The sequence below is a fragment of the Sylvia atricapilla genome, chromosome 18, assembly GCF_009819655.1.
Source record: "Sylvia atricapilla isolate bSylAtr1 chromosome 18, bSylAtr1.pri, whole genome shotgun sequence".
Classification (NCBI taxonomy): domain Eukaryota; kingdom Metazoa; phylum Chordata; class Aves; order Passeriformes; family Sylviidae; genus Sylvia; species Sylvia atricapilla.
This window is the reverse complement of record NC_089157.1, coordinates 7,454,111-7,598,289: the sequence shown is the minus strand read 5'-3', so window position 1 is coordinate 7,598,289 and position 144,179 is coordinate 7,454,111. Positions and strand designations below refer to the sequence as shown.

General features: G+C 41.0%; 2 protein-coding genes across 2 annotated transcripts; both read right to left on the bottom strand.

Annotated features, from left to right (window-relative positions):
- Positions 1 to 8,305: 8,305 nt before the first annotated feature.
- NOG (noggin) lies at positions 8,306 to 10,152 on the bottom strand. The gene has a single exon (XM_066331829.1). The coding sequence runs from the start codon at positions 9,601 to 9,603 to the stop codon at positions 8,932 to 8,934; it is 672 nt and encodes a 223-aa protein (XP_066187926.1). The 5' UTR covers positions 9,604 to 10,152; the 3' UTR covers positions 8,306 to 8,931.
- Positions 10,153 to 36,219: 26,067 nt separating this feature from the next.
- On the bottom strand, positions 36,220 to 95,300 carry ANKFN1 (ankyrin repeat and fibronectin type III domain containing 1). The gene is made up of 17 exons (XM_066332159.1): positions 95,114 to 95,300; positions 87,746 to 87,956; positions 82,625 to 82,819; positions 80,513 to 80,626; positions 67,252 to 67,349; positions 66,548 to 66,638; positions 63,172 to 63,279; positions 57,332 to 57,431; positions 56,051 to 56,183; positions 55,349 to 55,465; positions 51,919 to 52,134; positions 49,693 to 49,859; positions 48,149 to 48,299; positions 46,182 to 46,350; positions 42,627 to 42,793; positions 39,198 to 39,417; positions 36,220 to 37,016 (listed from the first exon to the last, which is right to left on the bottom strand). Exons 1-17 carry the CDS (start codon positions 95,297 to 95,299, stop codon positions 36,220 to 36,222), a joined length of 3,240 nt encoding a protein of 1,079 aa, XP_066188256.1. The 5' UTR covers position 95,300.
- Between the last annotated feature and the right edge of the window lie 48,879 nt (positions 95,301 to 144,179).

The window sequence follows — 144,179 nt, the reverse complement described above, 5'->3', positions numbered from 1 at the left end:
CACCCACACTGGTGGAAGGCAAGAGGAGGGAAAAAAATGAAAAGAGGGTAATGCTGCCCTGGCTCTTCCTCCCCCATCCTCCCTTTGCCCCTACGAATCCACCCTGGCAGAAGATATGGCTTAGAATCCAATTATTTTGCTTTAGGATTTCTCTTGTCTTTGAGAAACTCCAAGTCCCCCTCTTTTTCTCATTACTTTAGAGTGAGAAGATTTGGAAATGGAGTTTTCTGCAGCACTTACCAACGTTACATACCTAATGCCCCATTTAAAAAATATGCATCTGCTAGCTCTTCTGAAAAAAAAAAAAAAACCAACAAAAAACCCCAAACCAAACAACCTTACTATAACCAATGACCAAATTCATCATTTCAGATTAAATCATGTAGCAGTAAAGCTACATCTGTTGTTTTCCACAGTGTGTTGTATTATCATCTACTGAAAGCACTGAATTTCTGCATCCGAAAACTCAAACCAAAGGTTTTTCCTGCCATAGATATCATCTTATTGAACAAGATGCCTAATCTCAGGCACCTAGGACTGAAAATGTTAACCTTAGAGTTTGTTGGCATCTCTCAGAAGCTTAGGAGTAAAAGGAATCTAGTCTGCCTAGTCTGAAAAGTTTCTTTCAAATTGCTTTAAATATTTTGTGGATGATTACAGTCTGAACATTTGACTACATGCCACTTCATTAGACTTACTCTTTTTTTTGTTCTTACCATAGATGGGAAATTAAAAGTGATTTCTGATATTTGATTTCCCATAAGATATGAGAGATATTCAGGGCAGTGTCTGGAAAAAAATTAGGATAATAAGGTGTATAAATCTCTGCTTCATTTGAAACAACGCATAAAAGCCAACCCCACATTAATTTTTTTGCTGAAAGAACTTCAATAAGTTTTAAAGTAAGTGTTTCATTTACTGCCACATGCCACACATACATGGCAAACAGTTTACACAAACCACAACACTCAGCTGTTCCTGGTTAGGTAGAACAGCCCTCCCCTGAACACCCAAGCTGCTCCCTGTTCCCTGGGGACTCCAGCACAGGGTGCTGATGGTTTCAGCTGGTCCAAGAGAGAACTTCATGGCTATGTGGAGTGAGCAGTCAGCCCTCCTGAGGATGTGCTTGTGAAGCCTTGGAGCTGTGCTCAAGGTTTTGCTGGCTCGGAGCAGAATGTATTCACTTCTGAAGACAGCTTAAGTACACTGTAACTATTCACCCAACCTGGTGGTCCAGGCTTAATGCCTTCTTCATGTAATGCTCAGGGAGCTTTATTAGACTTCCCAGCTCATCAGAAACTCCACCGTGTACACACACAACGGGGCTGGCTTTGTGTGGCCAGCTTTGGGCAGTGGGGTGGCTACAGGGATGCCTCCACTGAAAAGCTTCCCCCATGTCTCACAAAACCAATTCCAGCCGACTCCATGGGGGACCAAGCCTGGGCCCATCAACCACCATGGGAGAGCCTCTGGGCTGAAGAGGTCATTAGAAATGGTAACAAAAAAAATCCAGCTATTCTGGCAGAGAGATGAGGGAGAATATTGAAGAGAAACAACTCTGCGGACACCCAGGTCAGTGGAGGGAGGAGGTGCTCCAGGCACCTCCAGGAGCAGAGATTCCCCTGGAGCCCCTGGTGAAGACCATGGTCAGGAAGGCTGTCCTGGGTCCGCCCTGGAGCGTACATTCACCTGCAGCCCTGGAGGAGCCCACACCAAGCTGCCCGAGGGGAAGCCCATGCTGGAGCTGGCAGGACCTGTGGTCCCATGAAGAGAGGAGCCCACCCTGGAGCAGGGAAGAGTGTGGGGAATTCTCTCGCTTTGCAGGGAGGAACAGCACAATGACTGTGATGATCTCACCCCAGCCCCATTTCCAAGCATCTCTGCTACTGGTGGGGAGGAAGCAGAGAAAATCAGGAGTGCATTTCTGCCTCAAAAGAAGGGAGGGGCCGACAGGAGGTGTTTTAAGATTTGGTTCTGTTTCTCAGTACTTTGATTTGATTGGTAATAAATAAATTTCCCCAAGCTAACTCTGTTTTGCCTGTTATGGTAATAGGTGAGTGATTTCTCCCTGCCTTTACTTTGACCCAAGAACCTCTTGTATTTTCTCCCCATTCCAGCGGCATTAGTGGGCACATGGAGTCCTGCCAGAGTCAACCCACCACAGACCCAGTGAACTGCTGGGTGAAAAGGGCTCTTCACACCCTCATGAAGCCAGGAGCAGACAGAATGAGAGAGAGATAAGTGGGTGTTTCTAAGGCCAGGAGATCTAGCACTGAGACTTAATTAAGGCATTTGTTCTAACTGAGGCTTAATTACAAGAGCTTCAAGGTTCAGGTAATTGACCTCATTTACTGTGCAGGTGTTACCTACAAAACAAAAATTTACCCACTTATTCCAAAAGGACATGATGAACTTGGAAGTCTATCCAATTTTAAAAGATAGTATTTCAGCTTGTCTCACCAGGCTATAAAATCTCTCTAGTAATTTATGCATGTTTACAATATTATCTATGCAGTATTATTCAACATTCTGTTGTTCTGTGAAAGAAATGGAATGCCCTTGGAGGGAAAAATCCACGCAAAAGGCAAATTAACCTAGCTAGATATGTAGTGTCTAAATGTCCAAAGCAAACTAGAAGAGGGAGTGAGGGAAAATTGTTTTTTTTTTTCCATTTTTCACTCCCAGACAATATTACAAAGTGCCTGGAATATCACGTTCATTTTAAAGACAGAGGACATTTTAAAGGTTCATTTTAAAACAGAAGACTGATGTTTACACTGGCCCTTTTATAAATATGAATTGGTTTTATGGACTTCTTTTTTCCTACTACTTCAAGTTAAACTCAGCTTATTTACTGCTGAGAAAGGTACTGGATTTTTTTATTGCACAGGTATACAACACAGCAGCCTGGCAAGGATATTCTGAAATTTTTCAGAGAAATGTGTGCTCAGAGCTGCATGATTGGGAATCCAGTGGAAGGGTAACCTCTAACCTGAGCCCTGGAAATAAGGGCTGTAAATAAGGTATTTGCATTGGTAGGTGTAAGATGCACTTATTATGAAGTTATTTGCACTACCCAGTGCAGGAGGCACTTCAATTAATACAGCAGTGCCTGGTCCTTCCATTTGCTCCATCTTTCTCTGGAGCACGGTTTTGCATCCAAGCCAGGTAGTAAGTTGACAGGTGTATGCGAAAAATAAAGGTGTTACTATGGCAGAAGGAAAATGCTATTAGGGTTGTATCAATACAAGGGACTATACTGGTTATATTCTCTTAATTTAACCCCTCCCTCGCAAAACAAAAAAAAAATACCCAACAACAATATGCTCATCACAATCACAATCACAAACTGTTAAGCTAGTAACCACAAACACAGATCAAACATCCTCATTCCTGTTTCATTTTGCACTTTGGATTGAGAATCCCTGCAAGCATGACAGTTCTGGTGGTGGCTTTGTGATCTGGATCCTGCTTGGTAGGATCTATGCAGAGACCAACAACTCATTCTACAGAGCCCACTCTGCAGGCATCAGATGACTGTGGCTTTCAGTTACTACCTCTGGATCAGAGCCAGAAGCCTAGTGGTGAAAAGCTCTTTATACCATTACCAATCCCTCGAGCCACCCAGTCCTTCTCCATTGCATACAGGTTTTTAGTGTTGTGCCTTAAGATCTGTTCTGGTTCTGAGTAACGTTCTTTGTGGTGGGAGTCTTGCCACTCCCCCTCTCATGAGGGAAAAAAAACAACGAGGTGGGAGTGTGAAACCTATTTTCAAACTCTGTTAGGATTATCTGATGCAGCCACTACTCTGGGATTCTCCATGGGACAGACCTGAGTGCTGGGTGACGTCTGTCTTGGGTGACGAGCAGACTCCAGTCCGCTCAGTGCCAGGCTCTGTGTGCCTTCAGTCAGTGCTGCTGCCTTCAGCTGGGCTCTGGGACAGGAGCACCCACACACAGCCAGAAGCCCCCACAAGGATGGCTCCAAAGCTTTCCGGGACATCAGCAGGCTGACAGGGCCTTGGTGCATGCACAGCTTGGTCTGGGAATGAGTGCTGGCTCAGAATGATGCTCGAAGGCAGCATGAATATACCCCTGACAGGGCAGAACTACAACCAGTGAGCTCTCAGAGCATCTGCCCTCAGCTGGTTTCCATCTAAGCCATCCACCAACAGAGTCAGAGGCTAAATAGTGGCATCTGCACTCCTGTCCCACAGTTCAGCAGGGAAAAGTGTGACTCACTGTGACATTACACCCGTGCAGATTTCTCTGCAATAGCTTTTCTCCCAGACTCTTCAGAAGCACATCACACAGAGCAGCTGCTTTCCCCACAGGGAACAAGCTGCAGGGGACTTAACAGTAATACACTGGTACCCAGGCTTCACGAAGAGGGCTGTAAGCTGCTGATCCTGCAATAACACCTCCAAGGATTAAGAGTCTTTAATGTTGATTGCTGAATATTTCTGTTCCCGTCCGAACCATTCCAACAGTTGTTTCAAGCGAATGTATTCATTCCCTTTAACCATTGGAGCTTCTTACTTCGTCTGGGAGTAGGGAAGAGGGAATGAAAAGGTCTCTTCAAATTTGCTGGAGCTGCTCTCTTAAAAGAGAGCATTGACACAGATCCTGCAGCTCCCACGTGCAGCAAGGCTCCCACAGGACCTGCAGGCACAGAGAGACTGCAGGATCCTTGTGGGCACTCCAGGAAGAGTGTGGCTGTTCTCCTCCCCGCTGGATGAGAGTCTCGTATCTATTCCGAGCATGGATCTACCAGGTGGCAACATTCCCCTGCCAGCATACCTTTGGTTTGGCTCACCTTGAAAGCTATGATGTTATATTATATGATGATGTCATTATATTTCTTTCAACTTTCAATGAAGATTCCTGGCAAATCTCCAAGCTGGAATATCTTCTCTTTAATGTGTCCAAGATCCAGCCGATGTGGTGCAGATTACATTTATATAACACAGCCCAGTGAGGTGAACTGCTGGGAATTTTTTTCAAGGTGTTGATGTTGCTAAATTAAGATTATTTCTCTATTAAAACTATGGAAGAGGAAAAACTTGTCCAGTATTTACCGAAATACTACCACTCTAATTTCTAGCTGTGGTTATTTTGGTGATGACTCCAGAGTGCCCTCATGCAATCTCAAGAACTCACCTTTGTGGTGGTATTTTGAAAATGATAAAAGGAATAAAATATATTTTTCAATTAAGTACGTATGTGAGGACACAACACTTTTAATACGTAATGTTTCCTAGTTAGTTCATTTTCTTCACACTATCTGAACTAATTTTGAATTAGCTCATTTGGACAAATTACTCTGGTTTACGTTTTTGTGCTCTTAAACTGTGTTCCGCTTACAAATTAGGCATGGTCATGACTTTGGTTAAAAGCCACAGCTTTTTTCCTGATAATCAGAAGTATAAAGCATTGGAGAATGATACGTAGAATACTGACAAAAACAATAGCTTGGATGCTAAACCCACTATTATAGAGGAACCTCCCTTGAACACTGGGCCGTAATTTAATTAGATTTTGAATAAACACATGGTGTGAGAGAACAGATTATTCTGATAAAGACTGACTACAGTGGCAAAGAAGATGAAGTCCTGTGCTCCTCACAAGGAACTGCAGCACACAGGTTAAATGACTCAAGCTGAGCCTATGGTGGACACAGAAATGAATTGAAATTCCCATTATTATGCTTTAAGACCCTAAAATTGCAAAAGAAGAAACTGCAGAGCAACTAAAAGCAAACGTTAAACTCTTCCCTTATTTCTTCCCCAAAGTGGTCTTTTGTGCAGTCTTATGATACCACTACAAAGATCAGCAAAAAAACCCTGGCTGTGTTATGAATTGATTTCTATTTAAAAAAGCTATAATTCAAATTTGCTACAAAAACATATTACAAAATCTAATATTTAATAGATTTGCATAGAAACATTCATCAGAAAGATATTTTATTTGTTTGGCTTGAAACACTTCCACTACAAGCCAAACATTTCAACACTACGGCAGGAGGACCAGAAAGTGGACCTGACCAGAAATAACAGTCAAAACTACTAGTTTATTTTTGATCTAGCAGCTGACAAAATTCAGCTATTTATTTAAAAAAAAAAAAAAATCATGGGCCTTATGGATGGTAAAACTTGATTTTTTAAAACACAAAGTGTTCTCATAAATTTATTTAAAGGGTGTTATTGGTGGAGAAAGCATGTATGTACGCATGACACTCTGATGACCGTGACCCTCGGATTAAACTAAGATAGATATGGTGATAGATATTTAGACTACATTAACAGCACACTTCTTTTACACTCACATAACGGTCACCAATGCACACTCAGCTCTGCACACATAAAAGAATTTAAATCTTGAAGCCAGCAGTCAGAGGTGGTTTCCAGATGAAGTCCCTGTCTGCCCCATTGCTGGGCTCACCGAGTGATAAATCACTGGGTGAGCCCCCTCGCTAAGTAGTGAGAATATTACTTCAGCAAAGTTTGCTAATGGGGCAAAGGACCTTGTATTGTAATCCAATGACATTTTCAACCTTCGGAGAACTTTTGTTGACATTCCCAAGTCCCTGGCTGCCATCCCAGCATGAAATAGTTTCTGTTCACATAATTCTCGTGTTTACCAGTCACGAAAAACTCTTGCTTTTTTTTTTTTTTTTTTAAATAAACCTTTTTTTTTTTTTTTTTTTTTTTTTTTTTTTTTGCAAGTGAAACTCTGTCTAAAAAAATATTGGCCCCAGGCATACAAGGTTTTGCATAAATTCATATGTGATGAATGGCTGATTTTAATGTTATTTGGGTATTTGTCAGAACCTAACAAATATACATGGTAATGGTGGTTCATAAACTTAAACATCTCAATATACCCTTTCTTCTGGAAATAAATTACGTTTGTTTGCCCTGCCTGGAGTCCTAAGGTAGCCGACATTAGGAATATTTTAAATGTGATCATCCATCCAGCATGTCTTTCAGGCGCCACGAAGATTAAATGAAAGAATCATAAGATGAAGGTCTTTAACTTTTAATCCTTTTACAATGAACCCTTAGATAGACATGGGGGCAGGGTGCCTTCTATGTGAGTAATAATGCCTCTATTCCTCTTCACTAGGTTAATGAATACCCTAAATGTCCCAAGATCTGATTTTCTACCCCCCTCCCAAAACTATTGAAATTAGAGCAAAGAGACGGGCGGCAAAACGCACTGAGAGACTGAGCGAGGGAATGAATATGCATTCGGAGATACCGAACTAAGCGTTAGAGAAAGCAAGGCTGGCTCGTCTTAATGAAAGACCCCGGCGTTTAAAACGATTAGCATAGATTCCCTCCGAGTTTTGGAGGAGAAATTAAAAAAAAAAAAAAAAAGTTTTTTTGGCTCCAAGATAAATAAGGAAAAGGTTTTCTGCACTGTCAGGCAGCCTTTGAAGAACACGTGGAGAGTTTGTTTTCGCAGTTGGTATCTACGAGATACAAACCGTCGGCTCTCCCAGCACGTAAAAGTCAAACAGGTCGCTAATTGGGCCGGGTCCTGACGGAGCCGCGGGGCTGTTGCCGGACAGGAGCGGGCCGGGCCCGGTTCCGCAGCACCGACGGCAGCGGGGAGCGGGCGGGGGCGGCCCCGGGGGGCGGGCCGGGAGCGGGCGGCGGCGGGGCTCGGGCTCACCGCGGCAGCACGGGCGGCACAGCCCGCTGCTCCCGGGCTGCGGGGCACGGTGCTCCCGGGCTGCCTCGGACGGAGGAGGCTCGAGGGAGGGGTGCAGTCCCCGAGCCCCGCAGCCCCGGGCAGCCCGTCAGGGTGGCGATGGCCCGGCGCTGGCGGGAGCCCAAAGAGTTAACCGGGCCGGGCGGTGTGCTGGGCTGTCACAGGATCAGGCTAATAACGTGTCTGTGCTGAAACCCCCCAAAGCCCAGGGGTCAAGTTTCAGCAGCGTCCCACCACAATGGTAGGTGTGAAAGACACGTGTCCCGTTGTAAATGAAATGTCAAGCGGTTAAAAGAAAAATCCCCGAGCGCGCTGCCGCCGCGCTCGCCGGGGCTGCGCGGCCGCGGGAGCGGCTCGGCGGGGGACGGCGCAGCGCGGAGCGGGCGGACCCTCCGCCGGCCGCCCCCGGCCAGCGCCCGCCGAGCTCCGGCCGCGTAGGTGCGGCACGGCCGCTCTAACAGAGCCGTGAGCAGGTTCCCACCTCCCCCTGCCACCACGAAGCGCCCTGCTGAGCGTGGAAAACGAGGAGGAGAGAGAAGAAAGCCCCCCCGACGGCGGCCAAACCAAAAAGCAAACAGAATCCAAACGGCTCGTGTTTTAGTGGTTGACTTTAATTCTGCACTGCACTTTTACTACAAGGATATAAAGAATAAATAGCAGATACTCTTCATTTACATAGGATTAAGTCATTCAAACTGTTCTCTCTATTTACAATAACATTGTGCTCTAGGCGTTTATTCATTCTTATTTTAAATCTAAAGTCCGTAAGGAAAAAGAAAAAAAAAAAAAAACCCTCACACACACGCTTTCCGAATAATGGAAAATAGCTTTAAACGTTTTCTTATCAAAAAGCTCGGTTTGTATTTTTAACCATTTTATTAAAAAAAACAAAACAAAAAACCTACTTCGCCAAAGCGAAGCAACTTCTCTCTGGAATATAAATACAAAAAAAAAAAAAAAAAAAAAAAAAAAAAAAGATACATTAGGAACGATCAGGGTAATAGTCTTGAAAATACAGTAGACGCTGATTATTTCACGTATAATACTGACCTTTTAATAGTATATTAAACCGGTGCCATATATACACACAATATACATTCTCCTACACGTTACAGTGCATTACAACGTTAACCAGAAAGCAAATGTCTTTTATTTCTGTTGCAGCAAAGGTCCACGTGAGTCCGCTGGAGAAGGGGCGCGAAGGGAAGTGCCAGCCCTAGCAGGAGCACTTACACTCCGAAATGATGGGGTACTGGATGGGTATCCATGTGCATCTCTGCCCGCCCCGGCGCTGGCACCTCCACCTCAGGATCGTTAAATGCACGGACTTGGCAGGTTTGCAAACCATGCCTTCGGGGACTGAACAAGACCTTTTACTGTAGCAGCTGCCCACTTTGACATACCGGGGCCAAAAGCGGCTGCCGAGATCGTTCCACGTGTATAGGACCGGGCAGAAGGTCTGGGACCAAAGCCACATCTGCAGCTTTCTGCGCAGCTTCTTGCTCAGCCTGTGCTTCTTGCCCGGCTGCAGCCCGTCGTAGAACTCCAGCCCTTTGATTTCGCTGGGCATCGCTCCCGAGGGTCTCTGCCTGAGCAGCAAGTCCAGCTCAGCTAGATCGTCCACTCCGAGCCGGTCCTCGGGCAAGGAAACAGCCATAAAGTTTGGGTCGAAGTGTCCGCCCATGAGGTTCCTTAGCAAGGTCTCGTTAAGATCCTTCTCCTTGGGGTCAAAGATAGGGTCCGGGTGCTCGATTAGATCCACCAAGGGCAAGTTGTCGCTGGGAGCCGGTCGGATGTGCAGATAGTGCTGGCAGGCGCCCTGCTCTAGCCGGAGACCCAGCAGAACCACCAAGGCGTATAAAGTCACAAGGCACTGGGAATGATCCATCCTTGGGAGACCGGTGGGGGGGAGGGGGGGGGGAGGGAAAGGGGGGCTGGATTCACCAAACAGCAAGGGAAGAAGGTGCAAGCAAATACATCAGAAAACTTGTACGAGGATATCCAAAATAGCTCGTCTTTGAGGGGGATCACCTCCACTCGCCGCACCAGCAGCAAAGACAGCCCCCTGATAAGCCCAGAGAACAAGCCCCCTGCAAACACTCTCTCTTGCAGGCTTCTCTATAAAATTTCTCCTGGTGGAGCCGCTCCAAAATTCTGTTGCTGCTGCTTCTTCTCGCCCTTCCCGGCAACGGGAGATGCCTCTTTTTGTTGCGAATCCTGTTTGCTGCTGCCGCTCCTCGTTGTCTGCCCGTGCGTGTGGAAGAAGTTGCTGCCGATTCTTCCTCCCCGCTCCTCTCCGCCGTTTGCAAAGCAGCTCCTCAGCAGCAACAGCAGCCACGCACGTTGGCACCAGTTTGTCTGCTTTGCAAGGACCCAAAGCCTTTAAATTTCCTGCACTTTCAGCTTCATCTCCATGGAAACCACAGACTCTCTCCTAACCCACCCCACCCCCCTTAAAAAAAACCCACACACACACAACACAACCCCCACTCCCACAAAAGTCCAGGAGAGCGCGGCTTCCCCCTTCCCACCGGCAGGCACCCTCTGCTGGGGAAGGCTGAGGCGGGAGCCGCCGCCTCCCCCCGCCCTCCGCACGCCGCCGCTCACGCGAGCCGCCGCGCCCCGGGAGATGCTGCCCTGCCCGGGGCAGCCGCCGGCAGCTCCGCCCGGCCGGGCGCCCGCTCCTCGGGCCGCCGGCTCCGGGCTCGCCCCGGCGCTCTCCCCGTGGGCGCGGAGCTCGGCCTCTCCCGCCCGCCCGGCGCAGGAGCGCGGCCCGGCCGCCCGCGGAGGGCAGCGGCTCTGCCGGCGCTCGGCGGGCCGCCCGCGCCCTCCCGGCCCGTCCTGCGCGGCGCCGCCTGCCCGGGAGCGCACATGGGCGCGGGGCGCGCTGCCCGCCCGCGGGGCCGCTGCGGACGCTGTGCCCGCGGCGCCGCCGGGCGCCTTCCCGGGCGGAGCGAGCCCTCTGCTGGCGGCGCCGCGCCGGGCCGGGGGCTGCCCGCCCGCGGGCCGGGGGACACCGGCACAGCGCGGAGCGGCGGGATGCCCTCGGCGCCGGAGAAATTGGGGAAGAGCCTCCCGCGCCGCGCGTGTGAGCGCGGGCAGAGCACCGGCGGTGCTGCGGGTGGGAGGAGGCGGCTCCCGAGGACTCCGCGCTCACCTCGGGGGTTACGGCCGGGTGGGACCCCGAGTACGGACCTGCGGTCCCCCGAGACGAGCCCTGGAGCTCGGCTCCCATGGCGGATGCTCCGGGAGACCGCCCGGCCCCGCCGCTCTCTCCGGAGCACTTGCTTAGCGATTTTCTAGGGAGTTGGCTAAGACTTCTTCATCAGAAACGCAATTTCCAGTTATGCCCTCAGTCCGTACAGGAAAGACGGAAAGTGCCTCAATGGCAAACACGTAAAACAATTTAAAATTTGATACTAAATGCCACTTCCATGGCAGAATTACTGTCTCGCAAAGAGCACTTACACGGCGTGGCAGGCAGTATGGCTCTAAGGCTCTATTACGGTTTGAGTAAAATTTCCTGAAGTGCTTGAATCCCATTCCTGCAGGCTATTTAGGCACTTAGGAGCCTAAGTTTAATGGGACTGAAGCTAAGCCATTTCACCTAAATTATTTATACATTTGTTTAAATCTTAACCTTCAAATTTAGGTTCATTATGAAAGTAATACATAGATCAAATTACCAAGATTGAGTGTTTTTTATAAAAATTATATTTTTTCAACTATTTTCACTCCCAATTTTCAATTTAAAATAATCCTTAACTTTGCTTTATTCTGGGACATATAGGGCATTTTATAAATAATACATAACTTAAAAAAATTACATGAGAAAGAGGGAAAGCTGACCTAAGGTCAACACTGTGAAAGAGCCTCAAAGTGATGCTGCTACAATGTCAGTCAAAGATCTGCTGGAATTTTATTACAATTTTTTTTCACCTGCAAGTTGAGGTCTCTACCTTCACCCAGACCCTGATAAACCTTAATTGCTGAAATTTGCCATAAAACTTGGCCCTGGATATAAATGAGAAGCCACACCTCAGAAACACAACAGAAGCAAAAATTCAGAAGTTACATCTACTGGCTTGTATTTTTTTTTAATAATAAATTCAGTTTTACTCATCTAGTACTTGAAACCAATTCTTTAACTACTAGTCTCTTAAGTCTAAACAGCAAAGCTGATAAGGCCTGTGTTCCATCTATTCCATGCCAGATGTTTAAGATTCCACATTCAAAACTGTGACCCTAAGCAAGGACTGGAAGACAAGACCTTTTCCTCCTCAACCTGAGTTACCTGTATGAAGAAATGTTTCTGGAATGAGGGTCTTTAAGCCTCTCTGTCCCTCTTTAAGCCCCACATCTGTTCTGAGCGGAGCAGGTTGGGGCTCAGTAATTCCTCAAGGGGGGGTATCTGCCTTGCCTCAGGTGCACTGGGCTCCTGGAGAGGTCGTGAAAGCTCGAGGGATGCAAAAGTGACAGAAGTCACTTGTGGCCCAAGAATTTCTTGGTGGGATGGCTGACAGAAGGACTGGGGAAGAGCTGCCAGTAGCTCTGCCAGAGGCCTCTGGGTCAGAGAGAAAAGAAGCTGGTTTATTCCAAGGCTTGCTGAAAGCAGCAGTAAATGAAACCTGAAGGTAAAGGGCGTGATCCAGGGTCTGTGTATGATGCCAGCCCTTGCTGGGACAGGGAGAGGGGCCAGCAGCTCACAGAGGCCTTAGCGGGTCGTTCTACTGGCAATGATGCATAAAGCAGAGTAGAACAACTCCCTTTGCTTCAGCTTTATTGGTTCTGGAGTGCTGTCGGTAGTAAAAATGTGTTTTTTCAGTAGACAAAGCAAATACAACCTTCAAGGCACACAGGAAGCCAGTGTGGGCTAGAGTAAGATGCCACTTCTTCAGGGTCACGTTGCTGATGAGGAGAGAAGAGGAATGCAGCCTGCACGGCTCTGGAGGCACAGCTCTGAAAACACATTATGTAAGCAGCTGACTTCAGTCCACAGCAGTGAGGATGCACAGAAACAATTCAGAATAGATTTGTTTCCTGTTAAATCTACTGACAGAAAATGGCCTGACCTACTTCACCCAATCCAGGGCTCAGGGACATCCCTCTGAATTCAGCCCATGGTGTCAAATCAGCCTGGTCTGCAAGCAGGGGTCTTAGGCATGATGCATGCACGACTCTAAAACACAGAGGGAATCTCAGAGACAGTAATAAAACACTGCAAAACTGGCATGAAGAACTAAGCCAGGTGTGATTGGCAAAGCTGTGCCTTCCTTAAGAGCGGAGGCTTCCTTAAAAATATTCTTGCTTCCCTTTATACTTAAAAATTATTTCAATCATGCTCTCATTGCCTTTTGCTTCTTGTTTTAAAAAAATACATTGACATGAAGCAATTGTTAAGAAAAGGAAGGGAAAACCCAACAGCATAACCAAATGAGTTCTCTGCTCAGGTGTCATGCAAATTTCTCCTATGGCTTTGAGCAGCACATTTCATAGCTCTGCCTTTCATTATCTATAGAGCAGAAATGCTAATCCTTGCGTCTTTCATGGAAGTGTTGGAGAGTTTGATTAGATGCTACCAGTATCAATGGAACAATGCAGAGGGAAGAGTTTCCTGTTTTACTAAAATTGTAGAGGAAACCTGTGTTTGAAAGAGCAGACAGCTGAATTAAAATCACTTCAATTTTAGTCTTAGGTCCTAGCAAGATGCTAGTTTCCTCCTCCTTTATACACCTGTATAAATTTTGTAAGGAATTCCTTTTCTACCGTTTTTAAGAAATACTGAATCCCTAAAGAAATTCGAAAGGAGATGCACAGCCATTTTGCATAGTCCAGATATATCAGATGACAAATCTACAATATGAGCTATCAAGGGTCATGTATGACCTTCCCAGGAATCCATGTACCAGAGGTAGAAAAATCACCATTCTACTAATTTGAAACTACATTTTTTAGTGTGGAAAGATTCAGGGAGATTCTGCTGGATCTATGAAATGTGGTGCTTTGTCCCTCTTCCCTCATGAGGAAGGTACCTCATCAATTTCCCTGCCCCTTTCCTGACACACAGAATGAGGACTGTGCTGAAGATTACAGCGTTAGCAGGTGATCAACTGCTCTGATGGAAAACAGTTTTGAGTCAAAAACCTTGGAAGGTAAAACATATTTTGAGAGAGCAAAGTTCTACCTTGAATGGAGACACAGAAGGATACATTTGGTCAACAATCTGTATCTACAGTGATAAATAATATATAAATAATATATTTTGAAACTAAGCTCTGGGATGAATGTTTTATAGTGGAGTAAATCCTTAGATGACTAATGCATTAAAACAATTAAGAAAAAAACAACAACATAAAAGGAGACCTCACAAAAAAAAGTTATTTTTTAGTCTTTTAAGTACAGCTACACATAGATCTATCCATTGCCTTAAATGAATGTCCTTAAAGAATTGTTGTATTTTTCTCATTACATGTCATTCTTCCTCCTAAAACACTGTGCCTCCTTGATTCTCAGCCCACTCTCCTCTTGCTTCTGCATTTTTCCTAAGGTATAGACTTTTGTCTTTAGACCAGAGCTTGTGCATTCATCTGCTGATAAACTGTTTATCTTAGCTTTTATGAGGGCGCCTTGCTGCAAGCCAGCCAGAGACAGGATCCTGGGTGTTTGTCTTTTTTTTAAAAGAGGGTCCGGGAAGTGACGGGTATTTATACCTCCCTTGGCTCTATATATCATGGGAGGTGGAACTCCACTGTCTGTGTTTCTTGCTTTTTCTCTCAGCAGTGTCTTCTGCCATAAATCTGAATCTCTCAGAACAGAGTTTTCTTGGCTACAGCCCCACTTGGAGGAATTGGTTTTATTTATTTATTTATTTATGCAAAAGGTTTGCAGTAGAGGAAATCCAAAGTTCTTCTAAATCCTCCCCCTCCTCTACCCCACCTAAACTCCCTACTTTTTGTGCCAAATCCTAACATCTCAGCAGTCAAAAGAAGAGACCAACGTCTCCCAGTGTGCAGACCAATTCATTACGGACAGGGAGGCCAGTGAGAGAATTGGAAAAGATGAAACAGAAACCAAGGCATTTTCTAGGTAAAAAATGACACTTACATTTACAAGCAATGGCTCCTGAAGGGGATTTGAATTTCCGCACAGGCAACTTTGTTTATCCAAACAAACTCCCTGTGGCAGCATATATTACATATATACACACATGGCAGGCAGGAATGTATTTATTAATTTTAGTCAGCCTGGTCATTAAGATAAACATCTATTGAGATAAACCAAGTTTTTACTATTCCTTTTTAATAAAAAACTGAAGACAACTGAGGGACAAAGATTCAATGAATTCAAAATACAGCAGCCCTCCAATCAAGCCGTGTGTTCATGGGAGTGATTCATTGATGCCAGTTACTGAATAACCCTGATATATAACATTTCTTACCTCTGATATTTAAAAAGACCCCCTCGCTTTTTTAGCACCAATGGAGCCCTTCAAATGTTTTATTGCTAATTGTCTAATGCTGCGTGATGAATGACTGCTTGACTGAAAATGACAACCCCTTTTCTCTCAACTACTTCATTTTCCTGGCTCCAGTGGGGGTGAAGAGGAAAAAATAAATCCAATTACATCATATTTAGCCCTTTGGTTATGAATGAAGGAAAACTAAAACTTATTTAAAAAGTGCTTCTATCTACATAGTTCTGAGCCCCCAGGTCCCCTGCACACAGTAAATGTTGCCTCACATTCTGGTATAAAATGTTCCAAGAGACTCATGGGTTTTGTGGAAGTACAAAGTCCAAGAGGCAGGGTCTAATCCTGATCTGAGAGCCAGAGGGAACAGGATCCCAAATATATCTGACTCAGAAATCCTGGACTAAATGTAGAGTGGCTGCACTTTATGCTCACAAGAAGTATCCTGGGTACAGTGTAATAAAAGAGCAGAATTTAGCCTGTATATAGAACAACTCCTGGCTAGGGTTTTGCCTCAAGAATTAATGCAGCAGCAGAAGGTCCCCTAAATTCAGAACCACTGCTTTATTAGAAAGTCTTTAAATTTGCTCTGGCTAGAAAATGTGCAAGGATGAAGAAGCTTTATCAACTAGAAAAAGATTAAACTGCATGTCGTTCCCCAGCATTTTGTATTATCACTCCTTTCCAGCTTCTTATGCTTTATCCCTTCAGGGAATCTGATCTCTTCAAAAAGAAGGAGATCACGATGATCAGGCAGAGTTGTGTGCATAGCATTATCTCTGCAGCCACTATAAAATGTCCCAAGATCCAAACCCACAGTGGCTGGGCTGGCTGTGAAAAGATCTGTGTTCAAGAGGAGACTTCTCAAAGAAACTTGTACCTTTAGTGGCACATGGAATGATTTCTCCTTTCTCTCACAAATGATGAAACAGGCACAGTCAGGGGGGTATGGGATTAATTCAGATATAGAAACAGACATTTGTGTCTGAGACTGATTCCAAACCTGCCAATGTTCAGTAGGAATCTCTGGGATGTGTTTCTTTGGCTTGGGAGTTTCAAGTCTTTGCATCTGAAGGCAAAGGGACCCAGGCGAGTAAAATAATGAATCTAGGCTTCCCAGACACAGATCTGACATTTGCTCTCTCCCTCTGACTCAGGCTTTGACTGGGTTCAGGGATTAATTAGGCCATGCAAACGAGTTCGGTTCTCTCTTCTGGCAACCTGGTCACGTAGGGAACCCCCACCCCTCCCCTTCCCCACACTCTCCTTGCCCATAATGAGGCATGACTGTAGTAAAACAAGTCTTTTGATGGTGCCTCTTCTCATCACTTTCAAGACAAACAATGTCTCAGAAGCCCCCCAGCTGCTTTTATTTTTTTTATATCTACAGTTACATCTTGGGTGTGTTTACTCATCCTCATTAAATATGTTGTTCCCCTCCCCCCCCCTTTTTTTAAAAAAAATATCCTTTCTTTATTGCAGTTTAGACAAAACATCAATTACAGGATAGAGTTAAAAGCTTTTGGGTATTGAGCAGCATCCACAGTCTCTAAAAGAGAATTGACAGGGGGTATAGGAGGGTACAGCAGGAATATGAGACAAAAAGCCCCACAGCACACAGAGAAGTCACAAATTACTGCTTTGCTTACAGCACAGCTTTGCTTATGTACGGTGAAGTTCCTCTGATAAGCCTGAATAAGGACTTTATGGTTTTCTTTTAAATAGAAAATATTAACAAGTAACTGTAATCCTCCTCCTTTGAACACAGTCAGAAAGAACGAGGATGGCACCAGAAGAAAAAAACAACCCATCACAGGACTAACAAGCACGGCTTTCCTGCATAGGCATAGGTCAGGATGCTTTTCTTTCGAGTGTTACTGAAATAATGACATTTAACTGATCTTTGCTGCTTAGCACGTGCCCATCATCTTTTGAAGTACTTGTTCTCATAATAAACACATCAGCAGTCAATAACATGCCAAACACAATGGCATATATTTTGACTATTATTTGTTCTCTTTACGTGTATCTATGCATGTGCAATTGTTCCCATGGAGGAACACCCTTCCCATTTCTCCCATTCTTGACAGAGTAGTGTTCCAGATACATGATCCTGTTCTGATTTGCAAAAAGATCAAAATCAAACTAAAAAGAGCATTGCACTGGCCACTCTGGAAGTGCCTCATGAGTTCTCTCTACTTTGAACATGAAGGTTAACTTCGGTCAAAACAATGAACATTTTAACTCAAATACGAGATATTGAAACAGGCTCAGACAAAGGATTCAAAGAAGAGAGATGCCTTTGTAACAGAAAAAAGAAGCAAAAGGAAGAATGCTGCATTTAAAGCATCTCTCATGGCAGGGATGGCTTTTTAAGCCACTTTCACTTAAGGTCTCTCCAGTTTTCTCATCAAAAAAGAAAGTAGGAATAACCTTGCTCAGCAGACCGTAACCTAAACTGCTCTCCCTAGGGAGACAGATATTGGAGTTTGCCTATCATCATTCTTGTGTGAGATCTCTTGAACAAACAAATAAATAAATAAATACCTAGCAGCCTTCCCTGATGAGCCGAAGAGGGCCCTGGTGTGCCTAGGCTTAGGTCCTGCCCGGTGCTTACCGCTGCAGGACCCGAAGGGAGCAGGCAGGGGGGCGAGGTGGGGGCAATCACCCTCCAACACCGGGAACTGTTTGTAAATTACCCTAAGCTTCCCTTAGTCATTATTCCATTAACTGCCTCTTGGTAGATCTGTCAGTAACTAAGCTGGGACTTATTTGTAGAGAATCAGAGGCTATTTGCAGCACTAAGTGAGCCATGAGAGCGAAAGGGTTTGGGATTTATTTGTAATTACAGTCGGATTTTTTTCTTCTTCTTGCTTGGACCCCACTGGTACTTTCATTCACATTCCCTAAGCTGAAGCTGGCGCCAGGATCATAGGCTGGCCCTGTGTTTATGTCATTGAGACTAGGACAATATTTCAGTGTGGAGCCAGACCGCAGGGATCCACTCTATAAAACCCTCACTAAAAATAGACAGCCGCCCTGCCCCCAGGCCCGCGGACCGCCGGCTCCCTGCGTGGAGCGCAGCCCTGGGCCGGGCCCGGCTCAGCCCCCGGCCCTGCCGGCCCTACATCCCCCTGCCCCCTGCCCTGCCACCCCCTGCCCTGCCACCCCCTGCCCTGCCATCCCCTGCTCTGCCGTCCCCCAGCCCCCGGCCCCGCTTCCCCGGCCTCGGTCGCTCTGAGCAGCTCCTGGAGCCGCTCGGGCTGCAGCCGGCAGCATCCTGATGGATGCTCTGCTCCCTGACCGCTCCCTGAGAGCTGATGTGGTACCTCGAGGTGCCCGGCCTCCCTTTGCCCCGAACCCTGCCTCCCCTGCAGCAATCCCCGACCAGCCCTGCAACACTTCTGATCATTCAGCAGCACCAAGCTATGAGTTATCCTAACACCCCAGTTGTAATTGGGAGAGCAAGAGACACCTGAAAATATCAGTGCTTGGGACACCTCCTTTCCCTCTGTAGCGTGTATAGAGAGACCCAGGAGGACAAAAATGGGTTAAAGACTTCACCTCTGTCTGATAAATCTTTCCTGCAGCAAATTAAAACACGAGCTGAAAATTTCCATCTCATAGCTGTCAATTTTATTCAGATGCATGGACTGGGGCAAATCATTCAGCCTTTTCAATGCCAGTGGTGCATGATCTCTCAGCTTGGAAGGATAAATGTAAATTGTGTAATGTTTATTCTGATTAGTTCAACAGCTATACCAGATAAGATAAAAGGTACTTAATTTTATAGGTAAGAGCCTGAACCTGCAGCCTAGAGCCTGACATTGGAAGTGGCTTAATTCAAGAAGCCTGTGAAGTGACAGAAAAGCTTCACATACATTTTAATGGGCAACAGAGCCTTTCAAAAGACAGCAACAAAGAGCAGTCAAGCCTCTTGATTCCCTGAGATCCCTGTTTGCCTAGCTGATGAAAAAGCAGCAGATGGTAGTGTGCATGCTTGTACACATCCCTGAGCAGGGATGCTGCCAATGAATGTCCAAGAGGAACAAACTCCTCAGAACTGCTTTCTGCCACTGAACCACTGTCCTGGCATAGGTCCTGTTTATCAAGTCAGTAGGACCCTGATGAGCTCAAACCAGTGGCAAGAGGCAGGTTTGATTGGCTAGAGGAGCCCATCTCATTCTCTCTCCCATGGCCCAGGACAACCTGACTGTTCTCCACCTGGGCTGCATGGCTCACTGCTGACAGAGGTGCAGCCAGTCACCACCTGAACTGAAGAGATGGTTGCACAAATCTATGATAGAACTGAAAACTGAGCTCTGAAATCCCTATCAGTGCTTTAAAATCCTGCAGTGCCACGTGCCGCTGCTCATAATGAAGGTTGACTTTGATTTGATTGGTTTAAATTAAATAATTCGCTAGATAAAGAAGCCATTTTGTACAAGGAGATAAGGCTATTGTAATAATGGACTGAGAATGCTGGAAAAGGCTGTTTTGAAAATTTTCAAAACATCAAGAACAGGTATACAGTAGTATATAAGGACAGCTGTAGTGTTGTAAAAAGATTTATCTGAACCATTGGTAAGATAATCCAACAGATTTCATACAAACCAGTCCCTTTTCTGCACCATGCTATGGGTAGTCATTGTTTGCTCAGTGATTATTCTGTTGAGTTCAGTTCCTTCAGGTCTATTGGAAAAGATGGGGCATGACATATCCTTATGGATATGATTGTCTGGTAAAAAAATACTGAAGATATAAAATCTGTGAGTGAAATAGAAATGAAGGCCAGCTTTGAGATGTAGGCATGGCAGGCAGGAAGATGGTGATTAACTGGAGATAGGTTGAAGGACAGAAAACAAAAAAAACCCAAGAATGCAGTCTGTCTCCACCCTGCCAAGGCATCAAGGAAAAAGTAGATAAGAAGAGTAGTCTTTAGAGTTTAGAATATAGGATGATATGGTAATTTAGTAGTTCTCATAGGCTGCATGCAAAGTTTGTAGGTTTTGTATCTTGCACTGGTTGGTCACTGTAAATTAGAATATTCAACACAAAAGGAGATACAATGTGTTGGAACAAGGTCCTCGCTCTCTTCTCTTCTTGTTCTTTTTTCCTCTTCCTCTTTGCCCCTTCTCTTGCCCGCTCTCTCCCTCTGCTTCTTCTCCCTCCCTCTCTCCTACTGCCCTGACCCCAGCACTCTTCTTACCTCCCTTACCCCTCATAGCTTTTTTACCTCCCTCACCTCATACCCCCCTCTCTCTTTCCCTCTCTCTTTGGGGCTTCCCTTCAGCCGAGGCTGGTGGCTGAAAGCACTCCTCTTTACCCACCACCCTTGCAATAAAACCACGTGTCTCTGGAATATCTCAGGGCTGCAGAGTTCCTTGTCCCTGCCATCCACGGATGCCCCTACAAGGTCCTTCTGCCACCATGCTCTTCCAGTGAAACCTATCAGGTGAATGTCAGCGCAGTGTAACCAGGATCCCTCTGCAGTGGGCATTGGGCATGTGTTGAACAGCAGGTCAGGGTGTGCATTCTTGATCATCTCAACAGATAGCACAGACAGAACTTGAGAACATAAAAGGAAGTAAGCAAATCAGCTTGCCCAAGGTCATAAACCAGCAAAACCAAGAAGAGGAGCAGTTGCTGTCTTTTGTAGAGTATCGTGCTGGCAGGGATAGACTACAGGGCCTCATGGATATTATAGCATGTTCTGATTTCATTACAGTGGAAGTTACTCATCAGTTAGAAATATAATTGTTGCCTTTGTAATACTTCTCATTATTTTGTCTCTGCTTTGCAAATACCCACCCTGGGGATAGAGGACCTTCAACTACCTTTAGTCAAAAGTGTGATGTAGAAAGGAATGAAACTGAATTGTCTTGGTGTGGAGGAAGCACATTTTTGATACTGGACCATGTTCTGTCATGGGCCATTATTGTTTGAAAAGCAGCTTTGAATTGTTCTCACACTTCATGCTACAGCTTTTCATTATTTGAGCAAGTGCCATTTGTTCCCCTCACTTCTTTCTACAGTCAGCGTATGGACTTCTTTTACACCTCTGTGCTGGTGCAAGTGCACCTGACAATGGATATTCAGTGAAAGGAAACTGTTGCAGAAACAGGACCCCCTGATTTGTTACAGTAATTAGATGATCAGACCCAAGCAGAAGATTACAGGAAGATAAAGGCAGCACTTGCAGGAAGTGAACATCATCACAGCAAAATGAATTCTCTCCTGGCTTCTGCCACGAATCCCAGTGCAGTAGCATGAAAGCAACTGAAAACTTTCCACAGATGGCCACTTAATGTCTATGTCTCATTTTCAACAACACTTAAGCTATGCAGCCCCAGTTGGGCTCCATTCATAGCAGGGTGTGCATTCACAACAGCTGCAGTGCAAACCAACTGGAACTGGGCTTTGAACACATAAATGAAATACCAGCTCTTAGGTGGTTTGAATAAGCACAGCCACAATTAGGGGATACTTGATAACTTTTGACTGGAGACCATCTATGTCTTGGTTCTCCAGCCATAAAACAACACCACACCCATGATGATCAAGGGAGTATAGAAAAAAGATATCCTTTGAAAGACTTGTTATTTATTTTATTGTAATACCTAAAAGCTTGCATGTGGACCAGCCATGTTTGGTGTTCTGCAAATGTGTAAGAAAAAGGCATCCTTGCTCCCAGAAAAATTTATAACATAAGTTAAACCTTTGAGGTAGCAGATGGCAGGAGAGAAGGTAGAGAATGAAACAGAACCATCTTCTGGTTTGCCTCAGCACACCTGTACCTCAGCACCTATGCTCCATTTTTTTCCCAGATAAAACAGAAAAAAACCCTTTTAAAAGAAGGCTTAAAAACAGATTCTGTGATATGACCCAGGAGAAACTTCTGCACAGCCTCTGCATGAGGCTATACAGACTGTGCTCCCTACATTTTGATGAACACAGTCTCTTTCAAAAAGTTAGTGCTGGGAACTGCCAGAGAATTTAAAAGTTTTAAATAATGCTGAGAGCTGGAGGGGCTGTCTCCACACAGAAACGGTACCACAGTAAGAGGAAAAAAAAAACCTGTCTACACATACTATAGAAAGACACAGTGATTTGAGTTTTCCACATAACCCCAAACAAAGTCTCTATTATAGTTTTGTTTACTCTTTGTCTGTTGCTTGGCCACCCTGGTCAGATGTCAGAGCTCACTATCTCTCTGGCCCTAAGCACAGGATTGCTCCCATCACAATCACTTTATTATGTGATGGCTTTCCCAGCTAATTTGAAAGGCAATCATTTATCTTAATCGTAATCTTAATAGAAAGGTTGTTCTGAATCTGCAGATCTCTGCAAAGGCTATAGGAAGACCAGGGAATTTAGCAATCATCTGGATTTTGTAAATATTTTCAAGGTATTGCAGGTATCTGTTGTGGGAGCAATCTGTGGATTCTCTTGGAAAGTTTATGGGAATGCATTCTTTCAAATCATTACCCAGCCTTTCTCCCTGCCCTCTACCATTTCAGGACAGGAGTGCATATACAGTTCTCTCTTTTCCTTGGCATCTGGACAACTCTTCTACTGTCACTGCCCTGGAGTCCTCAGCTGGCATAAGAATTCCAAAATAAATGAGCGTGTTGTAATCAGGAGAAAAATATTGTGTCCTTGTGGTGTTGATGTTTTTGCAGCTCAGCTTCTCAATGGCCACCACAAGTTGAGCTGCATATTTCTTTACAAAAATATGCCTGCACTGATAACTTGGCAGGCCCTCTTTGAATAGACATTTAGTTACTTAACTGCTCACTGTTGCCAACAATGTTCAGTTGATGAACCAGGGAAGAAGGAGCACCTTGACAAGCAGCACATGATGGCAGCAGGACAGTGGGCTCTGTGGCCAACAGACCTTTACTGTGGATCTGCTGGTCAAGAGGTTTTGGAGAGGTTCTGTAAAACCCAAAAACTAATATAGGAGTAACATTATAGCAGAATGTTTTTAAAGACACAAAGATACTCACTAAATATCTCCTAAGTTTAAGCATATTTCAAGAAACCACATAAATGAAATAAGCCTCAGCACATAATTTATAAACCTGCCCACAGGCAACTGAAGAAGAGCACGAGCCAATACTCAAACCCAGCACGGAAGTACTTAAAGGTGTGTTGCTGCGTAAAGTCACACAGCCTGAGGGAACACAGTACCCAGAGAACTCAAAGGGCAAGGATGGGATTTTTAAAGAGCTCACTGTTGGCTCAGCTCTGCCAGCTTTCACTCCTGCCAAGCTACATCCAAAAAGGCAGGTCTTACTCATCTCCCAGCACCAACACTCCTGTTGGAGCCACTTGACTTCCAGAATCTGTCATTTCTTCCAAAGAATGAAGTTGTGTTCCAGTTTTCAATAGAATTGGATGCAAAAAGTCCCAATTTATTTATTTTGTAGCCTTGGTGTTTCTATATGTGTTTTTGCTTGCCTCCATCAATTCATACCAAAACAAGCTTCACAGTATGTTAACTTTCAATCTGTGTCTTTTTGCCAGCCTATGTATTTGTCAGGCTGGAAGGCTTAAGTCAGTATCACACTTCCAATAGTTTTCCAATGTCCTTTCCAGAGTCTCAGTGGGTTAACAAACCAAAAACTGGGGAAGAGTTAGCATGGAGAGCTGGAGGAGATGCTCCCACACCTGGGTGGGCACTGCACAGAAGCAAGGTCACCATCTGGGCAAGTGTCCCTGCTGAGAGATGACAACCTGACTGAGCAGAGCACCCTGTCGTGCCCCAAACTGGGGCAGCAGCATGAAGGTATTGGTGCACTACAGCTCTGGGTGCTCTGCACCTCCAGAGGCCTCTGGTCATCAGGACAGGGACACAGAGCCACAGAGGAAGAGCTGCAGCCCAACTAAAACATTTTTTCCACGGCTGTCGATTTTTATTACAAAAGGGCAGAGGCTGTGTATTATGAAAGTCCACAGAATATGAAGCTAAAAATAAACTGCAAAGCATCACATGGAGGCTAAAACTGCCTCACTTCGGTGGTTGCTAACATGTTGGATATTCAGACTGGTTAACAATGTAGACCAGAATAATTCCTGTATGGATTAAAGCACAGGAGATACTAACTGTCACACCAGCAGCGCTGGCTAAATTGTGTCCACCAATGTACACCAGGATGGGGAGACTTGGTTCTTACCACACCAATTTCACATTGAACAGTGGAAAGGGCAAATCAATATTCAGCAAGTTTCTCCAAAAGTGAACTGTAATCCCTATTTCACTCTAAAGTGCTCCAGTACACTGACACTGGGGTTCAGAAGGAAATTCCTTGTCCATGTTAGGACACCTCTATGATCCATACCCTCCTCATGAACTGAACAGGATGTCAACTAATAGCTCTTAGTCACCTTTTGGTAAAGTGAACTAGAAAGGGTTGCCTAAGTATCTTGTTCTAAGGTATAGTTTTCATCTCCTGAATCATGCTTATAAACGCTTACCAATCCTTTTGAACCTTTCTGAAGTCTTAACTTCCAGAACAGGATGAAATACTTTACTACCTGCATCAATATGCATTGATTGGGATCTGTATGTAGTAAATCTGGTCATTTGGCAAAGAACTGAAGTTAAAATAATTGGTTAAACCACAAAACGAGGAGACATCTAGCAAGAAAAATACCAGGAAAAGACATTAAATTCATACTTTAAATGAGATTTTTAACATGAAAACTGAAAACTAGATTATCGTCTACTTGGATTGTAATCAGGTAGCTGAGGCTCATCACAGTTGTACTCTCTCACTGAAATGAATCTTCAGGTTGTTTTTAAAATTAGTTGCCAAAACTAAAATATCTTTTCCCCAACATTGATTGAACTGATTTTTTTGTAAATTGATTTAGCAAATAATGTAGAGCAGGTTGAAAATTAAATTAAAAGCTGTCCCAGAAACAATGGCTCTCCCATCAGCTTGTATATCTCAATAGCACAGATCTTATTTACTCCATATCTAATCCAAAGTGAAAGCTATCATCACATGGTAAAGGATATTCCATCCATAAATGGTAACTATGGCACCTTAAATGTCATTTTATGAAATTATTTTAACAATGCAATACTGGACACCGGATGCAATCTCTGCAGGATGTAAGACACCAGTGCATGAGATAATTTCCTTTTGAGCTGCTCCTTTTTCTGATGTTACGGGAGTTTGCAGATTGATTTTAAGGAAGAACATTGCCATAAAAACCCTAGCTGAGGAAATGTGCTATTAAAAACTTGTTGCATTAAACGTTTTATTTTATCAACATTGTTACCCAAGACTTACCTTGAAAGACGCAGATACAAGAACTGTGGTCTTTGGCTAAATCCAGAACTGTTTGTATCGATGCAAATATAAATTTGAACAAGCAATACATTTCAGCAGCCTCATCCTTTGAAAACCTTGAGACCTAAAGCCAGCACAATCAGAAATCATGACCAATTTGAGTTTACACAGCTCCGTGGATTAATGTTGGGGGGAAGTCAATAGCACTGAATTCACCCTGAATGTTAAACCCACGGATTGCCATGGCATTAGGGGCCAGGGATGAGCTCGGCCTGCTGTGGCTACGGCCATCTAATTCAATTAACATTTACGTTCTAAAAAAAAAACCCTCCCCATTTGCAAATCCTAAGTAATATGGTAAATATGGAACAAATTATCAGCAACAGCAGGGGAGATTTAAAATATGCATCTTGAGTTTGGAGTCGCTCAGGAACCTGCGGTGATGCAATCACTCAAACAGAGCGATCTTTATGAGTTTAGCTTTGCCAAGAATCCCTGTGCTAACCATCTTCCCGAGCCTGGGTGACACACAGCTGCCAAAACTCATCCACTGAGAGCAATGCCTGCAAGTTTTCGCACATCGGTTGTTTCCCAGCGACTTTAGAGTGCTACTTTTTTTTGCCGCTTTTTATCGGAAAACCTTTTTCAGCCCGGGGCGGCACAGAGACCACTGTACAGAGTTGAAGGCTGGCGGTGATGTCTGTGTTTGACGCTGTGTGTGACACCCAAGGCCGCTGTCCCATCCCACTGGTGCCAGCGCTCACCTCAGAGCCCCGAGGGCCAACACCTGCTGCGGCAGCGATCCACGCGGGTTAAACCTCAGCATGTCGGGGACAGGGGCCCGCCCTGGGGCCGGGATCCCGTGTGCGGTTTGTGAGGGATCCCCTGAGGGCGGCGCCGCTCCCGCGGGACCGCCATTGCCCGCCGCCGGCCGGCAGGGGGCGCCGCGGGGCGCCATGTTGGGCCGGCGTGAGGGGACACGGCGGGGCGGTGTGGGGACACCGGGGGCGTTCGGGCAGCGACCCTCGAACTGCCCCCACACCGGCCGTGGTTCAGGCAGCGACCTCCCGGCTGGCCCCACACAGTCCCCGTGCTGTATCACGCCAGGGACAGCAGACCCCGGGCTGTGGCACAGCGGGCATCGGGGCAGTGAAGGGCGGCTCGGCCCGTGTCGGTACCGAGCCCCATCCGAGCCTCCTCAGGACAAAGCTTTGTCCCCCACCGCAGGCTCGGTCACCGCAGCGGCATCACAGGCTCCGGGCTGCCGAGGTGTAAATCTGGTGTAAAGCTGTGCAGCTCTTAGAGCCGACCTGGCCGGCGTCACTGAAGTTGATGAGGACACACTGACCTAGGCTGGTAAAAATACATTTCTCTTTCAATGAAAATGAAGTGTTGCGAGGGGTGTCGCGGTGGCACAGAGGGCGATGTGGTGATTTATGATAAGGCAGGACGGGCTGGTGTCCTGCGCCCCGGGCAAAGCAGGAGTAAGTCGGGCAGCGCTGCTGCGCTTTGCTGCCCGTGCTGGAGCAGAGGTCTGCAGTGCTGAGCATCAAAACTGGGCATCAGCGTGCCAGGGTTTGGTAAAATTCCCTTCTCGGGTATCCAGGAAAGGGTGAGACAGGCTCGGCTCTGCAGCTGTGTAGAGGTTTGGCCCATGGCACAGTCAGGTCTCTCGTCACTGCCTGTGGCGATGGGCTGTGGGGCCGGCGTGACTCGGGACGGGACTGTGCATCTGGAGCCAAGCTGCAGAACCAGCGCCAGGGCACAGACTCAGGCTGGGACCACAGACACACATGAGATGCTGGTTTGCATCCTCCCAAACTAAAGCTGAAAAAGCGTGCGGGGGTGCGTCCAGCTCTCTGAAGGCAGCACAAGCAGCCGGCGTCGCTCCGTGGCTGCTTTACAATGTACCGAAACAGCGCTTGCAGCTGAGTGTGGATTTGCGCTCAGTGCATCTTACATCTGGAGACAAGCGGCGTGCGGCTCGTGTGCTGGAGCCGGGCCAGGGTTAAGCCCCAGTAGTCGGATCTGGATCCCTGGTAGCACTCGTGATGGGAGGTCAGGCGCAATGAATGAGCCCTAGTAGTTTGAGAAGGAACACACCAGCACCTCTCCTGATGGGAGGTCAGGCGCAGTGAGCAGGAGGGCCCCCCTCGTGCTGGCAGCTCCGTTCCAGTGTTTGGCTGGGCTCCAGAAGATTAAAATAGAGCCTTAGACTGTCCCCTCGGCAGCACTGCCAGCCAGAGCCCTGACAATCCTGGGGTTGTACTCAAACGTGAGTCCCTTGGGAGCGTGGGCTTTACCTCAACAGCTGAGGCACTGAGTAGGTCGGAGCAGGCAGGGTTGTTGCTCTTGTGACTCAGACGTGAGGAAGAGAGGGATCAGGATGGAGCCACGAGCGAGCAGGGGATCAGGACCAAACTACAAGGCACACAAGGGGGAAAGAAGCAAGTGTGCCCCAGAAGAAAGCCTGAAAAAAAAAAAAATCCTTGTTCTGCTGTGGCTGGGTTCAAAGCACATGCAGCCGTGTGAATCGGGTGTTCCACTGTTTGAGTTCTGATTTAGCTCCTTTCTGTGACCATTTCAGGAAAAGAGAAGATAAGTGAAAAAAAAACCCCAAAGCAACATTTTCCTTCCTCAAATATTTTAAAAAGACAAAGGCCATGCAGGTTCTTGTGAAGAACCCCCAAGTAGGTGGAAGAATCTTCTGTGGTCCAGAAATGATCATGGCTGAGGGGAACAGAAGCCATGTTCCTGTGATGAAGGGCTTCAGCAAAATGCCCAGTTTTCAGAAGTGAGGGGCACTCCCAAGTACCACTAAAATCAGCAGCAGTGGCAGATGTTGGTGTTTGTTACAGAGGGTGTTTCAACTCTTACAGAATTATTTATCACCACTTAAGGCATCCATACTTGAAGTATTTTGCTTCAGGATTTTAAGAAAGTAATAACAAAGAGGGCCAGAAAAAAAATTTTGGCATTGCCTTTTTCCTTCCTGGGAAATAAACTTTGGTTGAAATTTTGAAAGAATCTATTTTGAAAATATCACATTGATTCAGTAAAAAAAAAAAAGCTGTCATCACCAAATTCGGTGATTTTGACATGTCAAGAAAAACATGTGTATTTACTGGTACTAAAGGCTATTTGTCTTTAAATTTCTTTAATAAAAATTTGCTGCTCCATTTATTATTATTATTTCTGTGACTGAATGTGTGTGTGAGCAGAGAGTGGATGATTCTACCTGATTGTTTTTGGTACAATAAAGATGAACTGGACAGTCAGAATAAAAATATGTTACTCTCACAGACAAGAAAAGAAGTCCTACTGATTAATTAGGACTAATTAATTAATGCTTATTAATGAAACACTTTAACAAAATAGAAACACTTTTGTATCCTTTTTCTAAAAGATGTGTTTGTTTGAAGAGGGAGATTGAAAAAAGCAGTCTGGGGAGGAGAAGAGCAGCCTGGGGAAGAGAACAGTGAAGCTCATAAATGAAGATTTTTTTGTGTGTTTTCAAAACAAACAAAAGCCCCAAATAAAACCCAAAGCTTTTATTTAAAGACAGAATGAAAAAATAAGTTAATAGTTTGCTCAGAGAGATGAGAGTTTATATATAGATCAATACACCGGAGTGGAACAGTGAAATGGGTATCTTTTGCTGTCAGAAGAGCGAGTCAGAAACATGCCCAGAAAAGTTTGTAACTTCTTTGCAGTTGCTTTAAAAGCTTTTCAGTAAAACAGCAGAGAACACAGAGGCAGGTACAGAACAGCGCCGTCGTTCATGGCAGACGTGTTGGAAACGTCTGGGAGAGCTGCACTGCTTACTCACTGATCTTCTGAGAGAAAGGAGAAATCTCAGCTCAGGGCAAGCAAAACAGACAAACAACCAGGCTCCAAAAATGCATGGTACATGCAAAATGCACCAGAGGAACTGAAGCTCATGCACACAAAAATCCTGCTTTGTCCTGCAGTGTTTTCCCCAGTTAATTTCTTGGGTCATTTACTGTACATAACTAATTACTTGCATTTGGGTTTTTCTTCTTTTACTAACATAGTGAACGCAGAACCAATTTTAAATGTTTTGGAATTAAAAATCAAGGTAGTGGAAATGACAGACACGTTTTATCTTGCATTTGGGGAATTATCTTGCTCTGCTGCTTGACTCCACTTTAGCTATGTTTTTGTTAAAATATTTTCTATGGGTGAAAATATCTAATATTAGCCCAGTGGCATGCTGTTATTTTTGAAGCTTGCATTGAGTTGGGATGTCACAGCTGAAATACAGACCGTGGTCACCGTGGGCATTGGCACATGTACCTGTGCACAGGCTGTGGATGATGATGCTGGGAAGATGCTAACCAGGAAATTGTGTCCCTGCTCTGCCACAAGCTGTGTGACCTTGGCCATGTCCCTTACTCAAGTTGTGGCATCATCTGAACTGTTAAAACACATGTGGCAACCTGTCCGTCTGTGAAAGCAGGTAAACTGTGACCCAGAGCAGAACTCTTCCAGTTTGACTTCAGCATTCAAAACAGAGCTGTTCTTGTTTCCCATGCTTACATACAGTAACACGGTTCTATACTGTATTAGAAGTGTCTTGCTTTGGTTTTTTTGTGTACAAGAATATGTGAAAAAAACCTCCATTTCTGTTGTGTTTTATGGGAGGGTATTTTCACCCACAAACCTGGAAACCATGCCTATTTCATTCAGGTTTCTGAATTAAAATGAAGATTTGGATGCCAGATTTGAAAGGTTGGCCTTAGAAAAAGTCACTTTCCAATAAAAAAAAAAAAAGGAATTCAGGAAGAAACACAAACTATGTTCAGATTTCCAGGGATTGTAAAGTTCACATATGGGGGTACTTGATGATAGTCAAATAGAATATTTTTCAAGAAATACTGTTTAAAGATTATGCACAAGTGCATGTGGTATTTAGGATCATGTGAGTGTACACACCAGAATTTCTTTGTTAATGAGGGAGAAGACTTGAAGTGCATAATTTTAAAAGATCACAGGAGTGATAAGAATGCAAGAGCAATTCAAGTGTTCTAAATCTTGAAAGAGCTGAATTTCAATGATATTAGATCAAACAAAAAAATCTATGTTAAGAACATTTTTATGACAATGATTCACTAGAATAAACTTAAGCTTTCTTTTACCAACTGATCTTTTTTTTTCTAAAATAGTATTTAATATCTGAAGTTATAAAAAATATTTGTAGTCCTGAAAATTATTTTTATTGTCTATTTTATGTACTATTCATGCCTCTTTCAGGAATTATTAAAGAAGCATGAGTCATACGGCACTCATTTACTCTTGGCTCGTGGCCATCCTCAATATATGTTTTGATTTTTTCAAGCCATTCACAGGTACATATGCATGAAAATATTGTTGTGTCAGTCCCAAGCTCACAGTTAGCACAGCATACATTGTTCATCGAGATATTTACAAAGTTTTAGAGCACATAAAATTGTGCATTATTTTGTACCAAAATTTAAACTTTAACATACGCTTGGTTGCATATATAGAAACAAGTTACAATAAAAATCTGAACAAAGACAACCAATAAACAGCCAAATTGCTATGTACAAACAAGGCAGGAAGCAATTAAACACTGCCTCGCACATTTCAGTTAAATTACTTTTTCTCGGAGGGGAAAAAACAAACAACCCCTCTTCCCCTCCCCCAAGTCCCAAATAACCCCATTAAGTCTTTGTTTTTATCAGCAAAATGACTGGAACTCCCATTGCATTCAGGAGGGGATTCATTTGCATAACATGGGAGAGAAATTTGGTCCCTATTATAAGAAGCAATAGTGAATTACGCAGTGAGGGCTTCCCCCTGTACAAAACCATGTCACTCAGTGTGGTGGGCTCACTCTCTGAGCCTGGCTCTCTGTGATCTCCAGAGGAATATTGTGAGATCAAACCCTTTTGTCTTCCTTACACATATCATTTTTTACAACAGCATAAATGTGTTGTTTTCATGATGACTCCGCTGGTTCAGGGCTCAGGTGACATGGGACATCAGGTTGTGGTGCTCTGTTCATGGTCTGTACCTGACCCAGCTTCAGTGGAACTACTCCCGATTTACACTGGTGCAAAAGAACCTGGAGTGAGGACCAAGGACAACAGGACTGTGTCTGAACAGACCTTTACATAAAGTAAACCACTAAAAGTCCGTGCGTTCAGTTTCAAATCTGCTCAATAAGTTCCTACAGTTCACAGTACTAAGGTAGATTAGTGCCACACCAACTTCTCCAAGGTCAGATCAGTTTCCCGGAGCTTTTCCAAGAAAGAAAATTAAAATAACAGTGAACATAAGAAGTTTGTTTCTCGTTTTTTCAAAAGCTACATGGGTGACAGCCTATGTAGGTTAGTAGCTTAGTGACAGTCAAGCTTAGCAACATATTCCCGTTACGTGCTGACTGCTGTAAAGGCTGAACCTTGCCCAGGATGCTGTGGTGTGAAAACACTGAGGAAGACATTCCAGCCTGGCTGTTACTCACCCCAAAACCCAGGCTGAGAACCAGCCTCTGGTTCAGAGCTCACAGGCATCAGCACCGAGGAGAGGTGATCTCTCCAGCCTCCAGCAATGGTGGATGGGCTTCTTCAGAGCCCAGTCACATCAAGATGACTCCCCCTGTCTTTGCAGAACTGTCTAAGCCAAGGGAGGGCTCTGGGGGCTGCTCCAGGGAGGGTGGGTGCCATGCTGGCCAGTCCCTACTGCCAGTGTGCCAGGGTTTACCTCGGGGAATGCTGCCCTGCCTTTCTGCAAAGAATATGGGGGGCCAACATCTCCCCTTCTCACTTCTGGGCATGATTCAGCCTTATGAATTCCACTTCATGCAATCAAAAGATAAATTATACTTACAAATAAAGCATTCTAGTTACTTTAGGTTTTTCTGTAGTGGAAAAATCAGACACCCAACCTGATGAAATCTGCATTGTCTGAAAATTCAGGGCCTGTTTACTAAAAATACTTTTTGCTGATGGCAAAGTTCAACACCTTAGAGAAATTCAGAGTAAGTTTCCAAGCTGTGTACCCTATTTTCAAATACACTATACCCTTGTTGTTTGTAAGGCTGTATTGAAATTTTACATAACAGTCACGAGCCGTGCATTTAAACACCTTAAAAGAGTTGACCAGCAACTTAATGCATTTCTTTATAGTGTGGAGAATTTAAAGATGCACTGTCTCTTTCTAAAACACATGAATATTCAGGATAAAATATTTCATCTCCCCACTCCTCCTTTAATGTCTATATTTAAAAGCATTAATTTATAGATTTCTTTGTCTTACTATGTAAAAAATCCAATTGTTAATTAGTCCCTGAAACAAAGTAGAAAATACAATCGTAGGAAATAAACTTGAGCCACAGGTGTCTTGAGACAAACTGTCCTTGTGCAGACTGTCTTCCCGTGGATGTAAGGAATTTTGAGTGTAAACCTTGCAGTTTACCCATATCTCACTCCCTACCAGCAGAAACAGGAACGTTTGAGACCACTAAACAGGCAGATTTCTTTTTTTTCTTTCTATGGAGTCATAATTTTAAAGCATTATGTTCTTTTCTAGCCAGTCCAAGCTATGGATAGAAATAGGAGGGACTGGGTTCAGCCCAGGAGATAATATACTCCTTGAAAAATGCAGGACCAAAGTTCTGGTGCAAGATGGATGAGTAAAAGAGGCCCAGAAGTTGCAAAGCCCAAGTACGAATGATGCAAAGTGGGCACAGGCTCCTTTGAATGAATTGTCCACACTGAAGGCGTGGTGCAGACTCTGAGCCATGGCACTGCCCAGCTCTGTGCAAGAATCCTTAGAGGGGCACTCAAGCTCAGCCTGGAGAAAGAGTTCCTAGTAACTAAAGGCCCGTATTCCTAATTTTAGTTTGATTCTGGATTGTGAGCCTTTATTTAGCTCTACTCAGAAGAGTCACTGGTGGAGACACTCCATGGAGTGGGGCTATGTGCTGTGCTTTTCCCAGGATTCTTTTCAGTTGCTGAAGTTCTTGTGAAATGTGTGTGTGATGTTCTTAAGAGAGCTGCAGAAGAATTGTGATTTGTGTTATGGCAGTACTTGAAAGGCATTGCTTTCTACTATTTATTTATCTCTGAGTGTTAACTACTATTCTTTTAAGGAGAGCCAAAATAGGTAGGGATAGCAATTTTGAACAAAGAACATGTATTTTTACCTGAAGATAAATCAGTGCTTTATAGCCAGAAGTATTTAATCAATTAGTACTTTGACTATTAAAGTTTGTGGAAGAACCTCAGTCTGGAGGCAATAGATTAAGGAAGCACATCCCGTTGGCCATCACCTAAACACTTCTTCCATAACAAGGTTAATATTAAGACAGGATAGATTTTGGCTGGTATTTGCACCCTCAGAGTCAAATTTCATCTTGGCCCAAAGATTATGATGAAGTCAAGGCCTTCCTCCAAGTAAAGAATCCAGTCCTTTATTAGCTACATGACTGCTTCTGGAAAGGTCCAGCAGCAGGAGGAGACGAGATTTTTACATCCTTATCTCACCAGCAGTGTGTGCCTCTCTCTTGGAGATTTTGCTGCTTCTTGCCCTCATTGTTCCTGGTGAGCCAAAGCAAAGTGAGGTGGATTTCATTTAGGAACATCTTGTTTTATCTCATAACTTCCTGCAAAAACATATGGCCTCAGTGTACAGCTATTTTATTCTTTAATAGTTTTATGGCAGTTTTCTTTAGAGGCACAACAGATTAGGGGAGCCTGGGCTAAGTGCTGGACACTAGAAAACTGTCAATTATTTTGGTTCTGCACAGAAGCATCACATTGTTTGTCTCTCCCTGGTGAAAAGCCTTTGCTAATAAACAAAATCTAAAGTAACCAGCTGTGAGTGCCCTCAGTGACTGTCAGACGTCTCTGCTTGGCTCTCTGGTGAGTCAGGCTTTCCCCATCCCCAGTTCCATACAATGTGTTCTCTTCTAGCTGCAAATGAGCACTGACACTGCTGCTCCCTCTGCATCTTCTCACCCACAGGAATTTTTGGTGTGGGTCTCATCCAAACCCTGCGGGAGTGAATGGAAGTCTTTCCATCCTCACTTTGGATCAGGTAATGAATGAGTATTTTTGGTGCAAAAAGTTAACTTCCTGCTCCCAAAATGAGAAGTTACAAATGTAAATCCTGTATAGAAAATTTTTGCCCCTCCTATCACTGCAAAGACTCTTCTTGGCTTCCATATACTGACCAAGCATAAAATAGTGAATAACACTTATTTTTGAATTTATGGATTGAGTTCACAGGGATTTTAATAGCACTGGGGTTATGGAAGTGCTATTTTAATAAGGATCACAGATCATGGGCCCAAATCCTTGCCTTTACCTCAAGGACTTGTAAACTCAACTATTTAACTCAAATCTCTTTATTGGGGGCCTTAGAATGTATCCACCTGGAGGCTGAAAAACTGAAAGGTAGAAGGCTGCACAAACACGGAGTGAGGGAATTTAACCAGCAGGAATGTGGCCTATAAAATTAAACTTCAAGAACTGTTTAAGAAAATTAAAGCTTGTGCAACAGCTGGGGTTTCTCTACACATTAATTAATTTCTTGGTGACTCCAGTGTTATGGTTCTTATTAATATAGTTTCATTTTTTAGATCATCTTCTGTAGTGCTCCAAGGCTGCTTGTGTTTGCAAAGGACAAAATTCTGACTCACTGTAATTTGCCTTCACATAATACAGCGAGATTCCACCTTCCTTATCATATTAGTATTTATTTGGAGCCCAAAGAAAAGAAATCTTAGATTCAAACTGCACCCCAAACTTCCCTAATTTGAATTGCGAGAATATCCCAGCCTCAGACAGGGTGATCAAATACTCCTGGAGTTTATGGTGAATATTCAGGAACAAAAATAGGAGTGTTTCTTTCCAATGGATGTGTGAGAGTGATGCCAACACAGCAAAATGTGCTTTTGTGTGGTGGGGAGAAGAAAAGAAAAACTTTGCTTTAATTTCACGTAGACCCTGCATATTATCTAGAACCTGGCCTCATTCTTCCTGCTCTTGACCTCAAAGGTTCATCTCCTGAGCTTTTAAAATAACTCGCTACTTTAATAATTTGAAACCTAAGCTCCTGAAAGAACAATTGTGATAATTTTGCCAGGCTCTGACAGCATTCAGAGATGGTGTTGGTTACATTTTCTAGATATTGAAAGAATTTTTATTTTTTTAAGTGGCTAGAAAATCTGGGTTATCTGTGTTACTAGACCAGTTAACATTTCAGTTATATCCAACTTAAATCCATTCAAGAAAAGCTGAAAAGTAGAAAAAATTGAGGGAGATGGTGGGAAACAGGTTAATAGACTTTCAGTCCTAACATAAGGGCACCAAGGATGTTACAACTTCTGCTAACTTGCAGGCAGGGCAACTCATGCTTAAAATTTTGCATGCTCAGAGAAACATGGAAGTGAAGAGACCTGCAAAACCTGATTACTCAATTGCACATTGTTATGTGGTGACTGCTATGACTCTACCTGCAAAGCTGCAGATGCCAGTCATAATAATGCTCACTTCATGACAGATGATACCTCTGTGAGACCAGAAATCTGGTAATGAAGTCAAAAGATTAGGATTCTTTTGAGTGGCACGAGTTGCCATTTCAGGAGTTGAATTTTTTACCAGTGGTTTTGAAGGTATGGCCTTTATGATCACAGCGCTCATATCTCATGTAGAGCGATGGGAAGCAGTGCAGGATTCTGGGGTTAAAGAGTGCTGCTGAAAACTTCTGGGACAGCAGAACTCGACTGCTCCTCCGGACCCGTGATCTGTTGCATAGCACTGTGCACATCTGTGTGGTCTACAGACTCCGTGCTCATTGCCCAGGACTTGCCCTCTTCATCCAGAAATGTTGTTTCATAAGGCTCCACACGTATCCTATGGACGTCCTGCCTTGGTTCCTCATACTTGCCTTTCCCATTCTCTGGGAGGCTGGATGCATGAGGTACGAAAGTGCTGCGAGATCCATCGATGGGAATCTTCACCTGCTCGCTGGAGGTAGGTTCTTGAGACAAATCTGGAGATCTCATGGGGTGCTGGGTGTAGACACCCTCTGACAGAGAGCCCACCTGAGTCTCGCTGTACACGCGCAGCCAGCGGTGCTGCCGGCTGAAGTAGTTGTAATGTTGGTGTTTCCCCAACTTTTTTTTTCCTAAAAAGCCCAGTGGCTGCTTGGAGCCGGAGAACTTGTCCGTGCTTTTCGGTGTAACCCCTGACATTGTTAGACTGCTCATCTGCTCCGTGCAACATTCAGCACTGGTGTCCGAGGCACCACACTCTGTCTGGCCTTCCCTCGGTGCCAGGCAGGGCTTTATGTCGTGGGCTTGGAGCACATTGGGTGCACTGCCACCCAGGCCACTGCCAGCCTGCTGGGAGATGTCCTGGGAAGAGGAATACATCAGGTCCAGTTCCCTCGGGCTCAAAGCATCGCTGGAGTCGTAGTCGCTGTCGGTTGGGAGGAACACCTCGGAGCAGCCTTCTTCATCTGAGCAGGGCTGGGAGTCTGCAAGGAGAACTGGTTAACACTCACAAGACAAGCTCAGCAGAGAAATGGTTTAACTGTCATTGATGTGTTTTTTGGTCTTAATTTTAAATCTCCAGTGTTGGAAATGCATGTTCCCTCTGTGGAATTGCCGTGGGCTGAGGTGACTGCAAAGGCAGGCTGGGAGGATTTATCAGGGAGGAGTTACAGATGTGTTAGACAGGTGGTGACAGAATTAGAAAAATCAGAAAGAATGAATTTATTATGTTAAAAACAGGGAAAAAATTGCATTTGAATTGGGATTAAGTTCTGAGAGAATCTGTTTTCTTTTATCTTGCTTTCACTAAATTTCATAGACACAGAGATTTGTGAGAGAGAAAATCTCTAATCCAGGTTCTGTTTTAATTAAACATGTCAGTTAAGTTACTCTAGATTTATATCTCTGTAAGGGTGAGCAGGGTGCAGCTGTAAGTGTGGTAACAAGCTCTAGGCACAACATGGAGGCTGATAAATAAAAACTGCCCTTTTGGCCATCAGGTGTGTTCAAATCCAACACTGTGTGTTCAAATCCAAAACAGACGCATGTAATTCAAATGCGAATTTGTGGACCAAAGCTCACACTAGCACTGAAATTGCTGCTGTCTTTTGGTTTCAGACGGATCAGTAAGAAAAAAAAATAGTGGCATGTGTGATAGAATAGATTGATGCTCCATTGCCCTGGATAGTTTATGTTAGATTCCAGGAATTAAATATCGATTTTATTTAGTGCTGACTGATCACTTGGAGCTTGTGTAAATTGCCATAGAGCCCAGTATTAATGAACCCAGGGTGTGCAGGACAAGATAAAGCTGCAGTTTGCACTGTGCCAGAGCTAAGGATTATTCTGCATTCATGGTCTATAATACAGGGGAAAAACAGCTCCAGGAGGGGTGCTGAGAAAGAACACCACTGTATAATGGAGTGGAGCAAAGCACCACCCCTTCAGGTTTCTTTTCTTTCAACTTCATGAAATTTAATCAGAATAGATCCATTCATTTTCCTTAACTGTATAAAACTGCCAATTTCAAAACCCCTCAAATTATTATTACTAAAATGGTCATGGCAGTTGTTTAATGCAGCATCTGTTTCTTTTGTTTCTACTGTTTCATTTACTTGCTGCTTAAAGACAGCTCAGCGGAATGATGGTTTATATTTTCCTTCAAAGTCCTTATTCTTAGCAAAATGGATGTTGCTGTTTTATTTGCTTTATCTTTATTTGCTGTGATCCATTTGTTTCATCAGTTTAATTTTCTGGCTATGAAGAGAAGTAATAATGCTCAGCTCATTGAGGTGGGTACTTACTTGTGTAATTTGTGTAATTCAAAATGCTTCTCTAAAACACTGAGGAACTCAGAGAGGTGTGTGAAAACTGCTGTTAAACTGGACTATTAGCATTAAAATTTGCTCTATCAAAAGAAAGCAAGAGAGGCATAAGAAATAATTGCTGCAAAGCAGAGGAGCACTCAAAGCCTGGAAAGGAAATGACTGTAATACTTGAAAAACAGAAGGTGGCAAATGGAAACTATGGAAAAATTTGAGTTAGATTCTGTCAAATTAATGAAAACTGTGAGAAGAATAGATACGTGAGTGATGAGCATGGGTCAATAGCTTTTGCTAGCAACTCATGTTTCATCAGCCTAATAAAACTCTGAATGTGTGTACAATTAACACACAGCCATCGTCAGGGCTCTGAAGAGCTTTTGATAATGTTCTTTACCACAGGCTCTGCAGCTGTAATTGGGACAAAGAGAAAGCTGCCTCCATGTAAAAGAGCTGCCTCCATATAAAAGGTTGTTGGTGTAGGCAGAAAATGAAGCGGGCAGCTTTCACCATGGATGGATTTTACTGGAATTCTGGACATCATGGAGAAGCCAGTGATAGCACTTGTCCCTTCCAACCTGTTCGTTAAATGATCTGGAACAGTGAGGTGACAAAGTTGGCTGATGATGAGCAGTTATTCTGAGTAGCTGAAAGTAAAAAATGATTGTAAAGATTATAGAAGGATCTCAGGATACTGAGTGGCAAATGATTGGTGAAATGACTGTTAAAATACCTCGACAAGTATGGGGAAAATTTACTCCTTTTATAAAAAGACGTACAAGAATGCCTATAATTAAAAGTGACTTCAAAGAGTGCTTGGTGAACAAAGAAGAGTTCTCTTACCACTCACAGCTTTTCTCCTCTGCATTCTAGGCTCAGGGGAAGGGGGAAGTGAAGGAAGACAGTCTAGATGTGAAGAGGTGGAGCTCATTTTCTTTTGAGGATGTTCTTCTGAAAGATCCACAAACTTTTTTATGGGCAGGCCTGCTGCTGGCTGCTTGTATCTTGCATACTGCAGTGCTTCTGTGATCCATCTCATGTCCCTCCAGATCTCATCAATTTGCTGTGGAGAAAACAAGAGTGGCAAAGTACAGTTAAGGCTGAGTATTAATTCTACCTAAGTGTGTACTTTTTCAAGTGCCCAAGTAAGTCTGTAGTGACTGTCAAGAGAGAACATCAGGACCCCTCAGAAGAACATTCAGATTGAGGTGGTCTGAACTGATTTTGATTAAGAGGTACCTCAATTAAAGAATGTGTAGTTAGGAGGGGTGAATTCAGACCTAAAGTCTGAGTGGAAAGAAAATTAGATTTGAATTTTGATGGAGTAAAAAGTCAATCAGTTTGTAGCAACACCTGGAAGTTGGTTTGATTCTGTACTGGAATAAAAGTGAGACTTCTGAAGCATCTTTGAAAACCAAGGTCAAACCAATTGCTCAGGTCAGACCTAGTTTAACAAAGAACATGCGCACGTGTGGATACATAAATGGAGGACAGAAGTACAGCTATGAGCCAAACTGCATTTCCCCTTTACCATTTTAGTCTGCATACATACTTACAAAAGTATAAATCTACACAAAAGCAGTTCTAACACATGCCTGTTGATGGCAATAAGAGACAAGTGCCTAAATCAATAGCAGGATGTAGGTTTAAGTGACTCTGCAGAGAGGAAAGATGCTGTTTAATGTGGGTCTGAAGAGTTTTGATAATGGAACACTTTCGACGTCTTTTATCATCATCTCCAAACCATTCAAGATCTTTGATGGCTGAGCAAATGTTGCAACCGTCAAATGAGAGTAGCTGTGAGTAAATACCCTCCTGCTGCAGTGTCCTTTCTAGAATTTCCCCCTCTTTTCCTACTGAAGGTTCTGAATTTCAAGTGAGCCTTCCTATTAATATTGCAGTGTTTGAGGGAAGCTGTTTTGCAGTTACACAAGCTGCATTCTGCAAGAATGCAGTGAGAGTTCTGGGTCAGTAATGGAGAGGCAAAAGTGAGGGGTACTCTGTGCAGTGACAATTGTCTGATAGGGGAGTGACAGAGGGATCAGAGAGTGACAAAGATCAGAGTGACAGAGGGATCAGAGAGCCTGCAGACTGATATTTGAAGACAATTTCTCTTAGCTGGAATACTTCACAAAATGCATATTCAAAGTGTGAAATTTACTCCCAAGGGATGCTGTCAATGCCAGATTTGCTGGGGTGGTTCCTGATGAGCCGTGTTGGAGGCAGGATGGCTGGGCAGCTGGATCTTGGTTTTGACCTAGTATGGCCATTTTTATGTAAAGGTGAAATCCCAACTCCAATGATGTCAGTGCAAGCCTTGCCACTGAGTCAATTTGTGCTAAGAATATACATCAATAAGAATAGCAAATGGTTCAGAGATTAATTCATAATCCTGCATAATTTTAAGACTTCAGTGTAGCTCCATGACGAGAATTCCAGTTAGCAAATATCTCACCTATTTGATTTTAGGGATTTTATACATCCTTTCTGTGATCCTCCCTCAACCCCAAATAAGAACTATCCTGCATACAGTATGTTAAAATGCAAATCCTCTTGGTTTTTCCCCCGGTGCTGTCCTGCAGGACATTGTAATGAACTGTGGTTCTTTTAAAATTTAGGAGCATTTGAAGCATTACATGATATAAATCACAGCTTAACTTCAGTTTAGTTTCAGTGTCTGTAGATTTTTTTCCTTTCTCTGTGACAGTCTGGTAAAGACTCCAAGTACCTTACATTCTGGTTGGGTTTTTTTTCTATAATTTTTACTTTTCAGTTGCCCTCTGACTCCTTTTCAGAACTGCATTTATATAGACTCCCTTGCTCTTTACAATGTTTGGTTTGTGTAGTGACTTCAACACTGTCTTAGATCTGGGATCACACAAATGCTCTTGTGGTTTAGTGGTCACCACTGAAGATTGCGGTATGTGGTGGGCAGAGATATTTTTGCCAATAGGTGGAATACAGCTGGTTTTCATTTGAGGGGAAACCTGACAAGCCTAATACACTGTCACAATAATTCAGCACAAAACACTGAAGTTTAAAATGTTCTGCATATTTTACCAGCGTAGATATGTGACTCAGACACTTCAGAGAAGAGGAACACAGAACTGTCTATACTGTACCTGTGTATTAATATACAAATGCTTGATTTAAAGGTTTGATTTAAAGGATGAAAAATTTCCAAATTCTCCTGCAGACTGCAAGAAAGCTTGGTTTTCCAGGTGTGAGAATGAGAGGTGGGTGAGAGTGAAAGTACAATGGATCTTTCCTCTCTGCCCTTCTACAGGTTGCCAAAAGCTCCAAGTGGACAAGGCAAAGGGGGTCTGAATGCAGAACAAAGAGAAATAGAAATATCGTCCTTTTGTTCATAACTATGGAGGGCCAAACATCTGGTCAATGGGACAAATGGTGCCTTTGCCCCTATTCCAACAGAAGATAGCATGAGTATTAAGAATATAGAGCTGTAAAGTTATTTGCATTGCTCTTGTATAAAGACAGGTCAACCATGCCCATAGATATACTCTGCAAAATCATGAGCTTTATCTATAAATAACCAAATGCCAAAATAATTTGCAAAAGGACAGGCTTTGCTGTGCTGCACCATGGAGTGTAGTTCAAAGAACCCTGTGTTGAGTAGGGAAAGTCTTGATTTGGGAACAGCAGAGGAAAATCAGGATGAGAATAAGCAAATTGGACCAGTGTGGTAAGACTGGTGATCCTCCTGCACTGGGGGACTGAAGCAGTGCCACTGCATGGTGCTGGCCAGGCTCACAGCTGCTTGTGGGGCCGGCTTGACATCTGAAATGCAGAGCTGTGTTCCTGAGTGTGATATTGTTGGTGGAGATTGTCTCCACAACCTAGTCTGAATTTTCATTTAAATGTTTTTAATTGCCACATTATCATGGTGAAAAATGTCCCCAGTTCATACAGACAAAGAAAAACTCTCACACAAATGAATGCCCAGACATGGTGCTAGCTTACCTCACGTTAGATGGGAGGGAGTTTTACAAGCAGACTGACACATTTCTTTATAACAGTCTAGTATAACTGTCATTTGATTTTACCCGTAAAAATCCTTCTATAAAAGCAACAACTAAGGAAAGCATGTTCTGGGTTTGAATTTCATAAAAACAGAATTGCACTTTTGATACAACTGCTCTTTTTATGATGTCTGTGAATAATTCTCCATTTAGATTTCAAATTACAGCCCCATGCAATTTTTAAGAAAGCCACCTTAAAATCTCCTTGGAATAGTCAGAAACAGACTATTACCTGTATGTAGTCTATAACTTGCTGGTGTCTTTGTTTGGCTGCAGCGACTTCACTGTCTGAAATTGCTTCCCTCAGGGACTGCTGGGTTTTCAGAGAGTCCAGCTCTATGACAGCAGAAAGGCGGCAATACAGGCTTATAAATTTTTCCTTGTAACAGCAAAAATGAACTGTGAAAAGACCGAGTGCAAAGGAAAATTGTTACATTCTGGTTATGAAAGATGAAATCCTTAGCTTTCAGAACACAAATTTTAATAAATATAGTAGCTAAATCTGGATGGGTTTCTTTAAGTTAGAAATAAATTATACAGGCTTCGATTCTCCTCTCATTCACAATGGATTTGCTCTGTAACTTCATCGATTTCAAAAGAATAATTTCTAATTATATCTAAGTGAAGAGATAATCAGGTCCTTAGTATGCAGCTCCAGAGGCTATCTTGCCATTGACAGCTTTAATCAGAAAGGCTATTTCTGAGGCTTTTATAGCTCATCGTTTCTTTTATCAAGAAAGTAGTGACATGGCTGGAAAATGAAACTCATATTTTATTTTTTTTAATTGAGTGTTTCAGAATGAAAGGATCATTTTGAAGGCTGATAACTTTCTCTTGGGCTACGCTGGTTTAAATCAGGAACTTCAATGTAAATGACTCAGCAGGAAAAGCATTGCAGGGATATCACAATTTGGGGAAAATAATTAAAACTCTTTTAGGCGTTACTGCACATCATCCTCTGAACTCTCCTGCAGAAGGGTGACCCAGAATTCCTATTGCTCTGTGTAATTTGACTTTGGAGCAGCACAGAACTGTCCAAGCTTTACCAGAGGTAACAGAGACACATCAGCTACAGTGCCGTGGAGCTCTGCAGATGTTAATTTACCTGGTGTGTTAAAGCTACATTATTCCAGACCCTGCCACTGCTCAGGCAAAACTGGGCAGTTACAAATGGCACTGCAGACATACTGAAACTTGCTGAGGGAGAGCAAGTTTTCAGAAATACTTCCCCATTCATTGGTGCTGCAATAAATGCAAACATACAGCGTGATCTTGTTAGAGCAGCGAGTGCCAGTTGAATTTACTGCTGCTCTTCTGGACTGGGGCAGGATATTTTTCAGAGTGTTCCAGGTATAAAATGCATATATTCTTCTCATCACAAATATTAAAAAAAGAAGTGAAAACAGTATCCCATGTCTCCTTATTCCTTACAAACAACATGATCAAAATAATTGAGAAGAATTTGCTGAACTAAGAGATCCGATCACAGAAACATTTTTAGCATTAACAATCAAGGCCCAGTCTGAACATAGAAATCTCACCAAAAAAGTGTGAAAGAATGAATTCTACCTTCTGGTTTCAGCAATGCCTAGGTATTGCAGGGATCCAGTGTGAATAGTGTGTGGTCTTCCAGTACATATGCCATATGTGGTGGACTCTTGAGTGAATTACAGCCGCGGTTTCGGCTCCAGTGCTGAAGTTTTGAGCCTTTGTGGTTTTAAGTCAGACCCTTTAATGTTACTTTAACAAATGTTACTTCAACATAGTCTTTTGTGGTTATGCAATTATATAGTTGGTAGCCACCAGCTAATGGGGAATGGAAGCTTCTAATATTTGAGATGTGAATCACAGTCACTTTATAGAACATCAGGGATACATATATAATAAGTCATATTGAAATGTCATCTGCCTATGGCCAGAGGATTGCTCACTTAAAAAAATACAACTAAAGCTCAGCTTTCTATACTGTTTTCTCCACCATGAACTGCTTTCCCACTGCAGCAAAACTGCTGAACAGAGAGGGAATGCCTTTTGGGAGATGGCTCTGTTGCATGTTTGCCAGTGCCACACCATCCCACGCAGGCTCTGTTGATTTGCCAGACGCATGCAGGCTGTGTCCCTGAAATGAGAGACTCCTTCCCCTGGCCCGTGTCCCACCTAATGAGAATCAAATAGTCATCACAACCTCCAATGAGAGGATTAATTGCATCACAGTTTAATATGCTCTGTGCAATAATTTGCATAGCAAGGCAGCAGGCTCCTCTCACCAGGAGAAATGATGTGCTCCATACTCAGAGGCCAACAGGCTTCAGGATGGCACATCAGAAGATAAAAGTCTGGCTTTAGGGCACTGCAGCCATGGCTATGTGACTCAAAGCACTGAGCTAACTCTTCTCATTCAATTACATTAGCAATCCTTTGAAGGGGTAACTTTTCCTTGGCAGACTACATCGTGTATTGTGTGGCTGTTCCACTCATGATTGTATGGCAGCTCAGCTGGCATCTGTCCTCCCACAGGCAGCAGAAACCCCCAGAGCTGTCACAGGCACCACAGTGTGGTGTGGCTGATGTGGCATAAATCCAGTGCTGTATTCCTGCCTGATCCAAATGAAATTTGTGTTGCTGGGTGATGATAGGTCATGGATGAGTTGTGACTGCAGGCAAGGCAAGACACTCCATTAATATCTAATCTCCTACGCAAGTGATTTGAGCAGCACTTGGCACTGATACATAAGAACTGGGGAGGTATTGGTGTCACATAAACACCTGAGAGGGACATCACTGGGGACACAGTTGTCACTAAGCAGCAGGAGCAGTGGCTCCTGGTGTACTGACTCAATCAGTTCTGGCTCATATCTTTTTTCTCTTCTCAGAGGCAGAGGAAAGAAAGATCCCCAGTTTTACAGGCCAGAAGGAAACAGAGCAGACTGATGTGTAAGGCTCAGCAGCCCCCACATTTTAATATTCTTTCTAAAAAGAACTATTAAGTCTTTATGAGCTGATTTTATGTGGAACCTTTTCTTTTCTCTCTGGACCAAAGAAGAAGAAATGAGAAATAGAGGACCTGAAGCTAAAGCATCTTATGCCTTCTGTGAAACAGCTGGAAAACTCTGTTTTGGGGAAATCTTGCCCAGTCAGTGATGCAGTGGAAGAAAAGAGCTGAATCTGCTACAGCACAAGATGTGCTCTCCAAAGAAAGAGATTCAAGTCCAGTGCTTTGGCATTTTTCACAGCAGGTTTTTGCTGCACCACAGCAATAGGACAGTCTCCTGCATTTTTCCAGGTATCAAAGTGAAAAAGTTGTCCCTCATGTGGGAAAATCTATTTAGACCTTTCACGAAGCTGTGAAGAAGTCAGACCATGAGTAGGACAATCTGCAATCAGGATCTGCATAAATCCCCATTAGAGAATCTGGGATTTTCCTCGTGACAACTCAGGGAGATGTTTTTTGCATCTCCTGTCACACTCCAGCCTGTCTGTGTCACGTGCGATTTCCCTTGGGTCTGTGTTTTAAAGAACATCATCTTGCAAAGGATCTTACAGACACATAGTGGATAACTGTGGGCCTTGCTCTCTGCTTTGCATTTCAATAACGATGGCTACAGTGAATGCTTTAACTGCCCTGCTCCCTCTGTAACTTGTACACCGTTATAGGGAGCGTTGTTGCCAAAGCCATCATGTGATTTATTGACTCTCCACTGGGACAAGGGGGAAAACAGATACAACTTTGTGATTTTATTATAAGGAGACTTGGGTTAATATTTCTAGGAGAAGCAAGCTACTATACCGAGTTCAAACATCTGAAGAGGGAGGTTAAGAAATCCTGAGTGTGGGGTGTAAGGATTATTCTGTCCTGGGGCAGTGCAGACGTCGTCTGAGGCGGGGAGCAGGAGAAGAAAGGAGACATTGTGACCCAGTTCCAACACCTCCTGTGTGTACAGACGGAAGTGCTTAGCCTGTACAGGGACACGCGCGGGGGAAGGAATAGGAGAGAATTACAACATGGCACTTATATAAACAACACCCCAAATGATATAAAACATTAAAGAAAATTTGCACAACATCAAGCTCGGAATTTTTATAAAACGTAAATATTTGGGGCGGGGTGGGGGGGAGAGGTGGTGGTGGCTAAATGTGGGTTCATGTCACTACATAAAATAAAGATTTAAAGCTGCAATGTTCCACATTAAAACAACACACACAGGCACAGCCCCCCTGAAAACAACATTTATGTTTCTTATTAGGCAGAAAATGATCACATGCCATGTGCTTTTCAAGATTATGATTGCATAATTATGTGAAAACATGAAAATGGATTCAATTAAAAACCTTTAAGATTCAATTTAGGGTTGGTTAAGAGAAATATGCAGCTCTCCCTCAACACAGCACTGAAAAGGTTTAACAAGTGCTGCAGCAAGAGAAAATGGCCCAGGCAGAAGCGGCCTGAGGCTGCTCAAAGCTGCTGTGTGCAGCACTGCCTTCTGCCCTGGCTGTGCCCTAGTGCCACTGTCCCTGCTCCTGGTTACCACAAAAATAATAAAAATACATAAATAAATCAGTGGAATTAAAAATGCGATTCATTAACATAAAACTTTGGTGCTGAGCCATCAGACCATTTGCATCTGTGTTTTTGCAAGGTCGTGTTGGTGTCTATCTCTCAGGCACAATAGATGAGCTCAGATGTTTGGCTGAGCTGCAGCCTCAGGAACATACAGCACAGTGATTTCAATATTTTAGTCCCTAACTCTAAAAGAAAAAAAAAAAAAGTTGCACAAAAGGTATAACCTCCAAGCAAATGCAATAACATAGAGACCTGTACAGAGCCCTATTGAATTAGAGTGACTGACCACAAGGCAGCACACCATCTGTCTTAATTTTGGATTTACTTGAGTCTTACTTGGCTCTTCTCAGGCTAGAAGGTGAAGCACTGATGGATTCCTTTTTAAAAGCAAAGCCTAAACCTTTCAAAATCAAGAAATGTAGAACCAGATTAATTTATTTTAAGACCACATCTTTCTAGCTGCACAAACAGACCTTGAAGTGAATATAAAGATGATTTACTTCTACTTTAAGACCTCTTTACCCTTGCAGACCAAAATAAAATGGAATTCAAGGAAACAAGAAACAAAGTTCTTAGCTTATTTTTTCATGGGTCTTTCACATCAGAGATTATTCTCCCTGACTTTATTTATTCACATATGCATTTCTTGTACCTAAATATAAAGCCAGAAGCCAGACACCTCTCCTCACCCACAGCAATCTGGAGGTCTGAGACTTTGTGTCTTAGAAGGGGTACATTCATCTGTGTGCAAAAGAACAGCAAAATGCTGTGTCTTTACCAGGCCTTTCCTTCAGCCTCCCTCGAAGCCTCCCAGAAAACAGTCACTTGCTGTGCTTGCCAGCAAAAATGCCTCTTTTTCTTTGTCAGCTTGGTAAAGGTGCTCAAAACTACTGCTTTCATGAAAAAAGTGCTTATTTGCACCTGCCTGAAGTTGCAAAAATAAGGTAAAAGATGAAAAAAATAGCAGGTAGCAGAAATTTGTCTCTTAATCCTTGAATGTTCACGTGTCCAGGACACAAATATTTTACTGAAGATGTTCCCCCTTAAAATAATGGAATACAAAACTTCTCTGCTTTGCTTTTCTTGCAACCCTGACATTGAATTCTCTACTTTTCAGTGACACTTGGTAGCTTTTTGTTGCATTCTTAAGAATGGGGTTTTAAAAAGGTGATAAATCCCACAAAGGCAAATACCTGATGCAGAGGTAGATTGATCTGTTTGAGGAGAGCTTTCACTGCCGTCTGGAGCTCATACAAGAACAATTGAGTAGGGCAGTCTGAAGTATGATCCATACTTTCCACGGATTCTGAGCCAGAAAGTGTTTGGATCCATTCCCACTCATCTCTGTATGTTGAGTCAAGTTAAAATTAGAAATATAACAACAGTTCAAGGCACAAGCAGGAATTCGGTGTATGTGCATTTGGGATCTGTTGATCGTTTAATCCTCATATACCAAAACATTCTAAACTTGTGCAATCTTGATTGAACTTTGAAAAGTTTTATTTTTCTAGCACATGTACATCAGGCTGAGCATTCCTCTGGAAGTCCAGCTGCCTTTGAAATATTTCACTGAGGCTTCTCACTTCAGGTTTTCTCTTTCACATTCTTCTTTTCCTATCTACCACAATATCTTAAAAAACATACATTGGAAATTGCTACAGTTAGCAGGAAGTTTGATCTCTGTGAAGGACTATCTTCTACTCACTGCAACCAAAGAACTTCCTGCTTTCCTCCACATGTCTGTATTTGAGACCTGATAAACATGGGAATCATAGTTCTGGATCCAATCCCTAATTCACCCTGCCCAGTAGTCAGTCTTGAATAGCAGCCAGCATCAAACATTAAAAAAAAAATATGTACAGGAAACCCCACTACAAGACAAGTAATAGCTGTGGTATAATCTGTTCCTAAATAAAGATCTGATCTTAAACTTCTGGAGTCAGGGATTGTCGATTGTCATAAACTCTGAAGCCTTAGCCTTTATATTCCTTCCAGCATTGTTGCTAGGATTCACTATTACATTCTGGATATCTCTGTCGTCTGTGTAAATACCCTGTTCCTTTTTCCTCGTGCAAAATTCTCACCTGGCTGAAATGATGTGGGATTAAAAGCTCCAGAAAAAGGTCAGTGCAATGTGTTGCCCACTAGGCAAGAACCAGCAGTACAAACAGGGCCCTTTCCAACGGATAAGGGAAGCAGTGGACAAGAGGAAAATGATTTTCCCAGAGCACAGCAGTTTGCTGGCTGATTGCATTTATGAATGTGGTTTTCAATTGCTGTGGTTTTGGGTGAAAAAAGCAGATATCACACAGAGAAGAAATAGAAAAATTCCCCACACCAACACCCCATAGTCAGTGAAAATCCATGGAAAGGGTGGCACTGAATCCACTGAAGGCTGAGTCAGGGCTGCAGGCTGAACAGGTCATTGCCCCTGTGCAGAACTGGAATAACCATGGAATACCATCCTTAGGAACCAATGGGCCCCTATCCATGTGTTCTGGACAGGTCTTCAGACTGCTGGGAAAACTCAGGTGCTCTGTTTAGCTCAGCACAGCTCTCTGGGGTGGCACACACTGGAGCCAAACCCTTCTGCCACACTCCAGAGCCAAACCGTGCTGCCACCAAGAGTTTTGCAATTGCAGAATTGCTTTGGCATTAACATTTGATCAATTGTTTCAAACTTAAACCAACTGTTCTCTCTCTCTCTCTGTGCGAATCTATCTGTACATTCACTTACTTGGAGATGTTGCTGTTGTCTCGGATTTTGACGTGACACAGGACATTGGGCAGCTTCTGCAACACAAGCACTTTGATCTGATCCACAGAGCTGCAGAGTTTAAGGTAACCCAAATACAGGCCTGGAGGGAGGCGCTGCTGACTCCGTTTGTGATAGGAAAGTATGTCCTGTTTTAAGGGAAATGGTCCTACATAAAAATCTCATCTTTTTTTCCACATAAGCAGAAGAGTTTGGGAGCAAAAAGCAACAACAGTTTTTACAGCCGTCGTTCCCAGTTCAAAAAGCATTTAAGCACATGCTTAAGCATATGAATAATCTCTGGTAGTTTGAATGCAGTTTGACAACTTCTGACTTCAAGCCATCCACAGGATCTCTAAGGTCTCCATGTCATGCTGGAATTGGCTCCAACAACCTGAAGTTTCAATCTTTTGCAACTGTGGTGTTTAAACTGGGTTAAATAACCCCCACCTCTGCTCCTGTCTGATCATTTCAGTGGTGAGCCGGGTCAGGGAGCTGATTCCTCTGAAAAACAACTTGGGAAAAGGAGCAGTTGTTTTTCAGCTGAGCACTGGTTTGGGTTTTGTTCATGGCTACACAGAGGGAGCAGAGCAGCTCTGGGGAAGAGCTGGGAGAGAGGGGCTGCAGGAGCCAGGACTGTCCCCAAGGACATCCCAGCCCACATCTCTCCAAAACCTGCTCTGTGTCACCTGCTGTCAACAGGAAGATCTCTGTCAGCATGGGGGTTGGTAGTTGGCAAAATTGAATTAGTGGCAGCGTTTTCTGAACAAATATCTTTATCAACAAATAGAGCTTAGAAGAAATTAGTATTGATGGTGAATTCGCTGAAGCCAGGAGACATTTTTCGGGCTATGTCTAGCAGTTCTCCAAAACTACCTGAAAAATTATGTCTGCTGCCATCCATCCTGAGAAATGTGTGCTTCTGCAGCGGGTGAGGATTAAGACGCCTGGCCCGATGCCTTTGCTCTTGGAACCATCAAATTATCTGCCAGTGCTATGCTTGGCTCTGACCAGTGCAATTAGACCCTCATTTTCACAAGCACTTCATGAACAAAATACCCACTCGATGATTAAACAAGTAATAGAAGAAAGGGTGGGCATTAGATAGGAATGTGTAAACCATTAGGGGAACATTTTTTCCACTAGGATCTCTGTGGAAATCTGATCAGGCCTGTATTTTGCTTTTCCTAATATAAAACTTTTGCCCAGATTGACAATTTTCTGCACCTTTAGCACATTGTAATACATTAAATCTAGCACAGATCAGGTAAGCTTTATTGTCTTTTGGAAATTTTTTAACGTTCCTAAAACCTGGTAACATATATTTTGATTGCCTGTGACTTCCCGGTATGAAAAGCAGAGTCTGTGCCCAAGAAAGTGCCTCTAATTCAAAAATTAACCACAGCAGCCATCATCTCATGAGTAATGCTAAAGAAGGGACTAAGACAATGATTTGTCTTGTATTTTGGGTAACTGTGCAACAGTTTTAGAGAGACTGGCTACAGAAAACATGTATTAATCTGAACACGAACTGTCTCTGTTTGTTTAATGTGAGTTCAGAGATAATTCTTGAAGGGCTGAGCCCCCCATGGCTCTCAGGGATGGTAACTGAGCTGAGTTTGCCAAGCAGCTTCTGAGATCAGTCCTTACCTTGGCATTTCTCTAATTGCAAATTCTAGGAGCATGTGATGCAGAAATTAAAGGAGGGTTATGGTCAGTAAAGGATTCTTTAGTAGCTATACCAGGCTCCAAGGAACCCTGAACCCCACAGAACAAGTTTATTAAATAGAACACTAAAGTTTAAAACCTAGATTTAGTTTTCAAGGTTGGATGGAAAAATCTTATGGAGTGTAGAAACTCTAAGTGTCTGTATAGGTGCTTAAGGGCATCCCAGAGAATTTTAAAGCTTTTTTATATCCCTTGCTACAAAATTCCATAGCCTGGTTTCCCGAAATCAATAGAAACTACTATTCTCTGCTAGGACTTTGAAGCAATTTCTTTAGAATCTCATGGATATTTTGCATATTAAGGATCTGATCCCAGACCCACTGGAAGTAATAGAAGTCTTTTCTCTCAATGGGAGCCTTGCCATTAATTTTATTGGGCACTGGACTAAGGCCTAAAATTCTACGAGACGCTTCCAAAAATCAGGGCTCTGGCACAGGCTTTACAAAAGCAAATAACACAGTAAGAGAAGCAAAGCACTACCTGGATTGTTATAAGCAAGATGTCTAATGCTGTTGGCTCCTCTGGAGTTGAAAGGGATTTCCTCTGGCTTTGTAGTTTGGATATCTGCATCCATTTGCCATTAAAAAATGAGTACAGACTCTCCACTTCTCTTACAGTAACTATCAGGATATTGCCATGTCGATCCTTGATTGGCTCATAAAAAACTCTGCCTAAATTGTGAGTTCCCAGCAAATTCTAGAAAACAAATATAAAACGAAAATTATTTTTCACATGTCAGGAGAGAAGTGCTCATAACTTTGTGCTCATTGACATCAGTCCTATTGACTTCAGTGAGAATGAGACACACTGTGTTTCTCAGACCCTTGCCTTATATCATTTAGTGACAAAAGGAAATGTTTTTCCTTCGGTTGTGTTTGTGGATTGAGTTGTGGATCCTCTGATGCATTTGGTCTGGTAGTGTTTACTCCAATGATTAAAGGAGACCCTCAGAAAGACTATTATGACCCAATGTCTTTGTAAAGGGCAAATTAATTCACTTATTTACTGCAAAGAAATTCACCCATCTGGGCCAAACTTCCTAGTTTTGCCCAGTCATGTAAAGAAGAAGGATGCAATTTTTGAAAGCACTCATTGTTGGTCTGCTGGTGATTCCTTTGATTTGAACTTAAGAGCTGGGTGCTTATCTGAACCTTACCAGAACTAAATGTCAGAGATCATAGAAAATTCTTCCTCCTTACCCAAATAATTCATAACAGACACTTTAAATATTTTTTGCCATGTTCATTAACTATAATCTCCATTCTCTGTTCCCTATTTTAAAATAATTCAGATTATTTTCAGCAACAAAAGCATGAGACCCTCATGTTTGTGCTGAATGTAAATAATTCTGGAGCTAAACTGTGGAGTGTGTTTGTGAAGCCCAGGATTTGGAGAGACACGAACCCTTTTACTTCAGATACCAAGAATGTGCTAGACAAAACAGGCAGAAACTAACAAAACTACCAAGGCAAAGCTCTCCAGGAAAATATGTGAGGATTAAAGCAAAGTAATTGTAAAAGACTCCACATAAAATACATATTTTGGTTAAAATCCCTTTCCTCACACAGTAAGGCATCTGCTTATAGGTGCAAACACACTCAATCCTGTGACCAGCCACTGACGAGATTCCCAGATGTCTTAAAGAAAAATGCCTAACATTTAAAATATGCTCATTACTTCGTGATTTTTTCAAGAGATCTACAGTAGGCTGGATAGGGAGAAGGGTAGTGTAAAATGAAAACTTGAATACACAATGAAGCACATTGTATCTTTAGGGAAGTGCTGTACATTAACTTAATGACATTGTAAACTGATAGATTATACTGTAATCTGCATTTAGGAGGCGGTATTTACTTATCAACTTTAGTATTATTAAATTGTTTATAAACTCTCAGTAGTCAGCATGGTGCCTGGATTTGGGTGGCATAAGTTGTCTATTTTAGCTTTGTGCATCTCTTTCCAGGGCAGACTGTTGGTGTCTATGCAGCCCCTCTCCTCTGCCTTTTTAAACTGTTCTGCCTTTTGGGGTTTCTCTCTTTCTCTGACTCTGGGTGTCTTGAGTGTCCAGTTTGTGCTAATCCCTGTGCCTCCAGCTGGGGCAGATCCTGACATAGTCCTTAGCCATCTAATTGTCATATTAATCACTGCAGCACGTGAATGTGCCCAGATGAGAACAAACAGTTCTTTACTGTCACTATGTTGTGAGTGGCATTCCAGCACAGGGAATGGGGGACCTACTAATATCAGAATGGGACTGATTCACACCCTAAAAATATTTTGTGTCTGCTGAGTTTGCTACCCCATCACTTGTGCCTTGTTTGCTTGAGTTGTCTGGTGGTAACAACGGGCAAAGTTGCAGTCCCTGTTGTCTCTGAATCTACTGATCTAGTCCCTGAGCATCTGTGTCATCACTGATCTTTTTCATTCTGCCCTAAATTCCTGTGGAGTCAGTCTATTAACTGCCTCAATAAAAAGTATTCAGCCGTAATAAACTTTATTGAGATCCTTCCAGTGGCGGATCCCATCAGGCCACACACTGTTAGAGGCTGGCAGCTGGGTGACAATCCCTGTGTTCCTCGGGGACCAAGCAAACAGAACAGACATTTAGGGCAATAAATATGGCAAAACTTCAGCAGGGAAATACACCACACGGGTACATTTGCTGTGTCTCTGTGTTTCAAGCTCTGAACTTTGCCTCTCTGGTAGGAAATAAAAGCACGAGGCACTGGGAATGTTGGGTCTCTCCCAGTGCAGTTTGCTGTTAAAGGGGATCTGCACAGGGGGAACGACCTGAGCTGACCAAATGTGTGCTACCTGAGCTGAGCCAACCCCACCCAGGGAATATTCACCAGACAGAGTTAAAGCTTTCTCTAGTCACAGCTCAAAGCACTAACAAACAGCTGCTGCCTGACACAGGGGGTTCTCCAATAAAGCTGCAGCAGGCTGGCACTGATATATTTGTGGGGCACTTTGGGGGAAATCAGTCCAGACATGTGGTTGCCCAGGAAGGCTGCTCTCCTGCACAGCAGGCTCACCAAAAGGTGCAAACCAAACCCCACGTGGATATTGGTAACAATGCCCCACGTGTGTCCCAGCTGCTGCACACCAGGTTGTTGTGCTGGCACAGCCCGTGGGTGACCTGTGGGCAGCACAGTGCCCAGCACTGAGGATCTGCAGTAATGCCAGGGCTCTACCACGGATTTTCTGGGAAGCTTTGCTGACTTCAACAAAATGGAAAAGAAAGTGAAGCCTGGATTTGCTTTTTTTTTTCTGTAAAAACCATGCACACAGCTTTTTGAAAATGTATTTTCTCCCAAAAGTAACTATTTTAATGAAAGTGTCTGCCTGCCATCTAGAGATTTCATGTTGTTGTGAAACCCGACTTAACTTCAAACCTTTACAATAAAGGTAGAAATGTTCTGCTGGAGAAAGTGTAATTTTTATTTGCATGACAAATAGTGAACTGAGACACAGAAGGATTTTGGTGATCTGTTCAGTACCACTCAGGTTGCATCTGTAGTAGAGGGTGGAATAGAACAGACTTTAAATGCTTCATTAATAGAGTAATAATGAATAGGCCTATAAGAGGCTTTTGACCAACAAATATTAGGATTATAACTTTGAATTTCCAATCTGCAAACTCACAGGCTTCTCTGCCTGGTCATTATTTACTGGTTCATATCTGTTTGTTTCTTTGTCTGTTTCTTTTGTTCTTTCTCTGTATTTTTTTTCCCTTTGTTACTCCTACTCTTTACTTTTAATGCAACTCCTTCCTGGCAGGAGAGGTTCAGTGCTTCATTTCACTGGAGATGAGACTGCTGCTGCAAAGAACACTCCTAGGGACAGCTCTGTCCCCTTGGAGATCAGAAAGTCACTGAGCTTAGAGGCAGAAATATGCCATGGGACCCACCTGTAGCTGTGCTGCTGCTGAGAGCATCTTCTGTCTGGCCTGGAGGGCTGTGGAAGAGGATACAGACACAGCCATGTTCTGCCTCAGCCACCTGATGTCATCCCACATGCAGGACAACTGCAAAAACAGATCCACGTCAACCAGTTCTGTTCTCGGCATTTGCAAAAGCAGAAGTGACACTAAAATGCATTTTGGACTTGGAAAAATCAGTAGATACTGCACATTTTGTATTTCTGAAGAAGGCAATCAGCTGATTGGATAAACATGACACAGATACTGACTCAGACACAGAAGGTGTTCTGTAAACATCATGAACATGTAGTGATAGATTTTGGACTATTGTGTGGGATAAAAAAGTAGTGTAAGACAACTTAAGTGATGGCACAACCATAATACCAAATTTAAAATCCCTGAATTCTTTAGGCTCTTGCTCTAAATGTCCATAAAACCTGTAAATACCCACACAGCAATCATTCATCTAGGATCATACATTAAGAGTTAATTGTATCACTGTCAGTGGCCCAGTCAGGATTTAATCCACATGACTGCTTTGTGAGAATTGCCTTTAACGTGAGTGATGAAGCATTTCATCATTCAGCTTTTTAATGACATCATTTTATACATTCAGAATGATGAGCTAAGGCCTATGCATTGCTAGCAACAGATTTGCAGAAGCAATAGATGAAATTAGACTCCCATTACCTTTGTGAACCACAGGAAATCCTGCATAACTGAACTACTGTGAGAGTCATCGATTTCCACAATTGGGATTTGATCTTCATTGGTTACTAACAAATTGTCTTTGTAAAAAAGTATAACAGATAAGTAGAGTCCCCTAAAGAGAGAAGGAAACACTATCAAACACCTTTCATGTCTATTCACATCCATGCCAAATTTAGTCAAAGAATCATAGATTTAAAGTTCTGAGGAGACAAGGTGAATCATCTGCTATAAAATTCTGTGTAATATATGGTCATGCAACTTCAGTCAGTGAATTCTGAAAACTATTGAGGAAGTTTATCACTTTAGATGATGTAAGACTACATGACTCTTAAGAGATTATGGATTTGTGTGAGCCACTGATCAGTGAGAATTTTGCCAGGGTACACAGTACACAATGGAGGCCTTATGCCCTTCAGAAATCAGAATTTTTACTAAAACTTATCATAAATGCACTTAGTTCTGCCCTCCTTTACTTCAGAGCAAATCTGAAGTAACTAAATTGAAATCAGGTGGGTTATTATGGATTTACATTGGTATAATTGAGTATAATTTGGCCAACATATCTGCAAACCTGTTTATAGAGATCATTCCTTTCAATATTTACCCTCACGATTAGTTACATATGTTAAGTAGTTACTGCAGGGAATTTAAAGACTCTGGAGAGCTCTTTTGAAAGAATCAAACCCTTACCAAAATACAAAGAAAAAAATGCCAATTGAACACTCCTGGCAATGAAAGAAGAAACAATCCAGAATAAGTAACTTCCATTTGCTAAAACAAATTATCAGGGCTGAGAGTTGGGTCACAGTGGGCTGCAAACCCAGCTGAGAATGTCAGAGTTCTACGTGTGTAGCTTGTTGCCAGTGGACTATTCAAATGTTATCTGAGCTCTCTGCTTATTATTATTATTAATGAATGTTGTTGTAGTTTCATTAAAGAACAGCAACAGAGGCAATGCTTTCAAGCAGCTCCGTAGCTGCGCTTTGAGTTTGCACAGAATATTTCACTCTGTAACAATTTGAATCCTCTTCCAAAAGTAACAAGGAAAAAATTCTATTGATTTCAGTAGGAGCTGGGGCATTTTTTTTCCCCTGTCAGCTGCACCAGTCTTACCCATTTGTGATTTTGTCAGCTCATTCTGACCAATTGCTGTCTCATCAGTAGTGGCATATTCACACGTATTTCTAAGGTGCTTCTCTCTAATACAGAACAACAACTGCCAAAATTCAGAATGTCTCGAACATAGAAGGAATGACAAACCGTTTCAGAGTCTTCACAAACTTGTTTGATGAATGGAAAAGGTGCTTCAGGCTTCTGGAAACCGATTGCTTGCGACCAGCATTTTGTAATTTAGAACTTTCTGAAATGGGAAAAAGAAGCAGACCCAACCCAGCTCTTAAATTTCAGTTAGTGTCTCATTAAAAAAAAAATAAAATGTTTCTTGAACTGCAGTACTAAATTTCAGTCAGTGCCCATTACATTCCTTTCAAAAGACAACATTTAGAAAGATGCTCAAATGCAACCCTTTGATGGTGTTTTCATTAACTTAGTGATACACAGCAGCAGACAATTTCCTTGTCTGCAAACCTGCTGCAAACTCAGACAAGATAAAGCTGTTTTGCTCTGAGGCAAGCTTGAACCAGCCCTACACACTCTTAATGCTCAGAAAGGATTGGAATTTTGCAAGTGGTCTCAAAAACCTGAGAAGAGATTTGAATCAGTCAACATTTTAGGGTGTTGAAATTTCTAAATTTCTTACCACACATAGCTTAAGCTTCTAAGAAGTGAATAATTAGTGCCCTGGCTGACACTGACATTCCAGCATCACCAGTGTAACCTAAGGAAAAGTTTTAAGGAGACAAGATTAACCCTCATCTTTCTGTATATCACATTAAATGCATTTACTATTGCTTGGATTTTTTTTCTCCATCACAACTTCCACTCATGTCTTGCCTCAGAGCTTCCACAGTTACCTTTACTCCCTAGTAATCTGGAGTCCAAGGAGGAGGTGTTAAACTCTTTTGTTCACTTCATGTCAAAGCTGAGCCCTGCTGTGTGCCTGCCAGCATCTCTGGGCCAGCTCTCCAACAGAAGAATTTTATAAGATTGTCCCGAAGTTCTAAGATAATACTGTTAGATTTTTATACATTGCATTCTTTTTGGATGAATTTGACTTAATGTCTTCCCTTCTCTCATGCATGGCCTTGAAAGCCAAGGAAATATCCTCCTGGGACATTGAAAGCCCTGAGTTCCGTGTGACAGCTGTGAACACCTGAATGCCTGTGAGCAGGTTTGGAGGGGACACCAAGAGATGGCAATCAGGGACATGCAGGACTTTATAATGTACTGGCAGTTGTTCATATCTGGATTTGAAAGCTATGGGCATTTAACACTGTGTGGGTTTGGTTTTGTTTTTTGCAATGCCTGTGCTGTTTAATGCTGTTGTAGAAAACCAGCAGAAATTCTTTGGAAAAATGCAGTTCAATTCTTCAGATATTTGCTGTGATTTGAAAAGAAAAAGTGAAAAATGTCACTGTGAAAGCGCATCTCACTTTTCCAGGATCTGACTGTTTATTTGGATGTAGCATGGATCCCCAGCCAGACTGAAGTGTGAAACATATTGAGGAATAGCCTTCTCTAGTGGGAAAAAAATCACTCCTGAAGAGCCACTTGCTGAAAGCTGCTGATCATCTGCTTAGGGCTTCTCAGAGTATTTCCCACTTACCTCTGGTGCAGAATAGGAGGCGCCTGTCTGTGTCTCCCTGGTGAGTTCTAGTCTTGAATATTTGAAGAACATCTAAATTTGCTGTTTCCAAAACCCCATCTGTGGAAGTGCTCAGCGTATTTTAAATGCTGCATAAATTTGCACCACGATTGGCACTTTGAAAGCCCCAGCAAACAGACACATTGTTAGCAATAATTACTGCTCTGTGGAACAGCGAGCACAAAGAGAACACGGTTCTGTTGGGGTGGAAATCCTACAGTTCAGATGTACGAGACTTATTAGATCATCAAATCCATTGTCTTTCCAGTGCAAACTTGTTCTCCCTGGCATATTCTCCAGTGCACTCTTCAGCTTAAACAGACTCATCCAAATCCATGACTACTCCTTTTCTTCTACTTCTAAAAATATTCTTTTGTATTTCTATCCATATCTCCTCAGATAACGGTTATTTTACTGTGAACCTTTCTCAATGTATTGCAGTAATGTAAACCAAATGCTACATGAAAACTCCTGTCTTACAATTTAGGAATATAAATTACATTCTAATTATTTTCTTCCCTATTCCCTCCATCAATACAGAGGGAATGGAGGAGGAAATTACTGGAGGCAAAGCAACATAATTTTGTATAAAACACCCTGAGACTGCAGCATTAAAATAAGAGGGCACATTAAAAGTGAAAAATATGTTATTAGTCAATTCAGTGGCTTGGGTTTAGTCCACAGCTTTGCAGAAGCCAACAGCAAAAGAATTAATGTAAAACTAGATGGAGACTGTAAACTCTCCTCTATTGCTATTTGCTTTTGTTTTACAGTGTTGTGTGTCTAGAAGCCAGAAAACATGGAGCTGAGATTAGAGCATAATTTGGATGTGCAGGAAATGGAACTTTGTTACTTAATTAACTAATAAATAACATAGAGTAACCTTCAGTAGCAACACAGTCAGTTTATATTAAATGATACAGCAACTGAGCTGTGAGCTCTTTTAATAGAAGCTGGGAGTGAACACATAGCAGCCAAGATGGGAGAATTTCCAGTGATTAGATTTAGATCAGAAGCATTCAAACCTGGACTGAAATAGGCAATTAAATAAAAAGGTGTATTTATGACATTGGCAGCTTTTCTCTTCGAAGGTAGAGGGTGTATAAATCATTCTTTGCAGTTTTTACATAAATACAACCCACACTCAAAAGGAACCTCTTGGAAGAACAAGAACCATGTTGCCCCCTCAAGCTTGTGTGCATCTGGGGTCTCTTCTTAAATTCCTAACCTGAACTTCTCAGTCTATAGCTTGGTTCTTAAGTCTACTTTTATATATTCTCACAAAGAATTATAATCTAAACATCTTAAATGCCCTGTGGAATCAGAGATCCCTCTCTTGGCTAAATGCAATTAAAACTATGTGTTCTGCTTGTGAATCAAATTAAAATGAGAACATTTTTATTTCACCTCTGACTTGTCTAGTAAAATACATTTCAACTGAATTTCAGAAGGAAAATATCTGGTAAGAATTCTACTGAAGAGTTGGGTTCCTTTCTAATGAAGTGTCACACAATTACCTAATCCACTCTGAATTGTTTAGAAAGAAAGATCTACAAGAAAAAAAAATACTTAAAAAATATATTTGAAGTGTTGCCAGGAAATACAATTGTAGTAACTCAGTTATGATAGTCTGTAGCATGGTATTATGAAGACAAATGGATGACTGTTATTTGTAATCATCAGGGTTTTCCAGAAGATTAAACATATGAAAGCAAAGCTTCCTAAGTAATTCCCTTGGAGATTTCATCATATCACAGAGCAGGTTCAAAAGCAACAGCTGATCTGCTTCCAAAAGCTCTTAAACTCACTGTACATTCCTGTGTATTCTTCCTGGTATTTTTGTAAGCTTGTTTTCTCCAGCCCCTGCAATGCAAAGCACAGGGCAAAAGGCAGAACCTGAATGTACAGACTTGGGCAAAGGATCTGCCTGGAATGTGGGCAGTGTCCCCTCCCAGATCCCACAGCAGCAGCAGCAGCACACAGCCTCCAGTCCTCCAGCCCCTCTGGCTTCTGAGGCTTTTGCCTGCCTTGTTCACATACTCTCAGGTCATTTAGATTGATTACTCTCAGTTTTTTCCACCTTCCTGTCACTCGTCCTGTGCTCTGAGCCAGCCCAAGCAGCACATTCCACGCAGGAATCACTGTGGGTGCAGTCAAGCTGCCTGGACACCAGGTTTGATCCCAGCTCTGTTCCCACTGAGCTCTAATTCCTGCACAGCCTGATTCTGCTCTCCCAGCTCTTGTAGGCAGATTCAGGGGTCTTCCTCAAACAATGTCCAGCTGTTTACTGACAGCTCTACAACAAATGGGGCAAGCAGAGATCACAAGATTGGCATTAACCAGAATGTGGTAAAGGGAATCATGGCAAAGAACAGAAAAATGCCTGGGCAGGTCCTCAGCCTGTGTGTAAATAGCAGGGCCATGCTGAATTCCACCCTGTCAGTCAATCATGCTGATTTACATTAATTAAGAATAGAAAGCAAGCCTCTGTATTACATGTAGTGAAAACTGTTACTTGGGGCTTTTATATACAGCAGTTTATCTCAGATCCTTGATCAAACCCCTCAGATTCCACTGAGGTTGATAAACATCAGAATAAAATTTCTGTGTCAAAGTGACGTCATAATTCTTACTTTTCCTGCAAACTTTGTTTTGACTCCTTCACTTATTAGTGAAATAAAAGGGATTGACATCATCATATATTTAAGGCGAGTTCCAAAGGTTCTCCTATGATGATGCCATGTGGATTTATCTCAAATATACTACTGTGTAATGCTAGCATTACAAGCAATTATGAGATTTTTATTTGGTTGGAGGCGAGGGTGTTGCTCGAGCTGACTCCACAGCGTGGACCTGCCCCTTGTGAGGTCCCACAGCCTTTCAGGCATAGAAGAAAATGTTCTGAGTTAAACACATTTTTTGTATTGTTATTTATTATTAAAGGAAAAGGTGTTAGGAAATCAAGAACAGAGTTGTCTGAGCTCAGTTCTGAAACTGGGGTTAATTTCAGGAGCAGTGGAATTTTATAAGAACCAGGCACTGGTGTCAAAATGTCAAAAGGAGGGATTTTCTGCCTGATGTTTATAACTGCTTCTGTTGTGGGCTGCTATGTCAGTAAAACAATTTATGCTAAGAATATTTTCAGATGTTCCATCCTACTCCCTGTTGACTGGAGAGGTGGCCTGAGAGAGCTGAGATAGACACTGACACCAGAAAGGAAAAACTGTACCATGAAAAAAGCCTTCTTTAATAGCACAAAAAGCAATGTAAGAGATAGAACACATCATCTGTATTCTCAATACCAAGACCACCTGCAAGTGATAATGTTTGCATGAATTTTAATTAGAGAAACAACATTTTCTTGCACTATCTCCTTTCCTTTTCCAAGCATCATAGACGAATAGTTTAAGTTGCTATGGTTACAGTGGGTTGTGTCAGACCCTGGATCAGTGTGATGGTTACAAATTTGCACGTAAAGAACAAAGGCTGCATCTTTTCATTTCAGCCATATGATTTTAGCTGAAAGTATTTCTATGATTTTAAATCAATTGATGCAACTTGACAGAGCAGTCATACTAGGTGAAGAAAAAAATGAAACCTTCATGATAGTTTAACTTTTCCATTTAAAGTAAGTCCCTTTGCAACGAAGCATTATTTCAGTTAGAAGTTTATTTTTAAAAAATAAATAGTACTTTTCAACAAGCCATGTAGAACAGGAGTTTTTATATAGGCTCTAAAAAGAATGCCAAGCTGTTGCCTTGGCTCTTGAGCTATTAAAGGCATAGTCTGTTTCTCATGAATGAAGATTGGCTGAGATTTGAACTCGCTCCTAGTTTTGATCCATTCTGTTTTGAAATGTAGCAATCTTATCTTCCCCTTACATTGTGCAAGTATTTTTCATTATGGATTGGCATGACATCCACTTAGTGTCTTCCATTTGGAGGCAGCCAATTCCTCCCTTTTGATCCAAACCAGTTGTTAACTGTCTGAAGTATTTCTTTATATGAAAAAATAAAAAAGCTGTCCTTGAAACATTTCAGTGGAATCCTGTGTGAAACGAATTTGTAGGGAAAAAACAAATCAATAGGTGTGTAGGATATGGAGGGAGAAAGACTGTGCCTGTGTGTGTGCACATTGCAGCCTTCAGATGTTTTCATCCAACTAATTTCAAGGGTTAAGAGCGAGATAGCGTGCTAAAGTGATTCCAGATGGGCCAATATTAATATCTTTCTTTTCCTGATGAATGAGAAGGTATGACCTAGTTAGAAAACTGCTAAAATTACAGGCGCCACAGAGGCTTCAGCTGGTGCCCTACCACAGAGATATTTCTCCTTACCTCTGCAATTATGGTGCTGATGAGCTGCTCGAACCTGCTGAAGGAGGCGTTCCAGGGCCTCCGTGTGTCCCCTGTGCCGAGGCTCCCTTCCACTGCAGTCTTTCCAGTCTATTGAACAAAGGAAATAAACACAAATGAAACACAAAGGTGCGGGAGAGGGTCTAAAAATATTTTCTTGCCTCTGGTACTTCTGGGCTCTAGAGGAGTTTTTCATCTCAGCGGGCAGGAGTCGTTTTTAAGTCTGTTGTTTCTTGTACACTGAGTTTTCTTTGCCGTGTGCCAGCTGGGTAATTAATCATAATGGTTATTAACGAAGAGCTCACAAGCAGATCTAAGAAGCTCACGTAGTGACTGACTTGACAATGGCTATTTCTGTCCACGAATGAGCTCTGGTGCTGCAGTCACCTGTGTGACTGTGTCAGTGACAGTGCCCCTCACCAAAGTCACACAACGCTCCTTCTGCCACTGCTCCCGACACCAGCAGGCTCCACAACTCCCCTACAGCTCTGCAAAGCAGACATGAACATCTTCCTACACCCACAGCTTGCCCAGCAGCCAGAGAAACGTGCTTGGAGTAAAGTGGCTTCTGGAGATGAGCTTCCAGAAGAGGCCTGAGCAAACGCTGGCTGTCCCTGCCCTGGAGCCCACTGGCTGCTCAGCACTGCACTCCTCAGGCAAAAACCTGCTGCATGTGTCCCACACACCTCCAACCTCCAACAGACTTTGTTTGCACTCGCTGCTACTGAGAATCTCAGTCTTTATTTAATATAAAACAAACTCATCACAAATAGGAAGAATCTGTGTGCATCAGAGAGGAGCTCTTTAATTCCAGACTCGGCTGTTTTCATACTTTGGTTATAATGAGAAAAGCGCATTGCACCCGTTTCCTGGCCCAAAGGAATGGTGGATGAAGGTATTAAGAGATCTGTCTGCACAGGAGACATGCTCCCATCTTGCTGGCACAGGGGCCCTGAACGTACTCAGAGCCACCAGCAGTTTGCTCACTCACTAAATATACAGATCCAGTTTCTAGTGCAAGTTTGGAGTCAAGCATTCCTTCCAGTGGGCTCACTATGCCAGGGATATAAATACCTGTTTATTTACATTTAGCGTAGCAGCCAGAGTAAGCCCCATGAAAAGCTGGAAAGAGAAGCCATTTGGTATCCTGATAGCCTGTGGGCAGTGTGACAGCCTCAGAGGGGCTGTCCTGTGTGCTCTGTTACTGCAGACATCAGGGCCAGCTGCAGTTACTGCTCTGTGTGGGGAAAATGTCCTTAGAGCTCCTGTGAGCAGCCAGGAGGGACCAACTGGAACCCACCAGGCTCAAAGTGCTTTGGTGTTATCAAACTGGTAGAGTTTCAAACAACATTCTGTTTTCTCTATCTCAGTAGTTTCCAAACTTTTTGAACCTCCAGATTGCTGACTACCTTAAAAACGACGCAGAAAGCAGACCAGCTCTCCTCATTGTCCATCACTCATCTGCTAATGAATAAACCCAGAAATGTTCCTGTCTGCTGGGATTTCACAGAGAAGCTGCACAACGTTGGCCACCACCATCCAAGCTGCTGCAGCGTGTGAGGGAAACAGGAGGACAAGTGCTAGTGCTCACTGTCATCACGCACAGACACCTCTCCAGGAGTGTCACCAACCTTTGGTGCTCTGGGATTGGACTGGATCAGCATCAGGCCCTGAAGCTTTCCTTTCCCTTGCATGTTCTTGTGGCTGCAGACAACTTTGTAGAGCATTAAGGTATTCCCATTTAAATTTCAGCTTAGGGCTGTATTTTGTTATGCAGCACTGGTGTAATGTCAGCTTTCTTCCTCCTTGCCAAGCACGAATCTGCTTTTCAAAACCAGTGTGAAGGCACTGTGTGAACAGGGAAATTCTGCCCCCAGTAACTGCAATGGTAAATAACATCTTGTCTCTCTGATGTATTACTTAATGAAAAGATTTGCATTCAGGCTCTGCTGAAGCTTTACTGTAAAGCTTAAGCATATGGCCCTAAACCCAGCAATTCCAGAACTTCCTGTACCCTTAACACCCTGAGATACTGTACAAGGGGAATGAACAGAGTTCTCTCCATGGCTTTTGTGCTGATCCACTGAAATCGGCAGGAAGATTTTTCCTTCACACCCCAAAATTTCGGAACCAGCAAATAATGTCAGATTTCAGAAGGTTAATAGCAGGGGGCTGTAAAAATGGAAGAGAATGCAATATGCTGAAAGCAAAATTCACATCATACAAAGTTGCAGTCTTAAATACCACCTGTCTTGCCAGGAGTGCTCCTTCTTTGGGGATATTTGGCTGAATAACTGGCAGCTACTGTGAAAGAATCTGTCCCCCAGCTGATGTAAATTTTGGGTTTCTGGGGCCAAGTCCTGTGTAGTTACACCTGGCTATAGTCAAGGTAATTGCACATCACCAAATTATTCAGTTATCCACAGCAGAATTTTTCTCATGATTGTAGCCCATTTTTGTTCTCAAGCAGAATGTTTCTTTACCCTAGTTCTGGTATTGTTCAGGAGAAAACACAAGAACAGAATTGAAGCAAAATGGGACAATGTTAATGTAAAAGCCTTATTTATCCAACCCTCTGCATTATGACTACTGAGAGTAGGTACAGCTTGTTACATTTTTTCACATTAGATGCAAGGTTATTAAATTGTTACATTAGCCTAATAAAAACTAGTGTTAATGCAATAAAAGGAAAAGTCCCACTTTACTGCATTAATCAATAGAAGGGGAGCTGTAACACACTGAGCCAGTTTGGCAGGGAGCACTAAGTCCGGAAAAGCGACTAACAATACAATTTGATTATAATAGATTAAAAATTACAAATGACAAATCATAGCCCTGATGGAGTCTGAGAAGATCTGTCAGAGGTTGGAAAAGGAAGAAAGGCTTTTGGACATTTCTGGAACATTTACAGGCTACATTCTACCACTGTGTGTGTCCACACTGGAGAGGATCCTGTAAGAATGGTCCAGTGAATGGGATCTGTAATGCTACAAGGTAAAACATAAAACTACACGAGAAACATGTAAATGTTTTCCTCCTAGCAGCTCAGAATCAGGCTTTGATCCATTCATGTACTGAAAAATGAAGTTCCATATATCAGAAATCTCCTAAGAGAAATGAATATTAAAATATTTCTAACTTTATAAAGTATCAATGACTAGACAACAGTTTTCTGTCAAGGGATTGGAGAAGAATAAAGGCTGAGACATAAATATAAATGAATTATTATTTTGCTTATTTTGGGGGGGTTAGAAGGAGTTGAGTTTCATTATTTATTTCACTCCTAGATGACATGACAATTACATCATGAACTCCAACATGACTAAGCAAACTGGGAGAGCAGACAAACCCAACGTACTTGAAGGAGAAGCATATTCAGGAGTAGATTTGCATGGAGGTCCCCATCCTCTCATGTTGTATGCAGACACACGGACATAATATCTCTGCCCCTGCAAATGGAAACAACTGGAGTCAAAACTATCACTAGATTCAAAATGTTTGCTGTAATAACTGCAAAGCAGTGCCTCACAAAGACTTTTTTTTTTCAGTGAGAAACTCAAATAGCTTTAATAATTTAAATGCACCATGATAGATCGAAACACGCTACAAAGATTTAAGGACAAGGTTTGAGACCCAGTTCTGTCTGGTGTAAAAGAGATATACAAAGACAAATAACAAAAATGAGAATGATTGCCACCAAAATATGCATTTCTGGAAGAAGGAGAAGAGAAAGAGTGGTTATTTCAGGTGATGGTCATCAGAGTCAGGTCTAGATTTCTCAGGAGCCTTTGATCTGCACTGATTATCCTGTGATCCAGAAAACAGCAGCTTTTGCTCCAGTCTTTCCCAATTTCTCCTGAGAATGATAACTCAAGAAATGGTTCTGTTCTTTGGTGACTTTTGGATTATAGCTACCAGAGATATCGTGCTCAATCACTGGAACATGTTGCTACAAGAAAGTCTCTGCAGTGATTTCCAAGGGGTGCTGATGCAAATTCTCCTGTCTTTGTATCACTGAGGGGACTTGGCCATCAAGGTCTAAATGAGTCCTCTGGAACTCACCGTCCTGAGACCTGTGATGGAGCACCTCAAAGAGTGAAGATTATCCATAATTATTTCACCAGCCAAAGGAGAAAAGTCTTCTGAAGAGCTCCATTCCACTAGAAACAAATAGCAGGAGAAAATCAATCAGGTACCAGTCCAAGCAAAGAAGTCAAAGGACTTGAATCACTCACAGGTTAACTTTTCTCCTAGCAGTTTCCCAGTCCATGTGTATACTAAAAGTCATGCTTAACAGTAATACTGTTCAAAAGCTTTTCAGGAAAGAATTCTTAAAAATAGATTGCAATACAAATTACTTTAAGTCACCATTACCCAGATTTAAACGTTTTCCTTTAAAAGACAGAGAAGTAGTGGAAAAGAGAAGGTGAAGGAATTGGAGCTGTTAATGCCATTTGGAAGTTTATACATCCTAACCAACAAAAAGCACTGACTTGCATTGGATCTGCACAGGTGAGTGTGAGCACAGAGTCCTTTTGGCTCCTCAGGCCACAAACTACCCCTGGTTCATTTGGGTAGAGATTTTCTGAAGGTACCTTCAGATTCAAACTTCCAGGAAAACCTATCAAAACCATAGTGAAATTAATCTCTTGAATTATTTTACAGCAGAAACTGGGGAATCTCGTGAATTTCCTGGATTTACATTGAAGAATTCAATATAAATCTTTCTTTTATTTCCTAAAAACTATTCACAGAATAGTTTTTGTATATTCATTAGTATTGAAGTTGATAATTTGGAATAGATCAGAGGATATGGGTAATCTAATTTCAACATGTGGATTTTTCATTTTCTGGCAGTATCATACTGGTGTTTACCTGCTAAAAGAGAACGATTTCAGAGAATTTCTTGTTCAGCATATTCAACACTTCACTGCCAACACATTTTTCTGAAACAGCCAAGTATCAATAACACAACTCATTTTTCCCTTCTCGCCTAATCGCTCCTTTTCTCTGATTGCAGTTTGTGAATGCACAGCATGCTCTGCAACATTTTTTTGTTTGCTGCAAAGAAAAGAAGATTGGGTTTTTTATATTCTCATTGAATTTTCTCACTGTGTATTTTTCTAGTTTTCCGTGGGTTTTAAATACCTAATTACTGCCACCTTCAGTGGAAGCTATCTCTGTACATTAGCAGGAAAATGTAGAGACTGTTGCAGTACCATATTGTAGGGTTTTGTTGACAGTTTAATTATAAGAATACTTAAAAGTAACATTGAACTTGATGGCTTGTCAGACTTTCCATTGTAAACCATGATTTTCAATGTTTCTAACTTGTGTATTAAATCACTGCAGACACTGTACTCATGCTACAGACTTGGACATGTTTTGTGTTTTCCAGAAGGAGAAACCCTGTTCAAACTGCTGAACGTGTTGTCAACAGGCTTGCAGTCACTTCAGACACTTTTGTCTTTTCAAGGATTCATGTCAAGCAAGACAGTGTCACTCAGGACAGATTCTGCCAGAAAATCCTGCCCTCTTTGGAATCCCCAGGCGTGCCCAAGTGTCCAAGAGAGGGGCAGTGGTTGGGTCACTCGTGACACAGCACAAAGCAAAAGCCAAGGGTGAGAGAAGTAGCTCTAAGAAGCTTTTGATCTTCCCAAATTTTTAACTGTTCTATGGACTGGAGGCTGCCCAGACACAAACTGGTACTTCAAGAGACAAATTTAAATTTGAGCAGCTTACACAAATAAACATTGCAGCCCTGTCCTTGATGTGGGTCCCCTTCCACTTGAATTTGGCACTTAGAGGATTGCTCCCAGTATTTAGAGGTGTTGGCACACTGTCTGAAGAGGAGGCAATGCCTGAATCTGAGCAGGATTGCAGTCCTACCTGTCTGCAAGGCTGTGACCAGCAGGAACACCACAACACTGCTGTTGTGGCTAGCAACAGCATGGCAGCTTGTTCTCAGAAAGAATCAAAGGCTGCTGAGTTCAGGGAGAGGTGCTGAGTTTCCAAGGGGAGAACAGGGTGACATGGTCTCCAAAAGCCACCTCAGGAGCAGTGAGGAAGCCCACTGAGAGGTTTTGTGGTATTAAATCAGAAAGCTTTGCTCTGATCTCTCAGGACAGCTGGTGTCACTGAGCCCCTGTGTGCTGGGTGACACTGGGATGTCCCAGCCCCTTGAGGGACAGCAACTGCCTTGGGAGAGTGACCCAGTGCTCATCCTGCCTTGGGGTGCTGAGGGTGCCCCCAGGGTGCCCCATCCTTCTCTGGCTGCCAGGCTGAGCTCAGCTGTGCCTCTCCTTATGCAACCAGCAGTGCCAGCATTTTGCATTTTTTTTTTAACTTAGCCAGTGGTGGCTGAGCCCCATGTAGTTGTAACACAGGACTATGATATTAGCTCGTGGATCAGGTTATGGTTATCATGGTTGAGAACCCTCCTGTAAAAGGATATTTACCTAACAAGATGGTGTATCCAAAGTTACTCAAAACCTAATTTTCAAATGTATTTATTTAAAAACCTCACTTTTGGAAAAATACCCGTCCCCCATTTTCAATAAAAAATTTCCATAACTGAAAAATAAATATTTTTTCAACAGCTGTGTTGGAATAGTGCCTTCTTTTCCCCCTCATTTCAAAGTATATCTGTCATAAAGTAACTCATAACAAGTTTTGGAATTTTCTTGCTTACTTATAATTTTAACAAACTTTTTCCTTGCATAATTTTACTGATTCAAGTGAGAAGAGGACATGATACAGCTTTAAAGAAATGCAAATCCATGGAAATAATTTATCACTTAGGTTTATATCTCCTGCTCTGCATTACCAGTTTTCAGCTCTCTACTGCAATGGTCATCTAAAAATAATACATAATATTCTGCTATACTGATTCGTTTGGCTAGAAACCTCCAAGGAGGACATGGATGCCAGTTTTCTTATTTTATAGAAGTGAAAATGGAGTAAGGAGGTGTAAAGCACCTTGTTCAGTCAACAGGCCCCCAAAACAAGGGCAAAATCCATGTATTAGGCCAGTGTTGCTCCCACTGCCTGGCTCTGTGGGATATCTGCAGCTCTTCCTGGTACCAATACAAAGCCACTCACCCACAGCCCTGTCCTGGTGATGGACCTGGACCTAAAATTATGTAATCTCACCATGAGCAACCCATCATGAAGATTTAGCTGAATCTTTGCCTCCTTTGTGAGAGACAGAGCAAACAGAAACTACCAACCACTTGTGTCACGCTGAAGTCCTTGGGACTTTAAGAAAGAACAAAAGGCTGCCTCACCTCAGCACGTAAATGCTGAATTATAAACACGCTCCAGCATAGAAAGCTGAGGATGAAGAGGGTCCTTTATAAGAGCCCAGGAACAGGAGCTGGTCTTGTAGACTGCACCAACTGTGCTGTAAAGGACCTGAAAGCTGTTGGGTGAATTAAGGATGGAGCATGTTCCAGTCCTGTTCTGAACACCCCAAAGGGCTGCTTTGTTGTGAACGCTGAATGTCTTTGCTGTTGCGGCTTTCCATCTGACACTTCATGTTATGTCAGAGCAGGGCTTTTTTGTGTGTTTAATATATTGGTGACTATGTGTTTTAATGAAGGTGCCCTGTATTCCAGAGCTAGCAAATGCACGATGTGTTGCTGCGGTCGCCAAGATAAGTAGTAATTTTTAAATAAACAGCAGTATAAACAGTTACATAAAACTCATGTAAATTGCTGGCACATAATTTTAGACTGGCTTAAGTTATGTAACTTACTTGTGGCCAAGTTTTTTTTCTGAGAGTTTTTTTTTTTTTTTTTTTTTTAAATACTCAATTCACGCACTTTAAAATAAAGGGAGAAGTTTATTTTCACCTGTTTCTTTTCCACTCACAATCTTTCTGTTATACAGAGCATGCCTTTAACAGCTTATCAGAGAGATGGACAGACAGATAAAGAGCAAAAGGAAGACAGAAAACACTTCCTGACCCTATTGTAGAGTCATTCAGGAAAGCATCTTCTCCTGAGTTAAGTAAATAGCCTGAGCCACAGTAGAATTTGTTTCTTGTCTTGACATTTGTTTTTCCTTCTGCTTAAATTACTGAATTGCTGAGTAGATTAATTAGACTGAGGGACAGGAGTTGCTGCTTGTTGGGGTCTGCAGAGTAGTGTATGGAGCTGGAATTCTGGATTTTATTCCTTCATCTGCCACTGACTTGCTGAGTGACCTTGGGCACTGCGTTCTGCCACTCCAGCTTTTAAGGCAGGCTTGAGCAGCAAAGGTTCTGTCTCCTTCCCCTCCTGCCATGTCCAGCGCCTGGGATGATGGTGGTTTTATCTGCTGTTTCCAAGGGCCCCCAAACAAATAATTGTGTTACTTATTAGCTTCCTTTGAAATATAAAACTGACAGAGAGCACCGCCAGAAACCGCTTCATGCCATCTTTTTCTGCTCGCTGATCTCCACAAAAATATCTTAATGATTTGCTCTCATAATGTCTTAGCAGCTGGATTTAAGGACATAAAACACTGCCATTCATATGAATAAAATCAGGATGGAAGACCCTAAACAAATATTTGTCAAACAAGCGAAATGACCTGAACACCAGTGAAAAGCAGGAGGAATCTGTTGGTGTGGAGCATCACCAGCTCTGATGGAGAACACTGTTTGTAGTATTTGGCCAGCTCCTCCTTGCTGTTTTCAACTGTTCTTTCCAGCCTGATTTAAGAAAGGAACCCAATTTTTTCCCATTTTCAGTTCAGGCTGTGTTCATGCCTCTCTCATATTTGGAAATCCTCCAATGATAGGAGAAAGACAAATCGTACCAGCTGTAGGGATTACTGACAGCATAATGCTGCTAGGAAAAAACAAATGTTTGGCACTGAGCAGTTTGTGCAAACACAGAAGTTAAAACACAGTCATGGCCTGTGGATTTCTAGGTACAGCTTAAATTAAAACCTGAGCTCCAAACTGCTCTAAATATTAGTGTTCATTGTTTTGGATCTTATCTGTCATTTCAGTTATTTCTGTAAACTTATCCAAGGCTCTTTGTAGAGGCATCAGTAAAGCTGAAGAGGAATGAAAAAAGATGCAAACAAACAGCTCTTTGCCCACCTGAGGCAAACAAGGCACTGCTGGGGTGTGGTGGGAAAGAGCTGCCACGGGGTTTAAGGGCCTCTCAGCAGAACAAGACAGAGCAGTAAAAGACAGAGTACCAAAAAAAGCATCTTTAGACTATTCCTAGAGAGCACATCTTCATTTGGAACTTCGGTGGCTATAAATCTTCATGATACTTATTTCAGAGATTTTTTTTTTTTTTTTTTAATAATCAAATACTTTATTTGCAGTAAATCTTCTTCCCAACAGCTTTGGGCTCCTTTGCATTTTATGCCTGCTAACAATAACCAATGATGTTAAATAACCTTTCTTGTGGCCCTATTTCTGGATGTTCCTTTGACCCAGGCCAGAATACTCTATTTTATGTCTTGACATTTATGGGAACCATTATGACAGCAGGCTGGGTGCCAAAGACACATCTTTGCTTGATCATGGTTTCACTAGTTCATCTTAAAGCAAATCTGCATTATATAAATGATTTATAAGATACTATTTTTACTGAATTTTAATAAAATTCTCACCAAGAGAATTTTTTCTTAAAAAACCCTTTTTTTTTCTGAAGTATTTGTTTAGTGTTTTCTAAATCCCAGCAATTCTTTATCTGTTTGCAATAAGGCCAGCTATTCCAGTGCAAGAGGGAAATTTTTTCCTCTCTTAGTGAAAATGACATTTCTTACTAACATTTTATAAATAACTAAGAAAATGTGCCATGTGGGTATACATTCAGCCTTCCAATGCGGGCCAGTGGTTAGAAAGCTACAATGGATTATAATAACAGCCAAGATTTGTTTCTCAGCCCCGAAATGACAAACATATCCCACTGTGGCCATGGAAAGAAAAGTGAGAGAGAGAGGATGTGTTAGAACTGTGAGAGGGGATTGGAGAATAAATGGGGCTGTTATGCAGAGGCTTCACATCCTAGAAAAGCTTGGCTTGGGCTCTGCAAGCTTCCCCTCCCAGTGGGAAAGTCGTTCTCCTGTGACCTGTGCAGACAGAGCTGGGGGAAGCTCCCACAGGCAGGGGCCCATCCTTGTTGTGAAGGGTGCACGGGGCAGGCTCAGCTTCATCCCCAAACACCACATTAAAATCTAATTAATAATGAGCAGCTGGGAAAATGCACACAACAAAGTAATCTGTCACAATGTAGGAGGCAGAGCAGAGCATTGCACAGTGTGAGGAGCAAAGGGAGGAAACGCACAGAGGCTAATTCAAGTTATCTGGTTAATGGGATTCCACTCCTGGTCCTTTAGCTCTCCTGTGATATAAAGAGGGACTTTGCTGCCTAGACATTGATTAACCATATTTAAGGCTTTTATTTCTTTATAAACTAATCCCTACAGTAACTTAAAGAGCTTTCACCTTCCCCAGCAATGCAGACAGGTGTTGTGGGCAAAACAGCCTTGATTTGGGGAGCTTTTACTTAATTCAATTTATTGCCAATTAACACAAATTTCTAATAATTCGTTCAAAGTGAGGAGAAAGTAAATATAATTTAAAAACCATTTAATTTAACACCTTCCCACTATCTTTCCTAGACTGAACTTAATCCACTTACACTCCCCCACTTATACCCTGCTGTGGCTTTCACATGGCCTCTCCTGACCTCCTCCCACTCCTTCAGTTGCCCCTGGTCCTGGAAGCTGCCAGTGCCCATCAATGTGCTCAGGAGTGAGCCGGGTGGGTGCTCAGGAGTGAACTGACTGAGCTCCGACATGGGTTAAGAGGGAGCTCATGGGTGAGCCAGTTGGGTGCTTGTTAGTAAATTAACTGAGTGCTCATGCACAAACTGATGGGGTGCTCATTAACTGGGCACTCCTGCAGGGAAGCAGGAAACCCTGCACTTCATGCTCAGTACACAAGCTAGGAACTTGCAGCAAATCCCAAGGCCTGATTCCAAATTTACAGATTCCAAATTCAGACCCCCAGATCTGTTCTGGGGCTCTGACCACTAGAACAGGATCAGGCTTTGGCTGGGGAGGCAAATAAGACCTAGACCTTTGATGCTTGTCAGTGCTCCAGGAAAGTCCATGATGGGCCAGAGGAGACTTAAGATGAAGCTGTGAGCAGAGAAACTTTGCCATAAACCCTTTGAAGACATTCTGGTTTTATTTAATTCTTCAGTGAGTCTTCAATCCCAAATCTATTAATCAAAATATCTGCTAAATCATGGACCTCCTTCAGGACAGAAGCTGAAGGTCTTGAGTCCTAATCCTGCCACTGACTACAAGGGATCCACCAACTCTATGGCATTACTATGAACTGGAGTTAAAAAAAACCCCAAAACTCATTAATTTGGTAAGTCAAAGCAAACGTAAAAGGCAAAGCAGTGTCTAAAATTCAACAGCATCATGATATGGGCCTTTTTCCTTAGAAACCAAGGCAGACAAAAGTAGAGCCTGTGTGTCTGGGTTTTCTCAGAGGTATTTATCCTGAACTGCTGCTCAAAATCCTTATAAAACACAAAGCAGGAGGAAAGAATGATTCAGCTGAGTAACCAGTGTTTGATTAGCTACATTAGTTAATTACACCGTCACTTAATTTGTGATTCATGTTCAAAGGTGATTTTAAATCATAACAAACTTAAATAATAGAAGGTCTTAAATTTTATGTTAAGTCCAGCACATACTACAGACATTGACAGGAGCTAGAAATAGAAAGGTTTGTTTTAACTTTTATACATTTCTGTACTGGCTAGGCATAAAAATAGAAGTCAAATTGCACAGTCCTGTTAGCTACCAAAATGTAACGTGCAAATAAAGTGCCCGGGAGACCTAATAAAATGCCATAAATGAACTACTGTAAAAAATATCAGACCACACCTATTCAGCAGGATAAATTCAAATGTCTTACAAAGAAATGTATTCTCTTTTCTTTTTATGGAGCAAGAACTGTTTTGAGGAAAGAAAGAACGAGTTTCAAAATATACAAAGAAACTTTGAATAATACGTGGAAAGGATTTCAAGACAAAGTGCAGAATGCTGCTCAATTCCACTATGGACTGGACCAGAATCAAGCAGTGACACAGCATCTACTTTAGAGAGACAGAGGTATTATTATTAAAGCACTTTGTTTTCATAAGATTCGCTTCCACAAGCATTCATTTCCATAACCAGGGTTCTTCTAGAAGTCAAAGAAAGCCCAGGCTTCCTGCTTTCCACTCTGACACTGCTGTGTGAGCAGAGAGTTGTCACCAAAGTGGAGAAAGATATATATAGCTATATATAGATATAGCTATATAGAGATACTATAATATATATATCTACATATTTAGGTCTTTGAGGATCACTGCAGGGAGCCTGCTATGGAACAAATCCAAACTTGGTCAAACAGAGAAGGCTAACTTTTGATAAACATATTAAATACATAATTAAAAATGTGGTATTTGCTGTTTTTATGTGCTCATAGGGGCAAGCAGAAGCCCACACAAAATGATGAGATTATTTGGTTGGGAAAGGATTACCCCCAAGAATAAAACAGGCAGAATCACATTTAAAATTTATCGATCACTCCTGTTAAGTCTTGGAGGTTTTTCACACTGAAATCTTCAATGTAAAGTTTCCATCCACCTGGAGAGAAGCCAGCTGAGAATCGCAGATCCAGGTTCCTTTTGAGCTCCAGGGCAGGTCTCAAACAGGCCCAGGCTGCTCATTCCTGAGCCCAGGAATTCCTCATTCCTCATTCCCAACCCTGAGTGTGAAGGCAGCCTCACCCATGCTTTAGCTGAGACTGCAATGACAGCAGCAAATCGGACTGATCTGTTCTGGAACTGACCCATTTCATGCAGCCACATGACAGCACCATCCTGGGGCTACTGCATTCCCAGCCAGGACTGAAACAGTGACTCAAAGACAATTGAAATTATTCTCATTTAAAAAAAAAAATAAAAAATTCTGGAATGGACCACAAAGTGCTTTGGGAGAATGGAGGCAGGGAACGACCTTTTCTCAAAATTTAGGCAAAATGTAACTCCTTTCCTCATCTAAGCTGACCTGTTTTGTTTTGTGTTTTAAAGAGCTACACTGACTGAAAATAAAAATCTTCTTTCCATGCAAAAGAAATCCTGGAAGGCAGCTGGGAAGTTCTGACAAACATGAAATACTCTGCTAAAATACCAAACTAAACAAAAAGGTAAAAAGGGCTAAAGTGGCCTAGACAGCTCAGCATCACTATCTGGAAAATAACTTGGCATCCACAGCTACAACCAAACAGAGAAGATTGGCTTTGTTTGCTACATCAAACATGTCTTTCTTCCTCTCTCTTCAAACTTAAATAGTTCCAGGCTCTAAAATAAATTTGCTCAACTTGGGTTATACAAGCTGTTTCATTTTTTTTCTTCAAAAGGGGATATAGTTGTTTGTTTAAAAATTGTAAATAAAATATAAACAGAGATTTTTCACTGCATGGTGATCCTTTCCAGGTAGTGATCAGCACTATGTCCGTTTTTCTTCCTTATCCTATACTTTGGGATCACAGCATTATTATGACTACTTCTGATGGAAAATGGATGAAAAAAAATAAATCCTGCAGTAAGAGGAGGTTTATCTGTGCTTAATCACTGTAAAAGCAAAATAATAATAAGGTTTAAAACACACAGAAAAAAATGTGTGACAAAATTACTTAACATTTACTTTTTAATTTTTTTTTCTTTGAAAAAAGCCCCCTGCTTTCTTTATGTGCATGTGTTGTATGGAACATGTGAACCCTAGAAAGGCTGATTGATGAAAGACAACAGTTCTTAAAAGCCCAGCAAGCACTTGCTGCTCGTCTCCAGTGGGATGTTCCTGGGAGCTGAGTGCTGTCTGTCTGGATTTTGCTGCTGTGGGGTATTTTTCATCGGGATGGTTGCAGTGGTGCAGCTCTGGGATAACAAAACATCCCGCAGCACCAGGGTGGTGGTGTAAACACAAAGCTCTCCCCGGCTTCACACAGTGGCAAGTTGTTTTGTATGTCAACGTGGAATGTTTTCATTGTGTTTTCAAAGATGTAAAACTAAAGCAGGTCCTAAGTACTTCCATGGTGGGATGTGAAGTTTGGCTCTAGGGCACAATTAGCCAAGGGCAGGGTTTTTTTGGTTTTTTTTTTCTCAATATTACAGTGAAGCCTCACATCCTTCCTCAAACTGGCTGGGGTGAGGTGTCTCTGGCTTTGAGTCATTCTCCAGCATGGAGCAGATTATTACTTTTATTATTGATTTATGTCATGCCTGTCTGCTTCCAGCCTCAAAACACTTTACTGAGTTACAATATACTTAGGAATCATTTCACATCAGCCACCACCATGCTGCAGCCTTCTCCAGAGGGAAACTGAAGGGAGCCATTAGGATGGTGCCTGCAACATTAAACAACAATCCAGGAGAGGAAGTAAAGAATACTCTGGCTCCTTAAAGCAATGGCTGAGCAGAATGCAGTCACTGAGCTGCCATCCAGCTGGGACACCAAAGTCAATACCCATTCACTGTGTGTGGTTAAAATTAAATCTCCTAATGAAGTGAGATGGTTTTAGTGGTTAGAGAGTGAGTGCAAAGTATTATTCTCCTGTATGATTATTTGTGAGTTATACAGCTAGCAAGGGAAAAGATCACACACAGGAAAACAGCAGACAGTTAGATAATGTTCCAAGCCCAGTTTCTAAAAGACATTTGGGCAAATAAAGCTTTAGAAAAAATATATTAAAATAAAAAAAAAATTAAAAAAAAAAAAAAAAAAAAAAGAGAGAGAAGTAGGACACCGGAAAAATTGAATTGGCATTTTTTCCACTGTTTTTGGGGAACTAAACTAAGTCAAACAAAATTGATGTCAGTTTTTATTCCCTGTAGTTCAGGTGCAGAGAAAAGAACATTATTAGTTCCTGTTAATGAGCAGGTATTCCCTAAACACTGTTGCAAATGCTCCTGAATTTTAATTTGCTTAGAAAAAGAAATGGTAAAGTATTGAAGGGGAAAAAAACACCTTAACGGCCTTTTAATTTTTTTTTTTTCCTTTTTGTTCCTGAATTAGCAAAATGCTTCAATGGTTTTCTGGACAGGAGGTTTATATATTTGACTAAAAAGATCCTCACACTTTGTTATCAAGCTCTCCTTTCAGAGCTAGTAATTGCTAGCTGGTTCTAATCATTCTTGCAAGTGATCATTTGAAAGGTTCGTTTTATGACCCCTCAAAGTAGCACAAAGAATCTCACTCCATAATGTAATAAACAATTCTGCAACCAGTGCTTAATTAATTCCTGAAAGTCACCAAAAGGAGCTATTAATGATCTTTCTTTTTATCTAACCATAAATATGCAAGTCTCCTGGGACAAAGGATTTGAAAAGAATATTCTGGCAAGACTAACTGTCAACTTGATAAAGCCTAAAATGATCACGAGTGAGGGTAGTTCAAAATCCAGGCAGTGCTACCTGGCCTGATCAGAAAGTTAGGTCAGGTTGGATTAAATTTCTCTGAATGCTGTGTTTATGAAAACCAGGACACCACTGACATGGTACAAACCAGGCTCAACCCAAATGAATACCCAAGAGGAAAGTACTGCAACCTTCATGAAATTATTCTTAAAAATTAGCTCTGTTTGGGAATTTGCTTTCCTGTGAAAATACCACGAGTCATTATAATTAGAGGGTGGACATTGTTTTCAGGGTTATTTAAAATACAACTATTATGAAGAAGAGTCTGATATTTTCTAGAGAACTTCGGTGTTTTAGGAGCCCAAGTATTGTTTTTACAAGTAAATCAGGCAGTGGGAAGCCCTTAAATGAAATTTAGTTTCCTGGCAACACAAGCCATTGCCAAAAATTAGATTTAGGCTTCTGAAGGTCTTTGATGTTTTTGAAAATCACACTTCCTGCAGCACTGCACAGCTGACTAGGTGTAATACAGTAATTTGCTTTCTACTGAGGCTATCAGGGAATTATCCCTTTGATGGCCTCAGTGGTATCTGTGAGGTTGGGGATTTTATTTTTTTATTCATAGAATGTAAAAAATTATTTTGTTGGGCACAGCCAGTGATGAGTGACCAGAAGCAGGAGGAGGAAAGAAAGAGAGAATGTGCCTTTTCCAAAATAAGCTTCTGTAGCACTTTGGGAGCTTGTGCTGGTAGCAGTGAAGCCTGTGCACTTCATGTCCCACCTTTGGAAGGGCTCCAGGAGCTGCTGGACCCTCGAGGTTTGGAATCTTTCTGAATCTCCCCTGTTGAAGCCATCCCTGGGGACACCCACCTATGGAAACACCAAACACACTCCCCACCACACAGCCAGGATGGTTCTGGCTGTGAGTATGGAAATTTTAGGTTTAGGGACCTCTGAAAGGAGCTCTTAATGATCAATACAAAGAGCCAAACACAGCAGGATGCATGAAGGGAGAAACTGGGGGAAATAACCAAGGGGACTTCCAGGCTCCCACTCCTTCACTCCCCTGGGCAGGGCCAAGTAGGCTTCAGATCCCCAGTCCCTTGACTTGTGTTATTCATGCTCCCACTGGAAGCTGGAGGCTGTGGATTGCTGTGCTTAACACTGAAGAACTTAACTGTTCCAAAGATTGTAGAAAACCTGAAAGTTCCTTTAAACAGGAAATTTAAAAAATTCTCATTTTTTGTTCTAATCTTCAATATAAGTTGCTTTTTTTTCTTAATGTTGGAATTTCCTGTGGAACAGAAATTCTGTTTTAAAACCATCTCTATTCAACAGGGCTATTCAGATGGAAGCATTTTCTTATTCATTCCACTTTGCAACTAACTGGTGCCACCCCAAATGTATCACTCTTCCAAGAATGATGTGGCAGCCCTGGAATAGCTAATTAATTGGGCTGTATGATGCCTGTGCCAGAAGTTTCAGCTTCCAGAGGAATTCCTTTAAGGAATGGTGGTGTGGGTTTGGCTTTTACAAGGATACACATGGTTTCAGGAGCCCACAGGCACCAAAAGTTAGTTTGTGTTTTGTAACTGTTCATCTCAACCCAGTCATTGAGCTGATGTCTTAACCACAGCGACTCAAGCAAAGCTTCTTCAAAGCACTCATGGAGAAAGCTTTTCGGTAATTTTTTTTTTTTTTTAATAATTTTTTTTTTCCTTGGGTAATCTTCCAAGAAAATTCCACCTCTATGTCTGTTTACTGGGAAAATAATCACATTTAAACACTACTTGCATCATAATATAATCTCTTGCAGATAAATCCCTTTGCCACATAGCCCTCAAATTTTTTTGCACATTGTTAGGGGGATGAAAGATGTCTAAATACAGTACCTTTATACTTGGTCACCACAGCTGAGTTGACACTGAGGGGTTCTTGGAAGGTGACAGTGAGTGATGTACTGCTCGTTACCATGAGACAGACATTGGTTGGCGCCTCGGGGGCTCCTGGGAGAGAAGAGAAAACATCAGCTCTTCAGCACAACAAATCCTATTCAAACAATGTTCCTGAGTCTTCAAAGAACCCACTGAAAATCACCCTGCAATTGTGAGCTTCGGGTTATAGGTGTTTGTGTTTTCTGCCTTTTGAGTGTTTTAATTAGTGCCCCTGCTAACAATATCCTGCAGACACCATTTGTTTCTATCATGGGTTTTGGCTCCTTTTTGGTTAAAAATATCTTCCTGCATATATGTAACCCAATAAAACAGATTCATGCTAATTATGTCAATGAAAAGCCCCTATAAATCTCTTGGGGTGGATAGGAGGAGAGAGAAAGGACAAAACCACAAAAAGCTAATGAAATCTTTATGGTTTCACTAACAGGCTCAAATTTATCAAAAACCAGGAAACATCTTTATGTTACTGGGATTCAAAAATTTCAAATTTCACAATTGTTTTGATGTAATAGTTTCAAAATACAGTTTTCAATTGAGGCCTAACATTTTTGTTTAAAAAAGAAAAGGGAAAAAAAAAAAGCTTAATTTGCAGAATATCAATCAGACTCAATTCAGAAATCAAACACAAAATGTCATGACTTACTGCTGGGATTGATTTAAAAAACTCAGTATATTAACTTCCACTACTTCTGTATTTCCTGTATTTAGTGTCTAAGAGAAGGAGCACTACATCTGTCTTGAAGAAATAACCTTAGTGTTTGACAAATTTGAGAAAATTATTTGTAAGCACATTTATATAAAGAAGGTTGTAAAAATGTTAATGGCAATGATAGTATTTCATCACATAGGGTACAGTTAAAAGATCCACATGTCTAGAAACAATTCAGGCCTGTTTACTCCTTCGTTTGGGCCCAAATTCCCATTTAATTTGGACACAGACTAATTTTTTACAACTGTTTAAAATGACTCAATTTGTGGCTGTCGTGATGAAATGGATACCAAAATTAAGATTAATGCTTACCAAAATTAAGGTTAAATTTTCACAATTCTTATATGCAAAATGAAATTTCACATCTTGATCAAATATTTAGAACAGTCCCATTCCAAAACAGTAATTTCTTTTGAAAAATAATCAAATTACAACAGAGAAAAGGCCAATGTCCCCATCCCTCTTCCTGCCTATTTGTATGTTGTTATATAGTATCCTGTTTTAAACTCTGAACATGTTAAATGAGATCCAGGAGTAAATGTGAAGAGAGATAAGCAGGGCAGACTCATTGCATCCTGAACAAAGAGTTGTGATGTTGGATGTCTTATTTATTTTATGCAGCCATGTGCTTGTTGCTCTCTGATGTTTGGTCCTTTGTTGTTCTAACACCCATTTCCTTCTCCCTCTTGGAAAGGCCATTTCACCTTTGTGTCTTGGTTTCCCCAACCTCCTCCTGCTCCACATCAGTGCCGTGAGGATCAGCATCTTTGAAGAGGGTTCTCAGCTGCAGATTCCTGCCTGGAGTCTCACGGTTTCCCTGTACTTGATGCCTTTGGGTTTTGCCTTTTTCCTTTTCTCTGTGTTTTCCACACATATATTTGCAGCTCTGTAGCCTGTTGTATTAATAGCTGGGTTTCCCGTTGTTTTTCCATTGCCTTTCCTTAAAGGGAAAGACAAAAGAGATTCCGGAGCTCCAAGCCCCAGGAGGTGCAGGGCCCCAGAGCTGTCTTGGTTCTTCCTGGGAACCAAGGTTGAGAACAAGTCTTTGAGATACATTTTCATGGACAGAGCACGGCTAGTGCAGAGGGGGAAGGACTTCAGAGAAGAGGCTTGACCTGCATTGCATCACCACTCGCCTCCTAATTGATGCTTTTTCTCCATTATGTTGATTTCCTAAAACCTATAAAAATGCACTCATCCCTGTAGGGGTGGGCTTTTGTGGATATCCTTCCATAACTGCCCCTGAAGACCTTCTAAATAAAGATCCTCTTTTGAAGATCCTCCTCACTAAAATAACCCCGAGTTGGATTTCCAGGCTGGGAAGAAGGTGCCATACTCACGGGCGTGCTCGTAGCCGGCCTTCATGCGCTGGTAGAGCCGGACCCTCCACTCCCAGTCCTTGAGCTGCTTCTCCCTCTCGCTGCTCTCCGTGCCCAGCCCTTCACTCACTGCTTGTGCAGACAGTTCCATCACCCTCTGCTGGGCCTCCTGCACCAGTGTGCTCAGGTGCACAGACCTGCTCTCCACGGTCACAACTGCCGGGAAAAAGGGGAAGGAGGAAGCGTTTGGTAAAATGCTGGCCATGCTCCAAACACGTTGTCTTAGGTCACAATGTAAGGTGTATGTGTGTATCAAAAGTATGTATTCTATCCCAATCTTCATTAGCTGTTAAAACCAGGTGGGGTGGTGTTCCTTATCTCCTTCATGGCTCATCCCTGATAACTCCGGGGAATATCTGCTGTTAATGGGCCATCAAGCTTCACTGCATCACTGATGTAATTACATCATCCCATTGTGGGATGCTCCGCCCAGAGGGAGGAACCTATAGATAATCTGAAGTGTGTATATAATTCCTACCTGTATATAATCTGGAGTGTGGAACACCACAGCCAGCTTGGCCTTTTCAGAGGACAAGACATCCATAACCACCTCTGGACCTTCAGAAGAAGATCTAACCCTTTTAACAGGATCACTGCTTCAACAGAACCCCATCTATCACTCCAAGAGGACTGCAGCCACCATTTAATCAGACTGCTACCTGCCCTACAGGGTGTCAGGATGTATTCTGACTCTGTCAGTGTTTCTGTATTATTGCACTCATTTTAATTTTCCTATTAAATTGTGTTTCTGGCTTGGGATCTCCCACTGGTTTGCTTTCAAACTAGTACACACATGGTGTAAGGTCAAACCCTCCACACTCTGCCTTCCAGATATTGTCCTGCCATCAAGTGGGTCAGAGCAATGGCAATTATACCGTTTAAAGATCTGGTCATTTAAATTCCATTAACAACATGAATAAATTCACCACATTTTTTCCTCCAGTATTTCTCATATGCTTAAAATTGTTTGAAGTAGACTGAAATTGCATACCTGTTGGAATATGAAAACCAAGCTAAAATAATAATCTCTCTGACCTCTGCTTTGGCATAATATCATAAATTTACATAAAAAAGAAGAAGATTGTACTGGTTACAAACACAATATATAAACTTCTACAAACAATAAGAGATCTAACTGGCAAAATAAAGAATTTAGAGAACGGGTCTCTTTCTAGTTTTTTGTGCCACAGTTTTGTCCATGTGAGACTTAATTTGTCCTCTGACAGGCAGTGAGCAGCTTGACACATGGAGATCTTTTTCCTCCAGTGCTCAGAATAATTTTATTTTGATGTTGAGCTGTTCAGATTTTCTATGTGAACTACTGTGGGTTACATCAAGGTGAAAATGAAGATCACATAGATCACAAACTAGATTATGTTTGATTTTAACCCAAGTCCCTAAACAAGCCCTTTGAATATACAGTGAAATGTGGTGAACCAAGTCTTATTTTCAAAATTGTTCAATCTGCTGTTTAGAAAGTAGGACTTTGAAAGATGTTAAATTGAATAGAAATGCAAGTGCTGATTTGGTGTTCAATATACAGGAAATAGTGTACAGAGAAGGAATTCTGAAATCACAGAAAATAACTCTGGTGTCTGGTGTTTTTGCAGAAGAGGTCTGAGATACCCTTATTTAAAGGGCCTCTTTTCACCAAAATCAGTGCCCTGGCACATGTGGCTCTTCTTAGCAATTGTGGGGAATTGCTCAGTGGGGACAGGCAGGCTGTTGGTTGCCCCAAGTCTTTCACAGGAGCAGCAGGAATCTTACAGAGACTGAACCCATCACTCACTTGCACAAGTCAGGAGCAGCAGACATTTCTGAAAAAATCAAACTGTACCATATAAAGCACCAAAACTCTGACAGGTTTCTGACACCAAAACACCACAGGAGCAAATATGTATGTGGATGTTTCTAATATGAATTCACATATGAACGTGTTATTTCTAAATTGGGATCATATGAGACAAACTAGATTGGAAAGGGCCTTCTCTAGACCAATCCTCTTCAAAACAGGTTCAGCCAAGAGGTCAGACTGAGTTACTGAGGGCATTATCCAGTTTGGTCTTGAAAACTTCCAAGGATGGATGGAGACTGTTCCACTGCTTTACTGTGCTTATAGTGAAAATGTGTTTGTTTCATCCAGCCTGAACCTCTCATTTTAACTTTTGCCTCTGTCTCTCATAACAGCATGACAGCCAGAGTTTAGCAGAGTCTAAGAATAATCCTACTGATGTGAAAAGTGCCCTGGCATCTTTACAGCCACAGGAGAACAAAGAATTACTCAACACCTCTGACATCCAAAGGGTTGTTTTTGAAGAATGTTTATCTCTAAGACTTTGCTTTCAAAAGCTGGCTTGAAGCCATCCTTCTTAAGTTTGATCACTCCTCATATGGACATCAGGGACATATGGCCAGGCTCCCTGGAACCTGCTGGTATCCTCAGAACTGTTGTTTACTGGGAGGCCAGAGGTGATAGAGTTTCCTGGATCCATACCTACAATAAACATGCAACACATCTGATAGCACAACAGGACTGAGGAAGGAGATTTTATGTGCCAGAGCTTCAGGTGGTATAGAATTGGCATTGGTTCAAGTTCTCACTAAGGATCTGGCTCTATCTGTTTAATCAAGGTTCAGATCCACATTTGTCGAGTCCTGGAAACGTGTCCAATCAGCCAGTGGGAATTTTAATCTTATTTTTATTTGGGTTCACATGAACAAACCAAACCATGAGTATATGATGAATAATAATAACTGAAAAGATAACACTTTGTCTTCTCCCCAACTCAATTAATATTTTAAATGCTGTACTCTCTGATCTTAGTTACTTTGTTTTTAAAGATATTGGGTTCCTGTTGAGATTTATACAATCTGAGTTCCATGTGGAGATGAAGATCATAGTTTTACTTTCTATTGCTTTATCTGCTGCTGTTCCAGGCAGAAATCCAGGTGATACAGATGGAAGCTATCTGTCCTCCAGATCCTCTTTTCTACAGAGTTAGGTTAGAGGCTATAATGAGATTTCAGCTGGATGACTACAGCTAATATATACAGTGGAAGAGCAAAGGTTTTCTGTGAAGGAAGCTTTTTGTGTGGACATGGAATGAAGAATTCCTCTATTTAGCCTTCTCCCAGCTCTGTGCGTCTGTCTTGTGTACTTCTAATCACATTAAGAGATGCTGTGTCCAGTCCCAAAACTGGGTGAGTTAGGATTTTACCCTCACATTCAGCCTGTGGAGTCTTGCTCAATTGCCCACCACAGAGAAATGAAAGTGCTCCTGCTGGGTGCTGGATTATGTTCCTGCAGCCCAGAGATGATAGAAACAGGATTTAATTTGAACAGGGTTGGTTGAGTATGGAAAGCAGAGCAGAAAGTCTGGAGAAAATAAAAAGTGACTGCCATCAGTTCCACAAGAGTGAAGCCATGCAAAAAGATGTTGTGAACCTTTGTTTTGAGGGCTGAAAACAACTTTTTGCATTTCGCTTTCAAACAGCCACTGCAAACCCTTCAGGTAAGAAACTCAAACGAAATGATCATTTGCTTTTTACTGAGAATGTTTCATCCATTATTTCAATAAGAAAAACTAAAAATCAAGATAAGTGAAGTGGAAATTTGGTGGGTATATTTTGAAATGGAAATGAGGTGGTTATATATTCATATTCTCTGTGTTCATAGGCATGTTTGCATTAATTACAGGAAATGAATACTAATTTATGATTGCCCCTGCTTGCCATCAGACTACATTTATTTACAGATGAGGTCAATGAAAAATTAGTTTAGTCTTTTTTACTGCTGTTTAGAACACTCAAGACTGTGTTTTCCTCTAGATTTGTCATGGTTAATGAATGTTGCTTCAGCAGTCAATCATGTACTCTAAATGCTGTCACACTTTTTTTTTAAAGCCTCAGTCATGAACCATGACAGAAAAATAAACAAATAAATATAAAACTAAAAAACTCTTTTCACTGAGCAGCTACACTATGCAAAAATCTCCAGGGAAGGTTAAAGGAGGCCAGAATAAATGATAATATAAGTGCTGTGGATATAGAAAAGCAATAAAGGTGTACCAACACTGAGGGTCTGGCAAAAAAACTCAACATGCACATGCACACACACTCTCCAGTGAAAAAAACTGGCAATGTTAGTAGCCTCAAGGTGCAATTTCCTGGAGCACTGAGATTGACATGCCAGCACTAAATGTTGTTAATTTAACTAACTTCAAATTAATGGCAGAGTCTGCAGTGGCCGAACCCCTCAAACACAGTCTCATTATGGCCTTGCTGGGAACGTCCTAAATATAGGCATTGACAGTTTAAAACAAATTCTCTTACATCGGGGTATTTTTAGACCCACGTAAGGCGTCAGAGTTTGTGTCATGGTATATGGTTGATTAATTGGGTTGGTAAGTCACCCTCCAACCCACAAACTGGGCATAAAAAGGCCCGTGAAGGAATACAAAGAAGTTTTATAAGTACAATATGTAGTTATAAGCGATATTGGTATTGCAGTAAAGTGAGAAAGTCTGTTTTGTGTTTAGGCTTTCTCTGGTTCTGTAGAACTTTGAAATTCTCATTTAAGTGGGATTTTAGGCTATTTGAAGACCAGTAGTAAGGGGTCTGTGGGGAATGGAAGTAACAGATTTCAATACAACTGGCCTCCTGAAGGCAGCATAGCCAAAATCAAAAGGATAATCAAAATAAAGCAAAGTCTAGACAAGCCATCATCCATTCATTTTTGATGACAAACTCTACATTTCAGACCATGATCCTTGAATCCCTGAGTTCCTGTTGCTATATTTTTAAAGATTTTTTTCTCAAAATTGCTATTAACCCAGCTCCTCCAGTGCTAATCACATTAGGACTCAAGCTGATTCATTAGTTGGTGTGTCTGAGAGAGTGAACAAAAAAGATCTACTGAGCACATATTCAATGAGCAGATACTGCTGCAAATATCCTCCAGCACTCTTGTTATAAACAGCCTTACGATAAAACCAGGCAATTTTTGTGTATCCTGTAATTGATTTTCTCTAACAACAGCAGAATACAAGCAATTATCTAAGTCATTTTGTGTTCTTTACTTACAGTGTGGGCTTTCCTTTGCTCCAACGTGTAGAAGGGTCCTGGCAATGGGGACATTGTTTGTCAAAATGGCAATATCCAAAGGAGTGAGTCCCTCGCTGTTTGGTGTGTTCAGGTCCAGTTCCTCCAGTGTGTATTGATAGAGAAGAATCTGAACAGCATCCAGGTCCTGCTGCTCTACGGCCTCAAACATGGCTTCATTGCACTGGAAATTCTGTGTGTCAATAAAGGCGGAATTTTAGTAAAACTTTTCATGTGTTAGTGCTTTAAAAATAGAGAAAAATTGTGTTTTGTGAGTTTGCTCCTCAAAATAAAATACTGCTCCTTCAGCCCCAACTTAGGCTCAGCTTGAAGCATGGCAAATGTTTGCAGCAGAATTGAGCTTGGTCTATGCCTGGAGTGCTTGAAATTGCTTCAGGTCTGTGGGAATTTCCAAGTGAGATTCAAAGCCATATGAAACAAGCACATTCTTCTTTAGACATCTGTCCTGTAATCAAACTATATGAGGAACATTATGTTTGCAGTGTGAAACTGGATGAAACACTACAATTTTGGCAGAGCCTTGGACTACTGAGCTTTTCAAACTGAAACTCAAATTTTCAAGCCGAAAACGACAATCAGGGGATGAAAACCCAAATCAAACAAGCAATTCTGCAGAAAACCCCTCCCAGTTCCAGTGTGAGCCAGCGTGTTCATTCTACCACCTCGGTTATTTCTAGGTGCCCGTACCATTGCATTTAAGTTGTAATGAGAAGAAACTTTGAAATTTATAGGCCTTAAAAACAGAAGTAGAAATGGGACTGAAAAAGATGGACTGTCCAGTGTGCATGTCTGAGCAGCAGAGAGCACAGGCAGCCAAAGCTGGGAACTGTCATGGCACCAAGTCGGATTCAGGGAGAACCACTGAACCTTTTCCTTACCAATGTCAAGGAGATAAAAGAATGGCACAATACAAAGGCCCCTGTTGTTTCTTAATTGAGCTGCGGAGAAGCAGGTGCAGGAGAGTAGCAGGGCCTGCAGGTTTCTTTTATGAGAACATCCTTCTGGAGCCTGCAGTAATGACAAGTTACGTGCCAAGATTCTTTAAATTCTCTCCCAGTGTCCCATTGCCATAATTACCCGACAGGGTTTTTCCCTCTTTGGAACGAAATAGCAGGAGCAAGAGGCCCAGCAAGGCGAGGAGGGCTCAGAGCACAGATTCAGATACGTAGTGTAAACCAGCTCCCTGTGTCCCAGAACCACAGGGAGGGAGAACTGAGAAAATTCTCATGACAGAATGCACTCTTTATTCTATGAAATAAATATTGAATTGAAAGCATTTTCTACTGCGATTAGAAGTTAACACTTCAACCACTCTAAAACTTCATTTTCTTTTTTAAATTGATACAGTTTTATTGGGCATACCCATGTCCCAAGTTTGCTGTCAGTAAAACACCATTCATCCTCTGGAACATCTTTTGTCTCCTCATAAAACACATGGACTAAGGGTTTCCAAGCAGTTCTAGAAACTGCAGTCCCCAGCTCCCCCTTGGAATCTGATCAGTTCTACGGGGCCTTTTTTTTCAGTATGCTTGAAGGTAAAAGTGTCTTCAGAAATTTTCAAGCCTGACAGGGATCTTCAGATCTACTCTCAGTGTGTGAAAATATTGGTAACACACTAAGAAATTGCAAAGGTGATGTTACCTAAACGTTTTAGTAGAGACCCCATCTGGGCTGAGTATTTGGGATCAGCAGAACAGGAGGACAAATGTACATAAGATGCCCTTTACCCCGAATTACCAATATGAAGAAATGAGATACTTAAGATGACAATCTTAGGATGAGATGAGATGAGATATGCAGCAATAAAGCAAATCTGGGTCAGTAGTGCTGACTTGGGAATCTACTTTGTAGATACTGAAATACAGAACAGCTCATGCTAGAGAAATATTTTTTCTGTAGGTTTCCATGAAGAATAAAAGACATGACCTAAACATCAGTGCTAATCATGGGGCTCTGTCACATTCTTGGGTTTAGACTTTTCTCCAGTTGGTGAGATTCAGGTTTAATTTTATAATCAGATACTTAGGCCACACTCAAGGGTTGGTATAAGATAAAAATCTCAGAAAAAGGGACAGTTGAATGGCAAGCAGCTCTATTTGTCATTCTTTTATAACTCCTCTGTTCAAGATAAAAACTGTTTGTAAGGACACTTACTGTCTTTAGGCAGAGCTCATGTCTAGAAAATTTTAGAAAGGAAGACAGCACATATTTCTCTTACTATGAGAGAAAACTTTAAGAATGTTAGAAATTTTTACTGCAATGCAGGAATACTTCTTATCTTTCCAGTATCTCCACAGCAGCTCCTTTGCTGTCTTCCTTATGTAACACCTTTATTACCTTGATATCAGAGGCTTTACACTTATTCTAGTGTTTTGCCTGTACCCTGAAGGGATGAAGTGCAGTTGCTAGAAATTAGAAGAATTTTAAGTAATTATAATTAAAAAAATACTTTAATTATTGGTATGATGCTTCTATATGTCTTCAGCTCCACTCAATAGTGGATATTTCTGATTTCACAGCTGTATGTCACTGTATTGTGCACTCAACATACAGAGAACACTGATGTTTAAAGTACAGAGGAAAAAGAAAGCTGTGCTCTTCGCTCTATGAGTCTTCATTATTATGATGCAGAACTGTGAAAAGACAAACTTTTTTCATGGGAATTATTAGAAATGTAAAGTCAGAAAATCAGAGATTGTTTTGGGCTGGGAGGGACCTTAAAGATCAACTTATGCCAACAACCTGCTACAGACAGGGACACCTTCCACTAGAAATACATTCACCAATTCTTCTATATCAGCATTCTAAACAGCATTAATTTCATCACTGTTAACATCCATTTCAAATCCTTTTTCTACTGTTATTGGAACTTCCTCTACAGTGTTGTTTATGGGAATACAGGATAATTATGCTTCAGAATCATCTGCATTTTGATCCAGTCAGAAAACAAGCAAAAGCATATTACTCTTGTAACTGATCACAGCTATGAAAATCTATATATTTAGCAGTGAATTAATCGAGCATATTAGAAGAAGAATTGGTTGAAGGAAACTGAATGACTGCATTGGTCTGCATTTCTTTTAGTTAAGTTCATTTTTGGAAACAGTCTGGGAGCAGAATAAAAGGTAAAGTTGATGATATTACTGAGTGAAAGGCTGTGGTGCTCACTCAGGACAGGAAGGTAGTTATTTCTCTCTTCACAGTTTCCCTTCTCTGGCACTGGGTACACACATCGTTTTCCCTTTCCTAAAATCAGAATAAGTAACACTCTTTTAATTGCCTTTATGTATGTGCACAGAAGTTAAATGAGTTAGCATTTGTAGAATGCTCCCCTAAGTGCTCAAGTATCATTATTTGGTTTTAATTCCAAATTTGTGAGAAACTCAGGAAATCTTGTACTAATCTCCTAAGTTTCTTCCATTATATAAACCAAAAAAATCATTATTGCATGATAATAAAAGAGAGATGGCTAACTTCACTATTATAGCTGAAATTAACACAAATTATGGCTGACAAAAGCATTTGGTCCTTTTTAAAGGTACATACACATACACACACATACACACACACATACCCTCTTAAGAGATTTTACCTATCTGTCAGATAGCTGTAGAGTTATTTTAAAAACTTTGATTTAAACTGGGTTTTTTGATTCAGTTATCAGAATTTAGACCTGCTGGTGTGCCTTTGAAAGGGCATCTTCGGGCTTCTGCTTGCCAAATGAAATACCTGAAGTATTTGGGAAATTTTGGCCCTAAGTAAGTTGTTGAGCAGAATCTAAGCACATGTTTAAGTTAAGTAAATGCTCTTGCCAACTGACTTGTTGGCAAGAATGTTTCACCAAAAGGGAAAAAATAAAAGCGAATTTCTATTTCTTCATTTCATTAGAAGTCTGATTGAAAAAGCACTGATTTAAATAAGAGACAGAGCATGAATATTATAAGCTATTTCATCCAGTCCAAATAACTACAAGACCAAATTGCAAATATCAGGTTTTCCAAATGAGCAATTCAGACACAAGCAATAGGCTGAAACACATTGGCAAGTCTTGTAACTTCAAAGAGTGTAAAATCGTGGGAGCTGTGGTGTGGTCTGTCTAACTGGTGCTGTGTGCATCCCTCATCCATAGTAGAGCACATCAAACTGTGCTGGACAGTCAAAAGGTGTTCTGGAGAGGCAGCAGAGTATCTATCACACCTTCATCCATGAAGATGAACTGCCTTGTTTGGAAGTCTGCATCCACCCCAGCTCTCCAACTGGAAAAAAAGTTCTACACACCTGACCAACTTTTCCCCAACTATTTGATTTCACACAGAAAACAGAAATATATTTGAAAATGATACCATTTTCTGCAAAAAGCTTGTCACATTCCATGTAGAAGACTCTCTAGTATTGCAGCGTTTTTCAGACATCTGCAGCCCAGAGATAAGAAATCTGAACAGCTATAAGGAGTAATATCTTGAGACCCCAGTGCTCTATTTTACCAGCTGGTATTGTCACAAATACCAACAAGAATCTTCTGATTTCTGCCATCATTTACCTTTACTAGAGAACTTTCTTCTGCTCTGAAAGGACAAAAGTAATAAATTCAAAGAGAAACTGAATCACAAATTGGGTGAAGTTTAGGGGCAGTTTTTACATTGCCTTTTCCTTGAATCAGTCCTGCAGCCTCTGATCATTAGCTGGACAGCTGTGCTACGTGATTAATTTATTTAGGTGTTACTGTGATGCACAAATGTATGTACTGAAAAGAAGTACAGTATTGCTTTGCAGTAAGTAATAACCATGTTCCAGTAAGTGATTCAGTGCCAGAGTGTTTAGAAATGCAATCTTATGTAGCTTAATTAAAATGAAGTGCCCCTTTCAAGCTATTTGCTCTAAGTTTGACTGAAAAAGTCCACTATGTACTACTGGAGTTGGAAAAAGTGGTAAAGTAGTTTCTGCAAAGACTTGTTTTGATAAACATGAGTTCAAGAATAAAGCTATTTTGGGACATTGCTATGTCTGCAGCAAGACAACAATTTACTGAATGGAAAGTGTTGCACAGCAAGAGAGAGTGGAAAGAAAACTCTTCACTGGCCAAAGCTGAAAGAAAACAAATTCTAACAAATGTTGTTCACTTGTCTGGAGACATGATTTTATTCCTTAACTTAGCTCAGTTGCACAGAAACTCAATGATTAGAAAATACATGAACTAGCAACCTGACCTGGAGTATTTCCATCCCTTCATTAATGGTTTTCTCGCTGTTTATTTCTAGGGAAAACTGGGAAAACAACAAGCAGAATGGATAGAAGGGATCCAAAGTCTCTCGAGTTCAGTGGGAGTCTGTTGTGAACCCCGGACTGGTGATACCTCCAGGTTCCTCTGCTGGGTGTCAGTGACCAGAGCTGTGACACTCCCATGACAGTGCAGTGGGCTGGGGGAACAAAGTTAGCACAGGTACATCTGTATCCCATTAAATCCCCACCCACACAACATAAAATCAAGTCTCCTAATGATGATGACTGATGGTAGAGGCACTCACGCTGCTGACAGATGCAGAGGGAAAGGGACAGAGCTGAGATTGTAATTTATTGCCTCAGGCTTAGCAGGGGACTCGGCCCCCAGTAGCAGTGCTCTGCTCCTCAAGCCTCTGGCTCAGCTCATTGGCAATTTCTCTTCTTATTAGTTAAGTATGACAGAAGAGCCCATGTTTGAAGAAATATGTCATCTAAAGTGTGTATTTAGCTAAACACTGGTCAGAAGATATGCTCACAGACTGGCATTCATTCAGCCAACATGCCAGTCTGCTCTGGCATGTCCTCAGTGCTGGTTTATCCTCCTCCTTCACTCTCTCAGCCATACTTGAGCTTGCAATTAAAAAAAAAAAGAAAAAAAAAAAAGACAAGATAACGTAGTGACTAAAAAAATTAATCTAAAGAATCTTTCCCCACAGTTCATGCTTTAAGACCTCAATTCAAATCCTCCCTCCAAACCGAAAAGCGTTTGGAAGCCCACAGCCTCAAAAGCACAGCTCTTGGCTACCATGAAAAGGCTGTTCCCCAGCTCACAAGCCTTGTTTGAACTTCAGACTTCTCTTATGAAACAAGAATCTGTTGGCTCTGGAAGAGCTGAGAGAAAGCAGCCACGGTCTCCTGCTTCCTTCAGGTCATGGTTTTTCTTCATAGGAGGGAGACAAGAGTCATGCAAGGGTTCTCTGACTTCAGGAAGGCACGATCCTAGGAGACAGCATCAGCTAACAGAATGAAAAATGATTTCCAGTCCTCTCACTGATTCATATAATATGTCTCTTACATAAGGTGTGAGTGTTAAAGGAGTCTAGAGTGTCCTTTTTCCTTCTGACAAAATGTAATATTTCTGTTATCTGGCCCAGCCATACTGAGTTTAGTCCTGAATTGCACTAAGTATCTGATCAAGTGCAGCAGAATACTGCTTCCAAGGGGCATCTCCTGGTGCATTCACAGATTCTGTCATTAGTCTTTGCCCTTCAGAAGTGGAGACAAACTCTTTCCTTTAAAATAATTCAGAGGAGAAGCTGAAGAATGTGCTTGTTTTTCCCACTCAGGAAAAAGTGGGATTTATTTTGTTTTGGCAATATCAACAAGCAGGTTCATCTTCCTCCAGCAAAAAGAAAATATTCTGTTGTACACTGAATGTCAATGAATGTTGTACACTTATTTCAGAGACAAAGTCCACTCCCAAAGTGTGTGCACTGGGGGTTGTGTAACTCCACCAGCGCTGGCAGCAGCAGGAGCCCTTGTGAGGGTTAGTTCCAGCAGGTGTTTCTGTGCTTTACTGTGCTGGTACCAGAGTGCTTGGCTGGGGTTTGGTTGGGGTACCCAGACCAGACTCCTTCACAAGAGACATGTGATCTCTTTCTTCCATAGTCTTACCTACTGCCCATCACCACAGTCTGGGAATAACCTTGCATTTATCTGTCATGACTGAAAATTCCATTTGCTCTGTTGTTTGGGAAAAAACCAGGAACTTCTATTAAAGCCATCTTCGCTTTCCTCTAAATACTTTTTATTCTTTTCCTGTAAGAGAAACCTTTGCATCTATAGATTCAATTCACCTTTTTTTCATGTTAGTGCCAAGTCACAACCTTCCTCCTAGAACAAAACATCATCACTTGAGTAGGTGGCCCGTCTTTACCCTTCAGGAAGGTCAAACTCTGTTTCGACAAAGGATCATAAACCTTGAGGGCGGGAAGTACGCACAGCGCCCATCAGGGAACAAAGCAAGAAAATGAGAATGGCACAGATTAAAAAGGAGGAGGAGATGAATGGGAGAGTGAAGAGGCAGCGTGAGGGAGGTCAGGCACTTACCAGCGAGGCCTTGCGGAGGCTGAGGCGGTCGCAGCGGGCTCGGAAATAAGCCTCATCAAAGGACGTGTGGCTGCCCTTCAGCTTCTCCGACAGGTTGCGGTACAGCCGCTTGGCAGCGTTGGGCGACGATGGCATGCTGTGCTTCTTGCTCTGCAGCAGGCTTAAATTCTGCATTTGCTGGGTCATCCTCAGCCCGGGTTTTCTAGGAGGAAAACAGAAGCCATTTAATGAGATTTTGCAGCACCAACGTCGTTGATCAGAAGCGTGTCACTGAAGCACACAGTGCGAGGCTGCTGTGCCTAAAATCACTTTTACACCGTTTCTGGACACAAAGAGGCGTGTTTGGGGCTTTTTTTTCTTTGAGGAATTAGACCCTTGGATATCTATGGAGACAGAGAATTAAATACGGAAAAATAAAACAGACCACCCCAGAATTACTTGCTGATTTTTATAAGGAGGAAAGGTTTCACTTAATGAGGGAAACAATGTTTTTTGCAGGGTCAGTTTTGGTAGTACAGGTGTCAGAAAAAGTGACACCAAATAATGTTGCTGTGGACAGTTTCATACTGAGTGGCTTCTTCCTCTTGTAATGGGCAGCACTGCTTGGGTCCATATATTGCATTAATTTATCCTGTTCTGTGTTTGCCCTGTCTGTTGGGAGTTACAAACCCTTCCAAGAGGGACTGCTGCCTCTCTCTGACAGCCTCACCTAACTGGATTTACATATTATCTCATAATAGAACAATGCTTTCTATGGTCTATCATTACAATAATTTTCCATATTAAGAAAAATTGAATTAACTTTTAACTCTGGAAGAACGTTATGTGGAAATAATTTTGCCTTTCTGAAGGGAAGCTAAGAATCTGATTTGACCCAACTGCAGGCGTAGGAAACTATCCCTATAGATTTTTGAGTGAAAAAGTGACAAAAATGAACATTTTCTTCCCATCTTCCTTTTCCCCTGACGAGAGAGTGTACACATCTCTGAGGCAGAATGTCTCTCTACGAGACTTCACAGTTGTAATAATAAACCTGGCTACCCTGTCAAGACTATCTTTTCTGGAAATAAATTTTTTTGGTACTATGATACAAATTACTTTTTGTTCTTATGATCTCAGCCTTCTTCTGAGCAAATTGGATGGCAGGACCAGACTTTAATGACTATTTCCAGTAAAAGCATTCTTTACTAAACACTGACTCTGCTGCTGAGGCTGGCTTTGGGTTTTGGCAGGTATTTGTCCTGAAGATTAAAGACACCACCCAGGTCTCTTAAGCTTTCTACATCTTCCATTCTCTCTGTACACTGTGGTGAGCAGACAGAGCAGAAAAGTATCTTATTACAAATAATTTCACATATTCTCCATGCTCCCAGGGTATTGAAGAAAGACCAAGTCTCCAAAGGAAAAGAGACAGAGTCAACACAATGGTCATATGGGATGAACAGACTTTGTTACAATGGAACAACAGTGTGTGCAGTCAGAAGGGAATTATGTGAGCTGAAATAAATGTGCAAGTGTGGAGATGATCAGAAGATCTACGGGACTCAGGAGGTAGCAATACTGCAAGGAAATTTGACTGATTTTCTCTGAGTTTATGGAGTAAACTGATTATCCACCTCCCACTTTTCTGTGTTATCAGTATTTTAAAGAAACTCAGCAAGTTACCAAATCTAATAATAATTTAATTCTCAGTTATGTAGAGAAAAACTTCCAGCTTCCGTTAGTACACAGTGCCACAGATTGTCCCACATAAATTTTTCCCTTTCCCTCTGCTTTCAAGAACTTCTTCTTTTCATCAATAAAGTATGGGTCAAAACCCAGACCCAAATAGTGAATAAAAATAGGCCAGGGAGGGCCAAAGTCATGTTTGTAAAGGAAGTTTCAATTCCCCAAAATAATTTCATTCCAAGACTACAAGTTTTGAATACCAAACACCACACAGTTAGTCATGGACCCAGGACGGAAAGAGCAGTCTGCATTTGCTACACAAACCTAACCACCCTCAAGATGAGGACAAAGGAGAGTAGATGCAGCCAATTCTTAATTCAAAGGCAGGTCAGCCTGCTGCACTGTCTCTGCTTTGGGATTATGGATTTTTATTTGAAAAGCAACAGGCTCAGCACATCAGAGTGGCACAAGGTTCATGAAGCCAATACAGGAATTTACTGAGGGGCTGTGTAGGTATTTAGTAAGTATATATTAGATAAATTGGGAACATCCACTTAGTAGGATTTCTCCTATTGTGGTTTTAGTTAAACAAAACAAGAATGCCTGGTATTAAAGCTACATGGCGTATGCCTCTATCAGTGTTCTCTACGCTTATAAAGTCCTCTCTCTCACCAGACCAAACTACCTGCTTGCTGACTTTAATAATCTCAAGGATTTAAATAATTACAATAGAGTGGAATTTTGCCAGCCTGACTCCAAAAAAGCCCCATCTCCTCTCCAGCCTTCACTAAGGCAGGAAGTGTACTTGTCTCCATCTCCTTAAACTCAGTTGCCCAGATGTTTTTCACAGAATCTCTTGAAAGCCATCAAGTTAGATCTTTTCTTGAGAAGGCAGAAGTTGTTTCCAGAATCCCAGATTTCTACAGAGAACAACTTGACAGCAGCATTTTCTTTTATAAGAAAATACTAACCTGAGCAAGTAAAGAAGCACCTGTCAGGTTTTGGACAGTTTTCCAGGAAATCAGAGGCTTTGGGAGACGTGTTCTAGTGACACATCTCCCAGTACACATTCAAAACTCGGACAGTTGGCAGGGCTGTTTTCTCTGTTTCAGTGTGTCCACTTGTAAAAAGAAACTGGAGTCTGTGTTACAGCATTCTAGAGTGCTGGTGTAGGCTTTGAACCAAAGCAAATTTAGGCATTACTTGGGTGCTAATCTGTGTCCTCAGCCCAGAAAAGTCTCTGAGCAGTTAACTACCAAGTCTGTTTCCCGTGGCATGGGTTACTGTTCTTATGGACTGTGACTAAACATAACTTGACTCCAGATATTGCAGTTCCTTGGGGTTGCTGGAGTCCTTCCCACCTGGATCTGGTCAATGAACCAGGATTTAGCCATTCAGAAGAAAACAACAGTGTGTCAGTAACCACCTAAACAAGGACCTCTGAGGGCAGTAACCACATCATGCCCTTGCCACAGGGATCTCTGTCAGTAAAGAGCCAGAGCAGATCCCAGCTCTGACATGATGGAAGAAGGGACCAGATTCTTTTATAATCCCATCAACGTTTCTGTGAAGTCAAGAGCAGGTGAATCTATAGAGAAGCTACATAAACACTCTTGAAATCACAGCTCTTCAACAATGAAACAGATGGCATCTCTGCTCTCCACACAGGATTGGTGAATCACAAATTACTTGGAACGTGGATATGTTCCCTGTATACTCACCATCAATATCCCAAACAAGTGCAGGGAATAAATGTGGAACAATAAAGTAATAGCAGGAACAACATGATGCAAACGAGCTGCATCTTTTCACCAGTGCACTGAAACAGTAAAGTGCAAAATGCTACTTCAGATTATCATCCTTCCTAGTCACGTACAAGGTGTGAAATGAAAATAAACAAGGCAAGTTGCATATTCTGGAAAACTTTCTGGAAGTGGGACCTTATTAGGCTGCTCACAATAGAGCAATGGGAATGAGATGAGGCAAAATTGTGGGTGAAAAGTGCAATAAGAAATAATTCACATGATTCTGAGGGATTTTTGGATGCTGGCATTTTTTTACAGAAATAAACTATTGCACGAGAGCAGTTTTAGGCTCCTTCAAAAAGTTATTAATTTGATTTCTTTTACAACCATATCCTTGCCTCAACAATGAGTCGAAGACCTGAAATGTGCATTGTCTTGATCAAAACAACAAATCCCCCAGCTGAAATGCATTTAGCCTGAGGATGTGTCACTGTCAGAACTAAAATCGATATAGAACATGGAAGACTAATAATTTAGAAAAAGGAGATGTGCAGAATGGCCCCATTTGAGATTTTTCACCTATGGAAGCCCCTGCACAAAGCTGACACGGGTTGGGATGACAATAAGGAATCTCCATGTCGTTGGGAGTAGTCCTGTGTGATCTAACTTGCATCCCCACAGCCAGGTGAGCACTGCAACAGGCAGCACAGCACCAGGTTTTACTGAGAAAGGCAGGGCTAGAAAAATAACAACAGCAGCTCCCCTTATAACCAACCAGTCATAATTAACAGCAGCTTGCATTTCCAAGAATAAAAGAGGATAAAAGTCTCATAGCAGATCTCTGGGGAAACAGTTTTTTGTTTCCCTTCCCTGGAAATACCCATCAAACCAGTCTGTGTGACTGTCACTGTGCTATAGCAGGAACCAAACCAGGGACCAAGGTCTCCAAAACACATTTCATGCTGCTTATCCTGCAGCTTCATCTTTGTGATAGGATTTCTCCTTGCACCTAAGCACTGAAGTAACCATTTCATTCCTCATCACCAAGGTCCTTTAAAAGCCCAATTCAAATACAAATGAATATAAAGTAGTTACCTTTATAAAAGCTTTGTGTTTTCTTCCTCTTCAATTGTTAAATACATGCCTAACATTCATGTCCCTTAAAAACAAACATATTGCAGAAAAAGAAAAAGAAATACCTAAATTGTAGATCACTCTCTCTTTGTGGCACATAATATGCTGCACTCCATAGACAGGTGCACTGGTAAGGGCACTGCATAGCTGTAAAAGCATTCTCTTAGGAATTTAGGAAAACACAACAGCTTAGAAACCAGACAACACTTTATTATTATGAATCAGTTATACTTAAAACTTATAATTAGGAATATGTGCATTAAAGACTTAAATTTGACTTACCAGCTCAGGCTATCCAAGGTAAAATGTGAACAAGTTGCTGGTAATTGTCCACTCTCTTCATTCAATGAATCACATTAGCTTTGCTGTCTCTGCTGGCTCAGCCTCTGGGCAGAATGAGTAAATCTCTTCCTTACACTGCATGAATGATCAGATATGAAAAAACCCATTACTTGTAATTACTGAAGTCCAAGATTGCTGCTAAAACCTCAGAGCAGACCAGTATTTAAAGCAAACAGTGTTATATCACAGGTAGAATGCCTTAACTCTGTCCCAGGTACCTGTGCAGCTGTAGGAGTGACTAAAATGTGAAGCCTCCATGGGAGAGATGCCATGACTTCTGTGTGCTTTTAGCTTGTTGTAGCCTTTAAAACTGATCAGCAGCACGGCGTGCAAGTAGAAAAAAAATAATTACTGCCAGAGCAAACAAAACCGAGATTTTGTTCACATTTCATGGCAAAATAATTACAAAGACAGTAATGCAGCCATCCTCCAGCAGTTGGTTTAATGCTAAAACAGTGAGAGGAAGGGGAAAAAAAACCCCACAGTGCAGTAGTGCTTGTTGCATGTGATGTATTGTTTTTTCTTTCTCCAAGCAAGCTACCACTACAGCAGTCTGCAATCACAGCAACAAAAGCAGCAGCTGTAGCTGTGGGACATCTGCAACATCACTGGAAAGCTCCCAGCCTGAACAGGTTACGCCTCAAAAAGATTATTAAATGGATAACAAAAGCACAGTCGACGGATGTTTCAGCCAAAGCAGGTCCGGTAATGTCTGCATTAGGAGCTTCCAAAATAGTTGAACAGTGATATTTCAAATTTTTTTTTGTTTGTTTTACTATAGGGCAAAAAAAAAATGCAGATGCTGGAACCCACAGAAAGCCACGAAAATGTTACAAAGTCAAATGTGGAATACTTCAAATATCCATATGCAGAATTCTAAAAACGGGGAATGTGATAATCAAAGATAAACACCAACCTAGAAAATTGTTACCCTTCTGACAGTCCACTGATTAAATTTATGCAACCAGAACGCTCCAGTGCAACACTGGATAATAAAAAAGAACGAAAACACACCAATTCCTGGTCATAGCCAGTGACCATTAATATCTACAGAAAAAGGATTTTGGATTGTTTTTAAGGAGATACCAGAGCTATTCTTACAATTTGCTGATTTTTTCCCCCCCGGTTTTATTCAGACATGATGCTTGATTTTTGGAAAATGTTGGAAACCTCCCAAAATCTGTTGATCAGCCAGATTCTCCCACACTTCAAGCCTCAGCTAAGGATGCTGTGCCTCATATCCAAGGGCATCCTTTTGCCCAAGTAGCTGAAGCTAAAATGTAGTCCTAGGCCTGATGTTTGTGTGCCATGGAACTTGAAATTAATCTGTATTTTTTAAACCAACCTGTATTTGGATCCAAGCATTCTTTGGGGGTTTCCTATCAGCACATGTGTGCATAAGCATGCACACAGATGCGTTTCCAGGGCACAATGAAAATACCAAGTGCAAATAGTTACATGCTTTGCTGCAGCAGAGAATTGCAGAGTGCCATGACACTATTCTATGCACAATGTTCCTTCTCCTGCACCATGCAAATCACAGGACCTCTGTGTACAGGATTCCCTCTTTTGTTCTACCCTTCCAAGGGTCATTAGGCAGAGAGCTGACTGAGGTCGCTGCTCCTTGCCAAAAGGAGGAAATTGGAAATCTTTCGAAAACCACCAAATACCTCTCTAACACTGAGATACTATCTGGAAAAAAAAAGCATGCTGAAAATCTGAAATGTCTAAATCAGTTAAAAATAAATTTTAAGCCTAAGAACTCAGTTTTCAGTGCTGTGCTAAATAGGGATGATTTTTCTGAGTCAAAATCCCCAATTAAGGGGTTTTTTGGTCTGTATAGACCTCATCTATGGAACTCACTCGTAAAGGAATTCTCGATTTCCAGCTGTTTTGGGAGGAAAAACATAAAGTGAATTTGCAGAAATTAGTCTATTACTAAAAATTTTCTAGCACTTTCTCGTTGTTGTTTGATACTTTTATCTACTGCTTTCTCCCTTCAGCTTGGCAATTTTACAATTGCCATTTCAGTTTTTTAAATGCCGGGTCTTTTTTCTACCCAAACAGTATCTAGTTTGGGTAGAAAAAGGACTAAGCATTTTAAAAAATTGATTTTTTTTAAAATCTAAAAATTTAAAGAATAGAAAAAGTCAAGATGTTTTCTTGCCCAAGTCTAGTTCTTATGAAATACAATTAGCTTTTATGTATCAAGAAAATATATTTATAATCTTCTTGACCTATGAATATAAATTCATAATTGGCCTGTTCAAAACCCAGAAGACAAAACCCAATTCTCAATAAGGTAAAGGAAATAATCATACATTTAGCAAATTATAAAATTTGAAATGATTAAAAATGATTCCTGAATGTCTTTAAATAACTATGAGAGGCACCGACATCCAGTTCTGGAAATGAAGAAGACTGAAAGACCTACAGAAACAAACCCCTGGGTTTATGATGAAACACGTGGCAGCAGATCCTTTAGTCTGATCTCCTGCAGAAACCTGCCCATCCTCAGCCTTTGATGCTGTCATTAGAGGACAGAGAAACCATCCAGAGAAGCCAGAAGTTATTATGGCACTTGCATTCCATTCTCCATCGCTGCACTGAGCATTTTGCTGGCTGTACTTACCTATTGTGACAGGTTTTCCTGCCGTGGTCGGTGAGTCTGAAAGGTCCCTACCTGCAGCACACGAGGAGAGCTGATCCCACCACTGTTCTTACTGCTGCTAAAGCTGCACCTTCGTGTGAAGGTACATTTATGGTACATTTTGTTCCAAGAGGCCACAGGAGTTGGCTGGTTCAGTGACACAGCCCCCAAACCTTCACCTGTGTTGTTCTCAGCTTTACACACCACAGGTGCCTTTAGCGTTGTGTTGGCCATTGACTCCATTTGGCACATTCTGTTTGTTCCCTCGGGCTCGGGGACATTTCTGGGATGAGGAGCTCTCGGCAAGGTCTGGGGTTTCGCGTCCTCCATCCATCGATAGGTGGCAGCGTCCACCCAGTTCTCCAAAACCCTGGGATGTCCCTGGAGCGGCGGCGCACAGGGATGGCTTTGTCCCCAGCGCGATGTCCGAACGCATTGCAGACGGCATTCCAGTGGTCAGCTCCGTGCCCAGATCCCGTGTTCCACATCACATGAGTTTGGGGAATTGGGTTCTCCCCACTGGAAACCGGGTGGGAAGTTTGGAGTGAAGAAACTCACATGGAGCCTGACTTGACTTGCGAATAAGTCAATGGCAAAGCTGTCACCATCATAAGAGACAAAGCATTTCAGACTGTTCGTATCTCACTAAATGAACAAATATTCAAATATCATATCTCCATCTGCTGTCACAGCAATGGAACCAGGCAAACTGCATCCCTGGGAATGGGATCTCCACTCTCTCCCAAGGTAACATGGCTAACTCTGTCTGGCACTGTCATTTTTAAAATCCATTCCTTGAAAGGTAGTTAAAGTGACTCTTCTCCTTGAAACAAGATAATGGGCTGGGTTTTTTCATACTGTCCAAACTATTCAGTGGGAAAGGTAAGAGAAAAATCAAACAAGCCCCCAAACAAACTCATAGTAAGTGTATGTTTCTTTGTCCCCACACTCATTCTTTCTTGCAGATTTTTATACATATAAGGTGCTGTAGTAAATTCCAGCTCTGGTTTTGGCAATTGCTGCCTCTGGCTCCTTGTTTACCCACCATCTTTCACACATACCCCTTGGCCAATTTGTTTATTCTCTGTCCTATTCCCTGGTTTCTTGTGTTTCTTCAAGGACATTGATTTGAGTTTTACTGTTTCACTAGCTACTTTAGCCAGAGTTCTTGATCCAAATCCATAGCAAATAACCTATTATCCACAGAGACACAGAAGTACTCAGTATGCTTATGAAAAAGACAAATATTTCCCAGTTGATCAGTCACAGACAAAACCAAACATTAAAATTTCTGAAACCGTGAAGAAAAGAGTGAAGAAAAAATAAAAATTGTGTTTGGACTAAGCTTAGAAGCAATTTCCCCAAGTATCCTTAAACATTTGAGGCAATGTGATGTAGGTGACCAAATGGAACTGGGCTTGGCAGCCCCAGCTCCCCCAGGCTTCTCCTGTGACCACGGCTCCCAGAGCATGGTGCTGGGCTCTGGCACACCCCGGCTCTGCTGAGGGCTGAAGTTGGCAGGTGCATCAGTGCCTTAGAGACTCCCACTTCCAGAGGAAGGATACAGAGGGGACGAGTTCTCATCTTTGTGGCAGCTGTGGACTTGCTGCTTGTATTTCAGAACGTGGTTTTAAATGAACTAGCAGAAACTCAGAACTGTTTGGTCAGAATTATTTAAAGGTGGCATGTTTTTCATACAGTCACATTGGCTTTTTTACCCCCCTGCTAGTTTCTTTACTTGGAAAATTCCTGAGAATAATTATTCCTGGCTGCAGTGGAATAAAATTGGGCCTGGGCTGTCAGAGCCACAAAACTACTGAGTCATTTGGGATCTTTTGGGGTTTAAGTTAATGTAACAGAAATAAAATAGTATAAGAAGTCCATCAGAGCCTCAAAGGCCTTCCTGTTTGAACGAAGGAATCAAAGAGCAGCTGCTGTTACCTGTCAAGAGGTGTGCACCAACTCTGATTGATGGGAATACCTCTCTATTGAAAAACCAATGCAGAGCAGAGCTCTTTGCTGATGGCTCTTGCAGTTGTTCCCCAGATTAGGAAAAAATCCCTAAAACTGTGCAAACAGAACCAGCTGCAGGAAGCCTATAAATGTACATGAGGCCATTGGATGTGTCTAAAGATCTTGCTGTTCCTCAGAAACAAATTACCCATATGAACATCATGGAAATAATGAAGTTGTCAGCGACAACAGGCGGCTGTGATGTTTTGTCAGCCTCCTGTTGATTATGTTATTTAGTCAGACACTCCAGATAGAGATAATTTATGCCATGTATTGTTTAGCCATGACTACTCCCAGCTGCACTACATTTAATTCAAGCTACACCAGAACATTTTACAAACAGAAATTAACAGGCTTTTCATAACTGGCAATTTCTAGATTAGGAGAGAATAGAGAATAAACCAGAATTTAGGGAAGTTGAGCATAGAACAGAGCTGAACAGAGGCAGACACAAACCAACCCAGAGAAGCACCTTCTTTCTTAAGCTAAAGACATTTTGAAGCTTGTGACACAGAGTTTTAAAACACCAAAAAGAACATACAAATATATAGATAGGTGTCACTGCAACTTTTGTATGATTGCAGTAATTAGCAGTATACTTACTAATATAAGGCCTGTTTCTGAAGATGGTTCTCCCTTTTCTTCAAAACTTGTTGAAAACCTTTGTTGGAACCTTTTTATACTTTAGAGAGAGAAGGACATGATTGTTTATCCTTTAAAAGAGGTGTGGGGGACAGCAAAATCAGTGGCAAAATTCAAAATATGGAATTCTTCTTTCCTCAAGTGCAACATTTCAATAAAAATGACATTAAAATGTAAGAAGTGCAACCAAACATTTTCTGTTTAGAACATAGCCAGTCTGTAACATACTTTACCAAAAATCATTCCTTTTTTACTGTAATGGAGACTTTTAAAAACTGTAGTAGTGAGAATAGCAGTTCATGAACATGTCTTCTCATCACTTTTTTTAAGCTCTAACCCTGATGAATCTGTTCCCTCTCAATTAGTCATGCCAGCCTCTCACTGAGCAATAAACATCAGTACTTGGCCTTGCTGTGTTGCCACAAGTCCCTTCTCCACCACACAAACAAGATCAGAATACAAAGTGATAATTGCTCCCTATGAGCACACACTTTTTGGATTAATTTATTTCACAGCCTCCCTTCCCATTTCTCTCTCTTCATCACATGGGAACGAATGCATCAACAACTCCAGAGGTGAAAAATTAATCCGAAATAAACTCCTACTTTTCCTGGCTGGTTGCAGCATGACTTGCTCTATTTTCCAACAGGTCAAAGGAAATCTGACTCAGACTATAAAGTTGTGGGCTTTATCTCCCATATTCAAACTCTGACTTAGCAAAATCCTTGGAAAACAGCTCTTGGGCCAATTCTTCAGGAGGGGTTGTGGTACAGGCCAAATCCTGACACGTTGGAAAAAGTCCGTGAACTTCCATCCTGTTCATAGAGCCTCTGGGACGTGCTTTACTCCTCCTCACTCACTCTCAAAGCAGAAAGAACAGTGCTGGTTCAAATGGGGCAGGAGGTGCTGAGAGCACACAGCAGGACTCTGGCAAGTGCCCTGACTCACCGTGGGTGGGACAGCTCAAGGCCAGAGCTGGTTCAGGCTCAGGACCTTTTATTCTTCAAATCATGGTCAAGCACTTGTTAGTCCTAGAACAGAGACATTGGCTGGGAAAACCTTTGAGATATCAGGCTCACCTACCCTGCATCAAGAATGTTTGGTTATCACACGTTTACTTATGTTTCAGTTACATGCAGAAAATCAAAAATATTAAAACTTAGCTTCAAAAACTATAGAACCCCAACTCCCCAACAGCTTATTATAAATAACTGCTTCCTAAATTTTATAAATTAGGTACTTCAAACACGTTTGTACATCATCATCCAGTTATTACATTCATTAGTGTTGTCACAGGAGACAGATGGAGAATATAATTTGCTGCTGTGTTAAAAGACTGAATATGGATTTGGAAACGAGGACTCCTGGTCCAATGAAACAACATTCTCAGCAGCCAGAAGTGCTGATCTGATTTCATCTGAATTGTGTTAATAAATATTTGCAAAACCAGGCAGCTTAGGTGGCTTAATTAAGAAAACACTTGCTTTTCACCTTTCGTAATTAATTTCCTTCAGGGTCGCCATTTGGTGGTCTTACAGCTATTGCCCAAACTTCTACACACTTTGGGATGATTAATGATCTCTGTTCTGGAAAATTATGAGGTGCTATAAGGAAAAATTAACTGATTTCACACAATGTGAAACCTCTCACTGAGTGCCTTTTCTCTGCGTTTTTTTTTTAAGGGGCATGGGCTGTATGAATGTGTGTCACAGAAAACTTGTAATGAGTTCCCCACAAACCTGCACTGAATTCTCACATGGTAATGCAGCCAGCCTCTGCTATAGGCAACACTGAGCCCAAGTGAAATCTTTCAGATATTCGGTGCTGGAAAGAAAATTACCCTTCCAACAGGACTGATCAGTGTGACACCTGAGCCTGAGGATGGAAAGAAATGCTCAGGGTTTTACTTCAGGTGCTTCTCATGGTTTCAGCATCAACCATCCTCCCAAAACCAGCCCCTTTCACACACACACAAGGCACAAATGCAGGAATGTCCACATTTTTCACACTAATTTTGGTATTTGTTTTGTGAGTTTTTTCAAATTGGTAAATAATATGCTTTAGGTCACATTTTGCAGGATTGCACTTGAGGCAGACCCTTTGAATGATTGCAACTGAGAAAATATTTTGCATCTTTGCTCTAAGTATAAACGCTCAACAGGAAAATGAAAGTAGGGAAAGTGCAGGGAGAGTTTATCTAATGGTTACTCAGGGGACCTGTGAGAAAGCTGGAATTGGACATTAATATTGTTCCAGTGCCTATTTATCCTTCATCATATGGCTTGAGAGAAATGTTGGAATTTTGTCCAGTTTTGGCTCATCAGACTTTTATTTTATACTCTCCCCCCTTCAAGAAGTGACCATTGAACTGAATTTTCAAATTACTGGCATGTTATATTGACAGTTGTGTTTGAAAAGCCCACAGAATAGACCAGATGAAGTTAGAACAGAACAGAGCTGGTGGCCAAGGAATGATTCCATCATTTTTCTTTAAATGAGTCTATATTAAAAACCAGCTTAACATGAAGAAGTGAACCTGCACTTCAGCAAAAGCTTGAGTATTAGTATTTTGATATCATAGGAAAGTTTGGTTACTGAGCCCATTATTATATCACAGTCTTACACTTTAAATACAACTGTGAAGCTGTGATATCACATTCTTATAATATAGTTCTTTGGATTTTCTGAAGAACACACAGACACTCAAAATTATTTTTTTTCAAAGAGATGCAGTCCTTAAAGAATGATTTTTTTTTTGAGAAATCTGAGCCTAACTACCAGCCTCTCCTGAAAATAGGCAATCTAAAAATTGAATGCTCTGATATATCAGCACACAAGCTGTGCTGGGAGAATACGAAATTTTGAGACACATAAAAAGACAAGTAGAGCAGTTGTGTTTTCTAACACTTGAAGAAGCACAGATTCAAACTTAATAGTACCAGTCCACCACCACAAAGATTGTATAGAATTCCTCTTGCTTGTACCAGAATTTAGCTTTTAAATCTAAGTGGTGGCAAAACCTGATTAATAGAATTCCAAGTTAACTTAAAGAAATAGTTATACGTCATTGAAACAGGAAATTTTGGTCAGAGCTTTTCCACAGACTTACCTATGAACCACTGAACTGTCTCTAGACAGACGTGAAAGAACTACACTCACACAGTCAGGTTGTGAGAACAAAAAGAGAGGAGGTTTATTTTTCCCCTGGGTTTGTACAGACCCTGGACAATGACCAGAGATTGAGGGATGGGATTGACAGCTCTCCAACCCAACTGGTCAAACTAACATCCATCAACTTGTCCTTCCTCCAGGAAGGAATGTACAGTGTTTAAAACACCACTTTTTTGTTTATGTTACAATGTGTGAGGACTCCAGTATAAAAATGTAAACATCAGAAGGCTGAAAAAATCAGGGTGACACTGAATGGCATTTTAATCTGTAGCATTTTGTTCAGTAAGCTTTTGAAAATAATATGGAGATTACAACCTGGACTTTCAGCCAGAATCATTCATAGAGCCCTCATGAAAAATGAGTTCAGGCTTAAAAGTGAAATGAATCTTCTCTAATTTTATGTGAAATTCCACAGCTCCATGTAATATGATCTTCATTCCATAATGGGGGCTCCTATTTAGTCAGCAAATAATAACAACCTGCTTTTTGCAGGTTAAAAATCACTGCTTTTTGCATATCTCCTACAGGTCTGATAGCTCAGATCTTAAGTCTGGAGAGGAACAACCTCCCAGTGGGTTACAGATATGAAACATCACTGCACATGAGAAATACTTATTTTCATCTCCTTCTTCAACCCTAGATTCAGCTGTTCAAAACAGAAAATCACAACACAAACACCAGCCCTAACAAACCTTGGCAGTGCTGAGCTGCTGCTGCTCTGTGTTGCCAATCAACTGTCAAAACAGAAAAGTTTTTCTGTGTTCAGACACTATTTCCAACTGTGCACATGGTGCTCACAGTGGATGACAGTGCAAGAATTACATGTCACTCGCACACCAGAAATACTTTTGAAACGTGAAGGGGGAAATAAAGGAGTGATCATGATTATACAAGAAAATCCAATAGGATTTCAGTGGCAAGCTTTGAATTTGCAGTGAAAGTTGTCTCCCTGCAAGATATGGTTTTTCCAGTGCATGCTGCAAAGCAGAGTCAGTTCCTTTTAATTTCTTCTGTCTATCTATCTACAGAACGCAGCATTTGAACTGTATTTCTAAGCACACAATTATATAAAACTAGATGTCTTCTCAGAAAGTTTTCCTTTCTTTGAAAAACAATGCAGAAAATTAAGGAATTACTGTACTGAAAATTAATACATTCATATGTGTCTATCTAAAAAAGTGACAGTTTGAGTACATTAAAAATGAAATATTAGATACCCGAAATTAGTTTTCAGACATTATTAGAGAGCAATTCCCAAAGTCTAACTACCAGGTAAATAATTTTCTGTAAATAGCACTTTTGAGAACACTGCTTGCAGATGATTTCCAAATAAAAAAGGTGCAATTCACTGTAGCATTTGCTTCAAATGATACAGCTGACTAATTATGAAGTAGTCTCTTTCAACATTAAATAATTAATACAGATGATTAGCATACACAGATGGGTGAGAAAATTAAGCTTGTGAGTGAAGTAGGAAAAGAATGGAAATCTAAAAGTAATTACAATGGATTTCCCCCGTTTTCTCTCTATAAAGAATATGTTATATTAGTTCTATATAAACTCATTTTCACCTCTGTCTCTGACAAGATAAGCAGAAAACTGTTACACGATGTCACCTATTTCAAATAACACCAGATTTTACACTTTTTTTTAAATCCAGGAACAAATGGATAAGGAAATAAAAAAACCCCAAATTGTGTTTCTTTACAATTGACAAATCATGATTTTAAAAGGTCAGAAAAGGACATTTGCATTATCTGTCTTGTCCTGAAAATAGTACTGTATTATGGATAAATGATCCAAAAAAATATAATCGAAAAACCTCAGTGAATGAGAAATTAATACAATCAGTCAAGAACCAGAAATTCCCATCCAAGGCTCCTGAGCATTTTTAACTACAACAGGCCCTGAGCCAGTTAATTATTCCAGGAACACACTTTGATTGGTTTAATTTTTTGCTGGACAGCACAGAAGATGGGAAAGACTTTTCCTAGCCACAGGCTGAACATTCTGCAACTTTTTGCTAATACCCACTATGAACTGTTTTTTTCTTTATTGGCACCTTGTATGAAATCTGAACAGCCAAGAAGAAAGTCTCTTTAATCTCCACTGATACCATCACAGCAGCTGTCAGGGAATCCAAATGTGAAGCATCCACCTTGTTTGGAGACAGATTTTTCTTTTTTTAAATCCAGAAATACATTTTCTTTTAAATTTACAAAGGCTTAGCAGTAGTGATTTCATAAGAGAAATCACTCTTGCATCCACAAGATAAAGTTCAAGGCAGGAAGAGATGCTGAAAACCGGATCAGTTCCAAAAGACAAAGGATAGATTATCAAGAAACAAAAAAAAAAATAGAAGTTTAAATTCTATGATGGAATAATTCCTTGTCTTATGAGTAGCTATATTCTTAGATATTTAAGTCTCACCAGTTAAAACTGACACAGTTTCAGTCAGTAGAACAAAGTGTGGTGCTGTTACAGTAAATAATTTTGTAAGTCCCTATAGATGTGTATCTGGATCATTCAGTGAGAAAACTTTAAAATAAATGATGCAGGATGTGTTAAGATTTATATTTAGAATGATTTTGTGACAGCGTCTTGGTAAGGAAAACATGCAGGGGACTTCTAAAAGCAACTTCTGATCATAGTTCTTCAATTACAGCAGCAGTTCATAAACAGGTGAAAAAACAGGACAGTCACTCTGTCAGGGGTGTTCTCTGCCAGAGGAACCAGGAATCTGCTTTTCCAGAAGCTAAATTGAGCAAAACTGCATGGACTCCATGTAACAATAGAAGCAACACTCGAATTTATTGGATCTTTAAAATATGAGCAAACAATTAGGATCTCAGCTTGAGTATGGGTATATATGTATTTATTTCAACCTTTTTGTCTTTCTGGAAAGTCCCCACGATCTCAGTCATTTGGATGAAGTATTATACAGGGAAATGTAAACAATATGAACTTGTTAAAGAGATGGATAAAGAGCTGTCCAGGAGATTTTAAGTTCAAAAAAAAAGTATTTTTTATTAAGAAATCTGCACAACTGTTCAACTTGCAGTTTTCTGCTGCAATTCAGCAGCTGTTCATTACAGTCTGAAGATACTTCAATTATCACCACTGTACTGTCTGGTTATAAGGTCATGAAGACTCCTTTTAAAAAGCTGCATCAAGTTTCCTAAAGCAAATATTTAGATAACTGTTAGATAGTGTCACTCTCTCAGAAAATCAGGATGTTGATTTTCTCCCTGCTTTGATGGTCATCTTAATGACAATATTCCTGTGAAATACAGTCCTTCAGACAGGGATTGGGGATCAACTGCTCTGGAGCTCTTCCTTTTATTTATGCTTTCTATTGAAAGATCAGAAGCATGGTGCATTCAGCAAGAGTTGCAGTGCCTTCAACACTTGCAAGTTATTATTCAGCAAAGCTGGCTGTCACTCAGAATGACACTGCACTGTCAGTTTGCAAGCAGGTTAAAGCAAAACTGTTTTGTGATAATTTTAAGCCAGAAATTTATTGCAATGATCAAAACAGCTTTCTTGCATTTGGAATTAAAAAAAGTAAAAGAAAACATTAAAAAGTCTTCTTCCACGCTACTACTGACCATAAAGTAGGAATTTGGAGGGCTTGTGAAATAGTGGAATGATAGCTTGGATTAAGCTTCAAAGTGCTGGTTAATATCTCATTAACTTTGCTAGTGAAGGAATCAGCCCTTTCTGATTGATGTCTTAATTCCGTCCTAAACAAACCGTGACACAGTAATTTCATAAGCACTGGTACATTTCCCTTCCTTCATAGCAGCAAAGAAAAACTGTTCTCTTACATACATTCCTTACTCTGTACATTAAAAGAGAAAAGATATTTGCTTGATAAATGTAAAAGGCATAATCATGATAAAATATACAAAATTATCAGCAGAAAGATGTTCCACGTAAATGATTTCCTGAAGTAACCTTCTGTGAAGCTTGAATAACTGTGTGACATACAACTGCTTCAAAAATGAGGTAATTGAACACTTTTTGGAGCCAATTTACACAAAACAGTTTTTAATGCAATTCCTGGCAAGTCTGCTAGATTATTAAACTGTGAATTTAATAATTAATAGACACTCTTTTAAGTTTCTAATGTAGCTGAAATAACTTCCTTCCTAGGAAAAAATATTAATAGAATGAATCCTGCTTTAATCTACATTTTCAGGCTTTTATTGAACTTGCATTTCTAGTATTTCTTTCAGCTGCCTTCAGCCTGTGGTGGCAGAGAGACCTTCAGACCCAACACCACCAAATGGTGAGGCTTTGCACACAACTGAGGGTCATGGGATTCCTCAGGCTAGATCATATTAAAGCCCCTACACTGCCTTTAAACCTCACATTCCTTCCCCAGTGACCGTAGAAAGAAGCTGTTCTTTGATGACCTCCGCAGTCAATGAATCATTTTTAGACTTTCCTTTATGATTACTCTTGTTTTGCCCACCCACTTACAACATCCACTGTAATAAGGCTATTTATGGTAACTGCTACCAGATAAATTAAACCCACGTTTGTGATTCGCATACACAAACCCTTCACTTAACAGAGCAGAACCCTTTGTGCCTCAGCAGGGCACTGACTGATCTGTGGCTGAGAAGTGCAGGTCTGCCATTTTAACATGTGCCTCTTCAACCTACTTTTGGGATTTTTTGGGATTTTTGAGGCACACACAGCATGTGGCATTAAACAGCAGAAGCATCCACACAGCTGCTCTTTGCTTTCAAGATCAATGAGCCTGTCAAAATAATCAGAGATGCCCCCTTGTCATGAAAATACTGAGATTTTTCCAAGCTTGGGTGTGATGCCAGGATTCACAGTGCTGTCCTGGAGCTTGGTAAAACTCCAGCCACATTGATAATAGCATTTTTTCACTGAATTTCATACCAAAGTACGTCCCCATTCGTTCAGGCCTCAAGAAGGCTGTAATTTCATTTCTGGTGATTTAATTTCATTTCATTTCATTCAGCACTGCTGGTGCTACTGGATTTATAAGGATGTGTTTTTAAAAATATTGAGAAAAACTAGTTTGAAGTTACAAGTGGTACCTCAGAGAGTTTTTTCTGAGTTGACAAACAATTGTTTGGAACAAGGGGAGTAGTTTTGACAGCGTGGATTGACTCTGTGGTGTTGCAGTTGGATCACTAACCTGGTAAAAGGGAACCTCAATCCCTTCTCTCCAGTCTGCAGTGAGTTTTTAATTACTCCTTGATCTGCCTTTTTCAGAGAAGAAATGTAAGCATGATTGGAAAATGACAAAAGCAATGTGCAATGGTCAAAGTCTCCAGTTCTCACATCCCTTGGTGAGAAATGAATCCCTAAATCCAAGAAAATTATTCAAGTGTTGATATTATTGTGTTTTGAGAAAAGCCACAATTCTTATAAAGATCTTTCAGTGAAAACAGTAAAAATACATAATTAACTCCTATTTAGGGTGATGTGAATGCACCAAAATGACCACCCTCTGTTTCATGCATGAAACCAGCTGGAAGAAACTCCATATATGAAATCCAGAAGCCTGGAACATTCTGTGTGCACAGTGGTTTGAAACAGGAAAAAAAATGCTGCTGAAGTCTTTACAGTATTAAGATATGAATGACAAACATAAACATATACTACGTGGTGAGTAGTGAGCATAAAGCATAAATCTTTCTTCGTGGGAAATCTTATGGAAGGCAAATAAACCCATAGAGACCATTGTAAGAACCTATACCATACCATTTGAGAAAGCTTTCTTTTATCCCAATAGCTGGCAACAAAATAGATGCATTTACAACAGATTTCCTTTTTTTTCCCTTTTAACCTATAGCTAACTGCAGTTTTAAAGCCTCTCATTTGTTTAACTACCGGGCTGAACAAGGAAATTTGGCATTTAGAAAAAAAAATTAATCAAAATTCAGATAAATTTGGCACCTTCCTTGTTCGTTGTTCCCCAACAGTCCTGACATAGGAGTGGTTATTCTCCCTTCTCTTCACATCCTTCTCTAAGCTCTCTCCCCAAGATTTCAAAGCTAGATGATCAAATGTGCAAGAGAGGCACCTAATTTCTCACAGGCACTTCTGAAAGCTCCTGACTAGGTCTAGAGTGAACAATTTTCTTTCCCTTCCCCTGCCCCCACCTTTTTTTTTTTTTTTTTTCTTTTTTTTCTTTCCCCTGGCCTTTGATCTTTAGAAAGCACAAATGCCATTACAGTGAATAAAGTCATAGCCCCAGAGTCAATCCCCTACCATTTACCTCCCCCCTGCCCGAGGCAGCCCCCAGCCAGGGCTCAGAGACAGCAGCAGGTATCATCAGCACTGTGACAAATGAGAATGTGTGTCAGGGGAGGCTGTTCAAACAAACACTTGGATGCTTGGGAACACAGACAGAAGAGCTAAGATCTAGCTTTTCTTTTTTTTTTTTTCTTTTTTTTTTCTTCTCTCTTTTCTTTCTCCCTCCGCCTTCAAAACAGAAGATTAAGTTTGCTGTGAACATGAGCTGATGAAAAGAATTCAAATAGTGCTTTGAATAGTGCCACTGGGAGCGTCACAGGAGAATTACAAATTGCTGCTGGAGACACCAGTCTCCCTTTACAGAAAGTTAACATAAAAGTACACATATCTTCTTTCTATAAGGTACTAACTTGTAAATTAACCTTTAATGGAGTATAAATGATGTCCTGAAAGAACTGCTTATGCAGCTATATTTATGATCTAGAAAATTGCAAATATTTACAAGATTATAGGTGTTAATGGTCTGTCAAAAATGTTTGTATATTGTACATACATTAAACCTCAGTTTAAGACCACCCTGCTATAAAGACCACCCCATTTCTTGTCCCATATAGAATTTCATTTGATTCCATATATTCCATTCCTTATAATGAGGCTAGGCCCCAGCATACACCCAAACCATTCCAGTCAGGGCACTGCTCCTCTGTGAAGGAGAATACGTTTTATTGAACCTCTGTTCCCAGATTCCCACCAGCCAGCGTTGTCTTTGTCATTCACCCCCAGTAAGAGGCTGGAGAACAGCTCCTGACAAAGCAGAGCAGAGCTGGAGGGGGTCACACACAGGCTCAAGGGACTGAGCAGTGTTTCACATCTCTGCCAGGAAGAACTGCAGCTCCCAGCACTCCTGCCTCAGTTTCCCTGCTGGAGTTTGTGCCAGTCACACATTTATGGAACAACCTTGGTGTCCCTGGGTTCTGCTCATGGACCAGGGAGAAGGGGAACAGCTCAGGCACAGACTGCTGGCTGCTCTCTGCCCCACCTTTGTCCCCACAGCAGGTGGACCCAATTGTACCTTATTTTCTACATTCAGGTCTCACATGAATGTAGAATGAGCATCTTTTTTTTTCCTTTTTTTTTTTTCACTAAGATCATTATTGAAAGTGTAATCTTCCTTGAAACATCTTCCTTAAAAAATCGTCCTTAATCTTTCTTCCTTCCTTTTGCATTTGAGGTTTTCTATGGGTGCTGCAGTGAAATAAAAAGAAAACATCCTCTCTTTGAGTTAACTCTGAATTTGTCGCTGACTCGATTTTTACTTTGTAAGTAATTATTAATATACCTTTTCTGGGCGTAAGTTATAGCAGGAATAATTTCAATACAAGCCAAAATATATTTGCTATTCAAAGTGAGACAATAACTTGTTCTCTGTTCTCTGATCTATTACAACTTCTTTTCTGAGCAATGGAGTAACTTTCTGTCTTAGAAATTTGATCCCAAGTTCTGAATTGACATTTCTTTTTCTGAAAACATTGAAAAATAAAAACCGGTTGAACCTTGTCAGTTGTGATAGAGAAATATCAGAAAGGTCAAAGTTTGAATTTTGAAAGAGGAGAAACTTCTTTTTGGAAATGTGCATAACTCAAAATGTTACAATTTTTAATACTTGTTTTACAAACATCATTGAATTCACGTATAAATACAGCTGGGGAAAAAATAAATACTTTGGGAACAAATACTTGGGGCTCTGCCCAGGTTTTATTGCAACAGATTATTTTCTTTTGTAATTTATCATTTGCTGTGCATTATCTTGCTCAATGATGGGGAAAAAAACCCTAACTTTCTTCTTTAGGATAAAAAGTCAAAGGAAAACTTGAAAAGGCTCTGTCCTCCCTGACCTCGTGCACATTTTTATTGATATCAAATTGCTCATATTTTTTTGCCTTGCCATTTTCATTTTTATACCTGCTGGGTCAGATCTTCAAATGATGTAAACTGGCATCGACCAAATGGTTTCCATGAAAGCATCAGAGCTGAGGATCTGGCATTAATTATTGAGGATTGTCTGTTATCCAGTGAGATAATGTAAAAGCAGTTCCTTGCTGAGCTTGAAAGAGAGTGATCTGTAAGTTAAGTACAGAAATGTGGCTTAAGTGAGGAGATTTTAGGGCAAATTAACTTCTGAGATTTTACACAGATCTTCAGATGATCTAATTATTTTATTTATTATTTTATAATCTGTGCCAAGAGAAGAACCAAAGTGAAGCCTCTCACAAATCATGAGATATTTCATTTTCTCAAAAGCACAAAATTCATCTGGATAGCTCAATGAAATAATGCCATTTGGAAATTCGTGTTGTTTTACACAGAATGAGCTGGCTCACATCAGTTTGCCTGCTGGAAGAGGTGGAGCAAAACCCGAAGATTATGTATAATTTTTGGTTTTCAAGCATTGTTTTTTTGGCAGACATAATCAGACACATTGCAAAGTTCCCAAATATTCCTCTCATTTTAAGTGCTTAGTTTTAATGAGTCTCCTCTCCGTCTTCTTCTAAGATGATTCAATCCAAAGGACTTTTTATACAAGTACTTAGCAAAACTTCGGGATTTTATTTTCATCAGGTTATCTCCTGGTGTGGGAGATATCCAGAGAAGACAGATCCAAAGACCAAGATCTCCCACAGGTAAATGAGAGGTTTTGTTGCAGGCAAGCACTGCACGTGTAACATTTTCTGTGCTTACAAAGGGTATTTCCCAGTAAACCAAAGCGTTATAAACTCTGCATTTTTAACCCTGCTGGAGAACAACCAAAACCACCACACTATGATGGGTCTGGGTCAACAAACATCGAAGCTCTACCATCAATTTCTAAGGATGAACACAACAGCCTGAGATGCCTCTTAATTTTCTCTGGTCATCAGAGCACTGGACTATACATTTTCATTTTTTTTTTTTTTTTTTTTTTTTTGCCAGTATTCCCACTGGAAGAGTTTTTCCCACCTTTGGATGGTAAACCTATGTATTCGGGGTAGTTTATATCATGCTAATTTTTTCCCAGTATGTTTGTCTGGACATTTATGTCTAACTTACATGTTTTCCCTCATGTTAATTATACACAGAGTGATTATGGACTTTGAATCAATTAGTTGATTTCAACAGCAGTAAAATGTCTTTATGTCATTCAAGTTTTTCCTCTGTAAGAGGAGGATAAAAACTCCTTCTTTTCCTCTCCCCTCTATGTTCATTTTCAGACTGTAAATTCTTCTGGGCAAGAATTCTATTAATCAATACTGGTTCAGTGCCTACTACAATGGGTATCTTCTCACAGTGGGGTAGTACTATGCTACAAAAAAAAAAAAAAAAAAAAAAAAAAAAAAAAAAAAAGAGTAAATATTACTGATGGTAAAAATACAGCTCATTGACTAAAGGTGCATGAAAAGAATTTTGTCCTGTAGGACATCAAAGTTCTTAAAAATTCATATGTCAGGTATTTCCATCTGAAGCAAATTAGTTTTGTAGAACTAAGATTTCATGGCAAATAAAAATAGTATATCATCTTAATAAAAGCATCATGTGCAAAGGGAAAATAAAAGCAAGAAAGATATAATTTTATAGTACTTGCACAGTTCTTCTTACTCTGCACTGAAATTCAAAACTATCAAAGAAGCAGCCATCAACAGCCACATAATCAATCTCCTGCAAAGCTGGTGCTGGTCTCCAACTTATTTGATACAAAGGACAGTGGAAACAATAGGAAAGTTTGCAGGAGTGTAGTAAATAACTCTAATGCTTTGAATTGCAAAGGGTAAGCAGCCTACCAAAAGTATTTATCAAAGTCATATTGGGGGAAAGAAACATCACCAAACAGAACAGTGCAAACCAGATGCTTGGAGATTAAATGGGGTCAAAAATGCAACCCTAATTTTCATAACATCCTCATAAAAATTCACAGGAAACTGCTTTCTGAACCTGTTTTGGAAGAGATTTTTTTGAAAGTTAAAGGGGAGTTACAGATTGAGATTCTACTGAATGAGGTCAGAATTACAGAGGAAGAGAAAAATAACCTGTTCATTAAATAAAAATAAGAACATAAAAATCAATACAGAACAATGGGTAAAAGCAGCTGACAATTATGTCTAGACTTGTGAGATCAGATTTACATCTTTCAACTTGCAGTTGTGCTGAAGGTTCAGATCAGTCAGATCTTTAACCCCTTCTATGAGGGAACTAACCCACTTGGCTTTCGTGAACTCCCCAGACTTGCCCCTAAATATAAATATATAATAAAGTTAGAAAAATAATAGGCTTTACTAATATTTTCAGCTCCTTTCAACACTAGTCTCTCTCCCCTTGATATACACACACTGTGCTTCTGCCTCATCCTTCAGTTCTTTAATCTAAACCCACGTGTAAAGAGTAGGAGCACACATTCTAAAACACTTCATTTTTTATATGTATAAAAACCCAGCCTAAGGACCATTGAATATAATGGAAGATGACCTAGACTGGCAAAAGACATAATATCCTCTTCATAAAATAATTGAGGTGGAATCTCTCACACATGAAAAGACCAAGAGACCAGAATTTAAAAAAAAAAAAAAAAAATCGTATTATTCAATAGCTCTGAAATTAATGAATGATTTTTAGAACATTTAGAAGATTTTAAAGGGAACAGATTTTTTAAGTCCTCATGATGCCCTTTAGCTGCCATTCAAAAAGCCAAATGACATTTTCTCTCACTGCTAACAGTTCCTGTGCCAGCTGCACTAGGACAATGCTCAGAGCAATGACAGGCATTTAATTTTCAGACTTTGATGTTGCAAAACAATGCAGTAAAGAGAAATTAAAACTTAACAAATTGATTGAGAATTTTCTTTTAGACTCTGCCCTTTCATTTCTACCATACCAATTTACCTCCTGCTGACTTGCAAAAGAAACACAGGGTAATTAATTTGCCTTAGTGGACAGTGAAGGAACACAGAATGCAAATATGAGAGCCACAGACTTGGTATTTTGGCTGACACTTAAGATACATTTAAATTTTGACAACAATTACCAAGGAAGTGTAATTTCTAAAGCAAATTAATTTTCTTAAGAGCAGACAAAGATGTTTTCAAAAAGTAAAAACCAGGCACATTTGAACAAGCTGGCAACATTCTTTTAGTAAACAGAGAATTTAGTAAGCTGATAGGTTTATAGGACATGCAGTGTAAATAAGCCATGCATAGGAGTGACGACACAATACCATCTCTTTCCATCAATAATTAAATAATATACTATATCAAATAGGTGATCTTTCTTCTGTGGAAATTCAGGAATGATTCTTCAGGATTTCAGAAGAAAAATAGCCCTTAAGTAATACTGCAAGTGAAGTATAAGTTGCAGCTCTCTCTGAAGTACTGAGTGTTTGCAGAGCAGGGTTGTGTTTGGTGCTGCTGCAGCCTGAGTCCATCCTCAGCCCTGCCCTGTGCCAACCTGAGCCTGTATCCCACATTAATGTTGTGCACACCCTCAGCCCTGCCCTGTGCCAACCTGAGCCTGTATCCCACATCAGTGTTGTGCACACCCTCAGCACTGCCTTGTGCCAACCTGAGCCTGTATCCCACATCAGTATTGTGCACACCCTCAGCCCCAGGCCCAGCTGCCATCCCTGACCCCATCTCTGAGGAGCAGTGTTGCATTAATACACGTGCTTGTACCTACTCTGAGCACATGCACGTAAAGGCTGGAGACTCAGGAGCACTTTTTGACAGCAGAGTTGGTTTCAGGTGTTCCTTCCCTCCCTCATCTCTCATCCATCCATATTGTAACAACTCAGTGCTCTGTTTCTACAGCGACTCTTTCTGATTGCAAGGGCTTCAGCTAAATGTGAGACACGGCTTTTGGAGTCCCTACAGTAAATCCAGATGGCAATACTTACAGATGTGCTGTGCAACACCTTTGCTGTCAGCTCAACACCTTGGTGTTGTGTCAGACCTCCTGGGTGGGGATAAGTGCTGTGCACACCAGGAATGGAGCAAATCTTGGTGTGCAGGGAAAAAGCAGACAAAGCTTGTGGAGTGGGTTGGATCTAAGGATGTGACTTACTGATTGTACCTGGAATTGAAAGCACATGTGGTAAGGCAGGTCTACCCAAAACTGGGGAGTGCCAGCTCTACTGCAGGCAGACAACAGCTGTAGTGAGTGCGCTCAAATGTTTCCTGTAAGAACTGTCTCACTAAAACTGCCAATGGATACAGTTGCTGATGTTCCAATTGGCCTCTTGTGGTGCCTGGATAAATGTTTAAATGTGTCAAAATATTGGAAGCTAAAGCTTTTATCCTGAAAGGAAAGTCTGGAGGTGTGGTATCCCATATGTCTTCACAGTAAATGCCAGCATGAAGAATTGTTTCCAAATAGAAATTCCTGAGTGACTGTAATGACAATAATACTAAAGCATGTTGTGACCCAAGGACAACAGTGAAACTTTCCCATACTGGAAGTGTGAACTGATGTCCATGTGTACAAGACGGACAATGTTTCTTGTAGGATAGTTAATTTTTCTCCCTGTATCCTTTGCTACTTTCACACTGCAGCATAAAGGAAGCAATCTCACAGCTCCTCCTCTCAATTGTGGCTGCAGTCCTCCTGGAGTGACACGTGGTTCTGCTGAGGCAATGATCCTGTAGAAGGGTGTAGTTTTGCTCTGAGGGTCCAGTGAGGTGTAGATTTTGTGTGATGTGGTTTTCCTCTGGGAATCCAGTGGAAAAAGGCTGCTGGGGTGCTCCCAAATCTCAGATTATATCCAGGTAGGAATGCTTGGCTCCTCCCGCTGGGTGGAGCATCTCACAGTGGGCTGATATAATATTATCAGTCATGCAGTCAGCCTTAATGGCCCATTAACAGAAGATATCTCCCCGGAGTTATGAGGGATGGGTCATGGGAGAGATAAAGAACACTGCTCCACCTGGTTTCAACAGATGGTGACAGAATACATAATTCTGATTACAGCTTGCATTGCAACCTAAGACACTTAATTATTCATCTTGAAGCTAAAACAGCTTGAAAAAACATTTCCTTTGACAGTCATCCCTTTGTCTAAACACTTGGCTGCAGAAACCTAAGAAATTTGCAGGCCTTCCCACACAGTACACTTTTGTCTGGAAGCAACAAGAAATGCAACTTTGTACCTATCATAAGTACAGAGGAAACAAAGAGATGATAAACTCACTGTTTTGTGCCAAATTCATTTTGCCTGATGTGCTATTCTGGTGTTAAAATACACCAGATATTTATATAACCAGATAAAATTAGAAACCTGATATTACACTTCCTGAGTAATAAGCTAAACCTGCCCATTCAGCTTACCTACTGAAGATTTTGGTGGGGCTCATGGTTACATTACAGCGGGTCCAGTTTCCAGAAGTGATTGAGCTTACGAAACAAGTGAGCACAGAGGTGGAGCAGCAGTATGGAATACTGGATAACACACTGGGCTTGGGAGTGAGGAGACTGCTCTTATTCTTGTTGTATGACTGTCACCAAGTCGCTTCCTGTTTCTCTGACCCCTTCCACCCTCATCCATCATCTGCCTGCACTGCAAGCCTCCTTTCTTATGGCCAAAACCTAATGAGACAGGGTCTGTAGGTGATCCTGTAACACCAATAGTATCTGTACAATGCTTCTTGCCTGTGTTTATTAAGACATGTTACCTCCACAATTACAGATTACTGTCAGACTCACAGAAAATATTATTATAATCCTAACTGCCAGTGGCAAAATAGTCTCACAAATATGTGAACCATTAATGATGCTAAAGATTTTTTTTTCCTTTATAGTCTGTAAATCTACTATATATCAGATACTAATGCATTTTTGAGCACCAATTAAGATATTTTATCTTACATATTGAAGTGTGTGAAAAAGCTGGTCTTTGACAATGTATCTCACTACCATATCTGCCTACTATTGTTTACTCATTTTTTAAAACCACAATTTCATCTACTGTTCTTCTATTTCACATAGGGGTTGATTTTTATGGAAAAGGCCATCAGGAATTACGTGATAGTTTCATTTTCTCAAACACTTGTCACTTTTATCAACCTTGCAAAGAGGGGACAGAAGTTATGTTCAAAGTAATAAAGACTGCTCTAAGGATTGTATCACAGCTTCCTAACAATGCAAACAGTAAGACAAATGACAAAAGAAAACTGGAGCTTTGTCACCATTATTTGAAGACCAGAATGACAGTTTTTATTACACACATACTTAGCAATCAACTGCCACACAGTCTCTTTTGAGCCATGTGCCAGCCCTGATCAAAACTCTCTGGTTACAGTTCATGACATCAGCAGAGTCAAATGCAATGTGCTAAATCCTAAAATGTGTTCAGCATTCTGGCCCTAACCCTGGAAACCATTAAGCACATGATTTTCTTTAACACCTCAGAAGTCTCAGTATTCCACTGAAAATGAGACCACTTAAATACTTAAAAATGAAGTGGAAGCACAGGTAGGATGCTGGATCAGGACCAACACTCCTTGCAGATCCCACTACTAATTCACATCCTTGGTTTTGGTTCTATTTCAGTTACCCAGCCTTGTGCAGCGCTCAAGACAACAACTTACAGGGAACTACAGGAGCAGTTTATTATCTGATAATAAACATGAGAACAAAAGGATACAAACCTAAACCGAAACTAATGAAAAATCTATTCTGAGTAATATGATGAGTAGTTTCTATACTTTAAGCACCCTAAAATACACAAAGGTAGTGCGGTAAATAATCATCAAACATCTATTTCAGGATGAAATACCTCTACCGAAATTATTGCTAAACAATAGAAAAAGAAAATCACTTTTTAAAACAGAAAATATCTGTGCACTGCCACGTCAGGGACGTGGGCAGAGTTCTGTGTGCAGATCTCATGCCAAGTTTCACATCCCCAAAGCACCAAAGTCACTGTGTATGTGCAAGTGGACTGATCTGCTCATGTGCAGCATCTTTTCTCCACAGCTTTAAAAGTTCAGAAATCCTGGGAAAAAAAGTAGTTCAAACTCTCCTTATTCTGCTCCAATAGGTTCCCGAGTAAAAATAATCCAGACTCATTGAGTGTGATTTGTCATAGTTTTGTGTGTTGCCCATGATATCTCATGGATTTTGCTTGATAAATACATCCTATCTCTCACTAATGTGGTACCTGAAATTAAACATAAAAAATTACAAAATACAGTTCATCCTAAAATTTACTACTTACATCTCCATTCAAGAAAATTTCATGACTGGAAGACTCACAACAAATTCTCTTTTAAAAACCTAGTCTCTTTAGAATGTAAGACTATTTTACGTGTTTGGATTTAAGAAGTAGAAAATAAAGCTCAGCAGAGCTTTTAATGGGAACAATCTTAAGGCTTGTCCACACAGGAAGTTAAGCTAAATTAGCTGAAAGGTGTGAATTTAAAGTGCATTAAGGTAAAGTGAACTACAGTCACTTTATTTCTGAATGAGAGCATTCACACCAAGCTTTAATGCACTTTAACTAATATACTTTAAAATCATATCTTTAGTTAATTTGTCTTAGCTTCCTGTGCAAACAACTCCTCTCTAGCACTTACTGAGAACCACAATATAGATTGATGTGGCTGTATTTATAAATATGGCTATTAACCTTAAGACTCTGAGTCAACAAAATTTTGGATGTTAAATAAAAATAAGAAATATGTCCTTGCATGAACTTCCTAGTGCTTTGAGAGTGCAAAAAGCCCTAGTGCTCCTAGTGTAAACATGTCATTAATTGAGCCCTAATTTATATAAAAGTATATTAACTATTCAGAGCCAGATTTAAACAAAAAACCACAAACGCTTGCATATTGTCACTGACTATAGCAGGATTTTTTTTCTGCAACAGATGAAATGCAAATAAATAGAGAAAAATGTTACGTTTCATTTAAATACATTGAGATTTACCAAGACAGGCTAAATATAAAGCACTTTTCACAGAATTAACTTTTAAAAAAGGGATCTGAAATTCTTTATTTTCTGAGGGGTGTCTGAAAACCTTCATTACAAGGAATACCTCAAATTATCTAGAGAATGCAAACAAGACTTTGCCTCAGATAACCTGTGAAATCAATACTGTGTTTTTCCTACCACAGCCCAACATACAAGAACCTTTTCAGAAGCAGTTCTTGTAGGAAGAGAACAGGGATGTACTGAACACCCCGTGTTTGCTCAGGGTGACTCCGTGCTCTGACAGACCCGGGGACAATGGTCCGGCACATCCACCAGTGTGGGGATTGTTGTGCCCTACAGACAGCACACTGAGCTCAGCTACCAGGAGTGAAAACAGGGGAAAAAATATGCCCTTTGCCAGAGCAGGAAAATAACTCAGTTTTGCAAGATTTGGGAGGCTGACATTGTGTCTCCCAGCACACAGCCAGCCCTGGGTGCAGCCCCACACAGCCTCAGGGGCTCTGATTCCCCCCCTGGATCAATTTTCAAGTTCTTTCTCTGTCTTTGAAAGCTGGTGAATTGCCCAGTTCAGAAGTAAAATATAATAATGCAGAGACCTTTCTTTTATTTTTTTTTAACAGATGACAGAGAGAATGTAATAGTGGACCATGAAAAGCATCCTCTTTTAAAAGAAGACTGCTACAATAAAAAACCAGGGGTTTTTAAAGCACAAACTTCTTATGAAAGAAATCTGCTGCTCAGCATAAGCACCTTTTTTTATTTTATCAATTCAAAAATTTTATACGATTCAAGCAGATGTTCTGATTGACAAGGCTACAACAGAACATGGATGATAATAATATATCCATCAGGTGATAAATAAAAAAGTATTTTGAAGTATTTCATAAATATTTTGAAGTGTTTCGTATTCCTAGAAAAGTTCTTTAAATTAATAGAACTCCATCAGTTAAAAGCTTTCTTAAGTGCAGTGATCATTTTCTCTGACAATTTTGCACAGTAACACAAGCTCAGAGTACTGCATTAACACAGGTGGCAAAGCTGCAGCCATCCAGAGTTCAACATGATGGAAGGGACAGTCCTTGCTCAGGTGTCCTGGTATTCCAGACATCTGACAGCTTTTTCTGAGCACAGACTGTTGCTTTGACAACACACAGCCTTGAATCTCAGTTGGAGTCACAATCCTCTTTTAGTCCCTCACGTTTTCTGATTTCCCCTCCTGGGCAGCCCATGCCCTGTTTCTGAGCACTCAGGCTAATGCAGCCTTTGGGCAGCCTTCCCATAGCTCAACGTCCTGCATTTTCTGCTGCTGTAGCTTTTAAGCCATGCTTCATTCTTGTGATGAAAGCCAGTCACAAACCTAAACTCTCCTGTATAAACTAGAAAGCCTCACCATTAGGTTAAGAGTCCCAGGCAGAGGCAAAAAGCATGTGTGTGGCAAAACTGAACTACTTGTCCCATAGACCCTGTTTGTGTAATATCTTGCCCCTGTCACACCTCACTTGGTACTTTCCCTTCACTGCCAACAGGTTCTCTTTGGAGCCCTTAATTCTGGTATATGTCAGGGAATAAATCCAGGAGAAGCAGCAGTTGTTGCTTTTGCCAACACTGCAGCAAATGTAGGACTCCTTCAGGATCCTCTTGGTGTTTTCCCTGAGCAGTGGCACCCACAAGCTGAGCAAATCCCACGGCTCAAGGCTGTCAAGTGAAAATGTTTGGTCATTTTCTGTTCATGCAGAAACATTAAGTGTCCTAAACTTTTGGAGTCCCATCATATTTCTTCCAAGTTCCGCCAAATTAAACTGTTAATGTGGGGACATACCTCGATCTGTAAAAAGATGTGCATCAATCTTGATAATTTCAGGTATCGCATCAGAGAAATACAAAAAAAATCCCCCATTTAAACAGCAAAAACAGTAAGAGCAAATGCACCTGAGACAGGCAGAGGTGTCTAATTCACACCATCAAGCACTTTACAAGCTAAAACTTTAACTTCAGTGATTATGCCTGGGGCATTTAAATGGTTTTAAATTATAAGTCTAGCAGAAATATTTTTCTAATAATAAGCCACTAATTCTGGCGGTTTCAGACTGTCTGAATCTAGGTGTATAAACTGTAGCTGCATCAATCAGTGCTGTGTGTCTGGCTATTTCAGGCATTCCTTGTTAGTATGAAGAAAGAACAGTTTGTCCCCTAAGCACAACAGCAGCTGAGATTCCTGTTGATTGATAACTAAATGTGCCGTAGTGAAAATATATTCGGATGGAGCTGGAAAGGGAGGCACAGCAAGGACGTAATGGGGGCGGAGGAAGGAGGGATGAAATTGGCCACAACAGGAAATTCCTTCTCACGAGCCTTCAAACCAGCTGACAAGATGGATTTCATTCCTGCAGGTAAAAGTGCCTTTATATTTAATCTTCTACACCATCTGTAACCATGCAAATTATTCACTGCTCTGTATGCAACTCAATTACTGAAAAGCTGTTCTTGTTGTTCAGGATATTTCTCCACTGTAGATTAGTGGAGATTATTCATCTACAGAATCCACTGATGTCAACAAAACTGGTGTGTAGAGAAAGCCTAAACATAAAGGGAATTTATTCTGCCAGTTGAAGAATCCTTTACTGGGAAGACGGTCACTTCTGAAACCCAAAGTGGTTTATTTAGAAGCTTGTACTGTTTATTTCCAGGAGCCAAATGATTTTGCAGCTAAAATTGGAAGAAGGTCACAGATGTCACCACAATTAAGTTGAAGAACCCTACTTTAAAAGCTTTACAATTCTAACCAGGGAAGGAGTATTTGCTGCTGTAAATGTCACTCTCAGTGTTCTACACCGTGACAAGTGAACCTCAATCCATTTTCCAATTTGGTGAAAATTTCAGGGCTTGGATTCTCAGTTAGTTTTTGGTTTTTTAGTTTTGCCTTTCTTTCTGATCTTTGACAGCCTGAAAACAAGTTAGAAGTTTCAGAGCAACAGATTTTTACCATTTGCAAACTGTGAAAATCTACACTGTAAAACAATGAGAAAACTTGGCTCAGATCCTGATTTCGTGGATCAAATAGGTAAGCATCACTAGAGCAATCAGTAAGAGAACACTTGAACCTCCTATGGCAGAAGTTTCCAGAATTCTTTCAATCAGTATGAAAAAATCTTTTTTCTTCCGTGCAGTAAAATACTAAATGATGCACTTAATTTAAATAGATGCAGTCTCATTACTGACATAGATGTTTAAAGTGCAAGAAATACTCACCTGAGAGGCAGAAAAAATCCTGTAACCAAAATGCTGATGTAATCAATCCTGTAATCAAAATGCTGTAATCAAAATCAAATAGCTCTGTTGGAAGATGTAGTGAGGAAGAGACAGTGAACCCACCTGTGAACTGCTCCAGTTAAACTGTGAACTGTGAACCCTGCTCCAGTTAAAGTCATGTCCCTATGGAATTCTTTTGGAAAACAATTTAGGAAAAGATCAGGCAGAAGCAGTTCAAATGAAGACATACAGAGGTGTGGCTTATGTGAGCCATTTCGAATCTTTTTGAACTGAGGCAGAAAAGATGGTCCCACTCCTATACCACCAGCAGTTTGTAAGGGATAAGTGCTTCATCTTCAGGGCAATAGAACAGAATTCAGTGCAATAAAGCAGAAATGCAAAAATCTCCACCTACCCATAGATGGGGCTGCATTTCATTTCCATGGTGGTTAGCAAATAATTTATTTTTGCCATTTTTTCCCTAACATGTCTTTCCACAAACCATTCACTAGGAGAAACTAGGCAAAATCCTTATTTCATTTTTGAACCTCCAATGCAGATTAATCAGATGCAAACAGGGGTGGTCTGTCTTCCACCACTGATTGTCTTATAGAACATGAAAACAAACCTACAGAGCTGCTGACAGGATATTTCCACCCATACAAATATGGTCATGGCTTCTCTAAGGATGTATAGCTGTCCTCATTTGAACATGTAGATCTCAATATCCACTTCTATGCATCATGTTTCTCTTCTGTTCAGCCAGATGGAAACTGGGCTTTTTTTCCAGCTTTGCAGTCTGGATTGCAAGCTGAGGTTTGCTTGGCTTTTCTCTGTTCCTTTGTTTCCCTTTCATTTTCTGTTGCATTTGTCTATCCAGGACATTACTGCAAATTATTCCAGGACGCAAAATTACAACCTGTTACAGCAATTCCTTAGCAGAAACTCCCTGTGTTGATCTGCTCACCATGCTCCAAATCTTTAGAAAGTGGAATAAACTCCCTGGTACTTACAGAATGTTCTAAGTGACCACACAGAGATGCTGTATTCTCCAGCACACAGAATCTGACACCTTAGCTTCCTTTGCAGAATTTTTCTACTGGCTATTAGCTATTAACTATCTTAGGTGACATTTCAAAAGTATCTTCAGACAGGTATATTATGTCTCTGTTGGTGCCTAGTTTAGCATATTAATAATCCAGTTCTTCCTGTACAAATCTCTGAGTCCAACCTTTAAATCGAGAAACGGAGTGACTCCCAAGAAAAACAGATTTCTAAAAGCCACTGTTCTAAAATACTCCTTGTACAGAAGAACAAGCTCTTATTTTATGAAATGCCTGCTGATCTCTCAACACTCAGAACTGTCTCACACACAGGGAACGTTGCCCCACATTTGGGGGAAGCCATTATCAGTGGCCATAGAAAGAATTATGAGTGAGAACTTTTGGAAACTCTCCATTCCCATTTAAGATTTAACCAAAGAACAGGAAACTGTTAATGGTGAATTTCACCTCTAGTATCATGTACAAACTATTCATGTTTTGTTAGGGGAAGGAAATAATTGATCTGAGTAACTCTACTTTTCTAACCCTGAGTCTTATTTTTTTTTAATTGTTTACAAGAATTTCCCTGGTCTTGCCAGACAGACAAGGACAGCAGAAGATTCCAGTAAATCTTTGGACAAAACCAAGGAGTCTCTGCCTCCAGTTTCCCACACTTACCAAACATGATGCACATTCTGTGTCGTAGCATTGAACTATTTAAAAAATTGACAACGCAAATTTAGTGAAAATCACAGGATCATAGAATGCCTTGGGTTTGGAGAGACCCTAAAGCTCCTCTCATTCTATCCCCCTGCCATGGGTAGGAACACCTTTTTCTAGGCCAGGATGCACAGAGCTCCATCCAAATTTGAACTTTATAAATGACAAACTGTTGCTAATTTTTTTCCCCCAACTACAAAAGAGAGAACTATGGACAGAAAACAGAATTTCTAGAAAGGAGAAAAATTCTGGATTTGAACAAAATTACTCTTATGCTTGAAATACAGCAATATGAAAGCAATGATAGAGAATGTGTTGAATGCAAAAATTGAATTATGGTCCGTGGAGATCCCTAATGTAATAGATTTTGCATGGGGGAAGGAATATACAAGGGAGAGTAGTTTGGTTTTTTTTCAAAATAAAATAATTTAGTAATACATGAACACATGGCTTGGATTTTTGTTCTGTTTGCTACCATACTGGTATTTCATTTCAGTTTGGGGGAAATAAAGGTAACTCCAGTTGAATAGACTATTGTTGGCAAGCTTAAGGACAAACCCCAGTTATTCTGTCCCTAGTACAGCAGCCAGCACGGCACATTTCTACTGTAATCGGAAGTTGGTCAGCTCTAAACCATCTAATTAAAGCAATTATTCTAGGCTTTAATGGTTTATTTTTATTGCTACAGTATCAAGAGGCCTCTACTAAAACTAGGTCTATATCCTCTACAAACAGTTAGCAAGAGAGAATACTTTCCCCTTCAAGCTTTCAGTATAAATAAGACACAGAGGAATCAGCCAGGTGAAGAGATGAAAATTGTCTGTGGGTTTAGTTACCTGTGGTGGAGAAATGATTAGCAGCTGATCCTGCTTAGTACCATTCCTGTGTCTCACCACTTGGGTGTCTTGGGTTTTATATGTAATTTTGATCTTTAACAACAACAACAACAAAGGTAAAATGAAGTATGAGATACTATTGCAACTCCATTAGTAGTAGTAAAAATGTAAAGATTTTCAAGTAGTGAAAATTTCAAGATTCTAATCCTAGAGACCATGGAGTTTTTAGCATGACAGAAAAAATGATCAGTTTTATAAATGTGGTATGTAATTCAACTCCAAGCTCATTGAAATCAGCAAAAAACTTCCATAAAGTTTAGAGGCTTTTGCATTGTGCTCCCTTTCTGTCCCAACAAAAACCCTTCATAACATTAATTTGAAATTCCAAGAAAAATCTAAAAATCTTCTTTAAAAGATGTAGGAGTCTAGATAACATGAAATAAACAATCCAGCCACTTTTTGGGAAGTCTGTCAGTGTTGAAACCGGGGCCTGTAAGGTTTGTGAGCGGGATGAAAGTCCCAATGAAGCTGGTTGGGCAGTTTAGAAGAATGCTGGTACATTACATATTTCATTGCTCACATGTACAAACCCATCAGTGTCCTGAAGGCAGTCTAGCCCATTGATTTAAATCAAGAAAGCAAATCAGTAGACTTATTTGTATAAAGAGCTGAATTCAGTGAGGTAAGACCCATGAGGAGGTATTTGCAAGAATAAGGGCTGGGACATAAGGTTTAGAGTTGGCTCAGTTTAGGTTACAACTAAACACACTTTATGTCAACAGCTGAAATATGAAATCTAAAGCATCACCTTTTTCAGTAGCAATATTAAGCTCAGCAAAACTTTTCAAAGGAAAAAGAAATCTCCTTCAACAATGACCACAGTTATTCTCCATGTGCAGTTTCTGTCTGGCACTAAAGCAGTGCATTACTATTACCTTTCTGCTCTCTACAGATTCCTACAGAGCAGTTAGTTTTTAAATAATTAAAAAATTCGCTATTAATCAACCTAATGAAAAATATATCAGAAACTGGACAGAGGTTCATAACAACACAGCAAAGATAGAGAACTAATTAATATCTCTAAATAATGTTCAGGTGCAAGTTATGAAGTTTGTATAAAACCATGCATTTGTCTCTCACTTGGCCACCTTGTCTGGAAAGTCACCCTGGACTCTGACTGGACAGCCAGGGAGACTGGAGGTAACAGGCTAAAATATTTTGTTTTTCCCATTACCATCCTCCTATAGCATCTCTCCTGTCTCTATCCCAATGCTTTCTTTGTCTCTTGAATGATGAATCTAAATCAGATCCTAACTGTCACTATAATCAGGCAGTGAGGGCTGACTGTGCTCAGTGTAAATACCACCCCTTTCACAGATTAATTGTGGCATCCTGTGGGTTTAAAGGAAGCAGTCCTGTGAACACGACAGCAGATACCAATTGGGAAAAGTTTTTGCCATTCTGTTCCATTCCCTTAAATAGAAAATAGCAAGGAGTTAGTTTTGTTTGATAGGGACAATAATGAGATGAGATGGGAGCTGTCCAAAGCAATAGTTATCCCTAAACTGCAGACAAGAAGTGAGAAAATGGAACACCTCGCAGCATTCTTTCTCTTCACCCTTTTTTCACTCCCATTACTCAGAATCTGGTATGTTCTCTGAAACTTCATCTTCCCCTCAACTTATGGAGTTTTAAAATGCCTGTAGCGTGTCATGATGTAAAAAAAAGTGCCCCTCTATAAGACATCAAGTCTTGCAATTCTCAGCTGCTTCGTAAGTGAATGAAATCAAGTTATTTTTTATGTACTGCTGCAAGAAACCATTCTTCAGCTAATATGACCTGTAGGAGTTCAATTAAATGTGGTAGTGCTGAAACTTGTTACAGCTGAGGCTTACTCCTTACCCCTGTGAACACTCAGACAGCCACTTGCTGTCCTAAATGCTCAAAATAGATACAGATAAGACATAAAATGTAATTTATATGAGAACATACCATTATTATGGCATTCACTTTCACTCCCAAATTGACCACCATGGTGAAGTTTAGGCAGCATCAGTCTAAGTCAATACAAAGTTGTGCCAGAAAACTCAAGAACACTTAAACGAAACTACATAGAGACATTCAACTGCCCAGTGATGCCACAGGGTTTCTTTATACACAGTACAGCAGTGAAAAGCAGCCAACCACGAGGCATTAGACAATGGAGGCCACTTCTAAAATAACCAACATTAACCAGCTAAATGTGGCATATTTTATACTAAGCCATTCATTTTCCAAAATCCCCTAATAATCATCATCTGCCTGAAATTCCAACTCAAAGTAAAGTGCTATGTTGATTTTTTTTTAAATAATAACTTTCTGTCTATGTATTAAATAAAAATTTAATGATTACTTTCTCTTGTGAGCCAAAGAGTATTGTCACACTGGACAGAATAAAAAAAAAATGGCCTGTTCTTTTTCATATTCTTTTGCAATAATCATAGATCAAATTTTCCATATACAAAATGCTTAGTGATATACATATATATATATTTAAGAGGTACAAATGGATAAATGGGAATTCTAGCTTAACATTGACTTCTGAACAAATTTGATATATTTCATTATAACAATTTTTTAAATGTGGTCACAATTTTAAATATTCCTTCATAAAACTTCCCCAAGCACTGTAATCACACATTCAGTGAAATACTTCAAACTTCTCCTTCGCTTTTCAAATGTGCACTGGTTGCATATGTCAACTTCCCCAACATGTTAATTTTGTCATTAAAATGTTGGACCTGAAATTTCTATCTATTTCAAGTGACAGCCTGACTGATCTAAATCTTGGTTTGGCTACAAAAAACATTGTGTTTCCATCTGAGTATCTACTCTCCTTTTCCAAAAGAATTTGTTCCTCCCCTGGTGATGCATGATGGCTGTTGTACAATCTTGTATTGCCCAAAAGAGAGGCTATAGAATCCAGCCTATACAAACAGAGATTTATGAAGTGGCAAATATTTGCTTGAGACAATTGCTGACCTCAAAGGAACATCTTCAGGAGCCCAGGCCTGCTGAGCGTTGCCATACCAGTCACACAAAGATTAGCTCGGAACAAAAGCTGCAGCAACTCTGCATTTAGAGGAAACTTGGAGTCAGGTACATCTACTCAGCTTGACTCTATGTGAAATTTAAATCCGAAGATCATTAATTTCCATATTGTCAGAATACAAAGGGAAAAGGAGACATTAGCCTTAAAAGACTCAGAAAGGAGTGGGTTTGGTTCCCTCTGCAGATTTCCATCTTTCCTGGCTCAGCCTTTGCTGTAAGGCAGGACACAAACAATGACCTTGGAGCTGTTCTGTGCACATTTCTGATATGCTTCTGGGGAAAACAAGTTCAGACCTCAGTCTCAAGCTCACCTTGAACTTCCCTAAAATGCACTCAAAATTCTCAAGGTTTATTAGCACAGAACAAACCCAATCTGAATCACACATGAGATGATCCTTAACATAGACTTGAATATGACACAAGAAGAGGCTACAAAGCCAGTGATGGACTTTCTTCTGGTTAAAAAAAGAAAAAAGGGAAAACTGACTTGCTACAGGAAGAGAAGAAAACAGCTCTTCAAATCCCAAGGCTAAAGAATTAATAGAAGCAGGACATAATGAAATAATACTGTTTCTCCCTTGGGTTGTCCATTAAAACTCTCTTGATAATATTCAAGAGGCAATATCAAACATTGATCTAAGTCTTCTCATATGCATAATGTTTATGAATTCGAAAATACTTCAAGAATGAGTTTTGTTTATCCAAACTCCCTGCTGAATACTTTCAGATGTCCCACCTACTCCTGCACTTTAGAAAATGTATGTGTGCTACTCATTGCCATTATATTTTCAGCACACCACATTGTTAGTTTTACATCTTAATTGCTGGGGAATATGTATTTTTCAGTGAAACAAATCTTTGGGCTCTAAAATGTTCTGCTTGTTTATTCAGTATGGTTTATACCATATCCAATAAGCCTACACATCAATTTAACATAATGGGATTATAGCAAATTTCGTCACAAATGAGTTAGTAATGGCAACACTAGGAATGAAGACATGAAAGGACTGGATTTAGTGCACCTTAGAAACCAGAGTGTTCTCATAGGTCTTTGAAGAGTTTTGCCCTCTCATCAGCCTGGAACCAGCTAAGCTCATTGCTGCAGTGTTTTTACAGCTGCTGTTACCTCTGTCACTAAGAGCACCCTGCTCTTACCTAATGCTACAGCAAGAACTGTGCATGGCTCAGCAATACAACGTAACTAAATGGGGGGTGAGGGGGGCAATGAAAGATTTGGGGTGACTTGTCCCTTTTCAAACTTCCGTCTGTTTAAGCAAATAGCTGGGCCATTAGTCCCATGAGCTAACTGGCATTTGACCCACGTGCATCTCTCTTAGCCACAATACAAAGTCTGCAAATTAGACAATACCCAGAGTCAGGAGTTACGTGACCCAAGTATTCAGACTGTAGCTACAGCCACAGACTGTGTATGGTCACTGGTCCTGGCTTCTTAAATCCTTTAAGGTTCTCTGAGAAAGCCAGAGCAGTTCCAGGATTGGAAACACATGCCTAAGAACCATTCACAATTCCTAGGTTTTCTGGCTCTTCCCACAAAAAATACTGAAAAGCTTTTACAGAGGAGGATGCTCCCTGCCCACCTTTATGCAGTAGTGATGTGTTTTAGAGAAGGATCAGATAAGAGATAACAGGCTGCAAGGGGCAGCACCATCCCAGACCATCACAGCAGTCCTCTTTTCAGGACTACAACACAAAATGCCATAAGCCATACATAGCCTAATATATGATCTGCTTTGTATCCAGAGGTATCTTGGAGGAGTTAACCTGCTGATCTTTTAATGAGTTAATCAGATCCAACAAAGAATTATGTTATAAGCCTTGGCTTTTACTTGGTGTTGAAAAATCATATAGTATATAAAAATGGTGAGATCCAGATATTTGATCTATGTGAGATTATTCTTCCTGCTAAAACCATGAAACTTTGCCAACTCCTTGGCTGCCAGCCACATAAATCAGCTTCTCATACCTCTTTCTATGGGTCAGTCATCATACATGTCTTTAATCTTTAAGACTAACATCCACTTTTTCTCCTGTTTCAGCTTAGTCTGCATTGATGTCCGATATGTAAAGCATCAGGAAACTGAAATAACTGTTGCTATCAATCTGTTCTGCTTATTCTACATTAGATCTTTGCTTTCTTTTCTAAGACATATAACACTTCTGTACGTCATTAGAATTCCTATTATTTACTTAGTTTCTGGATAAAGTGATCCCTTGATGTTACTTCCTTGTCCTCAGATTTCTGGGTAGCTCCCATTTATGTATGCAGTGCACTTCAAACGCTGGGTTAAAAGCTACAATATAACACTGCTAATAACAGGACAAACTTAGTAAATGCAAAGTTACTAAAGTGCTCTCACTGGCTTATTCATACAAAATCTCTAACTGCAGGCCTGGCAGTTCAAAAGGTCTGACATTTTTGTTCATCTGAATGAAAATTGAAAATTAACTCTAAATAAAAATGTTGAACGAGGAAAAACTGCAGAACTAGATACCAAAGGGGGATGGGGACAGTAATTAAAAAGCTCAATATGCAGTGATTTAAAATCTTTGCTAAAAAAACCCCACACACTAAACCCAGGATTCTCTTCTCATATTGCAGAATGTACAAGCCAAATTGTTATTAGGAACCCAAACACTTCACACTAAATATACAGCATTTTAATCCTGTACCTTAGCTAGTATCACTGATTCATACAGTAATATTATTTGAAGTAGGTTATAAAAGGATAGAAATATAATCCCAGAGAGAAAAAGGAAACAATTCATTTCAGTGACTCTTTATTGCCTTCCTCTTTATTCAGACACAAAACCTAATATTACTCATAAAGGTGCAAACAGGGCAATTTTTCCTCATTTAAATTGGAGCCGAGAGATGAACTGTCAGTCCCCACGCACAGGGGAGTGTTGTGACTGCTGTCACCTGTGATCCCCAGGAAGAGCTCAGAGGTGCTGGGTGCTGCAGGAGCACGGAGCAGGGGATCTGTAGGCTTGTGCTGAATAGGAAGAGCCACGCCAGCTCCTTGCTGACAGGACTGTGGGGAGATGGTGCGTGACACTTCTGCAGCTGCTCTGCGCATACAGTTACAGCGGCTGGGTTTGCCTGCAGTAATCAAATCACATCTGAAATACAGGAACTAAGTTGCCTGTAGTGGTGAATGCATTCACTGCGACACTCTGAGGCTCCGTGAGTGTGGAATCAAAGGGAGCCTGCATCCAAGTGATCAGCATGCTGCATTTGTCAAAATATGAACTTGCACGCTTGAGTTTTAACTGAAATGTGATGAAAAATTGTGATGAGAGGAACTTTCTACATCAAATTAGGAGAAACAGAGACGAATTCATCCCTTATGCAAGTCCCCCAAAAAATAAACTTTCTTAACATTTCAGATGTCTCTTTTTAGGTAAAATGACTACAAACTTAAGGAGTTTATGCATTAGGCTTTTCCAACTGAGATTGGCTAGAGTTCTGGCAATACGTAACACTTTAGGGACAGCAGAACAAGTGTTAGCTCAATACATACAAAGCTAAATGTCATTATTTTACAGTATACTGGATTTCACTGAATCACAGCTACTGCTTTATCCATGCTGTAGCTATTCTGAGGGAAATAAACGTTTCTATTTCTGTTACTCATACACTAGCGCACACAAATTCTTATACCTAGGCACATGTATGTAAAAGCATTACACACACACATCTCTTCTTCTGTACCAGGAAGAAAAGCAACTAAATCTATCTACAGGAAAGTTAATTCAGTTAAATCCACACTAAAAGATCAGTACTTTATCTCAGGTTCTGCACGCCTTATCATCAACTTCAAAAGCAAAATACAATTTTGACAAGCAATATAATCCATTTCTACAATACTTTACATTCTTACAAAGATCCTCATGGCATATAATCTCTTTTTAATGGATGAAGAAGGAAAATAGAGAGGTGAGATGAGATCTTCAGGGCTGTAAAGGAAGTCAGTAGCATGCAGAGGACTAGAACCCAGTTGTACCAATGTTTCCAACCCCTGAAATGTTAAATGCAGACATGCAATCCCACCAGAAAACCAGGCAAGCATCACACTAGTGCCCCTGCTTCAAGCATACATGCCCACTGGGAAGTGCTGGACACTTCTGGTTGCCAGCCAGTAAACTTTCCCCCTCCTCAGCGTGAACTCTGATTGTGTGCCAGTTCACTTACCCGTGATTATCATTTTTTCTGTCTGATGAGTGTAGAACAATTGCCCCTGGAGCACGGGTTAGGCAGAGCAGGAAGAGCTGCTTGCCTCCAGCCCAGCTGTCGGAGTCTCCATGCAAGATGCTGTGCAAAATGTTGAGTTAAAAGAAAACACGAGTAGGGGGGAAAGAGAGCTCTCTGAGAACCTCCACATGGTTCCTGTTGCTAAGGGAACCACTCCCTTTGTCTGCATAGGTTAGGAATGGCTGCTTCATTTGGAGTCTGTCTCTTAAGTACTAAAACAGCACAACAATTTCAGAGGGAAAATAAAAAGTCCAGAATGTCTTGCAACCATAGAAAAATGGAACCACCAAGGAATTCTTACATTAAAAGCATCTATTAATAGTTGATTTGGGTGACTCCAAGGAGACTGTAGAACTCCTCGGTGCCATCTGATGGGACGATACACTGCTGCTTAATTTAGTCATTGTAATCAGCTTTTGGGGATAAGGATAGCTGATTACAGAGAGATAGATCAAGAAATCAGGTCCAGTTTACTACAACAAATGGAGAGAGATCAGCAGTAACAAATATCAGCATTTACCAGGTATTCATGACGGGCTATAGAAGAGAGGTGTCTTTACTTACATGAGCTCCTATTAAAATCCAAGCCCAAATGCTTAACTCTGATTTCTGTAGCTGCTCTGCCCTGCTGCCTCTCTACTCCCAGACCCAGCACTGGCCTTCTTTCTGAACCCCCAAATATTTGAGAATCTACCTTCTGTACAGGCCCATTGGGCTCAGTCCAATTCAGCACATGGAGTTAGAAACCCCTGCTTCTTTTCTTACCCTCCATGGTGTTAAGGCACACAGTAGGATGTGTGCTTTGGTATTAAGGTGTTTTCACTGTTAGTCCAAGGCCCCAAAACATGAAGAGCTGATACAAATTGTCAGGAAGGCTAGTACATGGGAACAGAAACCCCTTGAGTCTAACCTCAAAACATTTTGTTTGCATTTAGAAAATCAGTCTCTTTCTGACAACAGACAGCACAACGTGCTTTGCACAGCACAATCATATCCTGTCTCTCTCAGATGATGCCAAAGCCAGCACCCTAAAATACTGTCAGTGCAATTTTTTTTCTGTGGTTTTACCTGTTTCAATAGTGTAATATTATGGGGTAGAAATGGTCAAAGACTTAGATCCAGATACAAATTTTCAAGCATAGACTTATTTAAGGCTCTTAACATCCAGAGAACAATCAGAGAAATGAATTATATTATGTTTGGATAAGTAGACAAAAGTTCAGAATCTCAGATGATGGGCTTCTGTACAGAAAGCAGAGTATTTTTTTTTCCACCAGAGAGCAGCTGTGAGTGCCTGGAAAACTGGAGGGGGGTCAGTTCAGTCTTACAGTAAAGAGCTGAGCTTCAATTAATGCAAGGTAGCTGTTGAGGAAAATCAGTGCCAGTGTTCTGTTTTCCAGGGAGCTGAGCTTTTTTCCCCTCAGTCAGATTAGAGTTTAATCTTAGGGCACACCAGAGATGCTCATGGAGAGCACTAGTCAGATAAGAGTAATAAGATGTCTTTGCTCACATACCACAGCCCAGCACTGACTCTTTGACATGAAGAATTCAGTTGTCACTTCATTGCACATGTTGAATTGTATTTGCAGCATATGAGTTGCAACACCCTCCTGTCTTCCTCACACCTCAATGAGTCAAATAAAGCAGTCAGAAGTGCTTTGTAGAGGCCTTTCTGCTCTTCTTTTCAAAAGATTAGGAGATTAGAGAGTGCAACTGTGACTTCAGTTTAGGGACATTAGAAAGCAACTGTTAGTAGGTTTTCATTGCACGATTTTTATCAAGGAACATTTAATTGGAAACCAATTTAAAAGTCTGTGATTGTATGTATTATTTTCCTTTCAGAGGATTGATTTGAATTGCTCAATCCTGCTGTGTATAGGTACACACAAGCAAACTCATCCCATTTTTGTCCTGCTCATGGATAGACTGATGTCAAGGCAAATGCAAATAAAAGATCTTGGGAGTCTCTGCAGCCTCAGCAAGGGAGACAATAGGTTTTATGATTGGGCTAAAGTTTCTGCCAATAAATACTTTACCCACTTTCTTCTCCTCCTTGCAACCCATGGAACCTTCATCAGTGTAATTACAATGACAAGGGCAAACCCATGCAAGTTTAGAGCGTTCAAAGCTAATTCCTACCACAATAAAATTCTTCAATGCCACAGATCAATGCTTACTGAGTCTAACAATGCACTTTATCTAAGTCTTTTACAAGTGTTTGGATACATAAAACCATCATTAATACAAGAACATCCTGCTAATCGTTCCCATCATTCCCATTTTGTCACTTCATGATAAAAGGACACCGAGAACAATTTCAAATCACATTTGTGTTAGAGTCAGGGACAGCACCAATGTAGCCTCCTGCATTACTACACAATGTTACCCCCAAAAAACCAAAATAAAACAAAACACCGATGTGTTCCCCCCTGTTTTATCAGAGATGGGTATTTTCTCTCTTTAATAGAGATTTTAGCATCCTATACAGGACATTTACTATTTTCCCATTATTACGAAAGCAGTACATTTTTGTCAGACTGTGAGTGAGGCTGAAATCTGATGAAGACAATGTGAATTTACAAGAAGTGAAACTCTACTCAGGAACCGTTCTTCAGTGAAATTTTGAACTGTATCTATTACAATAAATCCCACCTTCTCAACTGAAAAATGAACTGCAGTAAGTATTAATGTCCTAAAGAGCCTGACTTTGTTATGCTAATCCAAGGTATTAAGAATAGTCAGAAAAGGAATTCATTTGTGGCTACTTGAATCAACTGCTTTTTGTCCCAAATGTGAACACATCCCCACAGTCAGAAATTACCTACACAGTGTGATTGAAACTTATTTATTTACTTATATATAATAAGCAACTGAGCAGCTTGCAGTGCATGAAGTGAGGCTGTGGAAAAGTACATTACAGTGCTCCAGCTTCAGGGCCCTCTCAGTCAGAATTTCAGTGTATGTGCCTATTTTCTGTTTATCATTCAGGCAAAAACATTGAAACTCTATCCCCACAGTCCACTTAGTGAGCAAGAAAAGATTGCCTGCCTTATATAAAATGGCTTAGGAGGAATTTTTAAAACAAATATTTGCAAAGCTCTAAAAATATTATCTTGTTTTGTTAAGGTTAAGTGTGTAAGCACCATACCTGTTACAAATATAGCTCTTGTTATGCAGTGAAAGAGAGAAGGCAGATGGAGCTGTTGATAGCCTCAGTGACAATAGTGCAACATGCAGTTGCACAGGAACCAGCATTCACCTTATGAGGAGAATTTTTTATATACCCCAATTTTATTATTTTTTTCAGTCTCAAGTTAGAATTAAAATCCCGACACGAGAAATTTTCCATAGGAGGGTCCTACTTAAAAGACCCTCTATATAAAAAAAAAAAAAAAAAAAAAAAAAAAAAAAAGAAACCCTTTACTTTGAATGAACTGACATGGATTTAAATGACCTGTGAGAGTATGTGTACGGTTGTATGTGCATGTATAAGGTTTCTTGTCCACTTTCGAGAGCCCAGACTCCCATCCCTCGTGGCAGTCTGCCAAACAGGCCAGGAACGTGAAGAAACTTGACTTTCTGGCACTGTTCCACTTGAGATGCCGGGGAGCTGAGAGCTGGGAAAAGCGGGTGAGCTGGCAGAGAACCAAGAACATTTCCATCAAAAAATTTCATTGGAATAGACATTTTCATGCAATGTGTTAGGTTTTGGTGAGCTGGCATTAGCTGAGAGAAAAATGTTCCACTGGAAAGGTTCCAGTTTGTCCTGGTGCTAAGATCTTGATGCTTGGACCTCATCTATTTCATTCAACTGAAAAACAGGTTTTGATTTCCTATTGTCATGCCCAGTGAAAGAATGTAGTTTACTGCACTACTTATTGTCTGAAATAATTTCTCCTGATACTGTAAAAAGAAGCTTTATTTTGCCATCTGCAGCGAGTGCTGCTGTCTCATGACTCCATGATTTTTTGCCATCTCCCCACCCCTCTCTATTTCCTCTAAATGGATCACGAGAAGGAATGTCACCAGGAGAGGGATTCAGTGGTAAGAGAACCACTTTGTACTCAGAGGCAGATTTAAATAACTACCACTTGAACAAGATTTCTGTCTTATTTCTGTATTACTTTTGGTAGGGAAAACGGTACATCCCCATCTTGAAGTGTTATTGAAATTCATAAATATGGATTATAACAATAAATCGGTAACAGTTCTGAGAAATGTATAAAATATAGTAGCTTCAACTACTACACTGCAGAAAAGGAAAGTATTTAACAGTATATTGAGTACAGATGGCACAAAGTTGTGGCAGAAAACTGAGGCAGAGAAGGCTGCAGCACTGGATGAACAGTCAACTCTATATTGAATGCAAATACAACACACCCATGAACACTTCAAACATTTCATTTCCCAGATTCTTTGACACAAAAATATGTATGCGATATATATAATTTTGCTCATCTTTTTCAAGCTGCATGAGTGACAATTCTGAGCTTATTGGAAAACTTGAACCAAATTCAGCTTTGTCACTGATGGGATACAACAAAACTGGGCTAATTCCTTGTGCCCAGCTTTTGAACCTGCCTCTCAGAACACTTATTCATACAACACCCCACTCAGGAAGTGATCTCACTGGAAAATCTGAGCAAAGCATAGGGCAGAAGTTCCAGACTCAAAAAGCTAAGGAATGTTCTTTCCCCCCCTGCCACTTTATCCTCTTTTAAATGAATTTAGTCCTTGTGAAAATAATTGGATCGACTGCCCTAAGGACCAGGGTTGTTGTGGACACACAAGGACACATCACTGTCCTCCTTTCCCATCAGTGGATCTTCACTCTGAGCTGCAAGTTTGAGTTCCCACCTTGGGCATCATAGGACTTCATCCAAAGCTAGTGCAGAGATAAGCACAGAATTCTTCAGCCCGAGGATAAACAACTTTATAATCATAAAGACAGCTTATTAATGCAATAGTTCACCCCCTAATCTTTTGGGTTCTCATAGCAGAAAAGAAACTGAACACCCAATTCTCAACTGAGCTCTAATACATAATTGTTAATACTGTAATAGTATCCTTTGGTCACTAACTCTCTCAATTTTGAGTATGGGCACCAAATTTGAGCTAAAACAAGCATCAAACATATACCCATAGGATTTCTATCTTGCTTTTTCCTACAGGTAATGAACTAAGCTTTAATGCAATAACAATGTGTCACCCAAGCTTGAGCTCCTTAAGTAGATTATATCCCAATCATAGACATATGCAGCATGTCTTAAGGAAGCTTCTGGGCATTCCAGTATCTTTGTGTGACAGAGTTAATTCAGTCCTATGTCTCTATTTTGCTTCCCAGAATTTCTTATTCTTTTGGAAGAGTAATCCACCTCATTTTCAAATGTACAAAATTTCTTCATCTGCATTTCAAGTTGCTGTCAATATTTCCAGGCTGTGTAACCACTTTCCTCAACAGAAATTAACAAAATTGGCCCAAATAATGAAATATTTTTTCAGCAGAAGAAAATAGAAAGTATTCCAAGCCTGCAGAAATTGATCTAAAACGATCAAAAAAGTACATGCACAGAATTAACATGGCAAAAGTCAGGCCTGTGGATACACATTGGTCAATATCTCAAAACAGTCAAACAACTCCAGCTGGTGTTCACTGCCTCTACTTGATAATGATGCACATTTTACACCTCCCCTGACAAGAGCTGACTTCAGATTTTTCTCTGCTGTTTATTTCTGTTCTTTGGAAAATACAGATTCAGAAAGTTCTGCCACCCACTTGCAGCAAATTTAAATTTCTCCACAGGAGTGAAGTTCAGTGATGGCACTGTGAGTGAAGCTGCTGAAGCACAAGTGTTCTGTTTACAAAGAGCACGTCTCTCATACTGTGTGTAAGTTTACACATAGAGGTAGACACACACATACATTCAGACTAAATTTGCTGTACTATGCTCGACTTCCCTTCACTGTAACTATTTTCTGTGCCATCACTGGAAGTATTTCCAATGTATATATTTGCTCTGACACCTCTAGATATCATCATCATGTTCTCTCATGCCCTTGAGTGAGATTCACTCACTTCCATCTCTTCTGTTGTTGTGACAAAGTAAACAGTAGCTACAAAGCTGTGGAAGAATTGGATTCCTTTTTCTGTCTGCTTTTAATCCTTTTATCTATATACCTGAAATAGCTTGTTCTGTCATCCAAGTCATATTCATATTTTACAATATGAACTCTTGCCCAGTTTTTGCAGAAACTTATACCTGGCCTTTGTGTTGGTCTCACCTTTATTAAGCCAGAAA

Excerpts from the sequence above, each read along its gene's own strand:
- NOG (XM_066331829.1), bottom strand. The coding sequence starts at position 9,603 with ATGGATCATTCCCAGTGCCTTGTGACTTTATACGCCTTGGTGGTTCTG.
- ANKFN1 (XM_066332159.1), bottom strand. The coding sequence starts at position 95,299 with ATGACCCAGCAAATGCAGAATTTAAGCCTGCTGCAGAGCAAGAAGCAC. Across the intron at positions 67,350-80,512 it reads TGTGGTGACCAAGTATAAAG|TGGAATGGAGCTCTTCAGAA; the intron begins GTACTGTATTTA and ends ATTTGTTTCTAG. Across the intron at positions 63,280-66,547 it reads TGAATATGCTTCTCCTTCAA|ACTGGAAAGACTGCAGTGGA; the intron begins GTACGTTGGGTT and ends TTTGTTCAATAG.